We start from the raw sequence: 137,148 nt of genomic DNA, 5'->3' as shown, positions 1-137,148 counted from the left end.
GGGTGGCGGCCCACCCTGGCTCCAGGGTGCAGACCTGGCCAGGGGAGGACCCAGGTGGCTCCTGCCTGATCTCCTCCTAGCCAGGAGTAAGGGCCTGCATGTTGGCCTCCCCCAGGACCCCAACCCACCGGCCTGGCCTGGCTCAGTGAGCAGGTCTGTACCGAACCTGTGTTCAACCTCTGTCCCAGCAGGAAGGGACGAGGGGACACAGCTCAGAGGGGCCCTCTGAGGCCTAGCAAGGCAGCCCCTGCCCATAGTCCCCCAGCAAGGCCAGGGGTGGCTGGAGTCCCCTGCAGCAGGCAGCCAGAGGTCATGTCCCCATGGAGCAGGGGACAAGAGCCAGTCCCAGCCCCTTCCTACCTCAGGTAGTTCTTGAGGCAGGTGGACACTCAGCCCAGACAAGTCCGCTTCTGCCTGAGGTGGACGGGTGCGCAGGTGGCTTTATGAGGCTTCCCCGTGTGCAGGGCCCACTGGGCAGGGACTGGGGCAGAGGAGGTCCGTGGGCGGTGCCAAGTGTTTTCCCTGCAAACACGGTCTTTGCCAAGTGTCCATCTCAGTCATGTGCGATGGGCTGCCACGTCGCCAGGCCTGGCTGCCAACGGCTGCGAGACCCTGGAGCTAGACAGCGCTGGTCTCCAGGGCCAGGAGCCTCCGGAAGAGTGGCTGTCCCCAGGGGTGGTCCCTCATCAGCCCAGGCAGGCCCAGGCAAGGCCCAGGAAGAAGGGAGTGCCCAAACACAGGGGGACGGCCACAATGACCCCTCAAGCTTGGTGTCCCCACGCTGTCCCCAAAACACGACCCTTTCAGAGGAGAAGGAGGCTACCTGAGCCCCAGTCCCCTGATCCTGGCCACACCCTGAGCTTTGTCTCTGGGTAAACACTGAGACCTAACCCTTGTCACTGACTGAGGTCTGATGCTGGTCACACACTGAGCCTTCACTCAAAGCGAACAGAAGACAACGTGTGGATGACCCGTCCCCAACCTTAACACCCAGTCCCCCTCCAAACTCGCACACCCCATGCACAGTGGGTCTAACCCGTCCCCTCTCTCCACTGCGAACTCCACAGTCCACCGCAGCCACGCAGGACCCAGAGGACCGTGTGTGCCCCTGAAGCTGGCATGTCCACGTCTGTGCATGTGAGGGAGCACTATGTGTGTGTCCGTGAGTGTGGTGGTGTGTGCAGAGTTGCACATTCACATATGCATTAGGTTGTCATTTCTGGTTTCTGTGTGGGTGTATACGTGACAGGGCACATTGACACCTTGGTTTAGGATGTCACGTGCCAATTTACACAAAACTATAAGAGTGCAGATGTGAGGTGGTGGGCAAACAGGCACGTGTGACTTGGTCTACTGAGTGTTTGTGGGTCTGTGTGTGTTAGACGCCAGTGTGTGTAGTGGACTGCTTCCTGGTCCTGGGGTGTGTGTGTGAGTGTGAGTGTGTGCATGTACACATGTGCACAGGAGGTGACGTCTGGCTTCAAGGAGGGTCTTTCCATTCCTCTGCATGACTCAACTGGGACAGAGGGACAAGGGCCTAGAGGGCTTCCACCATTCCAGAATGCTCTGTGGCCCCCACTGAGTCCTCACCAGCCCAAGTACCAAGCCCCGAGCCCAGGCCGACCCTGTCCTGGGTTCCCATTAGTGCCCACAGGGCTGACAGGGACCTGGACACTATCAAGCCCTCCCTTGGGGACCCAGATCTCCCCTGGACTAGCCCTGTCTCCCGTCCTTGCTCCATAACCCCAATTCTAGAGGCCAAAAGGAATGAGAAGGGGCTGCTCTGAGCCCCTCCCATCCCACTCCTGGCCTTGGTTTGTCTACAGATGCCACAGACACTAGGCCTCCCGAGTCCTCAGCAGAGCAAACTCCATGAACAGAAGCGCAAATATTGACCGAAGGCATCTTGGTGTTTGCATTTGACATGAATGCTTCCTCTTCCTCAACACTTCTAGCACAGGGGACAACATTTAGGAACATCCAGGTGACACGAAGGAGGGATTCTCACCGGTTCACCCCTGAGCCCAGCAATCTCCCTACAGCACTTGGCAGGCTGTTTGCTAAGCACCTGTTCCCTGCAAGATGTCCCTTCAAGCCCAGGGACAGGAGCTGGTGTTGCTCAGCCCTGTATCCAGTGCCTAGACACAAATTTACTGAATGAATGTATAATTAATTCAAAGGCCCTTGTGACAACTAGTGACAGAATTTCAGTTTCCCCTTCACTGGATGTTCTCACGTTAGCCACCTACTGCTGCCATAATAAATTGCCTCACACTTAGTGACTGCACATGCAAATTCATCATCTTATGGTTCTAAGCATTAAAAGTCCAAAGTGAGTCTCACTGGGTTAGAATCAAGGATGTAGAGCAGGAGATTTCAGGAAGGAACGGTTTCCTGACTTTTTCCAGCATCTAGAGGCTGTCCTTGTTCCTCAGTCCCTGGCCTCTTTCTCCATCTCTAAAGCCAGCAACGTTGAGCAGAGAGCATCTCTGTCTCCCTCTTCCTTCTTCCATTTATAACTGCACTGGACCCACCTGGATAATCTAAGATAGTCTCCTCTCCTCAAGGTCATCTGAATTGGAACCTTAATTCTGTCTGCTAGCTTTAACTCCCTTTTGCCTAGTAACGTAACATATTCTTATGTTTAGATTTTAGCTCGGGAACCTCCTTAGGGGACCCTCATTCCACTTCCCACAGGTACTTAACCTGCAATTTTTAGTACCTGCCATCAGGGGGCAAAAGAGAGTTCACTTTTAGTGTCAATTCAAATGGTCAGGTTCTCCTTTTTTAAAAATTCTATATAGAATTAAAAAAAAAAAAAGGAGAACCTGACCATTTGACAGCAAAATGCATTTCAATTCATATTATACATATAGAGCACGATTTTTCATGTCTCTGGTTGTATACAAAGTAGAGTCTCACCATTGTGTCTTTATTACATGTACTTAGGATAATGATGTTTTTCTTATCCCCCTGCCTCCCCTTCCCCTCCCTCTCTTTTGCCCTATCTAAAGTTCCACTATTCATCCCACACTCCCCCCGCATCCCTGTTATGGATCAGTGTCCTCATATCAGAGAAAACATTTGGCATTTGGTTTTCTGGGATGGGCTTACTTCACTTAACATAGTATTCTCCAACTCCATCCATTTACCTGCAAATGCCACAATTTTATTCTCTTTTAATGCTGAATAATATTCCATTGTGTATATATACCACATTTTCTTTATCCAGTCATCTGCCAAAGGGCATCTAGGTTGATTCCACAATTTTGCTATTGTGAATTGTGCTGCTGTAAACATTGATGTGGCTGTGTCCCTGTAGTATGCTGTTTTTAAGTCCTTTAGATATAAACCAAAGAGTGGGACAGCTGAGTCAAACGGTGGTTACATTCAAAATTCCCAAGGAATCTCCAAACTGTTTTCCATATTGGCTGCACCAATTTGCAGTCCCACCTGCAATGTATGAGTGTGCCTTTCTCCCCACATCCTCACCAACACTTATTGTTGTTTATATTCTTTATAGCTGCCATTCTGATTGGAATGAGATAAAATCTTAGAGTAGTTTTGATTCACATTTCCCTAATTGCTAGAGATGTTGAACATTTTTTTCATATATTTGTTGATTGTATATCATCTTCTGAGAAGTGTCTGTTCAGTTTCTTAGCCCATTTATTGATTGGGTTATTTGTATTTTTGGTGTTAAGATTTTTGAGTTCTTTATATACCCTAGAGATTAGTGCTCTATCTGATGTGTGTGTGGTAAAAATTTTCTCCCATTCTGTAGGCTCCCTGTTCACTTCACTGATTGTTTCTTTTGCTGAGAAACTTTTTAGTTTGAATCCATCCCATTTCTTGATTCTTGATTTTATTTCTTGCACTATAGGAGTCTTGTTAAGGAAGTTGAGGCTCTAGCCAGAGCAATTAGAGAGATCGAAAGAAATTAAAGGGATACGAATAGGAAAAGAAGAACTCAAACTAGCATTACTAGCCCACAATATGATTCTATACCTAGAAGACCCAAAACATTCCACCAGAAATCTCTTAGAACTAATAAATGAATTCAGCCAAGTAGCAGGATATAAAATCAACACCCATAAATCAAAGGCATTTCTGTACATTAATAACAAATCCTCTGAAAGAGAAGCTAGGAAAACTATCCCATTTACAATATCCTCAAAAAATAAAAATACTTGGGAATCAACAAAAGAGGTGAAAGACCTCTACAATGAAAATTACAGAATGTTAAAGAAAATAGAGAAGAACTTAGAAGACGGAAAGATCTCCCTTGTTCTTGGATAGGCAGAATTAATATTGTCAAAATGACCACACTACCAAAAGCACTATACAGAGTTAATGGAATTTCAATCAAAATCCCAATGACATTCCTCATGGAAATAGAAAAGGCAGTCATGAAATTCATCTGGAAAAAATGAGAGACCCAGAGTAGCTAAAGCAATGCTTAGCAAGAAAGGTGAAGCAAGTGGCATCACTATACCAGACCTTAAACTATACTACAGAGCAATAGTAACAAAAACAGCATTGTATTGGCACCAAAATAGACTGGTAGACCAATGGTACAGAATAGAGGACATAGAGACTAACCCACCTAATTACAGTTATCTTACATTAGACAAAGGCGCCAAGAACGTATACTGGAGAAAAGATAGCCTCTTCAACAAATGATGCTAGGAAAACTGGAAATCCATATGCAGCAAAATGAAATTAAACCCCCTATCTCTCACCATGCACAAAACTTAACTCAAAATGGATCAAGGACCTAGGAATTAAACCAGAGACTCTGCGTCTATTGGAAGAAAAAGTTGGCTCAAATGGTCAGCTTCTCTACAGAGTTAACAGAAAAACATGTAGCCAGACATTTCCTTTAATCTTTTCCAGTAAATAGTAGACCTTCATTAAATAAATAACCCACATAATAGTATTTTGTGTGATGCAAAATGTCCACTGGTGAGAAGCTCAACAGTACGGAAAACATTCATGTACAACCTAAAATGGTAAATCAGAAAATTTGGGGCAGGTAGGAGTTTGGGAACAAGGAAAACCTGGTCCAGTTTTTGGAGACTCAACTCATCCCTATGCAACCCCGAGACCAAGCATGGCCCTCAATGTTTTTGTTTTTGTTTTGTTTTGTTTTTCCCTGTTCTTTTTGGTACTCGAGATTGAACCCAGGAAAGATTTACCACTGAGCTATATCCCCACCCTTTTTCATTTTTATTTTAAGACAATGTCTCACTTAGTTGCCCAGGCTGGCCTCAAACTCGCCATCCTCCTGCCTCAGCCTCCTGAGTCACTAAGTTACAGATGTGCCCTTCAGCACCCAGCGGCCCTTACTGCCTTATGCCTTCAATTTCCTCCATCTTAAACATGGAAAATTGTCACAATGGCTTCTTCTGAGGGGAGGTTCTGGGGCCAAGCTGGAGACTGGGTGTCCTCCCTGCCCACCTGCTCTGTGAGGTCATAGAGCCAACAATTCTCCCTGACCCTGGCAAATTCCACATGGCACCTTCCAGAGGACACTCTGAGGTGGTGGCAGCAGCTAGTTCCTCCTCATTGACTCCCAGAGATCCCCACCACCATCCATTAGCCCTACAGAAGGGAATCGATGCCACGGTCAAGGAACACTGGGGACCCAGGTTCCCTATGCGAAGATGGGATCCCCAATGTTAGGCCCAGGAGGTGAGGACAACAGCCCCTCCCTTGGCTCAGCCTTTAACAACTGACAAAAGGCAGCCCCTCCACCCCTGCTGGGAGGGGAGCTGGCATAACCGGCTGTGCTTTACAGTTGATGAGAGGTTGACAGTGGCTTTCCCAAAGTCTCTTGGCAAGGAGGTGGCCATCTTTCAGGATGTGTTTATTGAGCACCTACTCTTTGCCAGGCACCGTGCAGAGGACGGGGGCACCATGTTGAACCAGCCCCACGTGCTCCCTGCTATCATGGAGCTAGTCTGTGAGGGAGGCAGACACTGAACCAGGAAACACGTATCTCTGCCCTCTATCTGCCAGGAGGCCTCTAGCTGCAGGTGACAGGAATTCCAACATTCAAAAGGATACCCACTTCTGGGTCCCAGAACAGGGTGTGTATGTATCCCACCAGGGTTTACAAAAAAGCCATGGAGGTGAAGGAAGAAATCGTTGATGTTGCATGAGTATTTTTAGCTCATCCTCCTTGATTTAATTAACACATAATAATTGTGTCTATGGGTGCAAAGTGATAAGTTGGTACATGCTATCCTCTATAATGATCAGATCAGGGTAATGAGCATTTCTTTGTATTGGGAAGTTTCAAACTCCTCTCTTCTAGTTATTTTAAGGTCTACAGTAAGTTGTGAAGCTAGTCACCCCCCTGTGCTATATATTCCCCAGGAATGTATAAATGAATCTGTACATTGAGGAAGGGTAAGTGTATGTTGGCATAATTGGGAATTATGTGAGCTTTCTACCACTATAATAAAATGCCTGAGATAATTAAGTTATCAAGAGAAAAGGTATATTTCATGGTTTTGGAGGTTCTGGTCCATGATCAAGTGGCCCCCCTGTTTGGGGTGGCACTGCATCATGGTGAGAGTACATGGGGGAAGAAAATCACCCACCTAAGAAGCCAGGAAGGAAAGAAGGGAAGACTGGGGTCCCACAGTTCTCTCCAAGGACACGCCCCCAACAACCTAAGGACCTCCCACGAGGCCCCACCTCCTAAGGTCCACATTGTCTTCCCCTAGGGCCATTTGGGGACCCAAACCTTTAACACAGGAGCCTTTGGGGGACATTCAACATCCAAGCTGTAGCAGGTGTATATGTAATTTCTCAAGAAATAAATATAAACTCAAAGGGGGGACAATGAGAGAATGTTGGGGGACCACTGCCTGAGGAAATGAAAGGTTCTCATCTCACCTACCAAGGGCTCCTGACTGTGGCTCCAGAGTCCCTGGATTCTGCAGTGGTGCTGCCTCCGGAGACCAGGTTCCGGCTGTCACATGGGTCTTCCTTTTAGTCATCTCTCTCCGTCACAGTGTGGCCACCACAGCCCTCCGTGGGGGGCAGAAACATGACTACTTAGGGGGAAGGAGAGCGGTCACTGCTCCCTGTGGGTCTCAACTCAGCGATGAGGAAACCTTTACCCAAATCAGGCTTCTGCCACCAAGAGGAGTGGGTGGATTGGGGGTGATGGTCACCTGCAATGGCCACACCAACCACAGTCCTTGCCTTAAAAGACACCTGGATTTGGGGTCAGCCAGACCCTGATCTGTCCCTGTTCCCAGCCTGGTGGTCTTGGCAAACTTCTCTGTCACTCAGTTTCTCAATCTGGGATGCGGTGGCGTCACTGGCTTGTGTTGTAAACCGCGACTGTGAACCTTGTCGTCCCCAGATGCAACCCGCGACCCCGGAACACCAGCAGGATGGCGATGGACCCCTCACCAAGCAGGAGTGAGCAGAGAGGGGAGCGGGAGGGGGCCGTTGAGGGGCTGAGGCTCAGAGATGTTTAGCAGGAAATCCACTGTCACACAGCAAGAGGTGGAGGCAGAGGGGCAGGGACGCTCACTCCAAGCCCTGAGTGCCCCCCAGGTCTCCACCAGTCCACGTCTCAAAGGCAGTGACCTGACCGCCCATCGCTCCCTGCAGATGACAGCTTCCCGTTGCCCGCCCGCATCAATGCCCCGGCCATCAGCCTGACTCAGTTCCTGCTGGGATATCTGTGTGCGTATGGTCTGCAGAGTCCCCTCGGCCACCCCCTGGGCCCGGGAGGGTCGGGCCCCGCTAAGCTGGGGAGGGGGAGGCCCTGAGTTTGCAGGAGCCGCAGGTTAAGCTCCACCGGGGTGATCCCAGCCAGGACCCCTCTGATGGATGGAAGTGGAGGTCGGCAGGACACTGGCCGGTGAAGGGCTGCCCGCCAGCCCTCCTCTGCTGGGCCCCAGCCCGGCCCGGCTCCCGCGGAGTCACCCCCTCCAGCCGACAGCCTCTCTCATCTTCCAGTCCACTCATTTTCCAAGTCCAGCGGCCATTCCCTCCTCCATTCTCCCCCCCCACCCTTTTGCACCCCTGTTTCTGCCGGCCCCACGCTGAGCTTCCCCAGAGGAACCCAGCAAGGCCCCTCCGGTCCCAGGCTCCCAGGTTCTGGACCTGGGCATCAGCACATTCCAGCCCTTAGGGCCACAGCAGCGCTCACCTGCAGGACCCAGCGGGCACCAGCCTGGCACGTCCCATCGGCCAGGCCAGGGCCTGTCCTGGGCTTGACCAGCGAGTCCAGGGGGCCTCCCAGGGCTGGGGCTGGGCTCAGCCAGGGGCCTTGCCTCCCATGCGTGAGGCCTTGGGCTCGAGCCTCAGCACCACAGAAAAAATAAATAAGAAGAAGGCCGCCCAGCTCCAAGGTGCCCCCACAGCCCCAGGACCCGCTGTGGGACAGGGATGAGGCCCAAGGACTCACGCTCCGTCGTCTCCCCTGCAGCCTGGATCGCCTGCCTGGCCTACTTCCTGAGGACCCAGGCCCAGAAGGTCCTCTTCAACACCTGCCGGTGAGCGGCAGGGCCGGGCGGGCAGGCAGCCCGTCTTTGGCTTAGGCGTCCCTCTGGTAGCAGTGTAGACCAGGGACCCCAAGCTGGCCCCAGGGCCCCCCAGGGCTCCTCAGCCTCCCTCCGCAGCGGCTGCCCCTGGACCCCTGCCCCTTCTTTTCTAAGCTCCCCTCGTTGGCACCCAGCTTGGGGACAGAGGGCTGGGTCCTGGGCTTGACGCTCGGCCTCCTCCATTCATGTGAAGTCTGATGCCTGTCCTGGTCCCAGCCTCGGCCCACCCCTCGTGAGCTCCAGCCTGGAGACAAGGACAGACACAACCAGCGCTCGGCGGGGAGTGTGGGGGACCCTGGAGGTCCCAGCGGAGGCCTCATTCATCAGGGAGGGAGGGGGGGCAAACCACGCTGGTGGCCAGGACCGAGGAGGAGGCCCCTTGACTCTGGCTCCCCTGGCCTCCAGGTGCAGGCTGTTCTTCCAGAAGCTCATGGAGAAGACGGGCGTGCTGGTCCTCTGCGTTTTCGGTGGGTCTGCAGACCCCGGGCAGGTGGTGTCCCCAGGCTCTGGCCCCTGCTGGGAGAGGAGAGCAGGGGTCTAGCACTGTTCTGCGACACCTGGCCACACGTGTCCCCTGCACACGACTCAGCGTACCCACCTGTCTAATGAGGGTTCAGTGAAATGATGTCCAAGAAAAATTTTTGAAAGCCAAGAAGAGCTCTGGAAACCACAAAGTGTCATGCTTCTGAATATGGATACATGGTTGTTCCAGAACCATTTATTGAGAAGACTATTTTAGTCTTACTGAATGTCTCCACGCCCTTGTGAAAATCAGTTGACCGCAACTGTGAGGGCTTTACGTCTCGATTTTAGTGGGAAAGCTTCCATCCAGCGCCACCGATAGGATGTTAGCTGTGGGTTTCTGTTACACTGAGGAGGTTCTCTTCCGTTCCTAGTTTGTTAAGTGGTGTATCAAGCTGGGTGTGGTGGTCCACACCTCGAATCCCTGCCTCTTGGGAGGCAGAGTCAGGGAAATCACAAGTTCAAAACCAACCCCAGCAACTTAGCGAGGTCCTGTCTCAAAATTTTAAAAAATGTCAAAAGGACTGGGGATATGGCTCTGTGGTTAAGCACCCCTGCGTTTGATCCCTCACTCCAAAAAAAAAAAGTATTTTGTCAATAATAACAAATAGGTTTTAAAGGCTTTTAAACAACTGCTGAAATGGTGAGGTTTCAGCCTCATGAAATGCAGATCATGAAATGATCTGGAGATCATGAAATGCAGAAGAAACCACCTGCCTTCTTCTCTGTACTAATCCTCCCCAGCAAGGTCGGGATGGGAGTGTGAGACAGGTACCAGGTAGTTTATGTAACATACATTGCATGTGATTTCATTTGCACATGAAGTGGATTTTATGTTATTGCCATTTGGCAGAGGAGGAAACTGAGGCATAGAGGAATTAAGTCATTTCTCCCAAAGTTGTGCAATGCTAGCGAGTGGCAGGGCTGGGCTCTGACTCCAGAGCAGAGGCTCGCTCTTGACCTTCTATGTTAAGCAGCTGATTCTTGTTCTCATGGCCCTGCAGGATTCTGGATGTTTTCTATGCATTTACCATCAAAAATGGAAGTCTGGCAGGTGAGTGCGCCCTCGTCCAGCCCACAGCTGACTAGTCTCCCCCCGTCCAGCCCACAGCTGACTAGTCGTCTCCCCTCGTCCAGCCCACAGCTGACTAGTCGTCTCCCCTCGTCCAGCCCACAGCTGACTAGTCTCCCCTCGTCCAGCCCACAGCTGACTAGTCTCCCCTCGGGCAGCTAATTGTCCCTCCGTAGCTCCTCTTGCTCTCACCAAATCTGGACCCTGTCAAGTTGCTGCTTTATTCCAAACCAAATCTCTGCCTTGATCACGCCACCCATCTAGGACCCATCTCTCCTGCTACCTGTGACTTTCAAAGACCACATGCAATAGTCCCTCCACCAGGATGGCTCTCCTGTCACCCCCGAGATGACTCATCTCTCCTTTCTCAAGGCTCCCAATAAAGCGAGGCAGTGGGAAGGGGGAAGACCCTCTTTCTACTCAACAGTTTGTTCTTTTCTGCTTAAATGAGACAACGATACCCCTTTGCTTTGTGGTTTCTGGGGAGGAAAGAAGAGGGGAAAGGTGACTGGAGCTCCCTGTTCAAGGACGTCTCGCAACACCTGCAGGGACCGGGAACCCCAGAGGCCTATCTCTTCTCCTCTCCCTTATGAACCCTTTCACCTTCTTCAAGATTCCCAACATGTCGCTCCCTCCAGGAACAACCAGGCAGAGGTGGTCCCAGCCCCTTCCTTTCTCCCACAATGTCCTACACTCCTGACTGTCTCCCCAGCTCTGCTGCAGCAACTTGGAGGAAGGAGAGAGGGCGGTGTGACACCTCTGGGCAATTCCAGCTCAGTGCAGGGAAAAGGGCTGCCACGCTCAATGTTGAATGACTGATGGTCAGATGGGAGCCTGAATAGAGGGAGAAGGGATAGGAAGGTGGATGGATGGATGGATGGATGGATGGACGGACGTTGGACGTAATGGAGGTAGGGCTGGGAGAAACAGCAGAGGAACATATAAAAGGGAGAATGGGCAGGTGGGATAGATAGGTAAGTGGGGAGATGGATGGATGAGAGGAGGATATATGGGGTAGGGTGGACGGATGGGAGGGGGATGGACAGGGAGCTTGGGGAGACGGAAGGGTTGAAGGGTGAGGAAAGGTGATGGATGAGGATGGATGGATAAAACTAAGAGTAAACTGGAGTTTCGAGTTTGGAGAGATGGTAGGTGGGTGAATGGATGGAAGCCTACATGGGAAGGTGGATGAGTGGATGCACTTGTGGTTTTGGAGAATGGATGGAGGGAGCTCTCTCAGGCCAACTGAAGGGGATTTCTGCTTTCTTCAACACTCCTCCAGGATGACAGCATAAATAGTCCATTGCAGAGTTTGAGGTAAGAGGAATCTGCTGGTAAGTCCTATCATGTAAAAACAAAAAATACAGGTATAGGAAGACTCTGGGGTATATTGGCTAGGAACATGAGCTCACAGACAAACCTGGACTTCAGTCCTAGCTCTCATGAGTTTTACCTGTCTGGCCTGATGCCAAAGAAACTTCCTCTCACTGAGCTTTTAACACCTCATGTGTGAGATGAGGCAGAGTACTCCACCTTGCCCTGGGGAATTATGGGTATTAAAGAAAATCTGCATAGTTCCTGGTCCACAGTCAGTGATCAGTAAATGGTAGTCAAGAGATTTTAATGAACAAGTCACCACCTGGTAGCAGCATTCTTAACTGCAAACAAAATTCTCAGAAATATTTGGAAAGAATGAACTGGTCTTAAGCATATTCCAAGAAGAAAGAAGAGAATGGATAGTGTTTAACCTCTGGGTGAACCAGGAATGGGCCCAAGAGAGGAGAAGATGATGAAGCTAGTTCTTTGAGAGCTGACTAGCAAAGAGAGAACTTGAGGCCACAATAGCAGCATTACAAGGCAGTCACTTCTTGCTTCACTCCTTCCTGTTAAGGATGTACCAGGAGAAGGTGCGACATCACACTGGGGAAATCCAGGACCTCCGAGGCAGCATGAACCAGCTCATTGCCAGACTCCAAGAAATGGAGGCCATGTCAGATGAGGTGAGATGCCACTCATTCTGCCCCCAGACACCTAACTTCTTTGATGCCCTCTTTTTTATATCCTGAGTTTTCTCCTTTCTTGGTTTTATCCCTCATTTTAATGGAGCACATCCCCAAGTAACTACTGAGAAAAGAGCAAAAGAACTTAGAACTTACATATTTAAAAACACCTTTATTCTACCCTTGCACTTGATTGGTAGTTTGGCTGGGTATAGAATTCTAGAAAGGAAATTTTCTCCTGAGAACTCTGAAGGAGGTCTACCACTGTATTCTCATTTGTATTGTTGCTGTTGAGAATTATTATGCCACTCTGATTATTGACCCTTTGGGTTTAATCCATTTGTTACTCCTGGGAGTTTATAGGATATTCTTTTTGTGTCTAACATTCTTTTTTAAAAAATGTTTTTAGTTGTAGATGGACACAATACCTTTATTTTATTTTTATGTGGTACTGAGGATCCAGTGCCTCCCATGTGCAAGACAAGTGCTTCACCACTGAGCCACAATCCCAGCCCCTCATAGTCTATATATAACCAGCTTGGGGATTTCCTATATTTTTTAAATCTATATATTGATATTTTTCAATAGTTTTAAAAAATGCTTAGCCTTTCTCTCTTAAAATATTGATCTTCCCCATCATCACTCCTCTCTTGAATTCTGATTACTATGCTAGACCTTTAGAGTGTGTTTTATGTAATTCCTATGCTATCACCTGATTCACTTTTTTTTAAAAAAAATTCTTTTTCTCCATGTTTTGATATTGTTTTTTTTAATTTCTTCAGTTTCACTAATAATTCTGTATTCTGCCTGAGAAATCTACTATTATTTCATATATTGCATTATTTAGTTATACAATGCACATTTAACTCTTTTTCATAGACTTTAACTCTACAGTAAAATTCTCCATCATTTCATTTATGTTGTACATCTTTTCCTTTATTTTATTTAACTCATCAGTCATGGTTATCTTTCAAATCTTTGTCTGCTGACTCCAACATCTGGATTATCTTTGGCCTTCTTCTGTTTTCTGTTTTTTTCTCTTGGATATCAGCCATACAATCTTGACTCTTAGTGTCTATTTTTGTGTATGAAAATTTTTATACATTTTTATATTTTTAGTGTTTTCTGGTCATGGGATATAAAAGAACTCTATTGCTTCAAGTACTTTAAGACTTCTACCAGTACAGTTCCCTTTTCTTTGGAGGAGGATATGATCCCTTCTTTCTAGACACACACTGAGCTGGTTCAGACTGACCCAGATTGCAAATTTAAGAGATTTATTCAGATATTTTCAGGTTAGCTCTTTGGAAAGCTGCCCAGGCAGTTTCAAATATTTGGCAAGTGTTTAATGGGGAAGACTGACCATCGATCTGAGGGCTCTCAATTCTCCTTTTTCCTTCTAGCCCTGAATCAGTATAAAATCTCTGGCCCAATGGCACCTCCTCTTCCAGGGGCATACTTGAATTCCCACCTTCTAATGGTGCCCAGACTAGTTCAGTGCCTCGAGAAGGGCAGCTAGGGTACTCTGGGCTGACTCACTGCTCCTTCTAGGGCAGTGGGTCTCAGAGGACCACACTGCACCGTTACCTGGGGAAATGTCAGACATTCCAATGAATGGGCCCCACCCAGACCGGTTGGAGCTGAAGTCTGAGGACGGGAATCAAGCCAGGGGACGCTGATGCCAACCACAGAGAACCACGGTCCTACGGCTTTAGTCTCTCACTTGTTTTATTTTGTGCACTCCCCCCCCACACACACCATTTTATTTCCTAAGCTTTAGAAGACAGGAAGTTTAATTCTGCCTTCCAGAGCCTTGGAAGCAGCTCCTGGTCTCCTGTAGTCTTGGAGTCCAGGGAACACTTTGTGGGGGAGACTGGCCGAGGGTGCATTTCCTCTGTCCTGATTTGATCCCCTTAGCCCAGGGGGGACCACTATAACTTCAGTGCTCCTCCTTCTCCAGGAGTAGTTCAGAGTCTGGCCCAAGCCCTGATCCTTAGTCCATGATCCGAATTGTCAAACGACCCCAGGGGTCAAAATAAAATTGTCAGCAGAACTGGGCCTGGTTCTCCCCTCTCTGGAATTTTAGTCCCTAGCTCACATTGGCCTTGAAATATGATTCATTCAACTCTCTGACTTCTTCTAGTAGTTGCTGTGGTGGGCACTGGCCCTCCACACCAGGCCAGGTCTTACCTTCCATCCAAAACTTCAAGAAAAAACGCCCACGGGCCAGACACCCTGAGGAAGCTTTCAGTCCACAAACTCACCACCTTCCATCCTAAGAAATGTTCTTTAATCATGTGATCAAACTGGTGACCTCCTCCCTGGTCCTGTTTGCTCTATTCTTTTTTTTTTTTTAATTTGGGGATTGAACCCAGGGGTCCTCAACCACTGAGCCACACCCCCAGCCCTTTTTTATTTTTCATTTGGAGGCAGGGTCTCACTGAGTTGCTCAGGGCCTGGCTAAGTTGCTGAGGCTGGCTTTGAACTCAGGATCCTCCTGCCTCAGCCTCCTGAGCGCTGAGATGACAGGTGTGTGCCACCGTGCCTGGCTCTATTCTCACTTTTAAGCTTTTGTTATTTGGATGTCAACTCCTGAACAAGTCCTCTACTGTCTTTTCTCTTCTCGCCTCCTGGGCCTCTTTGTTCTACAGTTAATAAGGTAGCTTCAGCCTTATCTACCAAAACATCTGGTGAGTTTTCTTTGCCTAGAAGCCAAGTTTCTAAGAATTTACAGATGGGGGTTTTGCCGTGTGAGATCGAGCAAAGCTGCCTGAAGCTTGACTGTGCTTTTTGTTGTTTCAAAGTCCCAGGTTTCTGTCTGGGGCTATAGCTCAGTTGGTAGAGCGCTTGCAGCTTGAAGGGTCTGGAGAGTGGTGCTGGCCATCAGCCTTGCAAGCACAAGGCCCTGGGTTCAATCCCCAGTACCCCTTCCCCCCAAATTCCAGGTTTCCGGGGCTCCTTCCTCTCCCCCAAGCCTCTCAGGAATCAGAGGAGAGAGTGTGTCACTCTTCCTCACTCAGGAGTGAGGCCCCTGCAGGAGTTTCCTCTCTACATGGGGGAGGGAGGCAGGGATGGGCCAGGCGGGGGGTTGTAGAAGAGGGACCACTGACTCAGAGAGACAGTCAGCATGGTGGATATGAGCACTGGCTCTCGAGTCAAGTACTTGGATTTGAATCCCATGTTTACCATCTGTAAGTTGTGTGACTGCTCTCCTCCCTTAGCTTCTCTGTGCCTCAGTTTCCTCATCTACAAAATGGGTTGTATATGGATTAAACATGGTAATTCCTGTAATCCTTAGAATAATGTCTGTCATAGGGTAAGTGTTCCTTAAATGCTTGTTTCCTTGGAACAAAGGTAGAAGCCCAAGGCATACACTAATCAATACATAATCATTAAGCACCTACTGTATGCCTGGTCCCATTCTGGGGTTCAAGGATAGTGATAAACTAAATTCCATCCCTCCCTTCAAGGCAGTCCCAGGACCTGTGGACCCCTAACCAGACTTGGAGCCCAAAAAGGGCAGGGACCATCAGGGAAATTTCTTGGAGTTGGTGACCCAGTTTTGAGAAGAAATAAATGAGCATTTGCCCAGCAAACAAAGTAAGAGTTAGGGATACTTTATCTTTTGGAGCTGTGCAACCTAAGGCAGGCCATCAACCTATCTGAGCATCAGTTTCCAAATCAACAAAACAGAATTATAACCACTACCCCATAACAGCCTGGCTCTTGTTTAGTCACTATGGCTGCATCCCAAGGCATCCCAAGAATTAGTAGTGTAAAACAACCACTGTATCATGGTCAGAGAGTCTGCAGGTCAGGACAGGTCAAGGATGGTTGGTTTCTGCTCCACAACACCTGGGGCCTCAGCTGGGAAACCTCAACACAGGGGGCTTTGATGAAGAGTCTGGAGAGTGGTGCTGGCCATCAGCTAGGAACCGAGTTAGGCTGTTGACCAAAGCACCTCCTCATGCGGCCTGGGCTTCCTCACAACATGGAGGCAGCTTCCAAGAGTGGAGGTTTTAGAAAACCAGTCAGTGTTCTAGTGACTTTTAGGACTGAGCATCACTTCTGCCACAGTCACCAGCCCAGACTAATGGGGAGGGAGCTTATCTGCCTCTCAAGGGAAGAAGTCAGCATCACATTGAGTGTGGAATGGGAGACCTGGTTGCAGCCATGGTTGGAAATAGAATGGGCCACATGTGAAAGTCCTTTTGCCTCTACACTCTCACCTTTAAAATGGGAGGAAGACCGTCCACACTTCCTAGGATTGCTGCAGGAGGCTGAGGCCAGTCTTGGCACACACCGGGGTCTTTCTAGACCTCTCTAATCCTCTCTGAGAGGGAGACGCCATTACCACCCCGTCTTACGGGTCTCAAGTCTCAGAGGCACAGTATTGCCCAAGGCCCCACAGCACTCAGGTCCTGCTGATTCCAGAGCCCCTGTCCTTGCCCTCAGTGAGACTCTTGGCCCCTCTGTGACACAGTCATGGTGAGCTCAGACACTCAAAGTGAACCTCGGGGAGGGGGCAGGGCTCTGTGTCACTGGGTCGTCCTTCACAGTACAGGGACTGGGCAGTCCTGTGCTGGGCCATCAGAGGTTCCCCAAGAGGGTCTCCTGTTGCACCTGTCACCTGTGGAGGACACACCCCTGGGGCTTGTGATCTGTAAGGACACATCAAGGCACAGCCTGTGTTTTCTGCCTTCTCAGCAAAGAATGACCCAGAAAATAATGAAGATGATACAAGGCGATTACATTGAAAAGCCGGACTTTGCCCTTAAGTCTATAGGTAAGCGGCCTCCCCTGCCCGCTTCCACCCCCCTCAGCGTCTGCAGAAACCCTTCCATGCCTGGATTTTGGTTCTGGTGTGATACACCCTCTGCTTGAGGACAGTCCTCCTCAGAGCTAACCTCTGTTCTCAGCTGGTTTTCCTGCTAGAATTTATTTTGTCTAATGGAGCCAGAAGCAGGGATGGGGCTAGGAATCCAGATGCTCTCCACTGCCTGACCCCTCCACTGCCCCTCCCTCCTGCCCCTCCCTCAGCCTGGGGCTGCCACACAGTGGTCAACAGGACAAAGTGATCCCTGAGGAGTGGGGACACACTGACTAGAAATAAACCAATGTGGGCCAACAGTGAGTCAGGACTCAGGACTTCAGGGGCAATGAAGCAGGGAGCAGGGATAGAGGGGACCCCCGCGGGCAGAGTGACACTGGGTCCAGACCTGTGAGGAGGGAAAAGCCTTCCAGATGCCCCAGGGGAGGAGGTTAGCATGAGTGAGCAAGGGTCTCCTGGTGAGGGAGGCCAAAAGAGGGGCCCGGGAGGGCACCCTAACCTCAGTGAAACATGGGGGTCACAGGGCGTCTGCCCCGACCCCTGAGCGACTCTGGGTTCCATTCACCCTCTCAGAGCCAGAACTTCCCCTCTCTACTCTGTACAATGGGTGTAAAACCAGCCACAATAGCACAACAGGGCTGCCAGACATAGTGCGCACGTCTCCCCCAGGCTGGTGGGGAAAGCCCTGGCTCATTACCGCTGCCAGTGGACCTGGGGTGGGCGCTCTTTGGCGGCCTTTATGGTTACTGTCAGACCCACTGCCCAGAAGAGAGCACTGAGGTCCAGAGAGGGCGCGGTGAGGCCTCCCAGGGGCTCCGGCACACGGCGAGTGCCCTCCCCAGGCTGAATCTGATCCTCGCCCGGACATCCGTCCGTCCGCACAGGGGCCAGCATAGACTTCGAGCACACCTCAGCCACCTACAACTACGAAAAGGCTCGCTCCTGCTGGAACTGGATCCGGCTGTGGAACTACGCGCAGCCCCCAGACGTGATTCTCGAGGCAGGCGACAAGGGGCGAGGGACGGGTTTGGTCAGAGGCAGGGTCCTAGGATAGAGGCTGGCTGCAGAGGCTGGGCTGTGGAAGCAAGGGCAGCGGGACCTGGGGCGGGGCTAGAGGTGGGGCGGGGTTAAAGTTGGGGGCGGGGTTAGAGGTGGGGGCGGGGGAGGCAGGCAGCAAGAACAGAGAACAGGGCCCCAGGGGCTGCTGTAGGAGCAGGGCACTGGAAAGTCCCCCACCCCGCCCTTGAGACTTCAGGGTCTGAGAACCCTCAAGGCCACCAAGGCTCAAAGAGCCAGCTCGTCGCTGCAGGCCCACAGCTGGCCTCTAGTGAAGGGCAGAGCCAGAGTCCACCCAGCTTCGGCCCCCTGCGCCACAGCCCCTGGATGAGGAGACTGCCCCGGAGAGGGCAGGGGCTTGCTGGGTCACAGAGCAAGCACAGCTCCATTAGCAACCCCCGGCTGAGCATCCCGTCCCCGTGGCCAGCCTTGGGTGGTGCCAAGGCCATGGTGACTTTTCCATGGGTCCCTCAAGGAGCCCAGAGATGTCAGTGCTTGAGACCAGGCTGGGGCAATGGCCTTGCAGGGACAGCGGGCCTCCTGGAGGAGGTAGCCACGGGTGAGCAGGGTTCCTCAGGCAGAGCAGGTGTTAGGGGCCTTCCAGGGAGGAAGCAAGGTGACAGACCAGACCCTCGGAGGCTGGAGAGATCCTGCCCTCAGGCCTTCTGCCCTCTCCAGCTTAAGCCGCTCCCTGCAGCTAGTTCCTGTGGCCCTCAGAGCTGTGGCTGTCCCTCAACTCACTTTCCCCGATTGCTCCTGACCCCCCTTGGTCCCAGCTCCTCAAGAGGCCTTCCCTGACTCCACAGTCCCTGTCCCATCCCCGTCTCAGCATCTACTGTTCCACTTCAGAGCTGGCCACACTGAAAAGCTGCTGAATGAATGCCTTCGCTGTGTGATTTCAGCTGAAATGCTCTCCCTCTCTGAGCCTGTTTCCTCTTCATAGGATAGAAGATGGTAGTGGTTAAAAGCAAGTGGTCCAGGATCAAATTGCCCAGGCTGCACTCCCAGCTCTGCATGGTCCTGGCCAGTCATTTCCCTGCTCTGCTGCCCGGTTTCCACATCTGTCAAACAGGGATAGTAACTGTGCCTAGTTGTAGAGTGAGGAAGCCTCTGCCGCCCACTCAGCGTAACCCCATTACCTGCCTCTTCTAGCCCAACATGACACCTGGCAACTGCTGGGCCTTCACAGGTGACCGTGGCCAGGTGACCATCCGGCTGGCCCAGAAGGTCTACCTGTTCAACATCACCCTGCAGCACATCCCCAAATCCATCTCGCTGTCCGGCAGCGTGGACACGGCCCCCAAGGACTTCGTCATCTACGTGAGCACGCCCCTGCGAGGGGCGAGGCCGAGCTGAAGGGACAGCCTGGCGAGGTGGGGGTGCTCCGGGTCTGCACATCTGGAGGCGCGGGGGGGCTGGGGAGGCTCAGGGGGGCTGGGGGGTCAGAGCTCGCCTCCGAGGGCAGACGTCCCAGCTCCTCGATTTCCACCGGCTTTTCAGAGCCACCATAGCCTTCAGAGACCACTGTGCCCCCATTTTGTTGAGAAGGTCCAGAGAATTATCAGGAACTGCTCATCCAAATGGGGTCCAGAGAAGGGTCGGGAAACGCCCCAGGCCCTGGGGCCAGTGGCACGGTCAGCAGCTGGCCCTCGGCCTCTGCCTCCCAGGCCCTGGCTCTCTCCTGCTGTCACCTGTGCTGCCCTGGAAAGCTCCGGTCTGGGAGGGGCGCACGCCCAGGCTGGAGGGGAGCACCCCCAAGGCCCCTGTCTGACGGCTCTGGGTTCTGCCCCCAGGGCATGGAGAGCTCCCCCAGGGAGGAGGTATTCCTGGGAGCCTTCCAGTTCCAGCCAGAAAACACCATCCAGATGTTCCACCTCCAGGTACCTGAGCAAAGCCCTGCAATGGGGATCGCCCAGGGGCCACACGTCATCCCCCTGCGTCCCCGTGAGGTGCTCAGCCACTACTGACCCACTGGACAGGCTGGGCAGCTGAGGCTCAGGGAGCGGCAGCAGGGCCCGGAGTGGGACGGGGGGACCCACCCGGCCGCTGGCCTGACCCCCCAGGGATGGCTGGCTGCATTTCCCCCGGGGTTCCCCAGAACCCAGCAGGTGGGGTTTGCTGGCTCCAGAGTTGGAGAGCCCTCGCCCGGGGAGCCCCGCCCCCATCAGCACCTGTTCCCAGCCTGGGAGGGAATGGAGGCTGGAGGGGAGGGCTGGGAACAGAAGCAGACAGGCGCCTCTGGAATCACCAGGGGGCCGGACAGGGCGAGTGTCCAGGCTTGGAATCCAGCCAACACCGGCCCAGATACAAATGCTGTGTGGTCCTGGGATTTCCCTGCTTTCCTGGCCTCAGTGTCCCCGACCCCTGTAATTCCCTGAGAGACTGAAACCCAACAGTGAGAGCCTGAGGGCCGAGCCTCTCCAGCTTTGTGCCCTGGGCAGGAAGCAGGATAAACACAGGCCTCGCCCTCCATGAGAGCAGCGTGTGGGGTGCTGCTCAGCGCCCTCGTCCCAAGAGCTCAGTTCCCCACAATCCTGGCTCCAATCCTGGGGCACAGCCAGTACCACTCCCATCCTTCAGAAGGGGAAATGGGCTTGCCCAGGCCTATGGCAAACATGCTGCCAGGAGCCTGCGGCTGGGGCATTTCCCAGCCACTCTAGGTTGGTTCTGCTGGTCTCAGCACCTTCTATCCTGGCCCCTAAGTACTGACTTGCTGTGTGGCCTTGGGATACACCATTTCCCTCTCTGAGTCTCAGTCTCTCACCTGAGATATGGGAGGCTCTCTTTCCACTCTGCCACGGTGAGCTGCCCCATGTCTGATTCTGTTTTCCAGAACCATCCACCTCGAGCTTTTGGTGCTGTCAAGGTGAAGATCTCAAGCAACTGGGGGAACCCTCGCTTCACCTGCCTGTACCGAGTGCGCGTGCATGGCTCTGTGACCCTGCCCAAAGAGACTCCTAACTAGGACTCCTGCCCTGAGAGAGAGTAAAGTTTATTCTGTAGCCCGCGCCCCAGTCTGCATGTCTTTGGGCCCTGTAGAGGGAGAGGGGCCCAGCACTGAGGTCTGAGGCCACGGTGTGCAATTCCTGATCCCACGCTGGGCGCCCGCACATTACAACAGCCCCGGCAGGACACAGAAGCCTCTGAGCAGCCAAGTGACTGGTGGAGGTCTCCGCCAGCAAGTGGTAGCACCTGGACCCAAACCCAGGCAGTCTGGTTTTCTCTCTCTGGTTTCAAATTGATCCCACCCCTGGTCTCCCCATCTCTGCAACAAAGACAGGATGACATCTGTTAGGTAAGGTGGCAGAGGAGAGTGTTTCAACATCCTCTGAACAATTTTCTGTGTGATATCGAAAGGACGTACACCCTCTCTGGGCCTTAGTTCTTAGTTCCTCCTATTCCCCAGACTTCAGCCACTCATATTGGTCTGTAGTCTTCGCCAGAGCTGAGGCCACCTGTTCTAGTGATCGTTTCCTCGAGAGCATGAGTGCTAGACACGGTGTCCACCACCGTGAAATTCCCAGCACATAACATGATGCAGAGTAGGTGTTAGGTAAGTGATCACCGAGGGAACAACTGACCTCTGGCCCAGGCAGGCGACAGGAGGTCCAGTCCCAAGGAGGGAATGACACTTCCCTAAGCAGGGCCTGGGAATGGAGCAAGCTAGCCAAAGCGGAATGGGATCAAGTAGTGGAGCCGGAAAGAGAGGGGATGGATTCCAGGTGCTCCGTGAACAGGAGTCTTGTTCTTCACCTGAGGGGAGCCGCTGGGTGCGGCCAGGCCCTGCCCAAACGTCAGGTCCCTCTCTTCACAATCGGTTCCCCTCTGCCTGCCCCCCTCAGGCCCTCCCATCCCCCAGGGCCACGGTCCCCCGGGGAGCAACACAGTTCGCAGTGCCCTTGAAAAGCCCCTCTGCACAGGCAAGGTGGCAAGGCTGAGGGACAGCCCTACCCGAGTCCCACAGAGAGCCCTGCCCAACCCTGCAGGGAGCCAGGGCCTGGTCCAGCCAAGGGGGGCTTTGTTTCCAACGCAGACAGACATGGACCTGGGCCCCCCTCTGCCACCCCATCCCAGGTCCACAGGGAACAGGCTGGCCACTTGTCTGTCACCCAGGACACCCCCGACCAGGCCCACAGCAGGAATGGGCAGCCGGCCAGGGGGGTGCCGGCTCGCCCTGGCGGCCCAGACAGAACCGGAGGTGCAGAGCGCCAAGTCACCGGCAAGGCCCCGGAGTGGCGCCTCTGATAAACCCAGCTCCAGCCCAGGATGTGGCTAATCCCGTTAATCTCTGGAGCCAGGTCAGCTCAGTGGGAGCAGGTGGACAGGGCTCTGCTTCTGCAAGACCCAGAAACCCCTGGGCCAAGGGCAGGTGATGGCCCAGTGATGGCCCCGCATGTCCTCGCCTGTGCTGCTTCACGGTGTCACCTTGAGGGGTCACCCTCGGTGCCTCAGTTTCCCCAGCGGCATCAGGAGGTGCCAGCTGTCACCTCTCTCTGCCCAATGTGGACCGAGGCCCAAGACCCCCAGCACGAAAGGCCTTCAGCCATGGCCTTCAGTGTGACCAGCTTCGTGCCCAGGTGGGGAAGCACCGCGCGCTCATCTCTCCAGGTCTCAGCCTGAGCCCCTGAGCCCCTGGGTCAGTGGGAACCCCAGCCATGGTTTTCCAGGCCTCTGGATGCCAGGGAAGCAGGGCGAGGCAGGCTCCGGTCTCCAGCGGGGGTGAGGTTCTATCCCCTGCAGGCCTTTGAGCTCCTCAGGGGGGTCTGAAGTCGGAAGGGAAGGCAGGGTGACCCGTCCACCCAGGCTGGGGAGAGTAGAGCTCCCCAGGGACCTCCTCACCCCGCCGACCTTCCCACTGCCAATGACGCCAGCCAGCTATGTGGCCACAGTGGGCGCTGCCCCCGAGGGCCATGCCAGACAGGGGGAGTTCCTGATGGCCTCCACCAGGGACCGCCCCTGGGCTCGGAGACCCCAAGCTTTGCAAGGGAGATGGACAATAAAAATCAGATGAGATGCAGCCCGTCTCTTTCCCACACAGGGCCTGGGCTCCTGCAGGAAGGACTGCGGTTAAGGTCTCCACCTCCACATGGCACCCGGGTGGCCCGCCGGGCACCGTGTGGGAATCCCAGCACAGGTGGAGCTACTGGCCAGGGTGGGTGGCAGGGCGCAGAGCGGCTGAGAGCCAGGCCTGAGCTCGTCAATGCTGGTGGCCAGGAGGTGTCTCGGGGGCTTGGGAATCCACAGGCCTGTGGTGGCAGAGGGCACAGCAGGGGCGTCTCCTTCCCCCCAGAGAGAATGCACCGGATCCCAGCCAGGGCCTCGCATACCCACGGAAACGTTTTCCATGGAAGGCGAGGATCAGGTAAGGGAGGCGCTGCTGAGAGGCCACCTCTGAGGCCACAGACCCTGTCGGGGTGCCCCCTAGAGGCGCTGGCACTGAGCAGCCTGAGGCACCGTCCAGCACCCAGCTCTGCTCAGGCGCAACTCTGTGACCAAGGGCAAACCTCAACCTCTCTGAGCTCGGTTCCCACCAACAGGAACAGACACTCTAGGAGCAAGGAGGGGTCAGGCCCTGCAAAGCTTGAAGCCTGTCCCCCAGGTCTCCGGGGAACAGGACAGAGAGACAGCAGTCCCCAGTAACAAGAATGATCAGAGAGCACTCCCAGGACGACGGGGTGTGTGAGCCCAGCCCTGCCTGGTCTCCTCTCTCCAACGGGCTCCCAAGGCCACGAGACCTAGAGGACAGTCACTTGCCCATCACACAGCAACCCAGACTGGCCAGGCTTTCAAGCCAGAGTGACCCAGAGCTGCTCCAGCCCCGAGTGACATCAGGACATGACTCTCTTTCCTTGAGAAGTCTGTGTCCTGCAATGTGGAAGGCCCAGTGCTCAAGAAGGGTGGGGGGCATGTGACGGCAGGAAGGCCGGTCACAGGTGTGTCTAGAGACCGACAGGCCAGGGGCTGCCCCACTCACCTCCCCAAGGCCTCAGGGACTGTGAGTTTGCTCTGTAATCCACAAAAGTGGCTCTGAGGAGCAGGTCCTAGCAATGCCACTGCTTGTCAGCCCTGAGTGCCACTGTTCCAACCTTACCACCAAGTCCCAGAGGCCTAGAGCACTGCCCCTGGTCTGCACATCTACACAAGCTGCTGGCCCCCTCCAGCAAGCCAAGGGGAGCCCCAGGGTCAACATGAGGCACACCACAGGGGTCAAGTGCAGGCAAAGTCCCTGGGAGAAGCCAGAGGCCCCATGAAGGAATTCAACCACCGCTACTTCTCCCCATTCTATGGATGAAGAAACTGAGGATCTGAGAGATTTAAGCCCCCGCCCAGGGTCACATGGGGTGTGAGCAGAGAAGCCAACTCCAGAGTGCACTCTCTGAGCATCAATTCAACTTGAGACGTTACCAATTCCAGAGTCCTGCCTGGGCTCCCCCAACCTGATACCTCCAACGCCCTAGAGAGCCAGACAAAACCTATAACTCCCCTGAGTTCCTTCACCTGAAAAACGGGGAGCCACAAGTCCCACATAATGTGCTCGCTGAAGATAATAGCTGGGCTTTCCTCCCCAACAATGTCCCTGCCTAAGAACCCCCTCCCGGCTCGGCACAGACTCTCTCCCCTCCAGAACCTGGAGACCCTTCACCCCTCACCCACCCCTGCAGAGCCCCAGGTCAGGAAGCACCAGGCCAGGAAGATAGGGCGCCTCGCTGCGGTGGGGCCAACTTGAGAGCGCACAGGTCCCTGACGCAGTCACGGCAGTGGTCAGTGGTCAGAGAAGATGAGAACCAGCAGCAGAACCAGTCCCCAGGAGCAGCGCTGTGGGAGTGCAGGTGTGTGGCGCGTGTGACCAAATCACAGGTCAGTCTAGAAGCAGGCGTGGAACTTTATTCACCGCAGGCCAAGGGGCAGCGACCAAGTCAACTCTGCACCCTTGGACCCTTTGCAGAAGTTAGAGTGCATCTTTTATAGCCAAAACCCACAAGCTACCAGTAAATCAAAACCATAGCAACGTGGAAGTGGGTCAGAATGATCCAGTTCAGGGTGCAGTCAGGGTACATTGCCCAAGAAAAATGGGAACTGAAAAGAGAACATCTTACAAAAGCATTTCTTAATAATACATTGTATAAGAATAAAAGAAACGTTTTTCAGCAGCTTGGCCTTGGCCAAACAGGACGTGGGTAGCTGGAGGTGGGCTACAGAGGTGGAGTTTTCACAAGGGAGAAATTTCTTATATGAAATGGAGTCTGGGGTAAATGGAGTCTGTCTGGTCAAGGCACATACACTCGGGCCCACAACACAGGAACTTACTCTAGGCCACGGTCCAGAAGGAGTGCGTGCGGTTCAGAGTGTCAGCTTGGAGTAGGCCTCATGGTTGTGACCAGCAGGAGAAACCCAGCTCCCCTGAAGCCTGGGGATACATTCTTTTTTATACTTTTTAGTTATACATGGACACAATATCTTTGTTTATTTATTTTTTGTGGGCTGAGGCTCAAACCCAGGGCCTTACATGTGTGAGGCGAGCGCTCTGCCACTGAGCCACAACCCCAGCCCCAGACCCCTTTTATGGCCTGACTGGGGGAGTTGCCCCATGACATGGCCTGGTGAGTGTGATGAGCTCGTGGGCCTGATTTTTCCGATATGAGTTTGGCACGCCTGTGTGCCCGTGTGCTTCTGATTAATTCGGTAAATCCACAGGTGTCACTTTTATTAGCATGACTAACTTATTAGTTTGTGCCTTATGGCTGTGCTAGACAGATGGTGGCTGTTTACTTGTAGAGACATTTCATCTCGGAACTTAAACTCAAAATGGAGTTAGTAGCTTACGGCAAGCCACGGTCTCACAGAAGGGTCACTCAGGCTTAGGTGTCCCCCAACAACTGCTGCTCTCAGCATCGTGGGGTAACAGAACAGAGCATAGCTTGTTTTCCACAGTTACACATGGAGAACATGGCCACAGGACATGGGTGTTTTGGGTGACGTCTCTATAGGTGGAGGGTTGCTGGTCAACAGCAGAAAAATCCTCCAAGATGAAGAAAATTCCCCAGTGCCTCATAATGACATGGTTCTAGAAAGTTCAGAAGAGGCGAGGAAGAACCCTCCCCTCAGGATAACAGGCCGCCAACCTCCACCACAAGGAGACAATACATTTCCACCTTTGAGGCCAGAGAGCGACAGGCTCTGGGTGCCAGCAGGACACCTTTTCAGATCCACCATGGGGAAGAATTTTCTAGATTGGAAGGTGCTTAATGGATGTTTGTTGCACAAGTGAAAAACAACAAGGGCTGAGAGGGTTTAAGACAGCGCCCTGGTGAGCCAGTCTCCCGGCCCACAGCCTGATTCGTGTCTGTCTCTGAGGACTCGCCTCCTAGGGAGAAGTCGCTATGTGAGCTTTAAGCCCATGGAAACCCACATGTGCCTCTAAGGGCTCTGCACCCTGGGACGGCTGCCAGATGCTGTTCAAAATAAAGCCCGAAACCCTTTTTGTTTTTAATATTTATTTTTTAGTTGTAGTTGACCCAATACCTTTATTTATTTGTTTTTATGTGGTGCTGAGGATCCAACCCAGGGCCTCACATGTGCTAGGCAAGCGCTCTACTGCTGAGCCACAGCCCCAGCCTCCCACCCAACCCTTTTCTTTTCGGTGGGAGGGGTAGGTTGAACCAGGGGCGCTCTACCCCGAGTTACAACCCCAGCCTTGCTTTTTTATTTTTTTAACCTTCCAACAGGATCTTGATAAATTGCCCAGGATAGCCTCTAACTTTCAATCCTCCTGCCTCAGTCTCCAGAGTTGCTGGGATTATAAACAAGTGCCACCATGCCCAGCCTCCAGGGGTGGGTTCCATTCGTCTCAGTGAGGCGGGATAAAGGAATAAAGGTGGGTAGAAAGGAGACGAGAGGAAGGACAAGGAGATTATAGCTTTAATCTAAAAGCTAAAGTTCCTCCCACCTGTCCTTCCCAGGCCAGTTCTTCCCCAGGCCTGTCACTCCCAAGTTTCTGGGCAATCTACAAATCTTCGCTCAGGATCTTAAACTTACTGGAATTTGCCCACTTATGAAATCCTGTGCACAGTTAATCAGCCCATGAATACCTGTATTTTTAGAATACACTAGGCAAAGAGAGATACAAAATCTATAATCCAGTATATTTCCCCAAAGTTATATAATGTCTAGATAACAGATAACATCGATCTAAGGACTCTGGGAACAACCAGACAACCATAAGCCATCTGTGACCACCAGACTAATGTCATCCCCCCATACCTTCCCATGCCCACCTCTCAGTTTCCTTTAAAAAGAAGTGCCTGAGTCCTCCAAAGTATGTCTCACCCTTAAGATGACCCGCGTCCTCCACTAAATGTGCACTGCTTGCTTTCCTGAACAAATTTGTTGGTGCCTCTCTCTGACATGTCTTGAAATTCCTTTCTGTGATGTTTGTCAGGGACCCTGTCATCTTGAGTTAAGGTCCCTCTCTAGAGGACCTCCTCAGATGCCCTCCAGTGATATGATAACCCTTCCTCAAAGCACACTTGACACAGGACTCAATACACCCCGCATGTAAGAGATACACCTGTAGGGACTGCTCTGCGGGAGGTAGGGGCCTCGAACCTCCTGCCCTGGGGACTCAGACAGGCTCCCCTGGCCTCTCCACCCTCTGGGCAGCCAATTCAGGAGTGCACTGCCCTCGAGCTCAGCTCTGCTAGCCTGAGGACAGCTGTCTTGGGGTACCTGGGAGGAGTAGCATGGTCCACAACCATGGCAAGGGTGGGCCTAGGGGCTCTGTCTGTGCAGTGGTCACCAAAGCTAAAAAGGGCATAAGTTGGTTTGGGGTGACGGCCTGGCCGACAGGCCTGTGCCTCATGACCTCTAAATGCTATCTTCTGCATCCAAAAATCCCCACATGCCTCAAGATGGCTGGTGGCCCAGCAGAGGCCTAGATGGTGCTTCCGGGTCAGAGGGAGGCTCCAGAGCCAGGTGGGTACCATCTGTTTCCCCGCACAGGGGTGTAGCTGGAGTACCTGTGGGTGAGGGGGGCTGGACAGACAGCAGAGGAGGGGAAAAACAGCCACTGGCACCACCCGATGGGCTCTGGGCCTCATGTTCCATGAGACAGAACCAAGACTCTGGGCCATGCAGCTCCCCCAAGGTGTGACCCACCCGCCTCAGCACCAGGGGCCCACCAACGGCCCACCCTCAGGTGTCACCTATCGCCTGCCAGTCAACTGTGTCCAGGATCCTGGGGCCGGGACTCTCTGTGTCTTCCCAGGGGCCTCTCCAGGGTGTGGCTGATCGAAGCAGGGACTAAGGGTGTGAGCCCAGCCCAGCCTCATCACCTGCAGGACTCTGACAAATGAGAACATTTATTTTCTTCTCCAAGACTTTGTGCAGATCCAGAGAGAAGACAACAGGACTTCTCCAGAGAGGCAGAATGGGAGCCACTGGGGAAAAGCCCACAGTCCCCAGGACTGGCAAGGTGTGAGCCAGGGACAGCGGGACCCCACAAGCTGGTGCCTTGCTGGAGGGCTGGAGACAGGGGTGGACACTTCAGAACCTGACATGGAAGCTCCTCCTTGGGGAGGACATGACGGGGGCTTCCAGAGGCTTTGGGGGGCGCAGAAGGGAAGAGGCGACAGCCATGGTGATCTCTGGCCTCTGCAGGGTGGACTGGGACCCCTCAGGCAGGGCTGAGGGGGAGGTCATGGAGGCTGACCTGGGCCACGAGGTGGAGGACCGAGGCCGCAGGGAGGAGCTGGAGTCCAGCAGCCTGAAAGTCGAGGCTGCTGGGGACAAGGAGGAGGAGTGGGAGGAGGTAGCAATGGGCGTGGTGTCCACAAACACCTGGTCCCTGGGAGGCTCAAGATCATGCGCCACCCAGCGGATGTGCCGGCCCTGCTGGTCAAGGACCCTGTGTATCAGGGAGTCGGGCGGCTGGACAGGAGTTAGCTCGTTGAAGAACAGGTTCTGGTAGATCTGAGGAGAGATCTGCAGGGGACAGAGCAGCGAGGTGGGGCACTGTGGGGGCTGAGGGCACCCAGGACCAAGAGCAGGACCTCTCACGGAAAAGAAATCTCCAAGTACCAAGGCTATCACCAATGCCCACAGCCCGAGGGCCACGCACCCTCTGCAGAAGGCCCGGTCCCGGCCCCCAGCTCTTCACGCTTGTTGGGTGTTCACCACAAGCTGTGAGGTGGGCACCAGCACCCGAGCTGTTCCCTTCTCACAATGAGGCCACTAGCCAGGCCCACAGTGGGCCCAGGGGCAGAGAGCTCCTCAGGTGTACCCCACCTCTCCGATTCACTCTCACGATGCCATGAGGACCCGCCCAGGATGGGGCAGGGGTGCAAAGTGAGCCCTCTCATGCCAACCTGCCCCACGCCCAGGAGAGGCCCTGCAGAAGCCTGTCATGTTCTCATTCATTCGTCCCCACAGAGAAGGAGGGGCTCTCAGAATGCCCCACGGCAAACAAGGAGGGGGAGGCTGGGCTGCCTTGGCCAGGGACCAGTGCGTGCTGCCACTGAGCCACCTCTCCCCCCCCCCCCCGGGGCTCCTTTCTCTCCCACTCCCTTCCATGGACCCCATCCCTTCCTGTGTCCCTGAGACCATGACACCCTGTGCCTGTTCTTGAGTGCCCACATCCTGAGGACATGGACAATGGACACGTGGAAAAGCAAATGAGCAACCACAGACTGTGGGAGCACTTGGGAGGCTCCAGATGTGCCAGACCCCAGAGAACCCCTCCCACAGACCTAATGACGTTTGTCCTCTAGGATGAAACCTGTGCCAACAGCCTCAACCAGGGCCAGACCAGGGCCGTGACAGCAGTCTGTGGCTTAGAATCCTGATAAAGGACAAATGTCCCCATCACTCCCATTGGAAGCCACACGGGCACCACGGCGGCCACCACAGGAGATGGGATCCCCTAACCTCCATTAGCCCCGCATCTCAGGGGCAGGCCCCACACACCCGTACCTGCCGCTTCATCCAGGTGTTCTGCACGCCACTGAACAGGACTTTGGGGTTCTGCAACCGTTCCTTGGGCTTAAACGCTGCCCCCACCACTTTGCTCACCTGCAAGAGTCTCAGGTGAGAGTGAAGGCCAAGTGCTGAGCCTGCACCTGCCTGACCTCCCCCAGCCTACCCTGCAGGAGTCTCAGGAGAGAGTGAAGGCTAAATGCTGGGCCTGCACCTGCCCCACCTCCCCCAGCCTCACCTGCTTGCCCTTGGACTCCCACTCACTCCAGCTGGCTTCGATGTCTTGCAGGGAGTGCTCGCCAGCCCACGGGGACATTGGGGCCATCCTGTGCAGCTTGGCCCAAGCCTCCGCCTCTGTATCTGCTCTGCCACTCAACAGTAACATCAGCGCCTCTTGCTCCCGCCGTTGGTACACCAGCGCCTCAGCCAGATCCCTGCTGTTAAGAGCTCACCTTCACAAGATGCCCCTCCTGCTGCCAGGAGTTAAGAGAGGAGCTCCCAGTCCCGGGCCTGTCCTCCCCAGCCTTTCCCCCTCCCCCGTCCCCAGGCCATGCTCCCAGGGCCCATCACTGAGAAAGCCTTCAATGGCACTGCAAAGCCCAGATGCAGTGGCCTCTGCAAGTCCTGCCATTCCCCCCACCACCCTGTGCTGTCCTCCATGGAGGCTGTACCCCATTCTAACCTCACCTGGACCTCCCCTGTGGAATATTCAAACACCCTCCCACCCCAGGGAAACCCTGCCTTCGCCTTGTTTCATATGTCCCCACAGGACTGCCTTGATGGGAGCACAGGCATCACACAGATTCCATGGATTTTGGCAAACTCCTACTGAAATGTCAAAACCCAAGTCTACAATCTCCCTTCCTAAGAAGCCTTCCTTACCTGTTCCACCCAATCAGGTGGCTTGACCTCTAAACCATCCCTATTCCTAAATCATCACATGGCATTGCAGACATGGGCTTGTATGTCTGCCTCCCTGTGAGTCCTCTTGAAGCGGGACCTGTTGCCTGGACTGTCTTGGATTTCTGGAAACTTAGCTTAAGGTCTGGAAGTCAGACCTCTGTGAACTCTTTTTAAGCAACCAAGATTATATGAGACTTGGTCAGGAATAAGGGTTGAGCAGATGGAGTGAGTGGGAAGAAGAACAGAGCCCCTCTTGCCTACAAAGCAAGGAAATAACACAAATGTCTGCTCGGGACCAGAGACTTGGATGTGGGCCTCGCACCCTCCTGCCAGGGACCTCTGACCATGTGGAAATGACCTCTGCTAGCCTGGCAAATCCAAGTCTGGCTCAGGGGGGCCCCATCTAGGTGCTTGGGGCTCTGATTTTCTCCCCTTACTGCTCAATCTTCCGGCCAAGCTGCGCTAGAACGAGGCTTGGGCTCCCAGCCACAGCTGCCACCTATAGAGTAAAACTGCCTGCAGGCCCCAAGCCTCTGGCCTTCCAAGGGCCCTCCCCAACCATGCCCAGCACTGCCCAACTCAGGGAGAGGTTCCTGGGACCTGGGGAGGCCTGCGGCACCCCTGCTCTAGCCAGGAAGAGTCGGGGCTGGCCAACTCACTGCAGCTCCTGGTGGGAGGCCTTGAGGAGGGTGCCTATGGAGTCGGACTTTTCCTCCACGCTTTCTCTCTGTTCATGAATACCATCCATTTTGGCATCCTGTAGTCTTTTCCAAACATTCAGGCCAAATGTCCCTGTGATTTGATCCAGACCAAGGACTGAAACACCCTCCCTGAAACCTTTGCCCTTAACGTCCACCCTCAAGTCAGCCAGTGATCCCTTAACCTGCCCCATGCAAATACTGGTGCCCCTCATGTGCCGGGTATTGTGCTGGGTACCCAAAAAGCATCTCGATGACCAGACACCAGTGTCTGGATAGGCTCAGTGCTCAGGCCTCAATCATCTTTCCACACGTGCAGATTGAGATGGAGGGGGACCAGGGCAATGGCACATGGCCCTCAGCTGGGCTCCAAGTGGGCATCTATCCTGCGAGACTTGAGGTAGACTAAAAAGAAGGCACTGAAAATACAGCAATAGGGCAACAGGAGTCCTATTTCTGGGCAGGGTGCAGTGAGTAGTGGCCATTCTCCTGCTGCCGATTTTTTTTTTTTTTGGGCGGGGGAGGTACTGAAGCTTGAACCCAGGGCCTTGAGCATGCTTGGTAAGCGTTCTACCACAGAACTGCACCCCCAGACCCAGAACTTTTTAAATTAATAAAAATACAGCAGACGGCTGGGGCTGGGCTCAGCGGCAGAAAGCTTGCCTAGCATGCATGAGGCACTGGGTTAGATCCTCAGCACCACGTAAAGGTGGACAAATAAAATAAGGGCATGTTGTCCATCTACAGCTACAAAAAAAAAAAAAAATTAAAAAACAATGTAGCAGATGTGTTACAAAGTCATACTTTAAAAAAAAAATCAGAGAGCTATAGAAGCAAGGAAAACTAAATGCACTAAAATTACGGAAAGGAGTCTTTCCATGCCAAATGGGGATGGGAACTGCTTCCTTGAGGCTTTTCTAGATCTGGGAATAGGCTGAGAGAGAGCTGGACTGGGTTTAGCAGAAGTAAACTACTGGAGGGGAAAGTCCAGTGGACTGTAAAGGTGCCTCTCATCCCATAGGATATCTGCTAAACAGTAGAGAGGCTGGGATGCGGGGAGGAATGAGGTCAGCAAGAGACAGAAGGGGACAGTAGGGAAGAATGAAGGAACTTTGGATTGTGCAGTGGGGAGTGGGGGAGAGGGGGAAGGACGATGGAATGAGATGGACATTACTACCCTATACACATGGATGATAACACTACCTGCGTGACTCTGCATCATGTTCAGGGAAAGGAAGGAGAAGCTGTGCTCCATTTTGTACAATGTGTCAAAATGCATTCTACTGGGGCTGGGGTTGCGGCTCAGTGGTAGAGCACTTGCCTGAGCATGTGTGAGGTACTGAGTTCGATTCTCAGCACCACATGTAAATAAATAAAAAATAAAGGTCCAACAACAACTAAAAAAAAATTTTTTAATTAAAAAAACAAAATGCATTCTACTATCATGTATAACAAATTCAAACAAATTAAAAAATTATAAAGAAGGATCTAAAGAAAAAAGGAGAGAGACAGAGTCCCACAGAAGGAAGAATCCTGTCACAAATAGAACTGACTTCATTCTGAGGCCACAGAAGGCAAAGTAAACCAAGTCTACCTAAAGCCACAGTGCAGCCCCAACCCAGCTCAATCCCCGCCGGATGAAGGTGTTCCACCCCACACAGAAGAAAGAACAAATGCTCTGGGGGAAAGTAATGTCATCTCCAGTCTCCGTAGTTCATTTGTACAAAGTTCACAAAAGTTTTGTTTTGTTTTATTGACATGAAGAGGCAGAAAAATATAATCAGTCATCAAAAGAAAAAAATAGACATTAGAAGCAGACCCTTCAGATGATTCAGACATCGGGGTTTGCAAATAAAGCCTTTAAAATGACTATTGCAAGCAGTGTTAAATAAAATAAAAGCAAGTGTAAGGAAAATACCTGTTGGAAAGAAGGAGAATTTCAACAGAAAGTTGTGACCTATAGAAAAGAATCAAGGGAAGTGCTCTAGAGCCCGATCTGCCTTCCCGGGGTCCTGTGTGCCCAGGTCTCAGGACTGAGTGGAAGAAGATTGACCAACAGCATGATGAAGAAAAGTTGGCCAGACTTGAGGCTCAGGTCTGGGGCAAGGGCACAGCCTACAGAAAGAAGCTACAGCTGATGACAAAAAGCTTCAGAGTTCTCTAAAAAAACTGGCTATGAATAACATAGCTGGTATGGAAGAGGTGAACATGGTTAAAGATGATGGGACAGTTATTCATTTCAACAATCCAAAATCCCAAGCTTCCTTGTCTGCTAATACCTCCACAATTACTGGTCATGCAGAAGCCAAACCAATCACAGAAATGCTTCCTGGAATCTTAAGTCACCTTGGTGCTGACAGCTCAGCAAACCTGGGAACAGTTCCCATGGTAAATACTGGACAGTAAAGCACCAAACCCAGAAGAACACATTGATGAAGAGGATAAAGATTTCCTAGATCTTGTAGAAAATTTTAATGAAGCATCAAAGAATGAAGCTAACTAAAAAATTTTTTTGGTATTTTGGAGCTAGACTCGATTAACAAATAAGCTTGTGGTTTCAAAGTTTTACAGACCCAGAGAATATTACCTGCTACTAGTTCTGTGATAAAAATATTTTGCATATTAATAATGCTATTTGTTCAGCATTTTTTGGTCATTTGAATTTGCATTTTGTACTTCTTCCCAGGACCTATTCTTTTGGTCAAAATATGAAGTATTGGTGCAGTTTGGAAAAAAGGAACCAAATAGGTCTGAGGATGTAGCACAGTGGTAGAGCAATTGCCTAGCACATGTGAGGCCCTAAGTTCAATCCCCAGTACCACAAATAAATTAATTAAATTAAATTAAAATAATAAAATGATATCTCCGATAACTCACTTGGGCTGTTCACCATGGCCCATGCCTATAATCCTTACTACTTGGGAGGCTGAGGTGAGAGGATCACAAGTTCAAGGGCAGTCTAGGCAGTTTAATTTAGCAAGATTCTGTCTCAAAATCAAAAAAAAAAAAATTAAGACTGGGGATGAAGCTCAGAGGTAGAATAAAAAAGAAAAAGAAAGAAAGAAGAGAAAACAGCTAGTTGGCTGGATTTAATAGCAGAACTTCATCCAGAAAAAAATTCATAAACTGGAAAGTGGTTCAGTAAAAAATATCCAGTCTGGAATATAGAAATTAGAAAAAAAGATAAAAAGAACAGAACAGAGCATGAAAACATAGAAGACAAGATAAATGGTCCAGCACACACACAGCTAGGAACCTACAAAGAGGGATAGGAGGAAAGAGGGCAGAAGCGACAGTAAAGGCATATAATATCTAAGAATTTTTCAAAACTGAAGATGTCAGCCCATATATTTAAAAAACAATCAGTGGACTCCAAACAGGATAAATACAAATAAAACACACTTAGGCCTGTAATGGTGAAATTGCTAAAAACACAAAAAAGAAAAAGAACCTTCAAAGAAGCAACATACAATTAACTTTTCAACAAAACACATGGAAACCAGAAGACAAGTGAAAAGAACTTTTTTTAAGTGTTAACAGAAAAGAAACTGCCAGGTGAGGACTTAACATGTAGTAAAATAGTCTTCAATGTTTAGGACAGAATAAAGATGTTTTGCCAGGTATGATGGCACATGCCTGTAATCACAATGACTCTGGAGGCTGAGGTAGGAAGGTCATAAGTTCAAGGCCAGCCTGGGTAACTTAGACTCTATCGCGAGATAAAAAATTAAAATGGCTGGTACGTATCTCAGTTGTAGAGCATCCCCAGTACTGTAAAGTAAGTTAGTTAGTTAAAAAATAAAAATGAAATAAAGATGCTTTAAGATAAATAAATATTTAGAGAATTTATTAGTGGCGCATAACACAATAAGAAATAAAGAGGTCTAGGGATGTAGCTCAGTAGTACAGCACTTACCCAACATGGGCAAAGCCATGGTTGGGTTCAATCCCCATTATTGGCGTGAAAGAAAAAGAAGAAAGTTCTTCACGCTGAAGGTAAATGATTTACGAACATCCTAGAACCAGAACTTCAAGAATGAAGAGTATCAAATATGTCAAATATCTGGGTAAATGTGAAAGAAAACTGCCTAACCCAACATCAGGACAAATGTCTTAAAGGGAGACAGAACATAGGTACAAGTACAATATATGATCATAGCCTAACAGCTGGAGAGGGGAAGGTAATATCTTCCATAGACATAGTACTAAGAGTGTATATAATAATCTCTAGCCATAGATTATTGATAAAACAATATTTTTCTTAATAGATAATATAAAATAAAATTTAAATAATAAAGGAGATAAAACAAAATAATAGAAAAGATAAACAAAGTAATTTAAAAATATTTGATTCATCTAAAAGAAGAAAAGAGGATCAAAAACCAGATGTGATAAACAGAAAATAAATTAAACTGATTGTGGAGAATGAAAGAGCCCCTAATCCTGCGGTAAAGGTGTTGGTGCTGCATGGGTCTCGGCCAATGATAGACCCAGCTACAGAAGTAATTAATATTTTAATGGACTAAATATCAAGTTAAGAAGCATAGATTGCCAAACAAGATGAAAAAAAATAAGACTCAACTATACAGTGTTTAAAAGAGGCACAATTAGGGGGTTGTAGATGTAGCTCAGTGGTAGAGTGAACCCTTAGCCTGCATGGGGTCCTGGGTTCAAACCCCAGCACTCCCCAAAAAATAAGTAAATAAATACAACAAAATAGGCACACTTAAATACAAGGATAGACTGAAAGTTTCTTTTTAAATGTTAAAAAAGGGCTGGGGTTCTGGCTCAGTGGTAGAGCACCTGCCTAGCACGTGTGAGGCCCTGGGTTCGATCCTCAGCACCACATAAAAATAAACAAAGTTATGTCCATCTACAACTAATAAAATATTAAAAAACAAATAGATAAATGATAAAATATGTAGTGACGTTAAAGGTGGTGGGACCTTTAACAGATGAGATCTCATGAAAGGTGGTTATGATACTGGGAGCATTACCCTCAGAAGGGATTCATGCTGGTTTCCTGGGTGAATTAGTTCTCTGAAAGTGGTCTTATAAAAAGAGAGCTGGCCTCTCCCAAGTCTCTGGCTTCCTGCCTCACAATGCAATCTCTCTCTCATCTGCACTCCCACCATGATGACATCCACCATGTTGTGAAATAGCCAAGGAGCGCTCACCAGAGTGACGAGATGAATTTTCAACCTCTAATATGGTGAGCTAAGTAAATCTTCTTTCCTTATAAAATCTCTACTTTTGGATATTTTGTTATAGCCATTGAAAATGTGCCCCTTTGAGGGCACACTCCCCAGTGACTAGAAGACCTCCCACTAAGCTCCACCTCTTAAAATTTCCATCACCTCCCAATAGAACCTTTAACCCAAGGGCTTTTCAGGGACATTCCAGATCCAAACTATAGCAAAGACTCAAATAAATACAATGAGAAATGAGAGTGAAGACATTATTAACTAATGCCAGAGAAATATAAAGGATCACAAGAGATTACTATGGGACTAGGAGTACAGCTTAGTGGTCAAGTGTTGGCCTAGCATGCATGAGGTTCTGGATTCAATCCTCAGCACGAGAGAGAGAGAGAGAGAGAGAGAGAGAGAGAGAGAGAAAGAGAGAGAGAGAGAGAGAGAGAGAGAGAGAGAGATTACTATGCATAATTATATACCAACAAATTAAGTAACCTAGGAAAAAAATGGATAAATTCCTAGAAGCAATCAATCTATCAGACTGAATGATAAAAAATAAAACAAAACAAAACAAAAACCCAGAAAATCAGAACAGACCTAGAACTAGTTTGAATCAATAATCAAAAACCTCCCAACAAGCCAGGTGTGGTGGCACACACCTATAATCCCAGCAACAAGGGAGACTAAGGCAAGAGGATTGCAAGTTCAAGGCCAGCCTCAAAATAAAAATGGCTGAAGATATAGCTCAGTGGCAAAGGGCCCCTGGGTTCAATCCCCCATGCCAAAAAATAAAGAAAAAATTAAATTAAAAAAACTCCCAACCAAAAAAGAAAAAGCCTAGAGCCAGATGAAGTCATTGAAGAATTCTACCATTCAAAGAAGAAATAATATCACTCCTTCTCAAACTCTTCTAAAAAATTGAAGGAGGAAATACTTCTAAACTCAACTTCTGAGGCCATAATAACCTGGCCAATAACTGTAGCAAAGGCATTGTGAGAAAAGAAAACTACAGGCCAACAGTCCTGATAAATAGAGATGCAAAAATCCTCAACAAAATACTAGCAAACGGAATTCAACAGCATATGAAAAGGATAACACAACATGACCAAATAGGATTCACCCATGGATGCAAATATGATTCAACATACAAAAAAAAAAATCAATCAACACAACATACCACATTAATAGAACAAAAGATGGAAACCAAATGATCATTTCAGTTGGGGCAGAAAGCATATTCGAAAAAACTCAACATTCTTTTGTGATAAAAACTTTGAGCAAACTGGAAACAGAAGGAAAGTGCCTCAAATAATAAAGGAAGGCACACAGATAACATCATATTCCATTGTGAAAAACTGAAAGCTTTTCCTCTAAGGTCAGGAATAGGCAAGGATACTTATTTCCATCACTTCTATTCAGTGTAGGACTAGAAATCCTAGCTAGAGTAATTAGGCAAGAAAAAGAAATAATGACATCCAAATAAGAAAGAAAGTATTTCTGTTTGCAGGTAACATGAAGTTGTATGTAGAAAACCATCAAAAAAATTTTAAACTGTGATAACTAATAAATGAATTCAGAAAATTTATAAGATATGAAAATCAATGTACACAAATCAGTTGGGTTTCTACCCAAGAACAATGAGCAAGCTACTCAGGATGATAAGATAGGAGGATTGCAAGTTTTAGTCCAGCCTAGCAACTTAGTGAGATCCTGTCTCAAAATAAAAATAAAAAGGAAAAAAATAAGAAATTTAAAAATAAAAATTAAAGATAAATAAAAACTAAAAGGAAAAAAATAAAAATAAATAAAAAGGACTGGAAATGTGACTCAGTGGTGGCATGCCTGTGGGTTCAATCCCCAGTACCAAAAATTAAAAATAACAATGAGCAATACAAATAGGAAATTAAGAAAATAATCCCATTTAAAAATGCATCAAGCCAGACACAGTAGTGGCAGGGCTTTAATCCCAGCAACTCAGGAGACCAAAACAGGAGAATCACAAGTTGAAGAAGAGCCTTACCAACTTAGAGAGACCCAATCTCAAAATAAAATTTTTAAAAAAGGGCTGGGACTTTGGTTCAGTTGTAGAACACTCCTGAGTTTAATCCCTAGCCACTGCAAAAATAAATTAATTAATTAAAAATGTATCAAAGAGTAGAATATTTAGGAGTAAACTTAAACAAGGAGGCAAAAGACATTATATCCTGCAATCTATAAAACATTACTGAAAGAAATTAAAGACAACATAAATAAATGGGAAAACATCGGGTGTTCATCATTTGGTAGTCTTAAAATTGTTAAAATGTCCCTACTACCCAAAGTAACCTACAGATTCAGTGCATTCCCTATCAAAATCTCAATGCCATTTTTTTTTTCAGAAATAGGGAAAACATTCCTAAATTCATATAAAAGTACAGAGGAACCCTCAATAGCCAAAATATTTGGAGTAAAAGAGAAAACCTGGCTGGGAGGAGAAAGTGGAGCAGGTAAGCCTAAAACCTCACATTTCCTAATTTCAAAACATATTACAAAGCTTAAGTAATCGAATAGTATGATACTGGCATAAAGACAAGCACATAAACCAAACAGCATAAATAAACCCACCCATATGCCAAAAGCACAGACAGCAAAAGCAAAAAACAGACAAGTGGGAAATAAAAAGTTTCTGTATAGCAAACGAAATAATCAAATGATCTTTGACAAGAGTGACAAGACTATTAAAAAGGGGAGAGACAGTTTCTTAAACAAATGATGTACGAAACTGAGTATCTACACGCAAAAGAAGGAAATTGGACCTTCATCTCAAAATATACTGAAGACTTAAAAATAAAACCTGGAACTATAAAACTCCTAGAAGAAAACATAGGGAAAAGCTTCCTAAAAGTAGTTTTGGCAATGGTTTCCTGGAGATGACACCAAAAAGCAAAAACAGACAAATGAGACTACATCAAACCAAAAAGCTTCAAAGAGCAAAGGAAATAAATATGAGGGTGAAAAGACAAACTGTGGAATGGGAGGAAATGTTTTGTGAATATAAACCATGTATCTCACCAGGGGTTAGTATCCAATATATATATATCTCCTACAAGCTAAAAGCAAAACAATAAAAATAGATGATTTTTAAATGGGCAAAGGACTTCAGCACACATTTTCCCAAAGGGAAGACATAAAAAGGGGCTAAAAGGTTCATTAAAAGATGCTCAATATTCCTAATCATCAGGGAAGTATAAACCCACACCATAAAGAGGTATCACTTGCACCTGTTAAAATGGTTGTTATCAGAAAAACAGATAATAAAAAGTGTTGGAGAAGATTCAGAGAAATCAAAACCTTTATGGGAATGTACAATTGTATAGTTACTATGCAAAACAGTAGGACAGTTCCTCAAAATATTAAAAATAGAACTACCATCATTATCTAGCAATCCCCTTCTTGTTATTTATCCAAAATAAATACTAAGGACTTAATAAAACCAATTAAAACAGGATTACAAAGATTGTGCACCAGGTTTCAATGCAGCATTATTCACCAACCACAGCCAAGAGATGGAGGCAACCTAGGTGTCTGCTGGTGAGTGAATGAACCCAGAGAGCAGGATATAGACACACAATGGACTATTTTCCAGCCCTACAACGGGAGGAAATCTGTGATACCTACAACACTGATGAACCTTGAGAATACTGTGCTAAGTGAAATAAGCCGTGTACAGAATGACAAATACTGCACAATTCCACTCACATGAGACATCAAAGTAATGAAATCACACAAAACACAAGTAGAACTGCAAATGCCAGGGGCTGAGGAGAGCAGTGGGGAGTGGCCATGTATGGGTATAGTTTCAATCATACAAGATGAAAAGGTTCTAGAGATAATAGAGTATGTATGTTAACAATACTGTATACTTAGAATTTTGTTAAGAGAGTGTATTTTATGTCCTTTGGGTTATGCTACAATACAAAAAAGATGCAAAACATCAGCCAGAAGTGATGAGACAGATAAAATGATCTACCTTTGAAATGAATAACTTCTGATCATCAAAACTTATGACCAAGAATGAGAAGCAGGCCACAAAATGGAAGGAGAATCTATAAAATATGTAATTGTCAAATGACTCATATCCAGAAAACATAAGTAACTCCCATACATTCAAAAGACAATTCTACAGAAAAATGGGAAAAATTCTGAACAAGCATTTAACAAATGAATATAACCACCAAGTGACCAATATATAGACACTTAACCTCAGTAGTTGTGGTGAGCCGCTTCTGCCGTTTCTGCAGATTATGGTCGCCATTACAAGATGACGCTGGCTCCGCTGTGGTCTGTGACAAACAACTCCTTATCTGGGAGAGTTGGCACATGATTTTTCACCACCCTGTGAGAAAGCTCCACGCGGCAGCTTTGCATTGGGGCTTGGGATGCTTTATTAAGGCTGGGAGGGGCATCAGAGAGAGAGAAGAAATATCAAGGGCCTGAATAAACTGCTGAAAGAAGATTCCTGAGTTGCGTCTTCCTTGCGGGCAAGGGGTCGCGACAAGTGGTGCCGAAACCCGGGAACCAGAACTTTCAGCAGTCAGGGGTGGTGCACCGGTTAGTCCCAGGTAAGTGGGATCCGCGACTAAAGCGGGGTTAGTCCCAATAAGTGGGATCCGCTATCAAAGCGGGGTTAGTCCCTAGTAAGTGGGATCCGCGACCAAAGCGGGGCAGCTCCTCTGTAAACACAGAGAGAGCATTACATTTTATTGCAGCTGCACTGTGTACTTTCGCTTCTACTTTCGCTTTTGTTTTCTGTGTTTCTTTTGTTGTGTCATTTCGCTTTTGTTTTTTGTGCTTCTTTTGTTGTTGTGACGACAGGGACGCTCCCCTGTAAAAGGAAGAGAGCGGGGACTTTTGTACTTTCACTTTCTTTATAGCTCTAAAAACATTATGGGCGTTGCTTCTTCAAGCCCAATTTTGTTGGCCCTAGATGGGTTGTTACATTCAAAAGGACTTAAGATAAAGCAGAGTACTTTGCAGATGTTTTTAAGAGAAGCTGATATAGCGGCTCCTTGGTTTGCTTTTTCAGGGAGTCTTACGGTTCCCAGCTGGGACAAATTAGGGAAAGATCTAGATTTCGCTCATGAGCAAGGTACCTTGCAGGGTGGCATTATACCACTTTGGAAGTTAGTTAGAGGATGTATAACAGATGGTAAATGCCAGGAAGCTGTGAGTGAGGGTCAAGCTATTCTTGAGCAACTGCATGAGGAAAAATCTGAAGGATCATGTAGTGAAGTGGCAGAGAGTATTAAAAGTAACAGTAGTGAGAAGGCAAAAGAGCCTGAAGATAAAAATAGGAGAAGGCTCTACCCAGACTTGACCGAATTAAAAACGCCTGAGAACACAAGCGACTCAGAGAGTTCTGAGGACCTTGATATATTGTTACAACAACTACATAAGATAAAAATGAAAAAGAAGAAAAAGGAGACACAGGGCACGCAGGCCTACTGTAAGAAGGGGAAGGGAGTTAACATCGGTCAACAAAACTCTGAGGAGGAGGAGGTAGAATATCTAGAAGAAGATATGGTGCCGATTGCCCCACCTCCGTATGTGGGGGGGAGCCAAGGTTCCGGGAGATCTTTTCATGCACAAGTTTGGAGGACAGTTAATACAGATATGGGACTTGCATACCCTGTATTTCAGGACAATAACAGGGGAAGATATCATGAGCCTTTAGACTTTAAGATAATTAAAACCTTGGCAGAATCTGTCCGCACTTATGGCATAGATGCCGCTTTCACTCTCACTCAGGTGGAGGGACTTACTAAATTTTGCATGACTCCCTCAGATTGGGCTAGTCTAGTCCGCGCTTGTGTTTCCCCAGGGAAATATTAGGAGTCCAAAGTTGGCTGTTTAATGTTTCTGGCAGTACCCAAGACTCGGAGCGAGGTAGGAGGCTTAAAATTTCTGCAAATAATTCACAATTATCTAATGCTACATTACCCTCCGCAGCAGTCCGTCTCCAATCTCCGTTCCTGTTTCTTTTGGCTAATGTTACATCACAGGGGATGCTTAATTGTTCTAATATTACCTGTTATTTGTCTGAGTGTTGGAATGGCTCCTGGACTACGGCAGTGGTTATGAAAATTCCAACTTTTGTCCCGATCCCGGTTACTTCAGATCCAGAGTCATTTCCTATTGTTGAACTGATTAGAGCCCGTAGAGATTTTGGAATTACGGCAGCCATAGTGACAGCTGTGGCGGTATCTGCTGCTGCAGCAGTTATAGCTGGAGTAGCCATAGCCAGCCAAATTCAAACTGCTGCCACTATTAATCAGGTTATTCAACAAACATCCACAATACTTGAATCTCAAAGTAGAATTAATCAACACATTTTATCTGGGATTCTGGCTGCTAATCAAAGGATAGATCTGCTTCAAGCTCAAGTTGAGGAATTGTCTGACCTAGTACATTTGGGTTGTGTTGATCAACGTGCACATTTATGTATAACCTCTGTCAGATTTTATGATTCCAGAAATGCCTCCCACATCATCGGGGAGTATCCATCCGGAACCTGGTCCATGGCAGCGGAAGACATGATCCAGTCTCAACTAACCCAGATAGCTGTCTTGAACAGTACTCGTGTCGATCCTGTGACTTTGGGTCAATTCACCGATTGGATATCTTCTGCTTTTTCCTTCTTCAAAGAGTGGGTGGGAGTAGGCATTTTTGGGGCAATGTGTTGCTTCAGTGTTGTGCTTTGTTTGTGGCTTCTCTGTCGCCTTAAAACTCGCCATGCACAAGAAAAGGCTATGATCATACAAGCTCTTGCAGCTTTAGAAAATGGCAACTCGCCTCAAGTCTGGCTTGCGCATCTTAAGCAGTAAACCTTTGTCATGGTCGTTACACCCCAAGTTATTATAACATTGCACTGGGATCGACATGACTTTCCTTGTTATTCTCTTAGTGTTGGAAAGCCCTTGCACTCTGCCGGTCTTACTGCCGTTGCACGCAGATGGGTTTCCACACTAGTGCTTTTCTATCGCCTTGAAGTTCGTGCCTTTCTTTCAGGGTGCTGTCAACTTGTTTGTCATTATAAACAGCCACAGTTCAACCTCAGCTATCCCCCTTCGTCCACCATCGTCACGATACAGGATGCGAGGCAAGGCACTGCACTTGAGTGATCCTTGACGAGGACCTCAAGGAGAGCATGTCCTATTGCATGCGGGTTAGACGCGTTCACGCCCCGCCCCACGAAAAAAGGCGTCGGCTGATATGGCCTCAGATCTGGGGAAGGCGCCTCCTTAGGACTGAGCCATACTATGCAGCCACTTCTGCACAGTGGGATAGGACCTCTACTCTCGCCTGTATTGTTTTAAGAAAACAGAAAAGGGGGAACTGTGGTGAGCCGCTTCTGCCGTTTCTGCAGATTATGGTCGCCATTACAAGATGACGCTGGCTCCGCTGTGGTCTGTGACAAACAACTCCTTATCTGGGAGAGTTGGCACATGATTTTTCACCACCCTGTGAGAAAGCTCCATGCGGCAGCTTTGCATTGGGGCTTGGGATGCTTTATTAAGGCTGGGAGGGGCATCAGAGAGAGAGAAGAAGAAATATCAAGGGCCTGAATAAACTGCTGAAAGAAGATTCCTGAGTTGCGTCTTCCTTGCGGGCAAGGGGTCGCGACAAGTAGTCACCAGGGAAAGTCAAATAAAACCACAATGAGATGCCATTACATAACTCATCAAAGTGGCTAAAATGCAAAGCACTGACAATACCAAGTGTTGTCAAAATTATGGGGCAATGAAAATTCTCAAACGCAGCCGGTGAAAGAAGGCAAATTGATAACTACTTTGAAAAATCATTTGGCAACATCAATTGGGACTGAATACTATGCTTTCTGTAATTTGGGAATCTCATTTCTGGATGCATAGCCAAACAAAATGCCTACATTTGTTTACCAAAGAATACATATAAGAATGTTCATAGCTGCATTATTTTTAGTTACTCAAAATAGCTAGAAACAACCCCAATGCCCAACAACAACAAAGACAAGTAAATTATGGTGTCCAGTTCAATAAGAATGAATGAACTACCACACCACACAAATGGATGACTCTCACAAACGAAATGTTGAGAGAAAGGAGAACATATTACATGATTCTGTTTCTACCAAATTCAAAAACAGACACACTTAATATATGGATTTAGACATCAGGGTGATGCTAATTCTGAAGAGGAGTTGTTAGTGATGGTCCCAGAGGGAAATGTGAGGGGAGACCTTGGAGTGCTAGTTTCTGGAAATTCACCAAGATGAATCCTTTAGGTTTGTGGTTCTTCTTTAAGTATAACATAACAATTAAGTTCACTTTTTAAAAAAAGAAAAGAACATACTTTATCATATATATGACTTTCAAAAATATACAAAGGGAAATAAGGTGGGTGGGTGAGTGAATGAGTGGATGGATGGCTGACGGCTGAATGGACAGAGTACTGAATGGGCGACCAGACAGATGCGCATCCTGTAATCCTATTTGAGCAAAGGCAGTGGCTGTGGTCTGAGACCTCCCTACCCACAGGGTACACGTTCATGCCAGCTTATGTTCTATCAGGGACAGGGACAAGAATGAACATGGGTATGGGTATGCTTTGGTAGGCCCCATACCAATGGCATCACCGGAGAGTTTCCAAGCCTTGACGTCCCGGTCCTGGCCAGCGCTGATGACCAGTTGGAAGGTGTCTATGTACAGGATGTCCACAATGCTTTCCAAATGGCCTCTCCAGGTATTCAGGAGTTTGGGGGGAACCAGGGAAATGATCTGACCAGCCACAACCTATAGGGAACAGGAAATGACTTACTCCAAGGCTGTCACACAAATTCATCTGCAGGCATTCAGGACTGCAGACAGCAGAGCCCAGTGGAAGGGCCCTGGATCTTGAGCATTCTTGTTCTGGACACATTCCACATACCTCACTGGTGACCTTTGGTATTTCCCAGAACTTCTCTGGCCCTGTCTCCTTTGGTAAAATCATAAGAATCATTTTCAAATGTCTACATTATTTATCATCTATACAGATTACCCCTTTTGAACCTCACCACCTTACAGGACATATAAGATTCTCCGAGTCTTACAGAGGAGATAAGTAAGAGTTAGAGATGTTGCCAGGACAAGAGTCCAGGTATTCTAAAGTTCTTCAGTTGAACATTGGGAGAAGATATATATCCAAAATATCTAGGGGTGAGTAAGTAATATATAACATCATACCACAGATAATACAACTCTACTTAACTGGAAAATGGATGAAAATTAACAGGCCCATTTTTAAATTAACAAGATTAAAAAGGGGCATTTATTCTGCTATAGTCAAGTATATAGTTAGGTCAGAATAATGTAAACTATAAACAGAACAATGGAAGAAAACTAAGAACTCAAAAAAACCAACCTGAATATACATAAAACTTTGGTATGAGTGGCAATAGAAGCCAGGCATGGTGACGCACACCTGTAATCTCAGTGGCTCAGGAGGCTGAGACAGGAGGATCACGAGTTCAATCAAAACCAGCCTCAGCAACTTATAGAGGCTATAAGCAACTTAGTGAGAACCTGTCTCAAAAATAAAAAAATAAAAAGGGATGGGGATGTGAATCAGTGGTTAAGCATCCTTGGTTCAATCCCTCGTACAAAAAAAAAATAGTAGTAATAAAAAGCATTATTCAATAAACATTACTGGGATACCTGATGAAATATTAAGAGAAAACCAAATCATTATCTTTTTTTTTTTTTTTATGGTGCTGGGGATTGAACCCAGGGCTTTGTGCATGTCAGGCAAGCACTCCACCAACTGAGGGTAATCTGTATATCCCCCAGCCCCCAAATCATTATCTTATATCTTAAAATAAATACTTAAATGATTGAAGATTATTCTTTTTTAAAAAAACATCTTTATTTTATTTTTATGTGGTGCTGAGGATCGAACCCAGCGTCTCACTCATGGTAGACGAGCTCTCTACCTCTGAGCCATGACCCCAGCCCCTTGAAGATTATTTTTAAAGAATCAACAAACTTTTAAAAGAAATAATAATTGAAGGTTCAGTAGTAGAGTGCTTGCCTAACACATATGAGACCCTGTGTTAATTCCCAGTATAGGGGAGAAAAAAGAATAAACATTTACCTTTTCTCTGAATAAGAAAGTAATAGGTAATCAAAAATTTGCCTGTATCTAATCAATGCTTATTATTATCTGTAGCCAAGCTACTCAGTATGAAGTAGGACCTCATTATTGTTTTGCATGCATTTCCTTGATAGCTCACAATATTCAGTCTTATTTCATACACTCACAGGCCATTTGCATATCTTCTCTGAAGAAATGTCTGTTTAGCTCTTTTGCCCATATTTTGATTGGGTTATTTATATTTAATTAAGTTCTTCATATATTCTAGTACTAGTCCCTTCTCAAATATATAATTTCCACTGACCTATGTTTTTACTTATGCCAGCACTACACTGTCATGATTACTGTGGCTTTGGATTAAGTTTTGACCATTTAAGTATTTATTTTAAGATATAAGATAATGATTTGGTTTTCTCTTAATATTTCATCAGGTATCCCAGTACTTTTTAATGAATCATGCTGTTTTTTTCTTTTCCTTTCTTTCTTTTATTTTTTTTAAGACTTTAAGATTTATTGTTGTTATCATGCTATGTGTTTTGGTTTTGGTTCTGGGGAGTTTTGGGGAGGGGGTGTTTTTGTTTTTGACTATTCTAGATCCTTCGCATTTCCACATGAATTTTTGTGTCTACAAAAAAAAAAAAAAAAAAAAAAAAAAAAAACCAGCTGAGATTTTTACTTAAACTATAATGAATCATTTTGGAAAGCATGCTATACTAATAGTGTTAAATCTTCTACTACATGAACATGGGATGTGTTTCCATTTATTTAGGCTTTCTTTAATTTCTTTTAATAATGTTTTGCAGTTTTCAGAGCACAGATTTTACACTTCTTTTGCTAATTAGTTCCTATTTTAATTTTTTAAATGCCATTTGCAAGGGAAACATTTTTTCCTTCATTTCAATTTTTAAATGCTCATTGTTAGTTTATCAAAATATCTTGATGTTGTATATTGATCTTATATATTCCATTCCATTGAATTAATTTATGAGCGGTAATAGAATTTTAGTAGATTTTTTAGGATTTTCTATTTACAAAATCATGTCATCTACATATAAAGATAGTTTTAGTACTTCCATTACAATATAGAAGCCTTTTATTCTACTTTCTTTCCCAAATGACCTTCCAGTAAAATGCTAAATAGAAGTGGCAAGACTGGACTTTCTTATCTTATTCCTGATATTAGGGGAAAGTATTTGGTATTTCAACATTAAGTTAGCTGTGAATTTTCATAGATGGTCTTTACAAGGTTGAGGAAGTTCCTTTCTTAGCTTATGGAGTGTTTAAATCAGGAAAAGTTGGTCAATTTGGTCAAATGCTCTTTCATCATCTATTGAGATGAGCTTTTGTATTCTCTCAGTCAATATATTGTATCACATTGATTTTAGATACTGAACCAACTTTGCCTCCCTGGGATAACTCTCATTTGGTCATGGTATATGAATCTTTCGTATGTTGCTGGCTTCAATTTGCTAGAATTTTGTTTAAGATTTTTGCATGTATATTCATAAGAAATACTGGTTGGTAGTTTTGTTTTCTTGTGATACCTTTTCTGGTTTTGGTATCATATAAAACTCTTTTGGAAGAATTTGTGGAGAACTGGCATTAATTCTTTTAATAGTTGGTAGGATTCACTGAAAACATTTGAACCTTGACTTTTCTTGGTGGGAAGTTTTATTCTTGTTATATTCAGATTGATTCTTCAGATTTTCTATTTCTTCTTTAGTCAGTTTTAGTTAAAGTTTTTCTAAGTTTTGTCCATTTTTTTATAATAAAATTTTTAAACTGTCCTGAAGTCCAATAATAGGTAACAAGTTAAATGATATGATTCTTTTATACAATTAATATTTATAATTCTATAAAGTAAAATATATCACTTAATCATTAGATCTGACTTTCAAGAATATGTTATATGGCTAACATATGCAGATTTATAACTGTGACACCACATTAACAAAATGATCATCTGATAGATGCAGAAAAATCATTTGAAAAAGCTCAACACCTTATCATAATAAAAACTCTCAAGAAATTAGGAACAGGGGTTGAGATTGTGGTTCAGTGGCAGAGCGCTTACCCAGCATGTGTGAAACACTGGGTTCAATTCTCAGCACTTCATATAAATAAATAAAATAAATGTCCATTGACAACTAAAATATTTTTTTAAAAAATTAGGTATAGAGGGGATGTACCTCAACACAATAGAAGCCACCTCTGACAAACCCATAGCTAACCTCATACTCAACATAAAAATTTGAAAGCTTTTCCTCTAAGATCAAAGATAAAACAAGAATGCCCATTCCCACCGCTTGTTTTTTTTTTAATATTTATTTTTTGGTAATAGGTGGACACAATATCTTTATTTTATATTTATGAGGTACTGAGGATCAAACCCAGCACCTCAAACATGCTAGGCAAGTACTCTACCACAGAACAACAAAAATAAACTCTTAGTGCTAATAAATGAATTCAGTAAAGTTGCAAGATACAAAATCAACAGACAAAATCAGTAGTGTTTCTAAACACTAATAATGAAATATCTGAAAAGGAAAGCAATAAAACAACCCTCTTTACAATTGCAACAACAATAACAAAAATACTTAGGGGTAAATTTATCCATAGAAAACTTATACACTAAAAATTATATAACAGATTAAAGAAATTGAAGGTCTTTAGGGAATAGACCAAGAAGGGGAATAGCTGGGTCAAATGGTGGCTCCATTCCCAGCTTTCCAAGAAATCTCTATACTGCTTTCCAAATTGGCTGCACCAATTTGCAGTCCCACCAGCAATGTACAAGTGTACCCTTTTCCCCACATCCTCGCCAGCACTTGTTGTTGTTTGACTTTCTAATGGCTGCCAATCTTACTGGAGTGAGATGGTATCTTAGGGTGGTTTTGATTTGCATTTCTCTGACAGCTAGAGATGGTGAGCATTTTTTCATGTACTTGTTGATTGACTGTATGTCCTCCTCTGAGAAGTGTCTGTTCAGGTCCTTGGCCCATTTGTTGATTGGGTTGTTTGTTCTCTTATTGTCTAATTTTTTGAGTTCTTTGTATACTCTGGATATTAGGGCTCTATCTGAAGTGTGAGAAGTAAAGATTTGTTCCCAGGGTGTAGGCTCCCTATTTACCTCTCTTAAGAGCATGCTACAGAGACACTGCTACATCGATGTTCATAGCAGCACAATTCACAATAGCAAGACTGTGGAACCAACCTAGATGCCCTTCAATAGACGAATGGATAAAAAAAAGTGGCATTTATACACAATGGAGTATTACTCTGCATTAAAAAATGACAAAATCATAGAATTTGCAGGGAAATGGATGGCATTAGAGCAGATTATGCTAAGTGAAGCTAGCCAATCCCTAAAAAACAAATGCCAAATGTCTTCTTTGATATAAGGAGAGTAACTAAGAACACAGTAGGGACGAAGAGCATGAGAAGAAGATTAACATTTAACAGGGATGAGAGGTGGGAGGGAAAGGGAGAGAGAAGGGAAATTGCTTGGAAATGGAAGGAGACCCTCAGGGTTATATAGTGGAGGGGGTAGAGAGAGAGGAGGGGAGGGGAGGGGAGAGGTGGGGAGGGGGGATGGTGGAGGATGGGAAAGGCAGCGGAGCACAACAGACACTAGTATGGCAATATGTAAATCAATGGATGTGTAACTGATGTGATTCTGCAATCTGTGTATGGGGTGAAGGTGGGAGTTCATAACCCACTTGAATCAAAGTGTGGAATATGATATGTCAAGAAATTTGTAATGTTTTGAACAACCAACAATAAAAAATTTAAAAAACAAAAAAAATAAAGAAATTGAAGGGGAAAAAAACATAAATGAAAAGATAGCCTGGGTTCATGGGTTGGAATAATTAATCAAGAACAATATGCACAAATGGACAGGCCACAATGAAATCCACTATTCTGTATAATTAATAGATACCAATACAAACTAAATTTAAAAAGAATGATTGTTAAAATGTCCATACTACCCAAGGCAACCTACAGATCCAGGGAAATTCTTATCAAAATTTCAATGTCATTGAACAGAAAAAACAATCCTTACATTTCATAGAACCACAAGAGACCCTGAATAGCCAATGTCATCTTGAGCAAAAAAAACAAAGCTTGGGGCTGGGGCTGTAGCTCAGTAGCAGAGCACTTGCTGAGCATGTGTGAGGCACTGGGTTCGATCCTCAGCACCACATAAAAATAAACAAATAAAATAAAGGCATCCTGTCCATCCACAATTACAAAAAAGTTTAAAAAAGAACAAAGCTGGAGGCATCACACTTCCTGGCTTCAAAATATATTGTAAAGCTCCCATCATCAAAATAGCATGGCACTGGAACAGAACAGACAGCCTACAGGTACATTTCCAGTTATGGACAAATGATTTTTGACCAAGATGGCAAGAACACACAATGGGGGAGGACAGTCTCATCAATAAATAGTGCTGGGAAAACTGGATATCTACATACAGAAAAATGAAACTGGATCCTTATCTCACACTGTATACAAATATTGACTCAAGATGGGTTAAAAACTTAAACATAAGATCTGAAACTGTAAAGTTACTAGAAGAAAACCTAGGGCGAACACTGGTCTGGGCAATGACTTGTTAGATATGGCCCCAAACATAGGGAACCAAAGCAAAATAAACAAGTGGGACTACAGCACACTGACAACCTGTACGACAAAGGAAACGATCAACAAGGGGAGAAGAAACCCAGAAGAGTGTGTGTGTGTGTATGTTGGGGGTGGGGGGCGGGGGGGGGGAATAATTGTAAACCACACATCTCATAAAGGGTTAATATTCAAAATATATAAGGAACCCAAGCAACTCAACAGCAACAACCCAATTTAAAAATAAACAAAGGACTTAAGGAAGAATGAAATTATGGCATTTACATTTAAATGGAGGAACCTGGAGACTGTCAAGATAAGTGAAATAAGCCAATTCCAAAAAACCAAAGTCCAATCTTCTCTCTGACGTGTGGAGGCTGACTCACAAGAGGTTGGAGGGCAGGGGTTGCAGGTTCACCTGATTGGAAGAGGGAGGAGCAAGGGGAGTAGAGCAGGTTGGGAACGGGAAAGACTGTAGAATGAACCAGACATAACATTCCTATGGTCATATAGGAACACGACCAGTGCAACTGCATACCATGTACGACCACAGTAGCTACAGGAATGGGAAGTTACACTCCATGGATGTAGGATATGTCAAAATACACTCTACTTACTGTTTAACTAAAAGAAAAGAATTAACATCCAAAAAATAATAATTTTCCACATAAGTAGAGTCATAATCTCAGTAAGTGAACCAGCTCCTTATGGGGACATTCTTCTGACTGACCCTCCAGTAACCTTCCTACCTCCGTCTCCTTCAAGGGAATGTAGTGTGGGATGTTCATTTGGAACCGTTTAGGAATCAAGATCCGGAACTTGTTCTCTGTTTCAATGGGGATCTTGCTCTCACTGGTATGCAGTGGCTGCTGGTGGATAAGTATGCAGTAATCCTTAATGTCCCAGATCTAGGCACAAAGTGTGGGTTATTGACTTAGCAGCCCTTGACCCAATCCTGCTCTGTGGGCTCTTCCCAAACTACTCTTTAGGAGCAGTTCTTCTAGCTTTCAGACTATAACCATGGCCTTAGGGTCTTCTCAGCCACACCCCTTGATTAGCCAGCACAGGCATGTGACTGGCTCAAGGATGAGACACGCCTGCCCCATAAAGCACAAAATCAGCTCCTGAGACAGCTGATCACCTGAGACACCTGGCTGGGGATGGAGATGTAAGATAACAGTGGAGCAGAAGAATCACAGAGAAAGGCTTCTTGAAAGGGCCTTTTGGTGGCCATTTTGGTGCCCAGGCCAAAGCAGGAAGGGACTCCTAAGTAATCCACCCCCAGTGTTTTACAAATGAATCCAGTACCCAGAGGAAGCAGGGGGTAGATAAGGACCTTGGAGCAAAGGGGTGGGCAGCATTTGACTGATGCCAGTCCCCCAATCTCAACAGTCTTTCCTCACCTTGATGTGTCCTTTACAATCCCCTGTGATGAGGATCCAGTCATTTTCATCAGTGGCCATGGCACCCACAACCACATCCCCATTATCCTTAAGGTCCACAGGGAACTTGCCCAGCAGGCCTCCATTCCCGTGGATGGACCAAGCGTAGATGTGGCCGTCGATGCAGCTGCTCAGCATGGCAGCTGTGTGTGGCTGGCGAGGCCTGGTCTGCAGGAAGATGATCTGCGGGAGAAGTAGGCCTGGCTCGGCACAGCCGCAAGCCAGCATTTACTCTGGCTGCTGTCACACATTCCTCTGGGACCTGGGCAAGTCACCACACCAACCTGGTCCCCAATTTCCTAGATGTCCCTTTCTACTCAGCTGGTGATGCGAAACATCACACTAGACTATGAGCTACTTGAGGGCAGGGATTTGAGTGTGGTTTTTGTTATGGCTTTGTCCTCAGTAGCTACAGTGATAATAGCACAATAGCTACAATGACACATAGTACAAGATCAATAAATGTTTGTTGAAAACAAAATACACAATTTCATTCCCTAGTACTTCCCTGTTCCTTCCCCTTGGTTTGATTTGTCATAAGGCTCCAACAGAAATTTTCAAGACCTAGTAACTCAAAGTGATTTGAGGAAGGAGCTCATTCCCACTCACATAAACCTACAGCAAAATACCCATGTTTTCTAGCCAACTGCTGAGAGAGTATTTTAACCAAATTCTTTCTCAAGTCTTGCTTTGCTCATCCCTTTGATAATCCCCCCTCTGCTCACTTGAGCCTTACATGTCACTCCTGAGGCCCACATGGGGCCATGTAAGAAGCCACTCCGCACAGTGAGCATGAAGAGAGCTTCTTGGCTGTCTCCTGCTGGAAGCTGAGAGCACCATCATATGGCAGAACCAATCAGGCAGGGAACTGGAGGCCTTACCACTTCTGCTAAGTCATAACTTTACAGTGTGATGGCTTTTGTGTCCCCAAAACATATTGTCAAACAACAACAACAACAAAATCTTGATTATCCCTATTGCCATTGAGTCCAAAACAAGATACTTAGCCCACTTCCTATTGGGCGTTTTAGCTTGCTCAGTCCAGTGGCCCCAGACACAGGGGACCAAAGGTCCTTGACCACTACTGAGAAGGCCAGGGCATATGCATTATCAACAGGCTCTAAGGGGCACAGTTTAGCCCCCTGCGCTGGCTGCCTTCCCAGTACCCTGTCACACTTGCTTCCAAGATGGTCAGATAGAAGCGGTGGACAGGAAGACCACAGGCAAGACCCTTCTGCCAAGGCATCATTGCCCCACCCAACCTGAGCTCTTCTTCCACTAGAACCAAAACTGAAGCCAGAATTAGACAGGCAGACAGGCAAGAGTCAGATCCAGAGAATAGAGGGACTGGAAAAGTTAATTCCTTCAGAGGATAACCTGCCCCTGCTCCAACCTGCTGCTAAGGTAATCTGTCTCAGGGATTGTCCCTTCCCTAGGGAGTTGTTAATTAGCCCCCTTCCTGCCCAGAGCACTTCAACTTGGCCCCTATAGCCCATCTGCTTCTCACCTTTTGGCCATCCCCCCACCAAGGTGTGAGCTAGCAGGAAGGACAGAGAGAAAGGAGAACAAAGGAAGCCTAGGACACATAAGAGGGCAGAACACCCTCGCTGCTTGGGATACCAGGCCACCAGCTCCGGCCCCCTTCTCCCTCCCAGGAAAAGTCTATGTTACCCCCTTTTAAATAACCCCTGCTTCGTATGCTTGCCCTCGGTGGGCTTCTCCAATGTTATGCTTCAACCATGAGGGAGCAGGACACTGGTCACCAGTGGTATCAAAACCAGGGGTGACCCAAAAGCGCTGGACCTTCTCAACCAACCACCCAACTCCCAGAGAGAAGGGACATGGCTACTCTTGGAGCAAGAAGAAGGGCACTTAGAAGCCAGGGGTGGAGGTCAGCCTCAGAAGAGGGCGGCCTCACACAGAAACCACCAGGGTCAGTCACACAAATCCAATCAAGATTCATGACACAAATCTTTATTATATTTAGACCACCAGGCCAAGCAAAAAGCCCAAGGACTTCCCAACAGTAGCCATCCAAAGAGTTAAAAGAACTCAGGCTTTGAAGACTGTTAGGTCTCCCTCTTTATCAGGAGTGAGATATATCCGGGATCTCCTCCCTCGCCCCAATACATACTTGTTTTCTTCTTATTAACTTGCATTATTACTTTTTAAAAGTTTTTTAAAGGTATTTTTGGAAGAAAATTCATAACCTGAAGGGGGGAATGAGCTCCTCCCAGATCCCCACCCCACCACCACAGGGCCAGCTCTGAAGGTATCACCTGCCCCTTGTTTCTGAGTCCTTGGTCCCTGCAGCTGGATGAAGGGACAGGCCTGCCGCACCCTAACATGAACATGCAGTGCATTTTCAGGAGGGGCATCCAGGGTCAGACAGAGAAAAGTAGAAGAAGAAGAGAAGAGAACAAAGAGCCAGCCCCACCTGCATGGGGTACCCAACACCCTCCCCTCCCCAGCCCAAGCCCCCAACTAGGAGGGACACCACCCACATCCCTGGCTCTCCCTGACCCACCCTGAGGAGCTGTTCCCAGACAGAAACCCTGACTCCAGAATGCTCCCTGGGCACTGGGGCCTTTCCTAGCCACACCCTGCGCCCCCTCCCCCTGCCCCTGGCCCCTGGCTGAGCACAGCGACCTTTTCCACAGAGGCTCTGGACTGTTGCAGCAGCAGCTTCTTCTGAAGTTCCCCCTTTTTCCTTTGGGCCTCTTTGTACATTGACTGTTTGGTAAAGGTGTCTCTTGCCAGCCCGGATCTATCAAGGCTGAGAAGCATCTAGAAAGAAAAATAGGTCTCCCGGGTCACCATGAGGGTATTGATCAGGTGGATGATTAAAGAGTAGCCACCCGTGGCCTCCCACAGTAGGGAAAAGTCCAGTGGACTATTTGGTGGGTCCTGAGCCTTAGGACATGCGGATGGCTAGGGAATCAACATTTTAAGTGACTGCTGCAGTCTTGCTCTCTGGGACAGAGACTTGAGTTTGTCTTTGGAGAAGACCCTTCCTTTGTCCTGGAAGTGATCACTCTGGTTAAAAGTGAGGCTCAAGGAACCCGAGGCCCCACTGCTCTAGAAGATTTAACTGCAGGGTAACCCTGAGCCTTCAAAGATGGCCTGAGTGTCTCACAGTATATAAAGTGTATGCATTTTAGCAAAAGTATGTCCCAGCCGATCACGCTTGGGCTGGTCTACACTGCCCCATGCCTGGCAATGATCATGCACTTGGAGAAGGTGTGTTTCTCACCCAAGCCTCATCACCCAGGAGCTGGAATTAGGCCTTGATTATGGAAATGAACACAGTGGCTCCTCGAGCACCACATGAGAGATCCCTGTGCTCATCATGGGGATACTGTGGTCACTGCTACAAGCCCAAGGCCAGCCACTCCTGATGTCAAAAGAAGTAGCTCCTCCTGCTTTCTCCCTGTCCCCCCGAACAGAACAGTCATTCAACCTTGGAAGGGTCCATCCTGGGGCCAAGATAGCTCAGAGAAGGAAGGAAGTACTTGGCCTGCAACTCTGCTTCACCCCTTTGCAGGCTGGTCTGCAAGGAGGCAAGGCTTGCTGGAGCAGCCAGGGGGTCTGTGCTCACTCCTGGGCCGGGGCTGGGGGCTCAAGCTTGAGAACCGGCCCAGGATCTAATACCCAACTTCAGGTTTCCAGGGTTTTTTCCTGCAGGCCCTGACTCTCAGTCTTCAGACTCTTGAGCCTGGCCTGGCATTGCCCTGGAAGGCAGCAGGGTCTGTCCTGCTGCAGCACGGGGGATCAGATGCAGTAGGTCTGGGACAGGGAAGGACTCTGCTCTCTGGCCATCTCAAAACAAGTGGGCTAATGGTGAAGTCACCCTGAAAAGGTGCATCCAAATAAGAACACAAACACAACAAGAAAGACGCAGATAGCGGGCGCTTCTCCCACCTTGTAGGGCACAGGAATGTAGGATCTCTGGTGTCCTGGGAGCAAGGGGGAGAATGAGTGGCTCATCACAGGGGGTGCTGACACCAGATTCCGCCTCAGGTTGGCATTGGTTGTCACCCTGGAGGACTTTTGGGGCACCTTGTGTACCCACTTCTTTTGCTTCATGCAGGGTTTGTTGGAGTGCCTCTCAGCCAGGCACCCCTCAGTTAGCACCTGTGCCAGGGAGAAAACAGCCCTGAGGCTCTGCATCATCTAGAGAGAAATCCAGGCGGGCACCACAGGGCCCTCCGGCACCCATGGTTTGCTCTTAGAAACCTTGTCCCTTTAAAGACATCAGACCAAACCTCTAACCCCATCCCTGGGCCCACCACTGACACCATGAGTGCCCACAGGCAGGACACTGCTCCTGTGAGGAACTCAGTCTTCCCATCTATAAAATGGACTGTGAGTTCCAAATATTGTCATGGTTGTGCGTAATGTTAGGGACTTCCAGAGGATAAAACAGATTCAAAACTGAAGCAAAACCAAAAATATCCTGAGCTGCTCTTGGGGAAGCACCACCCAACTTGGCAGAGCTTTCAAGCACCCCTCCCCAAAACACTTGGGAAACCCAAGGAGGAAATAACCCCTAAAGTCCCTTCCAGCGTTAGTCTGCCAAGACATGGTAACTCTGACCACACAGGTTCCCCAATTCCCTCCCCAAGCCTGCTGAGCAGTCTATGCAACACCTAATAAGGACAGGAGCAGTACCAGCTCAGGGGCGGACTGCCCAAGTTTAGATCTACCCCTTGTGCGTTGTGTGGCCTCCAGAAAGGTGTGGACCCTCTCTGAGACTCAGTTTTCTCTTCAGTCACATGAAGATAAACAGAAACTGCTATCTATCTGTGGCTCTCTGCCTCTCCAGAACAAGCTCCACCTCCCCTCTGCTTCCCAGGTGCCCCCTACCCTCCCTGTCCCCCCCTGCGGCTGGCTGCCCTCAGCAGAGACAAGGGTGAGAGGCGAGCGTTCCCCCTGCCACCACCATACCTTCTTGGGTTTCAAGGGCAAGGGGCTGAAGGATGCATTGAATCTCAGGACGGGCTTCAATGTGTTGACGTTCCAGAAGAGGATGTCCCCATTGTAGGAGGAGGTGCCGAGGAACTGGTGCTGGTACTTGGCCATGCTCAGGACATCCTCCGTGTGGAAGGTCTGCCAGTGGTAGCACAAGAGCACCGGCTTGGTCTTGTGGAACCTGTGCACGTGGCCAGAGGCAGGAGGGCCGAGAGCTCAGCCTTTAATGCTCTTTGGGGGAAACCTTGGCCTTTATGATTTGGGGAGCCAACTCAGAGGAAGACATTCTCTGGTGTAGGCGCTGGCTGGAAGCCCAGCCCACCGACCTCATTTCCTAAGCATCTACTACATGCTTACTGTATAACAGCTGTCTTTGGGGCTTACAGATAGTCTTAATCCACCCCTGTTCAGATACCTGGCAAAGATTAAGGCTTAAAGGGGGAAATCATGACCCTACAAAGGCCCTCTGAAAAGGAAGGGCCTGTTCCTGGTGCTCCTACCCCCTGGAATGTGTGTTCTGCCCCAAGTACCTCAGATCACACCCCACCCAGACACCTCAGCTCAGCTATCCTGACACCCCCAAGTCAAAGCCATGTTTCTACCTCCCCCATAGAAACCTCGGCTTTCTTCTTTCACAGCACTCAGAACACTTCATAAATGAAATTATTTGATTTATAATGTTCATATTCCCCCAAATCCATAAGTTAACCCATAATCCTCAATGTGAGGAAATTTGGAGGTGATTTGCCCTTGTGAATGGGCTTGGTGTCCTTGTGAAATGAAGGCCCAGAGAAATACACTGCCCTTTCCACCATGTAAGGTGACCATGAGAAGATGGCCACCTGGTAATGAGAAGTGGGCTCTCCTCAGACTCCAAATGAGCCAGTGCTTTCATCTAGGACTTCCCAACCTCCCAAACTATAAAAGATACATTGCCATTCCTTGTAGCCACCCATGGTACAGTATCCAGTTACAGCTGTCTGAGACGCCAAGACAAACTGGCACCAGAAGGAGCTGCTGCTGTGAAAACACCTGAGAACACACGCACACATGGCTTGGGAACTGAAGAATTAGGCAGGGGTGGGAAGTGTCAAGGTGTATGCTAGAAAAAGCCCTCATGACCACACCTGGTCCATTAAGAGTGACTCTGATGAGGACACAGAAAAGAGCAGCATTATAAGGGGAAAAATAAATATACACACACACACACACACACACACACACACACACACATATATATATATATATATTTTTTTTTTTTTTAACTGCAGTGCTGGGAATCAAATCCAGGGCCTCACACATACTAAGCATGTGCTCTATCCTGAGCTATACCCACAGCTCTCAATCTTTTTGAATATCTTAAGTGGGGATTGCAGATGTGGCTCAGTGACAGAACACCAGCCTAGCATATGTGAGGCCCCAGTACTAAAAAACACAAAAACCTCTAAGTGATCTTGAGCAGATCATTGGTAGAAATATGGATGATAAAGACCACTTTGATGAGGCCTCAGGAGGAAATGGGGACATGTGCCTAGAAACTGGAGGGAAAGCCCTCCTTTTTATAAAGCAGCAGAGCCTGGCTGAACCGTGCTTGCATTCTGGGGTTTGTGGCAGGTAGATCTTCTAAGAAACGCTAGAGCATGCAGGGCCGGGGGTTTGATCCCCAGCAATCTCCCCCACCAAGGACATGAGGGAAGCCAAAATTCACAGCCTTTCCCTATTGACAGAAATAAGCAAGCTTGCTGGGATGTGTCAGAAGAGGAGATGGGAAAGGACCAGCCAGCTCAACAGAAGACAGGCAATTATTCTCCAAGACAATGGAAAAACGACCCCAAAGGTCGTTTTTCAAAGATTAGAACTGTTCCCCGACCACAGGTTCAGCAGAAGAAGGGTGGCCTCATCACATCACCCTCCACAGTCACCTCACCTCACAGGTTCCATCCTCCACTCTGGCACCATGCTCCTTGGCCACCCCATTTACAGTGTGGCCCATATACAGCAGAGCCAAGAGGGCCTAAATGTTCCCACCACCTGGATTTCAAAGGGCAAAGCCTTCCAGCAGAGTCACGGGCTCAGACTCCAGCCCCAGAGCCCCAGCCACGCAGAGAACCACTGCAGGAGCAGGCCCCAGAACAGAGCCACCAAGGCAGCAGGGCTACACAGTCATGGAGGCAGGCTGCCTGGAGACCAGGGGCCCAACCTCTACCTGGATGGCTTCCCAGTGAGTCTTGAAAGCAGGACCTCCACCCCAGTGGGCCTGGAGACGAGAATATTAAGCCAAAGAGGATTACTTAAAGTCTTAAGGTCTGAAGGAGTTTGTCCTAATGAGTTTTGGACTTGTTCATAATCTGCCACTCCTTTCTTCTCTCCTATTGCTCCGTTTCATCTACTCCATGCCGGTCCCATGGTTGTATTTCAGAAGTACACTACAAGTTGGTATCACAGGTCACAGCTGAGGAAGTCTGGCCTCACCTTGAGTCTCATGCTGATTTAGATAATATTTAGATGGGGACTGAGCTTAGACTTTAAAGTTGATGCTGGAAAAAGTGCCACCTCATGGAACATGCCCCGTATACCCTCCCCACACTAGTTGCATTCTTTGGGAAAGATATCAACACTGCGGGTAATAATCTAGCTCAGCCAACCAAGGAACCAATGTTGGGGGAACCCTGGGGCCAAAGAATTTATGCATGTGAGAGGACACAAATTTGGGGGAGCCAGAGGTGGAGTGCTGTAGACTGAACTTTGTCTTCTCCCCAATTCATACATTAAAATCTAATCCTTTATGTGAGGTATTAGGAGGCGGGGCCTGGGAAGGAGATGAGGTCGTGAGGGTGGAGCCCTAGGAATGGGATTAGGGCCCTTATAAGCCCCAGAGAGACCCCTCACCCTTCAACCTGGTACGGTTATATAACAAGAAGAGAGCTTTCTATGAACAAGGAGTGGGCCCCCCACCAGACAGCAACCTGCTGACACCTTGAGAAAATAAGTGTGTCGTGTATAAGCCACCCCGGTCTACACTATTCTATTATAAAAACCCAGACAGACGGAGACACCCCCCCCCACTGAATGAAATGTTCCAGAAGAAGCAAGGTACTTGCTTCTTAGGATCACCCAGAACCTGGCAGGAGGCCTAGACATATCAGCCTCAATGAGTATCGAATGAAAAGGACAGTCGGGCAGATGGAGCGTGGCCCATTACCTACCATGGAGCTAGGACTGGAGGAACCCAGAGAGCAAGAACACCCAGCTGCCCTCCCCTCACTGCGCGTGCTGGCTACTCACGTGAAATTGGTGATTCTCTTACTCCACCCCGTCATGTAGTATGCTTTGTTCATATGGACAAGTCCACTAATCTGTTGAAGATGAAAGAAAATAAAGCTCTAAAGCTCTTCAGAGAGCATGGCTCTGGACCCCAAATGTCTTCCTAAATGTGCCAGCAAGAAGTCAAAACTCTCAGTCATAAGGATTCCCTAGAGTTTTGCCAGCATGCATTTTTCAGAGTATTTTCACGTCCCATTATCTAATTTAATGGACCTAGACCATCGAACTTGACAGATTTAAAGGAAGCAGAGAGGGCAGGTACCCATGATCATTGTCTAGAGGGAGGGATGGAAACACACAAGTGACCTGGCTAAGGTCACTTACTGCTACTAAGTGACAGCATCTGGACCAGCATCCAAACCCCAGTCTTCTTGGCCAAGTATTCTTGCTGCGTTGGTTAAAGGACTGCATTATAGGGCTCAAGTCCCATAGGGCTGGCTTTGCTCTATGTCACACCCACAGACTGTCCCTAAGACCTTGTCAAGTATTTCCAATTAAGGGTGAGTACAGTAACTCTGAATCCCATTCCCCCTTCCCAGCTAGAAATGCAATCCAAAACTCCGATATGTGAAATAAGAAGTGCTAACAAATTTAGAGAGTAAGGAGCACTTGTGGAAACTTAATAAAGACAGCCACTATTGCCTGTCTTTATTTGACGTAAGATGCCACAAGGCTCAGGCAGGTTGAGGACAGGAGTCTGCCCAGATGGTACGGCCTTTCAGGAACACATAAAACTCATGTTCCAGCGCCCAGGAGCTGCGGTTAGCTGCTTGAGGGCCCTGCCCTGGCTCCGCAACACACCAGACTGACCTCCACCTTGTCTGGGTTGGGAAAGGTCAGGAGGCATTCCCCGCTGTTGTAGTTCCACATCTTCATGGTGCCATCTCGCAAACCTGTGAGCAGACACCGCTCGGACTCGTCCAGGGCCATGGAGGTCAGCTCCACAAAATGTGTGCCAGACACGGAGAAATCCACCATTTTTGTGCCGGTGAACAGCTCCCACACGCACACGGTGCCATGCAGGCAGCCACTCACTACCTGTGGGGGAACACAGCACCAGGACAGCAGCACCTCCATGCCAGGGCCTCCAGCCTGTGCTGCCCCAGCACTCCGCGCACCCAGAGATCAGGCTCCAGGGCCCTCCTGCTGCAGGGCAAGCCATGCCTCAAGTCAGTGCCAGCTCCCGCGCTACAGCCTTCCTCAGCTCTTACTTTAGAAGGTAAAGTCTCCTTAACTCAGAATCTATCCAGAAAAAAGTAATCTTCGATTCAGGGAAAGAAAAAAAAATGTTGGCTAAAGCATCATTATCCTGATGAAAACAAAGAAGAAGGTAAAGAAAGGAAGAATATCCTAACTTATACTAACTGGACCCTCTGCGGAGAGTAGAGGACGGTCATGCGGCTCCAGGGCTTGCTGCTGCAACAACTGTCACCACGCAGCAGAAGCAGGTGAAGCTATTTCAGACCCACCCTCCCACTGAACATCTAGAGAAGCCTGGATTTACTTAAAGACAAAGCAGGAACTATTCGACAGCACTGAAGAGCCTGACGCACGAGAGGTGAAGGAAGCTAGTGTGGGTCTTGTGCAGAAAAACACCCCCATAGCAGATGCAGCTGCCCCGGCTCGAGGGCCCAGGCTGGCAAGAGCAGGGTGGGCGAGGCCCTGGCATCCTTTTCTGTTCCCGTTTCTCATTAAGGATTCCTTGTGCCCAGCCTCTCTGGGCCCAGAGAGCTCTACTCAGGCCCAGGGTGCTGCCCACTACCTGGGTCTTCCCCTGCCCACTTCCTACAATAAATAGAGCCAAACAACAGTTTCCCTAAAAACTAGCGCCCGGGAACAAGAACTATGCTGGGAGCCCCAAAGAGCACCCCACAGCCAGCGTTCCAGCTGACTCATGTAGAGAGGCCTCGGGCAGCCAGCCCATGGCCCAGGGGCTGAGGGTAGCTGTGTGGTACCAGTTGGTGCCGTTCAAACCTCATCTCATGGCCACCCTTCTGCAGGGTTGCTGCCTGCTCCTCAAATGCACCCCCGGGCACATGGCGAGGTCTGGGTCCTGCCCCATGTCACCTGGCCCTCCCACCAGCCTTGGAGGTAAGTCCTGATCACTTACCTGCTTAAAGATCTTGCTGTAAAGGACATTGCACACGGCTGCACTGTGAGTTGACAGCTTTCCTGTTTTCATAGGCTGCTGACACTCCAAATAGCCATTTAAGATCCCAATCTGCAGGTGAGGAAAGTCAGAGGGGCTCTGCCTTCAGTGAGATGGGCCCTCAGTGACTGGCCCCAGGGAGATGGCTCCCATAAATCACTCCATCAAGATGTCTAGATGGCACCCAGTGAGGCTCCTGGGCCACTCTCCCTACTCCAGGGCTTCCATTCCCAGAGCTAGGCCTCTCAAACCCTAGTGTCCCTAGAACCCCAAGGCAGAAGTCCAAGGTCCCTCTCTCCTTATCATTTCTGAGAGGCTAAATCCTCTATCAGGGTTCCCTTCTCAAGGGAGTGTCTTATTCATATATTCTCAGCTCTTGACAAAGAACTGGAGGTTAACCATGTTTGACGACTAAAAGGAACCTGGAAGATCTAACTTGACAGAGGTCAACAGGTGGTCCAGCACTCAGCAAGATATGGAGGAACCCACAACCCTCCTTCAAAATCTGCTATGTGGGGAGAGGCAACAAAGGCACAAGAGGACATGTGCATCTTCTGCTAGAGTGGCCCAGCCAACAGAGGGCGCGAGGACTCGGTGAAGCTCCACCGCGAATGATGTCCTCTTCTCCTTCCTAGTCAGGACTGCCCCGCCTACTGGCTGCTGGTTACTCCCACAGCCCCAACTGGTCCCAGGCCCCACCACCACTCTGGACAGTCCACTTTCATGCTTGTCCCTCAGGAGCAGGACCTGTTGCAGGTACCAGTGTGGTCACCACTCACAGGGTCTTCCTGTCATCCCGAGGACCTCTCCTTCAGAATCTTGCTTGGGCCCAGCCCCGCCTTCCTAATGTTCATGATTTAGTAGGAAAAACAGTCCTGCAACCGTGATGGGCCAAGGGGACTCAGGAAGGACTCCTGACCCCACCTGGGGCAAGCGGTTCCAGAAGGAGAGCCCAAGGGATGCGGGGGTGGGGGTGAGCGGAGGTAGCGGTGGCAGAGAGGAAGGCAGGCCAGGGCCCAGACACTGCCTTCCAGGGAGGCCTGAGAGCAGGAACCTCATAGGCCAAGCTGGAGGCCAGCAGCTTCAGCAGTCTCAAGATTGCTGTTAAGGATGTGAAGACTCTTGGGTGTCCCTAGCTGATGTGCCCCCTCTGCCCGTGGCCATGAGTCCCTCCCTCCCGGGACAACACTCACGGAATAGGTGCTGCAGATGAGGGTGTTGTCGGTCTCGTGGAAGCAGGCACTGGTGATGGGGCAGTTCCCCAGGGCAAACAGCTTCCCGCAGAAGGACTGCAGGCAGATGTAGTCCTGCATGTCCCACACGCGGATGTTCTGGGTGGGAAACAGGCAAATGGTCGGGGATCCTCGGGGACACGTTACCCAAGCACCCCTAACACACATGCACTGCGTTAAGTGTCTGTGCTGGTGACAACCCTGCACTGGTGACAACCCTGCACTGTCTACACTTATGCTCCAATAGCCCAGCCACAGGTGAGTGACAGCAGAACACAGCTCCATCCCAGGGCTTTCCCTTAGGCCTCTACCCTGCAGAACACCCCCACCCAGACCCCCACCAGCTCCCACTTCAGCCTCACTCATGAAAAGCCAGCCTAGGACACAGTCAGAGTAGGTACAAACTTAATTGCCAAAATGGCCTGTGTGTCCCCAAAGTAGCCCCAGTGCAGTCATCCTGGGTTGAGGAAAGTTCCTTAGAGAGGCCCCATGTTAGTCCCCCCAGGACCCATTGCTCAGAGCCACCTCAGAGAGCTACACAAGGATGGACTTAGAATCAACCAGACCAGTGCACGCCCCAGCTCTTCCCATGGCTGTCACAAGGATGTCAGCTGGACCATCTCCATCACCCACCCCGTACCTCAGATCCCTCACCAGAGGTGAGGATACCAGTTTGCAGGTGTTAGGAGAGTCCCCTAGCAGCCTGAGTGAGGACATGTTGGGAAGGGTGGCCCAGTGACCCAAGGCTCTGAAAATTCTCCATCTGCTGAGCCAGAAAACTCAAATTGTTTCCTGAAGGAGACCCTGGGAGCCATGGGCCTCCTCCGCATGTTGGCCAGGATGCTGGAGCAGCAAGAAGGAGGCGCAGCATCCTGAACTAACAGCTGCCCCTGAACAAAGTGATGCCCCTCACCCCAGGCACTGAGGAAGGTCAAGTCAGGCTGACAGCCAGGGCGACCAAGGAGGGGGTCACTGGGACAGCTGAGGCGTGCAGATGTGGGTGGGGCAGGGACCAGCAGGGACAGGACTCAGATGTCTCATGCACCTACTGTGTGCCAGATGCTGCCTGCTCTCTTACTACCTGTTCTCCTCTAAACCATTCAAGAGCCAGCCTATTGATGAGGAAACTGGCTTTCTTTCAGGTAAAGAAGCCAGACTGGGCTACATGGGAACCCTGCTCTGGTGGACTGATGTGAGCTGGGATCAGGACTCTACTGGGCACTGTCAAAGATCTTCATGGTGATGCCAGGCACCTCTCTGTAGGCCTTTGGCTGAGGAGGGACGTTACCCTGTTCCTCTAGGCCTCAGATGCCTCCCAGCATGGGTCCCCTGGGCTGGCTGAGCCAGATTACTACCCCAGCATCAGTGTCTTTCTCCAAGAAACGGAACTGAGAGCAGCACCTTGTCCCTGGAGATGCTGATGAGGATGCTGCTATTCTTGCTGTTTATGAGGAGGTGCATCACGGAGGTCTGATGTCCCTTCATCACCCACACAGGCTTTTTGGAGAATAAGGGGTTCCACAGGTAGATGTGGGAGTCATAGCCACCAGTCGCTGGGGTAGAGAAATGAGTACCAGGCCCCTGGGCCTGCACTGGATGTACAAGGCCCAGCGCCAGCCCTCGGATGCCCACCAGGCTTGCCAGATGCAGAGAGGATCCCTGCAACCCACCACCGCCCCTCCTGCCCCATCCTCCCACACCTGCCCACCAGAGCCTTCCTCATTACACCGCCTTCTGGTGCCCATGAGTGCTGACAAGAGCAGCAGGAGAGAAGCCCTGTGGGAGGCCGGATGCTGGACCAACAGCTTATGGGGGACAGGAAGATGACTCACCCAGGAAGTTCCTGTCTGAGCAGTAATCAAAGCAAAGAACTCCTTTTCTTAAACTCAGCACTGTGAACCTACAACATGGAAGGGGTAAGGGCTGCAGGGCAGGGAACAGCAGCCTCAGGGGCCTCTGAGGGAGCTGAGGCAAGGGCTCCTGGGAGGCCTGGGAAAGGCACCACCTCTCCAACCAGAGAGAAGAGCGCCCTAGAAGCTGCCCAGAGCTGAGCATTGTGGGCAAAACAAATGCCAGACCAACAGTTCATGGAGGAAGCACTCACCTCCATGAACTGTTGGCTCCAAAGGAGGAGGAGCACCTGGCATTTGTAAAGTGTTTTGCCTGGTGTCAAGGGCAAACTTGACATGATTTTCACATCAACCAAACTGGGACAGGTAACTTCCGAGCCAGGACACAAATCAAAAAAGTGAGGGCTCCCAGGTCCAGAGAGTGTCCTGACCTGGCTGCCCTCCAATATGCTGGTCCTTCTTATGGGTCACCTGGACCCCACACACAACCCTGAAGAGTGTCACTGGCCCTGAGCCAGAGACAAAGACCCTAAAAGGAGACGCTAAGGAACTTTCCCAAGGTCACACAGGTAACAAATTGGCGTGGGGTAGAGGACTTAGCCCCAGGCTGAGTGGGTACAGCAAGAAGTGGCCGAGATCAGCACGAAAGAAAAAGGCTTGGAGAGCCAGAGAACCCAGACAGGAGTTCCAGGACAGTTAGGCCCTCACACGTTGCTCTGTGCCTCTGCCCACATGGCTTCCTCTTGCCCACACCCATCCTGCCTGCCAGATCCTTCTACCGGATGTTCCCTTAAAAACCCAGTTTGAAGAGCCCTGTCATAAAGCGCCCTAGCCTTCTCCATTGAACTGGCCCACCTGGGAGTCACCTCAGATGACACAATGGCTTCCGTCATCCCATCAGGCCAAATCCTCCCTACCCACTGCCCACGGTGACATGCCTCTGCCCAGCTCAGGTGCCTTCACCTTTGTGTCAGTCCCAGCTGGTTTCTTAACCTTTGGTCTTGCTCCCCCTCAAACCCTCCCTTCATGTCAACAGCCACAGGATTCCTCCAAAAATCAAAGCTTCAAGAAGAACATATGGAAGTGCGTGTATTTCATTTATGGTCGAGTCATATTCACTGCCCTCCTCCATGTATTTTTTTTTAATTTTACTTTTTTATTTCATTTTCCATTCTAATTTGGGGGTTTTTATTTATTTATTTATTTATTTATTCTAAATAGGTATATATGACAGCAGAATGCATTTGATCCATGCATTTTTCTTTGTACTGGGGATGGAGTGCAGGGGTACTTAGCCACTGAGCCACATCCCCAGCATGTTTATATTTTATTTAGAGACAGGGTCTCTCTGAGTTGCCTCAGCAACTTTGAACTCATGATCCTCCTGCCTCAGCCTCCCTAGCCACTAGGATTACAGGCACGTGCCACCACACCTGGCCCTCCATGCATTTATATGCAGAGAAAATATTCTGGAAGAAGAGTCACCAATGGTTAGCAGGAACAATCCAGGCTGATCCGCTCGCACATTCAACAAAGGCTTGCCAGCTCCAGCTCCTTGCCAGGTTCCAGAGGCATCGCTACGATGCCCCTGCCACATGGAGCTTCCCTTCTGGGGGAAATAGCAGCAAGGACATAGAGACAGGGAGAGGAACAGTGACAAATTGTGGCAAGTCCTGCAAGGGAAACAAGGAGGTGGCTTTGACAAAGGGAAACTGAGGCACATTAATTTTGAAAACCTCTCGAAGAGGGTACAGAGAAGCTGAGACGGAGGAGAAGGAACTGGCCACAGGAGCACTGGGGGGAGGACGAGGCCTTGCAAGTGCAAGGCCATGGGGCTGGCATGAGGGGCCCAGGAGGAGAGGGCACGAGAGGACAGCTAGAGGAGGCAGGTCTACACCACTGAAGGCTCCAGGAGGACCCCTGCTGAGACCTGCAGATGACCGCAGGCAGGGACAGTGGCCAGAGGGCATGCAGTGGGGCTGCTAAGAAGGCAAGCAGCTTGGGTGCAAGATGACAGTGGCCTCAACGAAAGGGAGGTGTTGTGGGTCCATCCACCCTCTAGACAATGGCTCCCGACCCACCCCTCAACCTCGCTGCTCCTACCCCAGCTTCACTTCTGGCCCTAACCACCCAAAGAGCGCAGAGATCAGCTATGGGAAGTCGGACCCGCAGGCCCACTCCTTGGAAATCGAGGCCGACTCTAGAAGAAGAGTCTGGGGCCACAGACAATGGCACATGCCTATTATCCCAGCAACTGGGGAGGCTAAGGCAGGAGGATCACAATTTTGAGGCCAGCCTTAGCAACCTGGCAAGACCCCATCTCAAAATAAAAATAAAAATGGCTAGGGACATTAGTTCAGTGGTAGAGTAGCTCAGTGGTAGAGGGCCCCCTAAGTTCAATTACAAGGAGAAGGAAGGGGAGGAGGAGGCAGAGGAAAAGGAGGAAGAGTTTAGGTTGGCAATGACTGACCCAACCTTCAGAGGCCATACACCAAGACAGCATCTTCAAAAATGGGAGACCAGAAAGTGGTCAATGGTGCCCCCTGCTGCCCAGGGCACTGTACTGCATTCAGACAAGAAGGTGTCTTGGGAGTGTGTATGTCTAAATATACTCTCCAGCCTAACCCCGCCCCTGCCAAATTTATACACTCCAATCCCTCCATCTCTACCCATGACCAACTCCAGGGTCATCCCGTGGCCTGAACCACTGCAACAGCCTCCTCACTTATGTTCCCACCTGCATTCCTGCCCGAGCATGTCCAACACATGCCTCAGACCACACTGTTCCTCTGCTCAAAACCACAGGAGAACTCTGCTTACATCTGATTCCAAATAATCATAAAGAGACACCTGGACTAAGTACTAGGTGATGATAAAGAGGAGTGCTATGTGTTTCTATTCTGTGTATGTTTGAAAGTTTTCATAATAAAAACAACAAAAAAGCAGGAGCGCGCCAGGCAGAGGAGAACAAGGCAAAGGCCTGAGGCATCAGGGACATGGTAGAGCAGCAGAACAGAGGCAGAGACCATTCAGCCACCAGGGCCAAGCAACGCCCCACCACCCCGCCCTGCTCAAAGCACGGAGCCAAGACAGAGCCCCCCAACACACACACACACACCAGACATTCGCAGGGCCCCTCCCACCTGGGGTGAGCCCACGACTTGGTTAAGAGTGAGCACAGTTTGGGGGACTAAAAGGTACTGGACTGAACAGCAGCCTGAGATCAAGCTCTGGCTCAAACGAGCAAAGACAGTCACTTGTCTTCAGCACCTCCCTGAACCTCGGGCTCCTGTCTGGAAAGTGAAGAGGCCACCCAAGGAGCCCTGTGACCTCAGGACTGGATTTTTCCTGAGAAACAACCAGCAGAAAGTAACAGTGAGGGCCTGCATGGCCCTTAGCACCGTGTCACACCCTGCGACTCCCCAACAGGGACCTCCAATCTCTTTTATTCCCCCAAAAGACATGCCTGGGGCACAGACCATCGTGCAGGCTGCTCAGGAGCCCAGCATCACAGAGCCCAGGACTCGAGGGGAAGGCTGTGGGGGCAGGAGAAACCAGCCAAGGAGCGCCACAGGAGGGAACCCTTGAGATGTGCCACACAGCAGAAGGAAGGTGTGAGCCAAAATGACAATGGCGGCAGGCTTCTGCCAACAATGAGACCATGGGGACAAGGGGAATCCCACGGGATTCCAACCATATTTATAACACTTTGATTCTGAAATAGATATGCATTTAATATACACTTGTGCAACTAATAACTGATTTTTAGTTTTGGTTTGGGTTCAGGAGATTTAAACCATGGGCAATTTACCATTAAGCCATATCTCTAGCCCTTTTTATTTTTTATTTTGAGACAGGATATCACTAAATTGCTGAGATTGGCCTTGAACTTGCTATCCTCCTGTTTCATCCTCTGGAGCCGAGCCCTGGGATTACAGACATGAGCCACTGTGCCTGGCTAGATTTTTTTTTTTTTTTTAAAGGAAAGGTGGGACTGGGGGTTTCACTCGGTGATAGAGCACTTGTTTAGCATGCTCAAGGCCCTGAGTTTGATTCCCAGTACCATAAAAAAAAAACAAATTTCCTCAGGGTTAGAGGAATCTAGAATGAAAAAAATGATTGGAATCATCTCTGAACAATAAATGCTACCAGTTGTTGAACACTTTCCACGTACAGCATTATTCCCTCAAGGAATCCTTGAGATATTTATTAAGTTAAGGTAAGTGCTTTCCTTAACTCATTTTACAGATAAGCAAACTGAGGGTCACAGAGTTGAACCAATTCATATTCATATTCACTCCTTCCTTCAGGAATGGTCTTGATGGGCACAGTGGCATACACCAGTAACCCCAGCAACTTGGGAGGCTGAGATAGGAGGATTGCAAGTTTGAGCCAGCCTTAGCAACACAGTGATGCCTTCAGCAACTTAGTGAGACCGTTTAAAATTTAAAAAAAAAAAAAAAAAAAAAAGGTAGTGGGGATGCTGCTCAGTGGCTAAGTGCCCCTGGGTTAAATCCCCAGTACAGGAATGAAGGAGGGGAGAAAGGGAGGGAAAGAAGGAGCTGTTGGCTTCTGTGCTGAGCTGTGGCTAGAAGAACACTATCACATTCTTAGCACTGGTGTGGAGGCTGGAGCAATAACTGAAACCAGACTCCAGAGTGTGCACTCTAATTCCTGACCTATGTCAGCCCATAGGACACACACTGCCTGCGCCTAGGCATGGTGTGATCCTCAGGACACTGCCCTGCTCACGGAGATGCCACTAGCACAGAGGTGAGTCCTCTCTGGCAGGGACATCACATGGCTGATGTGAACCCACCCACCGAGGCCCACTCACTGCCCACCTCCCTCTCAGCCACGCTGCCTCGGCCTGGAAAGGTGCTCTTTACCTGGGTTTCTCAAGGTCTTTGGCTGGCAACACTGTCAGCACCAGAGAGGACTTCTCAACGGCCGAACAGGAGACCACGAGGTTCAGATCGGAAATGAACTTGACCTTCTGACACCAGTTGGGATGGAGAGCCTGGGGAAGAGAGCCGCCCTCGTGGGAGACCCTCCAGAGGACAGCTGCATTCCAGGCCCAGCCCCTGGAACATGGCCAGGGTGAGGGGCTGGAGGGGCCTGGAGATGATGGAGCCTAACGAAGTGACCATGGCTTGAACAAATTGAAGTGGCCCAAAGTCCTAGCCCAGGTCCGGTGATCAGGAAAGTGTAGCCATCCCTTGTCTCAGAAAATGCTTAAAGGCATTTCATTTGAGCATTTGCTTTGTCCGTGAAAGGACCCATGAGGTTGGGCCTGTGCAAGTGTCATTCTCCCAAGGGGAGAATGGATGGAGTCATCCTCCACAGGAAGCGCCCACTGCGTGGACCTGTCCCTCTGGCCCACTGCCACCCTCTAAGTTTGTCAGACAAGTTCATGGGAGCCTGGGAGGTAAGGACAACCTGTGGCAGCCTTAACAAGAAAAGGAACACAAGTGGGCTGGCTGGCCTCTGACTTCCCCAGCTTGGGATCTGTGACCTCGACCAGAGCTTGGCCTCCCCAGCTGGAGACTTTCCTGTCTACAACAAGAATGGAGGAGAGGAAAGAATGGAGGCGGGTGGGAGAGATGGGACCATCCAACACTCATTCAGTGCCTTCTGTGTGCAAGGCACCAAGCCAGGTTTTCCAGTCTCACCAAGTGTCCGTCACAAGGAGGCACTAATCCAAGGCACTGAATGAGACTTGGGACATTAAGCAACTTGGAGGAAAAACCAAGCCCCAAAAGAGATTCCCACTGGAAGATGAAAAAGGAGATGACACAAAAACAAAATATTAAAAATAAATAAATAAATAAATAAAAAGGAGATGAGGTCGTAGGTGCCTCCTCCTACGAAAGTCACAGAGCCCACGCAGAAACAACATTCGGGAGCCTTCGACCACCCCACTCAGGCTTACCTTGAGGCTCTCATTCACTCATTTGTTCAACAGATGTGCTGGGAGCCCACTGTTGGAGGCACTAGAGATGGACCGGAGAGCACAACACACAAAGTCCCTGTCCTCAAGGAGCTGTCAATCTTGTGAGGATCACAGGGCAACAATAATGGGTGGACAATACAAAGTTGGAAGTGGAAAGTACAGGGTGAAGGGAGAAAAGACAGAGGAGGCAGCAGGTTATCCTGGGAAACAAGTAGAGGGTGGTAAACAGGAACCCAGGGGAACAGCACTGCAGTTGGAAGGGATGTCATGTGCCAAGGCCCTGTGGTAGGAAAGGGCTTGGGGGTATTTTGGGAGGGGAGAGCAAGGGAGCCTATGTCTCTGCAGCACAGTAAATGAGAAAAAAGGTAGAAAACAAGACCTAAAGCAAGTCAGGGGCCTCATGTCCTGATGCTTGTGGTAAGGACTTGAGAAGTTGTTTCAAATGTGATAGAAGCTACTGGAGTGACATGACAGTCATTCTAATGAATAATTCCTGTGACTGCCAAAAGGAGAAAAAGCTGCATAGAGAAAGGAGTGGGGAAGCCAGCTAGACACGCTGTAGGACTCCAGAAGACAGGGATGTCTGCAGGGCCAGGCCACAGCAGCAGCAGCAGCAGCAACAGCAGCAGCGGGAACGCCTGGCCTCGCTGGGACCCATGCATATCATGCAGATGGAACCCACGGCCTCCAACAACTGCCTTGGCTCTGGTTCTAGGGCCCGATCCCTAGAGCTAAGACTGGACCCTGGAGGTGAATCCACTTTCTGCATTTACTTTTGGGTGGTGTGTGTATTGGACGTTCACCATGGTCACTGGCCAAGAAGGTACAACTTACCCTCAGCTGGTAACTTCTGTATACAGCAGACTTCTCAGTTAAGAGTTTTGGCATGGAAACCTTGATCCAGTGATCTGATGGGGGGAAAACTGAGGTCCACACTAGCTTCCCTCTTTGCCAGCCATGCAGACTCTCAGATGATGTCTGGAGTTGACTGTCAACTCCTTGCTTCTCAAAGGTCTTTTCAGCCAAATGCGCATGGAGCCTCACTGTGACTTGAGAGGTTAGTGGGTGCCACCACTCAGGCGGCTCACAGCTGAGAAGCCAGGGCCCACATTCTCCCTCAGTGCTGCGTCCTGAACAAGCCACCTCACTACAGAGCTCCAATTTTTCTCCCCAGTGGAAACAAATGGAGATTCTAGACTCCCCTCGTCCTGAAATGTCATTCTTGGGGGATTTGCCACCAAACCCCTTGTTCAGAAAGCTCAAGTTCCAAGTAGAGGTTGCACCCATGCATCATAAAACGAGCAACTCTGACGAGCAGGTACTGCCGCAGCACAGCCCTGCCCTTGTGAACCTCCCGGCCACCAAACACCCAGGGGCAGCAGCTAATGAACCTCCAGGGAAAGCGAGCTGGACACAGACGGGTGGGCCAGGGGACACACACAGGCCACCCTCAGGGGCAATTTAAGGAAGTAGGTTGGAAACGCCTGACACTCTGGCCTTGGGTCTGATGGCAACTGCCAGGGAATGCGGAGGAAAGAGGCTGCGGGGGAAGGGGGGGTTAGGCCATGCATCTCACTGCTGCTCACCAGCTCCACCTTGAAGGCAGAAACAAGTGTGCTGGGAAGTCCCAAAGTCGGACGCTGCTCCAGGGGCAGGGCTGGTGTCCTGGATGGAGGGGGGTCAGGGTCCCTGTGGCTGGGACCCCTGGTGGCCTGCCTAGGCTCTTCTAAATGGATATGAAGTGGCCCAGAAACCCCAGCTCAGCCCCAGGTCCCATGGCTGCTGGGGATCTGGAACTCCTTGGCAGAGAAGTTCCAAATGGCATCCTTAAGCAGTTTAGGACGTGGCCCAGCAAATGGTTAAAAGTGTAGTCTCTGGCAGGTGCCCTGGCTTCAGACCTCAGACACCATTCAACAGCTGCGCACCGAGTGGCTCCAGCCCACCAACGCTCCTTCATTAACTCCCTCGGGACAGTAGGTGGAGACTGAGGGAGGTGACACACAGGCAACCTGCATGCAGCTGCTCAAAAGTGGCAACCACACTCACTCACGTTCCTGCCTAGCCAGGAGTCCTCCGGGCCCACCAGAGGCCACCTCTAGGGCCCCTCCACCACACCCCCACCCACCCAAAGGCAGCTCAAGGCCAAGGAGAACAGAAGCCACCTCACAATCATCCAAGGAAGTTCCACTACCCTGGCCTCAGAAGGCAGGAAGGACTTCCTCAGGTCATACCCAGCATGTTCCCTTCTTCCTGGGTAAGGAGTGTCCTGCAGCCCCTGGTCCTCACCTGCACAAGATCTGCCTGCAAAAGGATGGACCTCTTCTCAGCCCCTGGTCTTCTGCTGTTGCTCCCCCACCACTCCCTCTCCCATAGGCCACTCAGCCCAGTACCCACTGGTGCCTTGGCCACCTCCCCAGAGGTCCACAGCATGGAATGGGAAGAGCACCCCAGGGCCAGGGCCAGCTCAGGACCCACTTCAACCCACTCCCAACCTCTGCCCCATTCCTGTGCATCTGGGCTACCCCATTTGGAGAGTCTGGGGAGGATGTGGGGGTTGAACAGTCCGGTGGTCACACTGTCAGAGATGAAGACAATAACATTGCCCTTGGTGTCCCCATAGCAGAACACACCTCTGTGATAGTCAGACCTAAGGAAAGATGGGGACAGAACAGGCTGTGGATCCTCCTGTCCTTCACCCACCTGCCTCCCACAGCTCCCTCCACCTCGGGATCCGGGGCAGTTCCAACCAACTTCCCCAACCTTGCCCAGTGGCCCAGATCCAGACTGATACTCAATGAGAATTTGGTATTTTGTTTCAACCAAAACAAATTAATCCCTAGTCTTCCAACTCTCGTTATCAAGCCACCCCTCCCTATAGACTATGATGTTCCCAGAGTCCTCAGCTACAGTGGGACCAGCCTCTGCCAGGGTTTGACAGCTGACTGTACAGGAGAGGGATAGGGAGAGAAGCAACGACAACTCCAAGGTCAGAGTGACCATAAAGGCCACCCCAGGGGAAAAGCAGCTTGAGGGAAAGAGGATACAGGGCCTCAAACCAGTGGAGTGAGGATCTTTCCAGGCTGTCTACAGGGAGGTGTTCTGAGACCCCAGCCCCAGCCCCTCCTGTGATATGGCACCTGCCCAGACCCTTCTCCCATCTTCTGTGGGACTCACCAGTAGTTCATGGCCAAGACACAGCAGTCCAGATCAATAAAGGTGAAGGTCCGGACACATTTATGGTCACTAATATCAAAGAACTCTGGGGAAGAGACAGAAGAGCAGGAAAAGACACATATGGAACTGAAACCCCTTCAGTATCCCTGTGACAACCAGAGGCAGCCAATCAGAGTAAAGTCACCAAGCCAGTGCTTCCCACTGCGGCTAGATTGAATCTCCAGAGCCCACCATAGTGGCAAGGGCTTGTAGGACAGCCCGTGGGCCTCTGCACTCCATCCACATCCTGCCTGGCCACCACTCCTGCCTCTGTCCTGACCCCCGCCTGCCACCCCAGCCCTGGCCTACCAGGCTCCAGCCACACGCTCACCCCACCCCAGGCCCTCCCCACTGTTCCCTCCACCCGGAACGCTCCCGGGACTCCTTCAAGACCTACTCAAATGTCCTCTCAGAAAGGTCGTTCCCTGGACCCAGGCCTTATCGATTCCCTCATGGCACCTATCTCAACATCTAATTTGTCTGGGTCTTAGGGTCTGTCTCTCCTCTGCAGTGTGGCACCCACAGTGCCCAGCACAGCACCTAGGCTCTGAGGAATCTGCCAACAACAGCTGTGACAAGCAAATGCAGGGAAATGCTGAGCCCTGGGCTCTGCCTGCAGCGGGGTGCCTCTGCCCCTTGGCTCAGCTGGTCACTTGCTCTGTCCATCCCTGCACTGCAGGGACAGGGAGACCCACTTCCTCACCACCCTGCCACTCCCTCCTCAGGACCAGGGCCCAGCCCCACGCGTCCCACCACTGAAACCCCGGACGGGTCCGAGGCCAGGTAAGCAGACTCCGCACAGGTGCACTGGGATAGAGAAGAGACGGCTTCTTGCCATCTCGCCCCTTCTTTTACCCACCTGAGCCAGCCCTTCCAGACTAATTTTTTGAAAACACTATTTTCATTCTGTTCAAAACCCTTCAAAGGGGTCCTCACACCCAGCTGCTTCAAACCTCAAAACCCTTCTCAAAAAAGTCCAGCTGCTTCCAACAGATGGGCTCCAGTTCAGTCCCCATCTAATGAGCAGCAGCCTCACTAATGGAGCTGTCTTCACCCAGATACAGCTCTCCCCCCTCCACCTCTCTAGGAGCCAGCCACCGAGGAGGCTGTGGATCCCAGGGGAGGGCAGGCCTCTGGGCCACAGAGGCTGAGGCTCATGCTGGTGAGCCTCTGGCCTTGACCGAGTGTTCCCAGGAGATGACAGCTGCTCGGTGAGGAGGGCTGTGATGACACGATCCTCTCTGAGATTCTCATGCCAGTCTCTCAGGAATGAAGGACAAGAAAGAAGACAGGGACAGCACCTGGTCCTCAGGAAACATGTATTTGCAACTGAGGCCCTCCCTGGGTCTCAGATACCTCCCCCAGACTGCCTGCGCTCACCGATGACCACTTTCTCTTATCACATAATCTAACCTCATAGTCAGGCTGATATTGGTTGAACACCTACTAGATGCCAGGAGCCAGGCCGTGAGCTTCACACCTAAAGACTAAGCCACTAACCATAGGCTCCATCTTACTTCTGGGTAATCTGAAACCCTGGGAGGTAAAGTACTTGCCCAAAGTGTCACACCAACAGCGGGCAGGAGCAGGGTCTGAACCCAGGCCCAGCCTCTTCCAGAGCAGCAGGGGCTCATCCTCCACCTCAGCTCTGCCCCGTGAGCTCCAGCCTCACAACTGTCTCTCCTCCCCCGATCACTTTCCAGTCTGCTGGTGCCACCTCCACCTCTGCCTCTGGGACAGCTGGACACTTCATTCACTCACTCCTCCACCCACTTAATAGCCACCAGACATCTCACAGGTGCCAGCCACGGAGACAGGGGAGTAAAAGAGCTGCAGCCCTTGACTGCAGGAAGTCAGGGAGCCTTCAGGCTGGAGGAGGAAACAGGCACCACAGAACCACACTAGGACGTGTGACTGCACCTCAAAGGGACCCTGACTGGGAGAGGGACAATCTCACACAGGCCTTTTCAACAGAGGAAACTGACTTGGAGGAGATGGTCACAAAAGACCCCTGGAGGAAGTGAAATCTGAGATGAAACCTAAAGGGAAAGTAGACGCTGTGGGGGTGGGGAGAGGTGCCAGAGGATCGCTGGAGCACAGGGACGGAGGCCGCAGCACCCATCAGAAGAGGGGAGAGAAGGTCACAGTAGCCTCAGGCTCCAGGGACAGCAACAGGTAGAGAAGACTGTGGGGCCATAGGGGTCAGGACTTCCAGGGCCTGGGGCCAAGTTAAGGATCCCATCACCAGGCTAAGAGCAGGGGAGCGAATTGAAAGCTTTCTGCAGAAAGGCATTTTGAAAGCTGCTCCGTAGGCCTTGAGAGGAAGAGCGCAAGCAAGGCTTCAGTGCCACTCAAGTGAGAGCCCAGGGTGGCTCAGGCTGCAGGTGGCTGGAGAGGGGAGAATCAGGGCTAGAGGTGGACTGGTTATAGCCTCCAGTCGATAAATTTGGATCAATTCAATATTCAGGTATCCATTAAGCATTCCCTGCCTACTGAGAGGAGTTGGGCAGTCAACAAGTGACTGGTCCCTCTCGGTCCCTCCTATGGCACCCAGCACTCAGCAGCCACTCGGCACCTGATGACCAGGCCTCTCCTCCCACCAGTGCTTCCAGAGGGCTCGCATCCATGATACGGGGTGCTCAGCTGACACAGCTGCCCAAGTGCAAGTGCAGAAAGCAGGCCTGGGGAGCCCAGGACTCACCTATCTTCAGTTTGGTAGATGAAACTGCAATGAGGTTCAGGTTGGGCAGGCACACCATGTCTGTGACCCACATCTGCTGGCTGTGGAGCTGCAGGAACTGGCTAAGCTGGCAGAGGAAGACAAGGGGAGGCTTGGGCTGGGGAACTCCCCAGCAGAGCACACCATGAGCACGGGCTGTAAACCTTCTCCTGCCACACAGGACCCTGGAGCAGGCACAGACACAGAGCCTGGTGCTACGACCAACTCCTCATGACAGGCCTTTGAATAAGCTCCCTAACATCTCTGGTCTCAGTGTCCTCGTCTATAGTTTCAATAGGTTGTTCCAAAGTCTTGAATGTACAGAGCTTGGGATCCAGGGATTTGTTTTCAAGTCAAACCCATAGTGTGTGCAAAGGCAGGGGCTGCAGCGTGCCATGAAAGCAATGGGACACTACTATGGGCCACCACCAGACACAAAGAGTGAAGGGCTGTACACCTGCCAATAAAGAAGAGTTGCCACATATATTTACCAAGTGAGAAAGCAAGATGGAGAGCAGCATTACACTGTGACACCATCTGTACATTTACAAAGAAGAGGGGCCAGGTGTGGTGTCACACCCCTGTAATCCAAGCAACTTAGGCTGAGGCAGGAGGATCTTTCAAAGCCAGCCTCAGCAACTTGGTGAGACCCTAAGACATTTAGCAGAAGTGTTATATAAAGTCTGGGTATGTAGCTCAGTGGTAAAGTGCCCCTGTATTCAATCCCTAATATATTAAAAAAAAAATTAAATTAAAAAAGAAAAAGGGGGACACATATGTAAGTGACCCATGGAAGAGTGACCCAAAACTGGACACAGCAGATGTCTCCAGGAAGAGGAATTAGGGTTAGAGAAAAGAACCTGACTTCCCTGTGTCTGCCCCTCCCGATGTCTGAGTCTTGTTTACCATCTCAGGTGCCACCCAGTCACGGGGCTTGCTTGTTACCAAGGATGTATTCTGCCAGGTTGGGAGTAATGGATGGAATGAAGGGAGCGAAGGCATCCAGTGAGGGTCCGGGGCCTTCACTCTGAGCAGCTGTCTACTCAGACGAACTTGAGCTGGTCCTCCAAGGGGAAAGCCTTGAGCAAAGTCATGTCCCCTGCTATTTCCATGGGAAGAGAAAGCAGCCTGACAGGTGGGTGTAGAGAAGGATGAGATGAGTCAGGTAAGCCACCCCAGGAGTCTTTTTGGTGGGGAGGGTACCAGGAATTGAACCAGGGGTGCTTAACCACTGAGCCACCTCCCCACCCCTAAATATTTTATTTAGAGACACGATCTCAACTAAGTTGCTGAGGCTGGCTTAGAACACTTGATCCTCCTGCCTCAGCCTCCTGAGCCACTGGGATTACAGGTGTGCTCCACTGCGCCCAGCCCAAGGAGTCTTATTTTTAAGACTCCTTTGTTCCATGGTTAATACAATGGCTCTCAGCTAAAGAAAGCAGAATGGAGTCTGAAAAAGAAAGAAGGCTGGAGCTGGGATATAGCTCAATTAGAAGAGTGCTTGCCTCCTGTGCACAAGGCCCTGGGTTCAATCCCCCCCAAAAAAAGAAAGAAGCTATGTTTCAAAGAAGTTCCTCTAGATGGATGCCCAGAACTAGTGAGGCATTCCCACAGGGAGGACAAAGAACAGGCTATTCCATCAGAATGGACAGAACACCCAGACCACAGCCCTACACTCTCAGACTCCCCCACATGCCTCGGACAGTGAGGACGATGACTGGAAACCCCCAAGGTCCTCTCCCATCTTGGGTGGGGTCTGACCTACACACCCCCATAAACTGGTAACCTCCAGCATCCACACTATTCAGATGGGAAACCAGGAGCCCTGGAAGTTCCAGTGACCTGCCCAAGGTCACAGTACTAGTGATGGGAGTCCAGGCCCCACCTCAGACTCCAGAGTAGGTGTTCACAGATGGCTCACCCTTGCCAAAATCTACCTGCCAAAGCAGGAAGAACCTCCAGGTCCTCCAAGCCTTACCAGGACCCCTCCTAGGGAGCCTTCCTCTGTCCTCTTCAGCCCTCCCAGGCTTTGGCCCGTAAGGGGCACTGAGGTGACTGTGTAGCAGACACCACCAGGAGCTCTGGCAGCAATGCACCCTCCCTTAACACACAGAAAAGGCAGGAGTTTGCCAGAAGCCATAGCCTCAGGGAACCTCAGGAACCTCAGCTCCATCCAGCCCTCGCACCCCCAGGGATGGCTGCGGCTGCTGCTGCTGCTGCTGCTGCTGCTGCTGCTAGCCCTGGGCAGTCCCAAAGGAGGGGAGCCCTTCAGGCGGCTGGCAGCATTCTCCGCAAGCCCTCCTGCAGAGCCCTGGAGAACAGTGCTTGCCTCCTGTTCTGGAGCTTTTTGGAGTAGCCTGGCGATATCAAGCCCACAGCAGCTTTTCTTGAGTGTCCTATCACTACTACTCTGGGCCAGGACCTGGCGGCAGAAAGACCGCGACAATGTTGGCTTCTATTTATTGAGCACTTGCTGTGTGCCTTGTCCTAATCAAGCACAACCCACGTACGAGGTCATTAAATCCTCTCAACAAGCCCCCTTTCACAGATGAGGACTCAGAGGCCTGGAGAGCTGTATCATACCCTGCCGGGGTTTGGAGCCGGAAGGTGGTCCATTTGGGATTCTGAGCCTGCAATTGAGCTCCAGGGTCCATGCTCACAACCAGGTGATTTCCTACCTGGTCCAGGTAATGGGTTAAAACCAGCGGGACATGGAGACAGTATGAGTGTGACAAGGCAAGGAAAGAAGGCTGAACTTTAGTGCAGGAGCCTTGCTGGACGATGATGGCATTTGCTGAGATGACTCAAAAAAAATAGCCCTGTGGGCAGGGGGAGCTGGAGTGACATGCTATTTGGACAAACTAGGTTGGAGATGTCTATTGGGCGTCACGTCACGGTGGAGTCCTCCTTAGCAGAAAAGAAGTGTGAGGCTCCCACAGGAAAGCCAGACCATGGACCCACATCCTGTGACAAGTCCAGGCTGCTTAGACGACAAATGCCAAGAACAAGCCCACACTGGGTCCAGGTCACCTTCAATGTCAGGGTGCTAAGGCGATGCTCTCCGGTAACCCTACGTGTGCTCCACATGCACCACCCCACTCACCATAAAGGAGTTAATCAGTGAGAAAGACTCAGACCAGAACTGCAGGATCCCATCTTTGGTGATAGTCAGGAAACACCCAATCTTCTTGAATCGTTGGATGAAAAACTCCACTTTCACAATCTCACACCCATGATTCCTTTGAATGGTGAGAAGCAAACAGAAACAGCTCAGAAAGGAGGGTTATCACTACTCAACTGTACCATAAATAAGCAGCCTTAAATACGTACATGAACAGACAAGGCCATGTTTCAATAAAATTTTATTTAGGAAGACAGGTGGTGGGCCACCAAGCAGTCTAGAGCAGAACCCAGGGAAGGAAGGACAAAAGCAAGCAGGAGCAGCTTCATTCACACATGCACCAAGGGACAGTGGCTGGCCCCCTGAGACATGGGCTGCCCCCTCCTCCAAGCAGATTTCTATTAGACTGACAATGGCCACAAGAGCGAGCCCCAGTGAGGGCTGGGATGTAGCCCAGCGGTACAGGGCTTGCCTAGCAAGTGCAAGGCCCTGGATTCCATCCGCAGCACCACAAAAAGAAAAAAAGAATAAGAGCTATGTAGGACGATGGCATGAGATGGGCTCTAAAAGTTTATCCTGAGCAATAACCAGCCAACTTCCTCACCAGTGCGCGATGGGACAAACAAGGCAGAGAGCTGAGGTCTTCTTTTCTAGCAGAAGCAGCCCACCAAGGGTAAGCAGAGTGGGGCATGTGACTGAAACCTGAGAAATAACACTTTCTAGCCACTGCTCCAGTGCTCTGGGGTGGAGAACAGAACCCAAGCATGAGGTGGGTACACCAGAGGACAGTGAGGAATTAGGGCCCTGGGCAGCCAACTCTTCATCTCCTGGCCATGCACTGAACACAGAGAGAAGTTCCAGGGATAGACCTTGCCTCACCGGATGAGACCGGCAGCCTTCCCAGCATGCTTCAGTGCTACCTTCCAGTGGCTTCTTTCCTGCGCCAAAGCTGGCTAAGCCATCTGGCTAGAAAGGATGACCACCATTTTGACTTCCTGACATAGCATCATCAAGCACTCTGACACTTCATGTGTCCAATCTTTGGACCCTGGCAAGGCAGTGATGTCACTTCATCTTACAAAGAACCAATACCTAAAGTTCTGCACTGGTTTCCAACTGAGCTAAAACTAGAACCCAAGCATCTTCCCCCTCCCCCAGAGCCCTCTCCAAGCCTTGCTGTGGACATGATCTGATTTCTGGCTTAAGTATGACCCACACCCCTATGAAACTCGGCTGCTGTTGCCATCTCAGCGGAAGAGTAGGAAAAACATGTAGCTGGACACTGTTTTCCTGCTACTCCGTCCTCAGCCCACTGCTCTGTATGAACAATGGTGAACTCTCAGCTGCCTTTCTAATCATCATCTCCAATTCTGCCACTTCTGTCAAGACCAAAAACTGTGAGAAATAGACACAAGTAAGAGCTCTGAAAAGTTAGGATGGCCCCAGGGCAATGTCATGGTTTCCTTTTAGGCTGACAGCAGCACCCCTCGCAGGACAGCAGTGGGATCAAACAGGACAGTGCACTGGGCGCACTCAGCCTGGGTGGGGTCATTTAGATGACTCAGTGTTGAGGATCAAACCCAAGGCTTCCCGCATGCCAGACAAGTGCTCTACCACTGAGCCACATCCCCCTAGCCCAAAGTGAGTCCATTAAAAATTACCCTTTCAGCTGGGCGCAGTGGCACAAGCCTGTAATTCCAGTCAAGGCAAGAGGATTAGAGTTCAAATACAGCCTCTGCAAAAGTGAGAGGCTAAGCAACTCAGTGAGACCCTGTCTCTAAATAAAATACAAAATAGGGCTGGGGATGTGGCTCAGTGGTCAAATGCCCCTGAGTTCAATTCCTAGTACGGCTCCCTGCCAAAAATAAAAATAAAAAGTTACCCTCTTATAAAGACAACTAAATAATATTTGGCTATTTTCTCCCAAAAATTGGAAATGCTTTCTAGGTTTGCAGGTTAAGCAAATGAAATGGAGAAACTAAGACACAAGCTTTCTGACACTTTTTTCTCAGGACAAACAGCAGTCCAGCACAGGTATGACTACAGTGAGTAGTGTCTATGACAAAATTATGGTCATAAAACCTATTAATGTTCATATTTATTGGCTATTCCTCAATTAAATCCCAGCCAAATTCCACCTACAAAGTCCCCCTAACAATTCTCATTTAAAGTACCTTATTAAACTCTGAGCTACTGCAGGGCAAGGATGACTTCTAGTTCTTGGTCTTCCTGTGGCCTGACCTGGGTGTACTCCTGAGGAAATACCTACCCACAGCCCCCTCCTGACCAGGACACAAGTGCAGGCCACCACAGCTTATACCACAGGAGTTGGCTCCCCGGTCTCAGCCACCTGCCTAAGACAGTTGACACAGACCCAAGGTGAGTGGAGAGGGCCAAACAGTGCAACTCTACCATTTTCTGTCTATTGGCCTGCAAGACATTTGGCCTCTCTGAGCCCCAGTTTCCTCATATGTGAAATGGGAACAAATCACCTGTCTTCATCCTAATGAACACCTACATGATTGTGAGGCAGAAAAGAACTAAAAGGCATTCAGCATCAAGTCCAGTGTCAGATCCCTGGTTGGCACCAGCAAAGAATGGCTTATGACCTTAGGAAGGGGGCTCCTTGCAGGACTGGCACCAGCGCTTATTCAGTCAAACCCCCAGGTCCAGGGAAGAGGCTCCTTACAGGGGGATGATCCTCATAGGGAGCTGGAACAGCAGGCGGTACTGGCTCTTCCTCATCAACTCCAGCCCCTGGAACTCATGCATCATGTAATCCATATATTTCTCCTGCCTCAGAAAAATCAGGAAAGGGAGGGTGGATATTAGCAGTTCAGCAGTCACCTTCGGAAACCCAAGTGGTTTCTAGTGTCTTCCTCATCCCTCCCCAGCCCCTTCCAAGGGTTTCTGGGCTGTTTCCTGAGCACTCAAGGGAAGTGGCTAAACAACAGACCTGGGTTTGAATCCTGAACATGGGAAAGCCTATTTGCAAGCATCTGTTAATTCAGCAAAGCAACCCCTCTCCTGAACTCCCTCAGCAATGCTGAGGACAGCTCTCTATTCACCCTCCACTGTAGAGATAAGGAGGAGCCCCTTATGTAAGCATGTGTGAATTGCCAAATTCATGTACCAAGTTAACAACTGGGGAGAACCCATAACTAGGGCCATTTGGGCAACTCTAGGCTCCAAATAACTTCATGAAAATATTGCCAGAGCCAAAACAAGAAACAGGAGTCACATGTGGTGGTACCCGCCAGCTACGCAGGAGGTAAAGACGGGAAGATTGCTCGAGCCTATAGATTAAACACCAGCCTGGACAACAACAGCAAGACCAAGACCTCATATCAACAAAAAATAGAAAAAGAGAGAGGTGTTAAGAAGGATTGTTGTGTAGCCAAGCACAGTGGCCCACGCCTATAATCCCAGCAGCTCAGGAGGCTCATGCAGGAAGATTGCAAGTTCAAAGCCAGACTCAGCAAAAACAAGGCGCTAAGCAACTCAGTGAGACCCTGTCTCTAAAAAAAATACAAAATAGAGCTGAGGGTATGGCTCAGTGATCAAGTGCCCCTGAGTTCAATCCCTGGTACCCCCCCCCAAAAAAAAAAATAGAAAAAGAAGGATCATTGTGTAGATGGTGGAGAATGCTAGAAACATTTACTAAAGAATGTTTAGAGAAATAAAAGCAAAAAACTTTCAAAAATAAAACCTGCAATATATACTTAAACTAAGGGGGTAGGAGGGATGCCATGGTAGTTCATAAATGGACCTTAAAGAAGATCCCTGGGTTTGAATATTGCCTCAACTATTAGATAGCTCTGCAACCCTGGGCAAGTTCCTAACCTCTATGCTTCAGTTTCCCACTTCTACCTCATAGAATTCTTGTGAGGTTTAAGTAAACCTTAAAGTGTGAGGTCTCACACTTTATTAAGTGCTCTGCACGGTGCCCTATGTCATCTTTACTACATCCACATGTCATACTATGTTTGTACTTTGCTATATGTTTATATGCCATATGTGCTCATTATAGAACATTCAAAAACAGAAAAAACAAAACCACTATTACTGCTATCCTATAAAACCCCGATATTTTTGGATTTAACAGCCACAGGTTCGTCTTCTGAGTGACTATAAAGAGCCATGAGATGGTCATAATACTGGCTTGGATTCCCTAAACTGCATAAGAGGCTGGTGTGCAGTATAGCCACATGTCAGAGATACCCCACAAGAAGGTCTCACACAAGGACCATGGATACTTGTCACACACACTCTCCCATATCCCACTGCAGAATGAATTGCAATGAGCCCCGCTGACAGAAGTCTCGAGAAGGACTCCTAAGAGATATCAAGTTTCCTCCCTGGGCATGGTGGCGTACACCTGTAATCCCAGCAACTAGGGAGATTAAGGCATGAGGATCACAAGTTCAAAGCTGGCCTCAGCAACTTAGCAAGTCCCTATCTCAAAATAAAAACTAAACACAGCTGGGGATGTGGCTCAGTGGTCAAGCATTCCAGGTACCAGAGAGAGAGAGAGATACCAAGGTTCCTCTACCTGGCAAGCACGCCAGCTAGTGCCAGAATCCAAAGGGAGATTTTCTGATGCTGTGACTGCCTCCCATCTTCATACCTCCATTTGCTCCACCTGTTTAGGACTGTATCCTCCAGCCTCCCCGAGATATCTGAAGCAGCAAGGATACCCTCCTCACCCAGGTGATGAAGCCATTACAATTTGAGTCCGCCTTCAAAAACAGGGTCTCCAGCATCTCATCTGACACATTCTGCAGAACCTTCTTCATGGTCTTAATGAAAACTCCCAGATCCAGGACTTAAAGAGAGAAGAAAACATTATTCACTCAATCACAAGTCACAGAGGGCCATGGTGGCCATAGGTGCTAAGGGGACACAAGGAGAGGATATCTACTGGGTGCCTACAGTTCAAGGCACTCTCTGCTCCCTCCCCCAAGACAATCAGCTGGATCACTGGAGGGGAAACGGAAAGAAGCCTTAGGCAGCTGCCTTCTCCTCAGCCCCGCACGGAGTCGCTTGCTTGGCCCCATCTACCCTTCCTTTACCTCCCCAGCAGAGGCCCAATTGATTTCTGAGGTTTCCATCATCACTTGGTTATCTTTTGTATCTTTTTTTAATCTTAGGTACTGGAGATTGAATGCAGGGCACTCTACCACCGATACATCCCTTGCTGTTTTTAGGTTTTATTTGGAAACAGAGTCTCATTCAATTGTCTAGGCAGTCCTTGAACTTGGAACCCTCCTGACTTAGCCTTCAGAGTCAATGGAATTACAAGCATGCACCATGGCACCAGCTCTTTGAAAGCTTTTTAAGAGAGAAAAATGATCATATTTTCCCTTACTTTAAAACATCAATGAAAGGAGAATTTTCCTTTCCCTCAATTAATACCACAGCCAGCCTTTAAAAACAAGGAAGCTCTTTTTAGACTGATATGAAAATATCTCGGGCTGGGGATGTGGCTCAAGCAGTAGCATGCTTGCCTGGCATGCCTGGGGCGCTGGGTTCGATCCTCAGCACCACATAAAAATAAAATAAAGATGTTATGTCCACCGAAAAAACTAAAAAATAAATATTAAAAAATATATCTCTAATACATATTAAGTAAAATAAAAACTTAAAAACCAAGGTGGAAAACTTGTGAAAAATTAATTTTAAGAAATATCAAGGAGGGGCTGGGGATACAGCTTGGTGGCAGAGAACTTGCCTCACAAGGCGCAGCCAGGCATGGAGGTGCACACTTGTAATCCCAACCTCGTAGGAGGCTGAGGCAGGAAGATCTCAAATTCAAGACCAGTCTCAGCAACTTAGCAAGGTCCTAAGCAACTTAGTGAGACTCTGTCTCAAAAAATAAAAAGAGTTGGGGTGTGGCTCAACAGGAGAGCATTCCTGGGTTCAACCCCCAGTATCAAAGCAGGGGAAAAAAGTAAACAGAACAGTATGGGTCACAAGCTGTTACTGCATAGAACTCGCCATCTTGCTTCTAAAGGTCACAGGAAAAGCAGTAACCGCCTGCAGCAACACACCTGGGCAGCATGGATGGGGGAGAAAGACTTTCTCCACATACTAAAAGGTATCCTGGAAAAAGTACTTTCTGCATTTGAACTGTGTGAACACACTGTGTATTCAAAAGTAACCCGTACATGACAGGAACCATGGCTAAAGTAAAAAATGTTAGGTCCTCCATGATTCAGTGGTGGTAAAACCAAGGGAAAGTCTGAATAGACCTTCGCACTTCACTTGACTCCAGTTTCTTGCTTTTAGTGGACGTCATACAGCTGAGAAATGTAATTAGTCTGTCATTAGCTCTGTTTAGGTAGCACCTCTGACATGTGGGTTATGATAACGATGGTTGCCTGGGTTGTTTTTCAGGAACCTGAAGGCCACTTTTGTTGAAACCACCAACTCCTCCCATGGGTGACCTTTTGACATGAGGCCCAAAACCCCACCCTCAGATTGTGCTGACACAACCACTTTCTGAACATGTGGCCCACAGAAAGCCACACAATTTGACTACACATGCTCAGGCCACTACTTCACCTCCAGTCACCTTTCTCCATGTCTTAAATCTCCCTGTTTCTTTATCCCATCAATGTCCCCAAATCCTCTCCTGGGGGAGGTAGATTTGAGACTTGGGGTCTCCCACCTCCACACTTGGCTGCATCTTAAATACTTTCTCTTTTACAAAACTTGTTGTTTCAGTGATTGACATACTATGGGGCAGGAAAAAATGGGCCTAGCTAGGTAACACTGGCACCTCCTGGCTGCAAACATCAACACTGGAAAACCCCAGCTGGAGCCATCTCATCTTCAGGTCAGACATGAAGTGCCTCTCGGAGGCATCACTTCGTCATATTTCCTGCCCACATCAGAGAATAGTTGTAAAGCTCAAAAGAAATGAATTGGGCCAGGAGCAGTGCACATGCCTGTAATTGATTTTATGGGTATTTATTTATTTGTGCTATTATAAAGTCAAAAAAGTCTTGCCTCAAATACGTGAGGCACCTGTGCCATATTCTCTAGCCAAGAGAATATGGTACAGATGACAGGATATGCAAGACTAAATGCATATGGTCACATAACAGTGCACATGGCTCCTGTTGTTCAGGAAGCTGAGGCAGGAGGACTACTGGTCAAAGCCAGCCTCAGCAACTTAGCAATGCCCTAAGCAACTTAGTGAGAACCTGTCTCAAAATAAAATATAAAAAAAGGCTGGGGTTGTGGCTTAGTGGTTAAGTGCCCCTGGATTCAATCCCTGGTAACAAAAAAAAAAAAAGATAAAGAAAGAAATGGGAGGGGCTGGGGTTGTGGCTCAGTGGTAGTGTGCTTGTCTAACCTGCATGACGCACTGGGTTCGATTCTCAGCACCACATACAAATAAATAAAATAATGGTCCACCTAAACTAAAAAAAATATTAAAGAAAGAAAAAAAAATGAAGTAGGAAAGTAGATGGGGCCCTGTCTCTAGTGGCTATAAAGAAAGATGCCTTAATGAATTTCTGTTATTAGACTTTTAGGAGTATTGTCCCAAGGGGGAGAATTCAAGTTCTAAAGAAAGAAAAAGTCTGATGTGCAAAGAGTATCCTCAAAACATTATTTACACTTGATAACATCTAAATATGCAAAAATACGGGAATGGCTTAGTCAACCAGGGAACACTTAGATCTATTAATGATAGTTTAGAAGACTACATAGGAATAAGGAAAAATCCTTAAGATATTAAGTGAAAAAGGGTCTGAAATTACATATACACAGTATCTGACTTGCAATTTTTTTGACTTTATTTTTTTTCTTTTTTAAAATATCTTTATTGTATTTACTTATTTTTTATGTGGTGCTGAGGATTGAACCCAGTGCCTCACGTATGTGAGGCAAGAATATTTTGACTTCATAATAGCACAAATAAATAAACACCCATAAAATCATTGTTGTTTTTAATGGTTTTTATTTTTATTTTTTTCAGGGGGAAGGGATGATGGGGATTAAACCCAGGGGTGCTATATCACTGAGTTATATCCCTAGTGTTTTTTTATTTTTTGCTTTTTTGAGACAGAATCTCAAATTACCCAGGCTGGCCTTGAACTTTCGATCCTCCCGCCTCAGCTTACTGAGTCCCTAGGATTACAGGAGTGCACTATTTTTATAGTATTCAGTAGATTTTTAACACCTTATTATAAAACAGGGTTTGTGTTGGATGATTTTGCCCAACTAGGAGCTGAGCACATTTAAGCTAGGTTAGATTAATCTGCGGTGTTTAGTAGGTTAGGGGTACTAAATGCATTTCAGCTTGTGATATTTTCAGTTTGCCAGAACATACCCTATTTTAAGTCGAGGAGTATCTATTGTATGGAAGGATTCAGATACATGAAAACAAAATGCCATCTGTGCTAGGGAGGAAGCCCCCAGTATATCTGCTTCCTAGCTCAGGCCCTCCTGTGGTTCCCTCCTGCTAAGTAGGGTAGGACTTGTTACCTGCTTCTAGCCAAGAGAATATGGCACAGGTGACAGGATATGCAAGACTATATGCATATGGCCACATAACTGTTCTATGAGATTGCAACACAGTTCTGCTGGAGTGGTTCTCTCCCTGGTTGACTTGAGCCTTTTGAGAAGCCATGTTGGTGACTCCTACATGGCCAGAAACTGTGGGCAGTGTTGGGAGCTGAGGGCAGTCTCCCATCAACAGCCAGCAAGAAATGGATACCCTCGGTACTACTGCTACAAGGAATTAAATTCTGGGAGTGAGCTTAGAAATGGATCCTTTACCAGTCAAGCCCCAGATGCACTACAGTCCCAGCTGACAACTGATTTATGGCAGAAGAGCTATGACCATGGTCATGCTAACGACCCACCAGAACTGAGAGATAATAAATGTATAATAAGCAATTAAAATTGTGGGGCTACTGTTTCACAGCAATAGATAGTACAACATACATGAAACTGGAAAAAAATACAACAAAATATGCTAATAGCAGTTTGCTTCTGCGTGTTTGGACTAGAGAGATATTTTAATAGATCCCAGGTAACCTTCAATATGCTTTCACTGCTTAAACAATGTTTAAAAGGTTTTTTTTTGTTGTTGTTGTTGTTTTAGTATCAGGATTGAACCCAGGAGCGCTTAACCACTGAACCACATCCCCAGCACTTTTTTTTATTTTGAGACAGGCCCTCACTAAGTAGCTTAGGACCTTGCTAAGTTGCTGAAGCTGGCTTGGAACTTGCAATCCTCCTGCCTCAGCTTCCCGATTTGCTGGGATTACAGGCATATGCCACCATGCCTGGATGATAAAAAGTTTTAAATGAGATGCTGTACCCAAAAGTGTTTGTCAGGTCTGAGCCCTCAACACATCCCAGACACGGGGTCCTATTCAGAAATCAAAAAGACTGAAACTGCAGTATGCTTTACCTCCATTTGAATCAATGTTCTCCGCAAACATTCTCTCTAACTTGGCCAGGTGTAGCTCAGAAAACAGCGGAGTCCTATGTTCAGGCATCTGGCCACATGTGATGGATGATATCTTGGGTGTGGGAGCCTCCTTGTCCTGGAATTCACCTGGGCTAGATGGCTGGAACAAATATGACTACAAAAATGAGGGTCTGAGAGAGTTAATCTTTGAGACAAGCATTTTTCAGTACATTTCTCTTACTTAAAGAGAAAATCTTTGGGGAAGAACAAGTAGTGTAAGACTACTACAACTAATGGAAACAAATAAGTCGTGCCCACTTTGAGGCCTAGAAAGATCAGGAAAAAATCTAGACTAGACTGTAAGGTCAGGGATATGGCTCAGTAGTAGAAGTATCCAGCATGTGTGAGGCCCTGAGTTTGGTCCTCAGCACAAAGAAAGAAGGAAGGAAGGAAGGAAGGAAGGAAAGAAAGAAAGAAAGAAAAAAAAATGAAAGAAAAAGAAAAATATGGACTGTGGTTCTTAGAGGAATTAACCTTGTTCCCCTTCTCCAGATGCCACAGCTGAGGTTCAGGGAAGACACAAGGGCTTCGGCTCCAGTGATAAAGCAAGCGTGCTCATCCTCCTGTGGATGCTCACTCCCATGATCCACGCGCTCACTGCGTGCCTGGCACTGTGGGCACAGCGAGCGAGGAGGCCCTGCCAGGAAGCCCTGCCTCTACGTAGCCCAAGAGATGGAGTCAGTGTTCTCACCACCTACCCAGGCCCCTAGTAGAAATTCAGCACTACACCACCTTAAGCGCTTCCCTCTTCTCCCTTATTATTATTATTGGTCTTTTTTTGGGGGGAGGGGGTGTCACTGGAGATTGAACCCAGAGGTGCCTTACTACTGAGCTATATACCCCCAGTGCTTTTTTTTTTTTTTTTAAAGATAGGCTGGCCTCAAACTTGCAATCCTCCTGCATCAGTCTCCCAGGTGGCTAGGATTATAGGCATACAGTAGTGCACCCAGCTTCTAATCTACCTTTCTAATTTCCAAGAACAAACCATATTCCAGGCACACCAACTGCTCTCCCACCCCTGTATGACAAGTGTTCCTCTTATATGCACTCTGTCCCCATGCAGAGTTTACCCCACCTCTCCCTGGGTGAACTTCTACCCATCTGCAGAGGCTGGCTCAAATGGCACCTCCTTCAAAGAGCTTTTCCGATGAAAAGTACCACTGCCACCTCCACATTTCCAGGTGCTCTGCCTATTCCTGCCATGCTTGGCAGGCATCTAGCTACACAAGTAGACAGCAAGATGTCAGGAAAACATCATGGCTGTGGCTCAGAGCTTCGGGTTAGAATTCTGCCTGGCTCCCCCATTTACAAGTTATTTTATCTTGGGATTCTCGCATCCCTTCCCCAAGCCACAGATTTTGAAAGCAAGGGCACGTTAATTTTCCTTAATTTATACTAATTATCTTATTACCCAGCCCCAAGCACTTACTACTCCATACTTACCTATCTCGAGAATAATCAGTGTAGCCCATCTCACCCTTATCACCACTTAGTTGGACAAAATCAAGTATGGGCCATGGATGATCTGTGAATTCGGGTGCTGTTTACAGTGCACTACCTACCAGGCCTGTGAACACCTGAGTCTGCAACACCTAGTGCAGAAGCAATGGATTCCTGTGCTCACTGTGAGTTCAGGTGGATCCAGAACACCCCCGCACTGTACGTTCACTCTGGTGGTCTGCTTACCTTTTGAGGTTGAGGGCTTTCTTCGAAGTTCTCAGAAGACTGTGATGTTAACCTAAGACAAGGAATCACAGTCACTTTAACTCCAGTTTTGAAGGACCATGTGTGGCTGACCTAGCCAGGCCGCAGGAGAGAGGAAAAGACACGATCAAGGGGGGCAGGTGGCTGCCCATTACCCATGGATACTCCTAGCAAGCATTTGAAGAACATCCCTTTTTCCAGAGTCTTCTCTAGCACAGAACTGCCCCCAAGTTGACAACTAAGCTTTCCTTTCCCTAATGGAATGGAGTGGTCCTACTTCTGAATTTACAGGGCTTCTCAAGTTACTTTACTTCTGACTTAAAGCCAGAGGCTTCCTAAAGGTTGGGGGGCAGGTATCAATCTTCCTACAGAAAAAATTTAGGGAACCATATGGTAGTTCAAAAATAATTCAAAGGCTGGGGATGTGGCTCAAGCGGTAGCGTGCTCACCTGGCATGGGCGCGGCACGGGGCTCGATCCTCAGCACCACATACAAACAAAGATATTGTGTCTGCCGAAAACTAAATATTAAATTCTCTCTAAAAAATAATAACAAATAATAATAATTCACAGGAAAACAGGTCCAGAGGCAGGTCCACTTCTAAAGGTCAAAGACATGCACCAGAGGTGGGGCAAAACTAGCCCTGAACTTCCAGAACCCTCCCAGCCTGCCTTCCATGCCCGTGCAGGCAGGATTTCTCAGGGATGGGGCAGAGCTTAAGGAACTCTGTTTTTTGGTAATCAGGGATTGAACTCAGGAGTATTCAACCACTGAGCCACATACCCAGCCCTTTTTGTATTTTATTTAGAGACAGGGTCTGAGTTGCCTAGCGCCTCCCTTTTGCTGAGGCTGACTGAATTCGTGATCCTCCTGCCTCAGCCTCCTGAGCTGCTGGGATTATATATAGGTGTGTGTCACCACACCCAGGTTGAAACTCTTTTTTTCCTTTTTTTAAGTTTTTGATGAACCTTTATTTTATTTATTTATATGAGGTGCTGAGAATCAAACTTAGTGCCTCACACATACTAGGCAAGCGTTCTACCACTGAGCCACAACCCCAGCCCATGGGAACTCGCTTTTTAGCAGCATGAGGATCAGGCAAGAGCTGCATTCCCTGTAGCTCTGCTCTAAGAATGTAAAGGGCATATTCCTATTGGGCCCATACTTTGTTACGATCCTTAGAAACCAATCCAGTTCATCAGCAAGTCCCCCCAAGCAAGAGTGGAAGGGCCACTCTAGGGTGGCAGGGAAAGGCAAGCCAGGGTAAAACAGGGAAAGGCAAACCAGGAAAGGCAAGCCTGGCATGCACAGGGGACTGGCCAACTGAAATACCAGGCTTGAACAAGGACTGGGAGGAGGTGCGAAGGAGGGAGCAACAGTGGGAGAGGAGCGTGGAAAAAAGAAATTGTAAGCAAAATGCAAAATCTTAAATATCTTCCCAGGGAGACTGAATGAAATAAAGGGAAATTATGAAAATTCTCAGCACAGGATAGAGAGCAAGAGGAGGAGGAGGAAAACGACAGAGGATCCATCATGAGCATCCTTTCCTAATGGTGTCTTGAATACAGTTCAGATGTAAAGACCAAAGGAGAGAAAGCAGCTGCAGGGAAAAGAGGCTTCCAAGTAAAGAACCAGAATAACTGAGGGAAGTGAATCCTTTCCAGGGGAACAGAGAGTGAAAGTGGTCTTGTGTACATGACAAGAGGCTGTCCAGATAGACATGAAACACGAACACCTGGGAATCTGGGATCTAACATTTAAGGGGAAGTTACCTTGAGGGGAAAGGAGAAAACAAAAAAACACAAGAGGGTGGGTCGCTTCAGTAAGCCAAATCTGGGTGAAGGGGGATTCTTTACACAATTCTACAACTATTTTAAATATAATTATTTCAAAACTGTAAGAGAAATATATCTTCAACCAAGAGAGAACAGCTTTGTGTATGTTCACAGACCAAGGCAAAGAACCTTTAAAAAAAGCCACTGGCAACAGAGACCATTCAAAAGAAAAGGACAAGGGGCGGAGGTGTCGACAGTCCAGTAGTGCTTGCCTGGCATGCATGAGCCCTGGGCTCAATCCCCAGCACCACCAAAAAAAAAAAAAAAAAAAAGACAGAGGCTGGTGTTGTGGCTCAGTGGTAGAGTGCTTGCCTAGCACATGTGAGGCACAGGTTCAATTCTCAGCACCACGTAAAAATGAATAAAAAATAATTAAAGTTTTAAAAAAAAGTATAAAAGAGGGAAATAGAAATACTACTTCCAATACTAGAGAAAACAGAAATGAAGAGTTCAATTTATATCCAGAATTAGAGCCAGACAGAGTGGCACACTCCTGCAATCCCAGCTACTTGGGAGGTTGAGACAGGAGTGAAAGTTCAAAACCAGCCTTAGCATCTTAGCAAAACCCTTTCTCAAAATAAAAGAGGGCTGGGGTTGTAGCTCGGTGGTGGAGCACTTGCCTCACATGTATGAAGCACTGGGTTTGATCCTCAGCACCACATAAAAGTAAATAATTGTATTTTTTAAAAATCATTTATTAAAAAAAAAGGGATGGGGATGTACCTAATTGGTAAAGTACCTGAGTTCAATTCCTAGAGCAGAAAAATAAAATATGACTAGCAAACAGATAAGATTAGAAGTCATACTGACTGGCATCATGTTGAGAGTTTGGAACAGCTACTAGGGCAGCATGCCAGGCATGGACGGAGAATTACGGTTGGCACTTAATAGGGGCGATGACTGGAGGCTAACAGCATTTGCAGCTGTCCCAGAAATGGAAGAGATGCTCTCCTCTGGGCACATGGGTGCACACCTGTAATCCCAGCATCTCAGGAGACTAGGGCAGAAGATAGTGTTAGGTGCCAGCCTGAGCAACTTAGCAAAACCATACCTCAAAATTAAAAATCAGAAACAGCTGGGGATGTAGCTCAGCAGTAGCGTTCCCCTTGGTTAAATTCCCAGTACCACCGAGAGAGAGAGAGAGAGAGAGAGAGAGAGAGAGAGAAAGCAGCAAGAGAGATGCACTCCTCATTCCCATCCAGCCTTTCATGTCAAGCAAGTGAATCTTAAGACCAAGATGTCCAATTTTGGAAGAACAACAATAACCCAAATGCTCACTCACCCTGACCCAATTTGATTTCTCCAGTTAACTACACTGGCTGACAGGAAGCTATCAGCTTTCAACTCCCATTTAATGTGAGACATCTTGGCAGCTGTCCCTTAGCCCAAGATAGCTCCTCTATGAAGCTGCTGTGGAACTCTTGAGGGCTTCCACCTAAATAGTCACTTTTAGAACAGGGAAATAAGAGGATTCCACATGAAGAACATAAATGGAATATCAGAATCCAGCCCACAAACCACAACCACACAGCCATTTTTCATCCAACATGAGATATTCTTTTTATTAATGAAGTTGAACTTACAGCAAAGAGTGACAGGAGACAGTACAAATAGCCAGGACAAAATACAAAACAATCCATAGGACAAGTACAGGTACCACCCAATAAGAACCATGGAAAATGCCAGGGAGCCCTATGATATAAAGCAGGATTCACCCAAACCTAAAGGCCAACTGGCTCCCCCAGGTGGGACAGCAAAAGGCACATTGGCTCTCTAACACCCTCTGCATGAGCTCCACTTATATGAAAAGAGGAAGGCAACAAGAACATTATGTTTGAGAAGGGAGACTCACAAATCCAGGCTTCAGAGCAAGCCTGTACCTGATGTAACTTCTGCACAACCTTGGTCCATGGCACAACAGCAGGGCATGTTGGTGAAAGTCAAATCTCTTAATAGAGATTTCAAACAGGGACATGGATCCAGATCTTAAAAGATCACTCATTGAAACCAGGAAAACCATACTTAATGAGAAACTGAATGTTACCAAAATGCCAATCAATCACCAGACAAAACATTCTCCCTGGACCTAAACAGAGAACACCAACATACCAAAATAATTTCTGCTCCCATTCATCAATAATGGAGACAAAGAAAGTTGGTGGCATAAGCCTGCGATCCCAGTGACTTGGGGGGCTGAAGCAGAAGGGTTACAAACTCAAGGCCAGCCTTGACAACTTCATGAGATCCTGACTGAAAATAAAAGTAAAAAAGGGCTGGGGCTGTAGCTGAGGAATAGAGTCCTGGGTTAAATCCCAGTACCACATTTGGAAAAAGAGAGAGGGGGAAGAAGAGAAACAAAAGGATTCTGCCACACTGTAAAACATTAAAGGTAAAGTGGTCAAATGTCAAAAGTGCAGAGGTCCTTTTACTAGGTGTTAATGAACTTAAGGATAAAAAAAAAAAAAAAAAAAAGGTGGTTGATCAGTTAACTTTTTTCCATTGTTTTTTGGCTCAGTGAATTCATTTCTTACATGTTGGCTCACTCTCATCAATTCTACAGCAGTTTCTACATTATTCCAAGGACACACAATTACTAATCAAATGGTACCTATTTTTTCACTATAAACTATCTTTGCCAATATTTTTAATGGCAAAAATATGCTAGGTTCTGTCACAATTAATGTACTTTCCCCTCCCTGAGAGGAAACATGGAAAAAAAAAAAGATAGAAAACTCCACCTAAAGAGCAAAAATATAATCATCAATAACTCAACAGAAAAATAAACAGAAGGGAGGGCATTTAGAAGAAAAAGCTCCTAGATAAACCTCTGCACAAAAATAATTGTAGAATAAAGTTTAAAAGTCCTACTTGAGATTCAGGCATCACTTGCTAATGCTAAGGAAATACTGAGGGAAGGAAGCCACTATTAACACAGCTAACTCCCCTCCAGCGAGCGCCACCTTGGACTACCACTTGGCAACACCACCATGCTGTCCTCTCAGGCTTTGCGAATTTTAAGGTGCCCAACTTGAGTCCTTCAGTTCTATGTAATCTGTCAAAAATTTTAAGATGTAATCTGACAGCCAGAAAGGCTTTTTTTTTTTTTTAAAGGTAGTCTTTGACTGTTAGAACTACAGGGGACCCTGAAGATTACTATCAAGATCAGACCATTAGCTGGCAGTAAAAATGAGGTCAACTCTGCTCATGTGACCTTTAAAACAATGCTCTTAACTGGGTACAGTGACTCCTGCTTGTAATCCCAGTGACTTGGGAGGCTGAGGCAGGAGAATCTCAAATTCAAGGCAAGCCTCAGCAACTATACATGGCCCCAAGCAACTTAGTTAAACACCCTAACTCAAAATTAAAAATAAAAAGGGCTGGGGATGTAGCTCAGTGGTAAAGTGCCTCTGGGTTCAATCCCCAGTATCAAAAAAATTAAAACAATGCTCTTCCTACCACACTACCAAAGAGAACTCTGAGCTGGTGACAGTGGCTGGCCTGTAGTCCCAGCTACTCTAGAGGCTGAGATGGGAGGGAGGACTGCTAAAACCAGGGAGTACAAAGACAGCTTCTTGGGCCGTGTCTGAATTTAAAAAAAAAAAAAAAAAGAAGGAAAGAAAAAAAAAGAAAGAAAACTTCAGGTTTGGGTATCCCAAATATTCGAGAAAAAAGCAATGAGACCCAGTAGTTGCTTTAATTAAAAAAAAAAAAAGTGCTTCTTAAAGCTTGGGAATATTAAGTCAGCCACAAATCCTTAGGACTTTTAGTCCTAATGTTTATTTCATTCCACATTAAATTTCAAATCAGGTTTTAGAACTGATAAAAGGGGAGGGGCAAATTGAGTGAGCCTGTAACTACCTGCAAAAACACACGGCTTGCCAGCTGGCATGGAGGCACATGCCTGTAGGCTGAGGCAGGACGATCACAATCTCAAGGCCAGCCTAAGCAATCAGAAAGACCTTTGTCAAAAAAGAAAATTATTAAAAAATTTTTTTAAATTTTTTTAAAAAAGCACATAAGCTTATTCCATTCTCCTAGGCAAGATTTAAAACTTCAAAGTAAAAACAGCAATCATGTATAATTTTATATGTCTAACTCTACATTACTTTGTAGAAAAACATAAAATACAAAAAAAGAGACTATCAGGTTAGAAAATCCTAAAATGCTAGACAGCCTTGAGGTTATGTTGGATCTTAAAATCACCAGACCTACTTCTGAATGTGTAAACGGATCCCATATGAGAAACAAACAATAGAGAAGCAAGCACAAATAGAAAGAAATTTGAAAATCATTCAAGTTTAGATGGGATAAATCATGACAGGCCTTTGGTAAAACTCATTTAGATTCTTGCACTAAATGATGATTTGGGGACAGATCTTACTAGAGGGCTCTCCCTGAAGCTTGTAACCTATGGGAAATGGCCAAAGGCATGTTATTTCTATTTGCTATTTCTCCTGTCAAAGCTTCTTCCTACAGAGTTAAAACCTAAGTACTTTAATTAAAATACAGAAATTATACACTTATGGTTTCACCATTAAAACTTTTCCAAAAATTCCACATGTAAGACATATGCAACAGATGCTAAGAAACATTGTGCTTTTCTTTGAATCAAAAATGTCCGCTAGGTTTGGTGGCACACATCTGTAATCCCAGCTACTCGGGAGGTTGAGGCATGAGTATCCCAAGTTCAAGGCCAACCTTGGTAACTTAGAAAGACCCTGCCTTAAAATAAAAATAAAATAAAAAGGGTTGGGGGTATATCTCAGTGATAAAGCACCCCTGAGTTCAATCCCCAGTATGGGAGTGTGGGGGAGGATGTCCTTCATCTGACAAAAATTAGCCTCTAAAGATAATATCTGCTAGAAAGTGTTCATTCTCCCACTCTTTCTTGTTCCAGCCTCCTCTTGGCTTTTATACATTTAAACTTTATAAACCAAACAAAAGCTCACCTCCATGAGCTAATGAAAAGTCATCATCTGCAGATCCAGGAGGCAGAGTCTAAGGAAGACACTGGCCTCAATTTCTGGCTTTCCCACAACACTGTCATCTTCATTTATTTTGGTAAAGGTCAAAGGGGGGCTCGAGCCATAGACCCTATTTATATGTAGTCCGCCTACTTGTATGTGTGACCTTAAACTTAATTTCAATACTCTATATTTCAATTTGTGAATCATCCATAAGGTTAAGTTTTAAAATAGCATATCTACCTACCAGAAACTAGTGAGAGTCATAAAGCCAGCTTTTAAGAGTTACCCTGAAGGACTGAATCTCACCTATCAAAAATTTCCCACATCTCATTCTTATACCAGAACTGAAAGCTGATCTAAAGACATCAGTAGTCGATGGGACAAATTACTCTTCCTCCTCTGCTCATACCTGTGCCCAGCCAACCAATCTTATCAACAGTACCTGCAAACTGCACAAAAACATTTAAACTAAGCCAGAAAAAGTAAAGGGAGAATATTCCCCCCCCCCCCGCACTTTCAGTGCTGGAAATCAAACCCAGGATTGGACATGCTAGGCAAGCTCTCTAACAGTGAGCTACATCCCCCACCAGTTCAGAAAAATTTTTTAAAAGTCAGTCAAGGTATAGATTTCCAAACTGCTAAAATAGATATTTTACAATTCTAAATCTATCTCTTGAGGCCATTTACAAAGTTTTAGGCTTTGGTGGTCAGCCTGATTTGCTTTTGATTGGTCACTGCACTAAGAACTGCCTCTTCCAACCTCAGAAACGTGCCCAGGAAGGCATCTTCACTACACATTCAGCACCAAGGAGCCTCCAATGCAAAAGACATGAGGCCTATTTAAATTTTATGAAAATAAAACAAAGATTTAAAGTTCTAGATTAAGAAACCTAGAAATTTGACTCTAAAGCTAGACCTGCTCACTTAGATAACCAAATTCATGAAGCTACTTGACTACAGCCCCAACTCCAAGAAGTAAGGTAACAATACTTTGCAAATCAGAGTAAGCCAAAGAGGAAGCAGAGGAACCCTCATAAGTTAAAGCTACATAACAATTCAGCTGAAGTCATCTAGGTTAATGGTTCTAACTACAGTCAAGTTCAGTGTACAAGTACGGAATTCGCCCTTGGGCTTGCACACTCAAGTTACATGGTACTTTCATACTTTCAAAAACTGAGTAAAAAGCAGCAAATGTCATGAAGATACAGAAAGTGAACATGAACTCATCCAATTTTAAAATTAATTAAATGAGTGAATTCAAAGTATAACATAACATATTACTGACAGCAAGAGTGCTAGGTCAGAAAAATGGTGATTCATGGACACTGACCACAGGCTAAAGTTCATCATGGTTCAAAGCAATTACTTCTACTCTCTGCTGGTGACAGTCAGATTTGGGTCAACCACATGACAGCAAGCTAATCTGACCAGGCTGATCAGGTTTAAGGCCTGGGTTTCATTTGAAAATGAGCTCTTCATACATCTTATAGAACAATCCTTAAAGAAAAATTTTAGTAGAAAATTGCCTTGGTTAAAGCAAAAGAAAACTTCCTTTTTACAACTATATTACATCCTAGAAAGTAATCCTTGAGGAAAATATGATTGTTTTTTGAAACCAATAAACCTGAGTCACTAAATCTTCATTTAAAAGAAAATGGTGAAATGTGTGTTTAGACCTCAATTCCACTTAGGGAAAAACAGGATGAAAAATCATAGTTTGAAGACAGAAAAGAGCTGGACTTGTCAATACCACCAAGCTGAAAAAGAAACATTAAAAGAACTTGTTACTCATTTTAGAAAATACCCAAAGTTTATCTTAAGGAACCCCCTTCTTGAATTTACAAGATACAAAAACCCTGTTCTAAACTTTTTCTAATCTACAATTTCAGTCTGAATCTCAAGTATCCAGACCATAAATAAATACCTCTTGTCCGTACAGAACTTTCTAATACTGCTGCTGCTTTTCTTGTCCATCAGCTCAGATCCCAACAAGCACCCTCTGAAGAATGTACTTCAGCCAACATCATCATCCTTATTTTGCAGATAAGAACAAGAGAGTTCAACTAAAACTCAAAAGGGTAAAAGACTCAAATCTGACGTCTCCTCTGCCAGAATTAAAACTTGAAGTTGCACACATTTACGTAAGGCCCAAGAATGAGCCGGACTACTAGCTCAAACATAGGTCACGGAGATACATAGTAGAATGCAGATTTCCAATCTTCAAACTCCCCAGAAGACTCTGAAGTCCATCAGACAGAGACCGTCAGCCTAAGGAATGGATCTTGAATCCAAATCTAAGCAGAGAACCCATTTGTTGCTCTGTCCTCCATGCAACACAGAACTTGCCAAGCAACCAAGCAGCTCACTGAGTTTACCACACGAGTGTTTTAACCTATTATTAGTCACACCAAGACTTCATGTGCCTTAACCTAAAGTGCCAAATCAATGGGTCACAGGTACAACCAACATTGGCTTCACTCCTTACCAAGTAACTTAGTTGACAGCACCCAAGAGTATCTTCACAAACTCCATGCATTCCTGGCGGTATCTTCTGGTAGATTATGAACACCAAGGGTTTCATATTCCTTTGAAAGTGTGTAGCATTTCAAGGAAGGTATCATATCATTAACTTCCACAGAAAGTAAGGTGGTACAACCCTAATCAAGATGGATTTTTCAGAGCACCCAGAATTATGGGAGGTAAAGATAGCATAAGTAACTACCTTCCAACCATTTAACTTTATTTAGCACTGAAAATGGCAATAAGTTGCCTTTTAAACTCATTTATAAGGGTACAGAATTTTTTAAGGGAGGGAAAAAATGGTGACAACTTGATTATTTTATAGACTGAGATTGTGTTAAATTGTCTTTAAAACATAATTTCAGGGAAAAAAATATATACATACATATCTATATCTCATCCCTGTGGTCATCCACCAAATTTTATCCTGTTAAATTTCTCAGGAGGAAATGGCCTAAAGAAGGCTTCAAAGCAGTTAAGCTAAGCTTGGGCTTCTGGGAGGAAAAACCTCTCACAATAATGGGAATTTAAGAAATTAGGACACTAAGAAATATACTGTGAATGAAGAAAAAGGAAGTAGGCTTAGAAATTAGCACATTTAGTGTGTGTGTGTGGGGGGGGAAGTGGGGAATTTGAAAATACCAGTCCTAATTTAAGAAAGAAGTACAGGTACCTTATCTTATCTATAGAACCTAAAAGCTTATACCCAGGGCAAGACAAATTTCAGAAGACATGACACTCTTGAAATACAGAATTTTATTTAGAAACTGTTTAAAAGTAGAAAAAAACCCTGTCAAGAAAGACCAGGTGGAAAATGGGTTCCCGACAAAATGGAATTTTAGGGCAACAAAAGTCTAAAAGGCCACAAAAGAGAAATAGCACCACTGTCATTTGAACAATGGCTAGTTACTTGCATTTTTTGGCATTGTTAATCAATGAGTCTGGGTTTTCCTCTGAATTCCACACACAGCATGCACTACACAGCAATTTTATCATAAAATACCTGTTTTCTACACACATTTTAGGACAAGCTACCACCATAAACAAACCAATACAAACACATCAGGGGCTGAACAATCTCAGTAGTGGGTAACATACATTTTGCAGAATTCTGCCAAACAAGGGATTGAATAGGCCATGGGCAAAGCAAATAAAGAAGAGTTAAGGAATGGAAATATTTTAAATATTAATAATTAATTCAGACATGGTACTGTATTTTCTGCAAAAGAAATTAACATTTAGTAACATACTAGTGAATTTTATCTCCAAAGAGATTAGTGCACTGGCAAAGTATTTGGGTAACAGTGGAGAGCCAGGGACAGCAGATACAGAAAACACCCCAGCCTTGTAGATCCCAAGATAACGCTGGCCTTCACTGATCACTCCCTTTGCTAGAGATCCAGCAAGAGCTTGCAGCATGATCATCTGTCTGCTGTACTTCCAATGCTAAGCAGCAAACTTAAGGAGCCAAAGAGGAGTCCCCAGGGGGCAAGGGGACAGAGAAGAGAAATATATTAAATGTAAACTTAAGTAAAACAGGACACAACCCCCATCCAAATCCCAAGGATGTGGGTAATTCTCCAATAGTAGTTATTAGATTAAAAACTGGACACACTTCATTTTCCTCAACACATAGAAATTTCAGGAATAAATGGAAAAATCATCAGAAATTTCAGGAATAAATGGAAAAACCATCAGAGAAACACTCAATGAAACACTCTTCACCTCAAACATTTCAGGGCTGAATTACCTTCTATTCATCCAGGCAACCAAGCTGTTTGCTTTTAGCAGGGATGCAACTGGTCAATGACACAAAATGGTTTTACAGAGCAATTGCTTAAACTATCCTTTTGGGACAAAGCCTAGGCCTGTAGGGATTCAAGCAACCCCACAAGGCCTGTGACTGCAGGTTCCAAATGTTCTGAGGTCTGGACCTTCCTTCCCAGATACAATGTCAGACACATAAAATCTCTTGTCATGTTACATTTTATATTTTGAAATATGGAAGCATATTTTAAATACTCTTAAGGCATTTATTTATTAAAACGTTCTCTGCCAAGACTTCACATTAGGTTAAAACTCAATTCAGTCTTTACTGAAGTCACCACCTCAGTGTATTACATAAAAACACCTTCTCCAGCAATCAGTGTGACCAGCATTCCACATCGTGAGCCCCATAGTCAGCCTCTTTGATCCCCAGGTGAACGAACTAGATGTTAATACTGCTCTGCTACAAGGTAAAAGCTCCTAACTCAAACTTATTGGAAAAGGAGTGAAACTTCTGCAAAGTGCACTTTTAAAAAGAGGTACTTTTTGCTTATGAAAAGAAACCAGTGAATCCTCTAAGAATAATAAAAGGGAGTATTTTACAGTTAAGCACATGATTTGGAGTGAAGAATTCGGATGTAGCTTTGCTGGTCCAGGCTGTTAATACTCTTCTTGTTCCTCCTGTGGGCCCCCTTCATCAGGTATCACAAAGCCTTCCTGAAATGGGAAAATGAGAGGGGAAAGCTATTACTCAACAATGAATGATCACTTTCTATTGTGGGTCACTTTCTTCATATTTAAAGCCTTTCCAAGTAAGATGTTCTTCCTATCTCTACTACACACTTGACAATCACACAGGCCAAGTCATCTTTATTTTATTTCTTGAACAGTAGAACTGTATTTTACAAAAAGTCAAAACTAAGCACAATTAAATTAATGATGTAGGAAAACCAAGTGTGAAAAAAAAAAAAAAAAAAAACAGACTCATGGCTTCCATTTCATACCAACTGTAGAGCATTCCCCATACACTTACAACAGAGAATGGATACACTACTGTATCATGATAATTAACTTCTGAGTTGGCATGAAGGTGCACGCCTGTAATCCTAGCTTCTTGGGAGCCTAAGGCAGGAGGACCTTAAAATCAAGGCCAGCCTGGGCAACTCAGCTAAAACCTTGTCTCCAAAAAAAATTTTCAAGAAGGGCTGGGGATGTAGCTCAATGTTAGAACACCAACTGAGCATGTTTGAGGTCCTGAGTTCAATCCCCAGTATCTTCAACCATCTTTTCTTTTTCTTACACTAAATCTCTAGAGCTGAATTAAGATGCACGTCCACTAAAATTATAAGCTAGACCAAAGGACCTATACCTTCATCATCTTTATTTTCATTATCCAGTACACAAGTCCTAAAGATTTACTGAACAAATTATCAACTTTTTTATCATCTGGATTAATCCTTCACAATTCACAAGTTTAGAAGACAGTCATAATAATAGCATTATTATTAACTTATATTTGTATAATGTTATACATACTACAGATACTTAAGTAGTGTGGTCCTACAGACCTTGCTAGGCATGCAGAAATATAAATACACCTATTAAACATATTTAAAACCTTTCCAAGTAAGATGTTCTTCCTATCTTACTTGGAATATCCTAGATATCAATAGATAGACAGTTATCAAATCCTAAATCTACAGAAAATCAGACTTCTCCAATGAGCTAACGTGTCATAACTAAAACAGCAGGTTTGGCTGTGTGATAAACAAGGATGCAAAAAAACTTGATCATAAAGTACTTTCAGGGAATGGGTACCAGGGCAAGCTCCTTGGAGGGAAGGAAAAAAAGCACATTTTAGACAACTGGGGGCGCAGACAGTGAAAAAGGACCAATGGCATGCCTGAGGTCCTGAGGGGGTCTACCTGAGGGGTCCAAGCTACAGAGAGTGGGACGGGGGTGAAGGGTGCTTCTGGATGATGTATTTTGTGGCTTATCAGTGACTACAATCTATAGGAGGCAGGTAAAACAGCCACCTCCTTGTCCTATTGCTTCCTCTAAGGCTCACTGACCTCAAGGCAGAGGTGCCCTGTACTTAAAGGAATCAAAGATGAAATCTTTTTATGAAAGCTACACTGGAACACAATAGGAATTAGCACAAAGTTTGCTGAAACCAACTAATCTTATTTCCCCTTAGGAGGCAAAATGGAAAGAAAATGTGTCAACACATACATCTGTGGCATAGAGAATGTCTACAATCCTCTGTAATACAGGGTCGTTCTCCCCCTCGTTCTCCTGGCAAATCAATTCAATGTTCCTTAGCTTTCCAAAGTAGAAATCTCTCTCCTTCTCCAAGTCTTCAACAGTAAGTTTCAACACGTTGACCTATGCAAGGTATTGAAAAGGGAGAGAAATCTAGCGTTAGTGCAACAATAAAATATCACTCAAACTTTTAACCCCAAAGATGTTATGGTATTCAATCAAAGTCAAACAGACAGAAAGCCAATTCATTTTAATATCAATTTTTTTTCAGTTCCACGTAAGTATTACGTACTTGTTCAAGGAAACCTTGATCATAAAAGAAGGGCAGACTATAAGATTATACTTTGAAACTTGCAGGAACTTCTCAAGGACTGAGAAAGTATCAAGAAGAAAAAACTAAGGAAGTGAAGTGTGAGGCAACCCAGGCTGGCAAGGTGGCTAATAATCGCAAACTGAGTCCTTACCAGAGAAATGGTCAATCATGTCCAAGTCTGGCTACATGTGGAGGTCAATGGCAAGGGATGCCTGATCCCCCTCCAGTCTCACTGAGGGGCTGATTCCCACAGAGGTTATTAAAAAATAAATCTCAACATTTAGGTCAGGACTCTACCTAGCCAAGAGCAATAAAAGACACAATAACTCCCACAATCCTTTGTGTACTTTAGACATGTTACATCTTCATTTCAGTGTATTCAAATCTATGATGAGTGAATTTTTTTTGGTGGGGGGGCATGGGGGGACCCAGAGGTACTTAACCATAGAGCTACATCCCCAGCCCGTTTTTATATTTTAATTAGAGACAGAGTCTCAATGAATTGCTTACGGCCACATTGCTTTGAACTTGCAATCCTCCTGCCTCATCCTCTCAAACAGCTAGATATACAAGCGTGCGCCACAGCAACCAGCTGATAAATGAATTAATTTAACTCTCACTGAATGAAAACTGCATGGAATATCATGCAGCATAAAGCCTTCATAAAACGCTCAATCTAAAGGTTAGGGCCACAAAGCAACATGGAAAGCCAAACCAGGAAATTAAAGGTGCAAGATTGAGAACAATCTGAGCAGCAGCAAATTCTGAAAGTACCAGAAGGCACTAGAAATGATTGAGTCCGACCTTCTCAATATATAGATACAAAAGCAGAAGCACACTGCTGATCTAGCATCCCCACAGTTAGACACAATTGAGGAGCTCAGTCCCCATCCTCGAGTGGAAGGAAGCTCCCCTTCATAACCTGCAGTAAAGTAGCATTCAAAGAGTTGGGGGTGTGGCTCAGTAGGACAGTGTTGCAGACCAACCATGGGCTGTGTGAGCTATGAGCATTCTGAACGCACAATTGGAACGTTGCTGCTCTGTCTGGGCTGTTGTGCACGTATGGGTCCTTTTTGCTTGCTCTGCCTTTAATTCCACAAAGCACCTAAGATGGGTGTGACTTGCCAAGATGTCAACCTACTGACCACCAGACATCACAAAGCTAGACTCTACCCCCTGAAATTTGATCCCTTGCCTCATTTGGGTGGAACTTTCTCAAGTGCCTTCCCCTCAATAAATAAGATGATTTCAGGCATGCGCCCTCTTTTTTGTCTGCCTCTCTTGCTTCCTTTGTGGGAGCTGGGGCTGAGGAGCTGTCGCTGGACCCTAAGAAAAAGGTACTTTCTGTGTGTGATTATTTAGTGCCAACCCAAATTCACCTGGAGTGACCCTGAATGATTTAGTCGCATGTCGCACGCAGCAGGACAGCAGCACCTGTCTAGCACGTGCAAGGCCCTGAGTTTGATACCCAAAACCATAGAAAAAGAAGAAAAAGAAAAGGTGTGGGGAGAGCATTCAGAGACGAGGAGCAGACTACTAGGAACGCAAAGCCCTAACTTCAAAATTCACCATCAAAGTCCCGAACAGACCAAACCAAAATCAAGATTCTAAAGAACCTAACACCATTCCTATATCAATCACAGAAATCACTTTCAAAAATAATTTAAGCCAAGTGCAATGGCACATGTCTGTAATCTCAGTGACTCAGGAGGCTAAGGTAAAACGATCTCAAGTTTGAGGCCAACTTGGGCAACTTAGCAAGACCTTGTTTTAAAAAATAAAAATAAAAAAAGATATAGCTCAGGGGCAGAGGACTCCTAAATTCAATCTCCAGTACCACTACACAAAAATAATAAAAATTTTAAATGCCAATAAAATACTACCATTGCCTGGTGGCAAGCAAAGCTAAATCACCCACTTCTACCTTTGCAGCAGCCTGCAAAAACCAACAGCCATCCCAAGGTTTGGGGTTGTGGCTCAGTGGTAGCGTGCTCGCCTAGTATGCATGAGGCACTGGGTTCAATCCTCAACACCATATAAATACAAAATAAAGATATTTTGTCAACCTAAAAATACTAAAAAATAAATTAAAAAAAAAAAACTAACAGCCCCAAAGTGGGACACAAGAAAGAGATAAGGACAAAAGTTGAGTAACCCCGGCAACAGAAAGTTGCCTGAGCTTCAGTTCCACAATCCAAGAGAAGGTAACCTTAGTGAACTAGAAGAAAAGTCAAAATAGTCTAAAAAGGCAATATTAGCATCAAATCCCCACCTACACACTCATGTTTCACTAGTGTCAACCATACAAACGCATTTAAATCTTCCTCTGTCCTACAAATCATCAAGGCCACCAAAGTAGAATCCAGCTTCTGGGTGCCCCCTATAAGGCCAAATGCAGCATTTATCCACAACATCACTCAATAACTATGTATAAACAAGAAATAATATGTATGACTAAGTCACTAGCTTTCATGTGGTACTCCTCTAATGCTTATTTTTATGAGGTTATTAAAAATCTGTGGCAGGCTAAGGGTGTTGCTCAGTTGTAGAGTAGTTGCATAGCCCACATGAGGCCCTAGTTTTATCCCCAGCACCAACAAAAATAAAATCCAGTAATCACTGTCACTTTTAAAACCTTTCCTTATAGTAAAGCAACAGCCACAACCTAGGAAGCCTAAGGAGAATGTTTTGGGCCTACAATGGCCAAAACAGAAGCCATCAGGCACATGGGGTTATTTGACATTTGGCCAGCAGCAATGAGATGGGCTGCAAGTACTAAGTACACTTTTAGAGAGAGAGAATTTTAATATATATATATATTTTTTTTTATCGGCGGACACAACATCTTTGTTGGTATGTGGTGCTGAGGATCGAACCCGGGCTGAACCCATGCCAGATGAGCGCGCAACTGCTTGAGCCACATCCCCAGCCCCTAAGTATACTTTTAAAAGATCAAGTACAGATGAGACAATGTAAAAGATCTCAAAGTAACTTCTCCACAATGAGTTAAGAATGTGAAATCCCTATCCAGGCAAACGGTGCATGCCTTTCCAGCGGCTTCAGAGGTTGAGGCACGAGGATCACAAGTTCAAAGCCAACCTCAGCAACTAAGGCACTAAGCAACAGTGAGACCCTGTCTCTAAATAAAATACAAAGTAGGGCTGGGGATGTGGATGTGGTCTAGTGCCCCTGAGTTCAATCCTCAGAACCAAAAAAAGGGGGAGGAGGAAGGCTACAAATTCAAATACTTTCAGGAAGGCCAGACAGATCATGTAAATGAGCCAAAAGTCAGTAACAGAGTGGGCAAAGGACTCTGGCAAACTGGAAGAGCCTAAAATTCTTCCTATAAATTAAAATCAGTCAATCAAACAAAAAAAAACTCATAAGATGTGCAGGCCAAACAAAATACTTCTGTGGTAGAGATCAACCAACCAGCTGGGTATGAGAATTTGATCCCAGTCTTCCAGGATCAACTTTCAGCCACTGCATCCTAAGTCTCCCAAACCTTCTACAGCACTAAAAAAAGCACAGTCACACAATTTCAAACCTTCCCCTAATACACCACAACCCCTCCCAATCTCAACTGCTGAAGTTCTCCTACACTGGCCTTCCCACCGATTTTAACTATCCCTTCAGGGAAGCAAGCCTCCCAGTCTCCAACTACTCCCTCCTCTGCGAGACTTATGGCTCCTGCCTTCCAAAATCTTCAGATGAGATTTTGGTGTTTTGTTTTATTTTTGGGTATCAGGGATTGAACTCAGGGGTAGTACTTGACCACTGAGCTACATCCCTAGCCCTGTTCTGTATTTTATTCAAGACAGGGTCTCACTGAGTTGCTTAGTGCCTCACTAAATTGCCGAGGCTGGCTTTGAACTCGTGATCCTCCTGTCTCAGCCTCCCAAGCTGCTGAGATTACAGAAGTGCACCGCCACAACGGCCTTCAGCTAAGATTTTACTTCAGGATGGTACCACATATATCTTCTCCAACTATATCAAAAACCGCTTCTAGGGCTGGGGTTGTGGCTCAGTGGTAGAGTGCTTACCTAGCATTCATGAGGCACTGGGTTCAATCCTCAGCACCACATAAATGTAAAATCAAGATATTATGTCCACCTAAAACTAAAATATATATATATATATATATATATATATATTTTTTTTTAAAGTTTTCTGTAAAAAGAAAAAAACCACTTCTAGGCTGGGAATGTAACTCAGTGGTAGAACGCTGGCCTAGCACGTGCAAGGTCTTGGGTTCAATTCCCAGCACCAAGGGGGAAAAAAAAACTTTTAGTCCGTTGAGAGTGGTACATGCCTATAATCCAGCTACTCAGGAGGTTAAACAAAAGGACCCAAGTTCAAGGCCAACTGGGCAACTTAGTGAGATCCTGTCTCAAATTTAAATTTTAAAAAGAGCATTTGCCTAGCATTCACAAGGCCCTACATTCATCCCCAAGTTTTGTCAAAAAAAAAAAAAAAAAAAAGTCCACTTCTAGGCCTAGGCCAGATATTCCATACCTTGTTATATTCTAATACTTAGCAGCAATGTGTTCAGAGTAACTACAGTGAATAGTTACAATTTCCAATGGTAGGCACAAGAAAAAAACCTTCTGTATACCGCAGGTAAGTCACACAACCTCCTCCTTCATTTCCCATTTAGCAGTGACTGACTGACCCAGGCTCTAAAGCCAGACATACCTGGGTTCAAATCTTCACTCAAATTATTTAACTTCTTGAAGCCATTGTTAGCTGTAAAACCCTAAAGATTTGTTGCAAAAATGAAATGAAAGTACTTAATACATGGCATAACCACTCCAAAAACATTTTAGTTATTTTTGTTCTGAACATTCATAAGTTATTATTTCATACACAAGCCAAAAAACCCTGGTTCCTGTGAACTTTTAAAGAACACTGTAGCCAGGCATGGTGATACACACCTATAGTCCCAGTGACTGAGGAGGCTGAGGCAGGAGGACTGCCAAGTTCAAAGCCAGCTTCAGTAATTTAGTGAGACCATGTTTCAAAATTTAAAAAAAAAATAGGGGGAGGATTTCCAATTCTTGGGTCCCCTTCTTCCTCCGGGAGAAGTCTTTTCTGCTGTCCTTTAATAAACTTCTAATTTCTACTCTGAAAAAAAAAATAAATAAAAAAAATAAAAATAAAAATAAAAATAGGGCTGAGAATGTGACTCAGTGGTTAGCATCTCTGGGTTCAATCCCAAGTACAAAAAACAAAACAAAAATAACATTGTCGAACTTACTCCATTCTATCTAAAATAAATAAGAACAGACAAGAACCATAATAATCACTATTGCTTTTTATCCACTGTCATCACCCCAATGGAGTTGATACCAAACACAATTCCAGATACCCGATTTAACATCAGCTCATGTAATCTATTCAGCTACAGTAAACCTACAAACACATTTAAATCTTTTTTTTTTTAATTTTTTATTTTATTTTATTTTTTATTTATTGTTTTAGTTCTCTGCGGACACAACATCTTTGTTTGTATGTGGTGCTGAGGATCGAACCCAGGCCGCACGCATGCCAGGCAAGCGCGCTACTGCTTGAGCCACATCCCCAGCCCCCGCATTTAAATCTTGACTCTCATCTTTTTCTCTTCAACTGCTTTCTGCACATCCGTGCTACTAAAGAGAAAAGTCTCCTTTCTCTCCAGGACTTCTGTACTTTACAGCAACAGTGCCCAGATGGTGACTAAGTCAAAACAATCATCCAAAAGCAAAACAAAACATCTTAGAAGGATTCATAAGAGAATGTTTAAAAGGCTAAAATTTGTTCTGATCCACAGAAACCTCTGACAAGTACCTTAAGGACATTTAACCTGAAGATATTTCCAAATCACTGTACCGTTACAAACAGAATCTGAAGAGCAATAGCCCTGTCATACCAATTTTACGCTTAATTCCAATCTCCAGAAAGTAACTCCCCTTTATCTTTCACTCTCTGAATCCCAGAGAATCCTAAGAGACACCAGAAATATCCAACAGGGTTCTTCTTTAAGAGTTCGTTTCCAACACAGGTTTCTATCACACCAAGAAAGCACAAAAATGCCTGACTCTTTCTCCACCCTCACCCAATCTTGCTCCCCACATTGCAGTCAAAGTGCTCCCTCACCTCAGGAAGACCGCCCTTGCAAGCAGGACAAGCTTCCCCTCACTGCGGCAAGGAAGCCCCAGAGTGACTCATACTGTGGACACAGGAAGCACCCACCTGCTGCATCAATTCAGCTGCTTCATCATCGCCATTGCCTACACCAGGATTCTTTCGCACCACCCCTGGGCCAGCCTTAGGAGTCGCAGTAGTTCTCTGTGTTGAAATGGGTCTCTGTGGGGCTGAGAGAGGATTAGACATTTTTAATAGGAAAAATTTTTTTAATATTTTTTTAGTTTTAGAGGGAAACATATAATTTATTTTTTTATGTGGCATTGTGGCTTGAACCAGTGCCTCACACTTGCTAGGCAAGCGCTCTGCCACTGAGCTACAGCCTCAGCCCCTAAGAGGAAAATTTTAAAATACAAGTTCACAGGACAACAAAAGACATTCAGTGAAGGGGACCAAGTTAAGGAGCCCCACATGTAGGACACGCCCTACATTTGCCTAAAGTTGTTTTTATTCTGACAGCATAGTTAAGTATCAATTTTAGCCACACTCTGTCATGCTTAGAACAAATCCAGTGAGGTCTTTTCTCTGCTGTGTTAACAAGAGAGTCATCTGAAAGAGGCACAGTAGTTCTGGTGCATACAGACAATCTACCTTACCCCAGCTCTAACCAAATCCACAAACAGGACAGTTTCGTGGACCAAAGGCAAACTTCACACCAATACATCACAACCCCACCTACAGCTGTATATCCTCTGCTCCCCATCTGCAAAACTAGATCCTCAAACTTCTTGGATTAAGAGAAAGAAGTCTGTAAGAATGGCAGAGCCTATTCTTACCATTATGACTTCAAACCTCTATCTCTGCCCACCTCCTAGAAGACACTCAGAAGGGTCAGAAGAGAAATGTTTCTCACTGATGAGAATTTACAGACTTCTCTGAGTATTTATAGCCAAACACAGACAATGTAATAATACATTAACCTGTCTACAAGCTAAAATAATCCAGAATGAGTTACCTCAATATCTTATTCGTGATTTTACTTATTCATTTAGCAATTATTCTATAACATTACACCAGGCCTAGAAATATCTAATCTTCCTGATACCCCACACAGGCTTTTGCCCACAGTAACGGGCATTTCCTCTGGATGGCTCTCTCTACAATGTTTATCCTGAAAACTAAATGTTTACTGCAAGTCTCCTCTCAATTGTCAGCAACACCTGAAATATGAAATACACAAGGTAACCTAAGCAGGTGCCCATTCTGTACAGCTGAAGAATAAAAGCATGCAGTATCTGGGGAAATTGGAAACCTCATATACTGCTGATGGTACTGTACATAGTTCAGCCATTTTAGAAAGCAGGCAGCTCTACAAAAAGTTAAGTATAGTTACCATATGGCCCAGGAATTCTGCTCCAAGATATATACTCTTGGATATAAACCCAAGAGAAATGAGAACATATCCACACAAAGAGCTATACATGAATCTTGACAGCAGCATTACTCACAACAGCCAAAAAGTAGAAACAACTCAAATGACCATCAGCTGACAAATAAATGAGGTACAATCATATAACAGAATATTATTCTACAATAAAAAAGAATGAAGTACTGATAAATGCTATAGCATAGATGAACCCTGAAAACATGCTAAATGAAAAAGCCCAGACATGGGCTGGGGGTATAGCTCAGCTGGTTGAGTGCTTGCCACACATGCACAAGGCCCTGGGTTCAATCCCCAGCACCACTGGGGGGGGAAAAAAAAAAAAAAGGCAAGACACAAAGACCACATATTCTATAGTTTCATTTACACAAAATGTCTAGAACAAGCAAAACAATAAACAGAAAGTAGATCAGGGGCTGCCTAGGGCTTAGGGGAAGGCAGAAGAGCTGGGAAATGAAAAGTGACTACTATTAGAAACACAGAATGTTTCTGTTTGGGGTGATAAATATCATCTACAATTGTCTGCTATAATGGTTACATGACTTTTTTTTTTTTTTTTTTTTGGTAGTACTGGAGATTGAACCCAAGGGAACTCTACGACTGTGATATAACCCCAGCCCTTTTTATTTTATTGTCAGACAGGGTTTCACTAAATAACCCAGGCTGAATTTGGAATTTACAATCCTCCTGGCTCAGCCTCCCAAGTAGCTGGATTACTGGCATTGTGTCACTGCACCCAGTCACAACTCTTCAAATGTACTTTAAAAAAAAAAAAAAAAATTTAAACATTTTAAACAAGTGAAATATATAGCATGTGAACTATATGTCAACTAAAGCTATTTTAAAAGTACTTAATCTATCCTCTCTACCGGATGATCAGACTCTCTCAAGATACTGTGGTATCTTAATATTCTTGTCATCTTCTGGAAAAGGAGGAATGAAGCACCTGTAAAACATATAACATACCCCAACAAATACATATAATCTGTGTATATACTACTGCAAAACATCTTGGGAAACCTATCAGCTAATACCATCTTCAGAAATCTCTTAAAAAGCCCCTCCCACTGCCTCCCAGACTATGTATCAGAGCAAGCTACAGCCACTCAGAGTTCAAGCCCTCAGGAGGCAGGGAAGTCAGGAGTAAGCACAAAACTATAGACTAGCCAGCAGGATGATGAAAACAGCCTACGACAACCCACAACCTAGAAGGCTCCTTTGGGTGCTAGAAATTCAGGAACTCAGACTGTAACATGCCTGGGAAGCTCTGTGAAATGCCTCAGTTTTCCCCACATAGATAAAACTCTCTTATGTGAGCTGAGGGTTTCTATTCCACACAACTGAAGAGCTTTCACATAATAACATAAAGCAATTTGTTCAGGTCTCAAAAACAGCCTCTGGCCAAGGACTAAACTTCCCATTTTATAGAGGAAGAAACTATGGGGAAGAAGTGAAGGGGCTCACACAGGGTTGCACAGAACAAACACAATTTGCCTCAAGGCAGAATCAATGCTCTTGTCACATGCCAGGGATTATGCTTTAGAAGATTCCCAAGCCTATGTTTACTTAAAAATTCTAATTGAGATCCAGGTGTGCACACCTATAATCCCTAGATAATCTTGGGAGACCAAGGTAAAGGGACTACAAATTTAAGACAAGTCTTGGCAACTTAGCAAGACCCTGTCTCAAAGTTTAAAAAAAAAAAAAAAAAGGGGGGTGGGGGTTCTGGGGATACAGCTCAGTGATAGAGCATCCTTGGGTTCAATGCCCAGTACTGCCAAAAAATAAATAAATAAATAAAATTTTTAAAAACCTGGTTCGATATCAAATGAATGAATATCTGGAATACTATTATTATTTGGAAATGATGTCTGGAGGTTGTTTGCTTACCTGCACTGCTCGAGCTGAGAGGTTTCTTCGGTTTATTCAGAGCTGGAGCAACAAGAGAGGGAGCAACCGCAGTTTCTTGACCTTGTCTGGCAGCTACAGGGTCATAGTCTTTTCCATCATAGTTTGCATCAAAAAACTTCTTGAACCACTGCACGAACTCAAAATTATCCTGAAATTTTCCTTTTACTAATTTATCCACAGGAATTATCTGCAAAGAAAAACCAAGACTGTTTAGCCCAAAGTGAAGCTTTTGCTACTCAATCTGTCCATGCCTCAAATCAGTACAAAGTTCTGCCAAAGGGAAGAAAAATAATATTTTAGAGCTGGGCCTGGTGGTACACACCTGTAATCCCAGCAACTCGGAGGGCTAAGGCAGGAGGATTCCAAGTTCAAGGCTACCCTCTGCACTTAGCGAAGCCCTAAAGCAACTTAGCAAGACCCTATCTCAAAATAAGATACAAAATACGCTGAGGATGTGACTCACTGGTTAAGCACCCTTGGGTTCAATCCTCAGTACCAAAACATAAAATTTTTTAGAGAACTTGATGCTAAGCCCCTGTAAGTTTACCAGCCAAGTTTTGTTCAGTTTGTTTTCAAAAGGGCTAGGGATGTGGGAACGTAGGATCAATCCCCAGCACCACCAAAAACACCCAATACAAACTCTCATACACACACACACACACACACCACACATTCTCACATACACACACGTATGAGTACATATATAATTCCATAAAAAATAGAAAAATTATTGTGTATAAGCTACAACTATTTAAATCATGCCTAGGAACTACATGATGCTCTTATAAATGCTTATTTTATATAATATACACAAATGAAAGAAATAATTATTAAGACTGATTTCAAAATAAATAAAAAACAGATATAGAGCTAGGGATGTGGCTAAAGCGGCAACGTGCTCGCCTGGCATGAGTGCAGCCCGGGTTCGATCCTCAGCACCACATACAAACAAAGATGTTGTGTCTGCTGAAACTAAAAACTAAATACTAAAAAATTCTCTCTCTCTTAAAAAAAAAAAAAAAAAGATATAAAGATATACCAGCAAGATACTTAGGGGGTATTATAAGTTTTACTGAACAAAAGTTATACTCCTAAAAATGGCTTTAAAAGATAAATCTGCTAACTCCTTAATTTTGCAATCTATTATATGCTTGAGCTAATGAAATCTGGTGGACCGTTTCTGGTACCATCAAATAACCTTGAGACAGCAGGGACTTCCCAGCACTCCCCAGGGATCCTCCTCAGCCTCTGCATAAAAAGGAAATATTTCTAGAATCTTCTCTATTGAAACTACTTATTCATATACAATGCTTTACAGAAGTAAATCCAGAGATTAAACTACTAGAGAATTTACAAAAACTTTTTTTTTTTTTAAATCATTATAAACAAATATATACGTTGGCCAGGCCCAGTGGTGCATGCCTGGAATCCCAGTTGCTGAAGAGGCTGAGGCAGGAGGATTGCACTAAGTAATTCATTGAGAGTCTGTTTCTAAATAAAATACAAAATAGGGCTGGGGATGTGGCTCAGTGGTCAAGTGCCCCCGGTACCCACCCCACCCCACCCCCAAAATATATATATATGTTGATGCTTCCAAATAGTTACTACATTCACAGATGATGAAGACAGAAGACGGCAATGTAGAGGTAGGACAGTACAGGGAAACTTCGCTCTCTATAAATTATGTTAAGTAGAGAAAAGATAGCTATATAAATTGGGAAAAGAAAAAGAAAACACCAAAAGTCATGGGCTACCGTAAGTATCTTTAGTAATAATCATTAGTTAAAAAAATAATCTAAACAAAGGAATAAAATTTACTTACTTTGTCAACTCCCATCCTCTTAAAACCTGCTTGTAGTATTTTGAAGTTCTGGATATATTCATGTTCTAGCTTAGCTTGGAATTTCACTTTCTTCAAGGCAACAGAGCCCGGGAATAGCATGTCCATAAACTGACAATAGGCAGCTCCTGAATGAACAACAAAACAAAAAGGCCATAAACACCACAAACGTGAACTTTTTCCCAAATACAACTTAACAAAAAGTTGTAAAGGGAACCTATAAATCCCAAAACTTCGCCTGAGTGGCAAACACCTATATAATCAAACAACCTGGGAGGCTGAGGCAAGTGGCTGAAGTAGGAGAACTGTGTTCACGGCCAGCCTCAGCAATTTAATGAGGCCCTAAACAACTTAGCAAGATCCTGTCTCAAAATAAAAAAATCAAAAAGGGCTGGGGTGGCTCAGTGGTTAAATGTCTCTGGATTCAATCCCAGGTACTCTCCCCCAAAAAACCTAAAACCTTCATTACTTCTTGAGTTCAAAGTCAATTTTTAAAAATCTATTAACAACACTGGTTTTACCTGATAAATTCCACAACACAGTTGCAATTTGGAAGCCTATTAACAAGAGGAAAAAGAATATCTATGAAATTTTAAATCTCCTATTTCTTATTAGAAATCATGATGACAGCAGGCACAGTGGTACACATCTGTAACTTCAGCAATTAAAGAGGCTGAGGCAGGAGAAGCCCAAGTTTGAAGCCAGCCTCAGCAACTTATGGAGACTCTGCCTCAAAATTAAAAATGAAAAGGTCTGGGGATGTACCTCAGTGGTTAAGCACCCCTGGGTTCAATCCTGAGCACCGAAGAAAAAGAAAGGTTGGAAAAAAAAATTTAAACTGATATCCGAAAACTGTGACTCAAAACTACAGAAGCCAGAGACCAACCCACATCCAAGTAACCTCAATTCTTTTCCGTATCACCAGAGGCCTTCACAGGACACAGTAGAGCTGAGTAAAGAAACAATTCCTAGCAGGGAACAGTGGTGCACCGTGTAACCTAGCTCCAACAGAGGCTGAAGTAGGAGGATTGCAAGTTCAAAGCCAGCCTCAGCAACTTAGCTGGCCCTCAGTAAGGCCTTGTCTCAAAATAAAACATAAAAATGGGCTGGTACACGCCTGTAATTCAGAAGGCTAATGCAGGAGGACTGCAAGTTCAAGGCCAGCCTCAGTAATCTAAGAGACCCTGTCTCAAAATAAAAAGAGCTGGGGATGGGCCAGGGTTGTGGCTCAGTGGTAGGGCGCTTACCTAGCATGCATGAGGCATTGGGTTTGATCCTGGCACCACATAAAAAAATAAACAAATAAAGATTAAAAACAAAACAAAAAAAAGAGCTGGGAATATATCTCTGTGGCAAAGCACCTCTGGGTTCAATCCCCAGTACCAAAAACAAGCAAAGAAAATAAAAAGGGTTGGGATGGAGCTCAGTGATTAAGCACCCCTGGGCTCAATTCCCAGTACCAAAAAAGAAAAAAAAAAAAAAAAATTAAAGGACAAAGTTTTATGTATAAAACTGATTATAACTGTATTCACCAGAGTAAAAACTGTTAAGTACCGTACTTCTCACAGTAAGATCAACTACATAACTTTTAGCATAAAATCCTAACAAAAATTTGTTCCCCATTATTGAGTACTGAACCCAGCTCTACCACGAAGTTACATCCCCAGCCCTTTTTATTTTGAGACCGTATCTCACTGATTTGCCCAGGTTGGTCTGGAACTTCCAATTCTCTTACCTCAGCATCCCTAGTAGCTGGGCCACAATTAACAAAAAGTTGTAAAGGGAACCTATAAATCCCAAAACTTTTCTCTTACCTCAGCATCCCCAGGCATGAGCCACAATATGTGGTACTCGCAGAATTTCATGCAAACATTCAAACTATGTTTGTTCACTTTGGGGGGGGGGGGAACCTCAAGATATAACATTTAATGAATACGCAAGACAGAAAAACATAACCATAAGGTATCTTTATATGTGTAAAAATATCTTAATACATATGCACACAAAAACCAAGAAAACAAAGTATTAAATGAAGCCATAGGAATTTGTTTTGTAGAGTAAAAATGGTCAATAATGACCATGAGGGATGATGTAGAATGCATTATAGTTTTTCAATATTTAGCTATGTACTACAGAGAATATTATTTTTATAATAAGAATACAAAAAAAGGTTAAATTTCTGCCAGGCGCAGTGGTGCACGGCTGTAATCCCAGCTTCTGAGGAGGCTGAGGCAGGAGGATCACGAGTTCAAAGCCAGCCTCTGTAATGGCCAGGCGCTAAGCAATTCAGTGAGACCCTATCTCTAATATACAAAAGAGGGCTGGGGATGTGGCTCAGTGGTTGAGTGCCCCTGAGTTCAATCCCCGGTACCAAAAAAAGGTTAAATTTGTTAAAGAAAAAAGCTCATCAATGCTTTTTACAGGAAGAGTTGAAAACTCCTGGTCTATGTCTCAACTATGTGTAAAAGGGGCCTTCCTTCCAGTCTCTGACTTAATGACAATGTGACCAAGACAAGGGCAAATGCTGACAACACAAGCGGACTAGAAGAAGATTTCACTTTGGTGCCTCTGGCCCATCAATCTGCAAAATAAGTACAGGCCCATATAATTGATGGCTCAAGGACTCACAGAGTGTAGGATATATCATGGCACTGACTGCCACAGCGCCATTTTAACAGGCCCTGTGCTACAAGCAGAAACCACAACACAAGAGCAGGATGTGCACCAGTGTCAAACGCTTGCTTATCTCAAGTGCACTGGCTCAACCTTTTCAGGTCAGGGGAGTTAAATGAAAGCTGCAGCCAATAGTCTGCACAAAAGAGATGCTCACCTATCAGAAGACCAAAGTTTAAGAACTCTCAACGCTTTAATATTAACATACAGGAAACACACATGACTATTAAATTGAAAGTGTTCAAGGCTTCATGGAGTAGGTGAAACTTGAGTCATCTTAAATGATGAATAAAATCTGGAAAGAGAGGGCTGTGAGGAGTCATTAATAAAAACATTAAAATTCAAGCTCAGGATATTTCAACATGGGAAAATACAATTTTGGTTTTAAAATAGGAAATAAAGTTGTACAACACATGTGTGCTTATACGTCAATTACAGCAATGGTTTTCCAAGGGCAATAGACTAGAAATAAACTAAATATCCATTCCATCAATAGAAGACTGACACAAAGAAATCACAATATCACATAGCCATAAAAGAAAATACAGTGGCTTCTGAGATAAAAAAAAAAAAAAAAAATCCAAAACCACTGTGCTATTTTTTTTTTTTTTTTTGCAGGGGAGGTGGGTGGGAGGGTACCAGGGATTGAACCCAGAGTCATTTAACCACTGAACTACATCCCCAGCCCTTTCTATTTTTTTTATATTGAGATAGGGTCTCACTAAGTTGCTTAGGGGTTTGTTAAATTGCTGAGGCTAGCTTTGAACTTGCAATCCTCCTGCCTCAGCCTCCTGAGCAGCTAGGATTAGAGGCATGTCCCACTGTGCCTAGCTTAGGACAGAGTAATTAAACACGCTATCAAAGGAGAGAACCCATACGCTCAGCATACAGGTAAACAGCCATTTTTGCTTATACAAACACATACAGTACATACATACATACATAAAATTTAAAAATAAAAAGGGCTACGAATGTAGCTCAGTAGTCAAGCACCCCTGGATTCATCCCTGGTACCCACCCACCCCCCCACCCCTCAAAAAAGAAAGGCTGCAGATTGATGCAGTGTAAGAGGAGGAGGTGGGTAGGGAAGTTAGAAGGAACCCAGTATCCTTTTAGGAAGCCACTGTAGCAGCAGTGAGCTAATGGGAAAGGGGGTAGATCTCAAAGATCGTTCAGAAGACAAAGAGAATTTGTAATTAGCTTCAAAAGATGTTACTTAAACACTAGGAGTAAAGTAGAATCATGTCCTTAAATGAATAGTACTTGGAAAAGGAAGCCACCTTGAGGAGAAAACAAAGCTAGGATTTAGGTAATAAGAGAGGTAGGAAAAAATATACCAGACAGCAATACCAGACCAGAAGGCAGCAGGGGAGGCCTGGTTAACGGCTTGGTCAGAGTAGAAGGCCAAGGCCATTAACAGGCAGCATAAATAAGACTGACAGCTGCCTTATATGAACTCAACAGCCATCAGGGCCACACAATAAACTGGAAGAAAAGGAAGCTTATATACCCCTCTTATTTTTTGCAGAACAAGAACTATGAAGGAGGCCAGGTAGGGAGGGAGAATACGGAGAGGAGAATGGAGAACATTTAGTGAGGTCCCTCTGTGTACAAAGCAACATGCAGGATCTTTGAGAAAAATGCATTACAGTCTGACATGGAATGGAATTGGGAGGACAGAGTTACGACTGGCAAAATGCAAACAGCAATCTCTTTCTGACAAAAGCAATTCCCCATCAAAATCATTCTCTGTGGTCAGATTTTTTCCTTGATCACTCTTTCCAAAATACTTGACAACTGGGTCTCCAAAGTAGGGAGTTGACAGAACAGTAAATCTGTTTTTTTCTTACATTCAAGGGAAAACTTCCTACTTTTTAAACTTGGAGAATTCTGGTCTACTTGATCATGTGTTTGTTAGTTATAAGACCAGGAAGGATGAGGCACCAGTAAGAACAGCTGAGGATCTCCCTTGGGTCTCAGAAAGCACGAAGAGTTGAGAAGTCTCCCCTTCCCTGATTCCAAACCCTGGTAGCAGGCCATCTTCAGGGCAGTGTTTACAGCTCATCCTGTTTCTCACACTAGAAGCAAGATCCAGTTTTCAAAACATCAACATGAAACAAAATGCACCATACTCTAAGAGAGATCCTACATGGCTTTCAAGAGGAAGACTATTTATGAATGAGTAACCTTATTTACAAAACACAGAAGTACCCTGCACTTACCATTTTCTAACAGGGAAAAGTACTTTATCTCAGATAAGAAAAGTGGCAGGCATCATGTAAAATTGAAACACCTCACATATTCTACAGTGAAACAATGTCATTGTAATTAATTACATGAAATTTAAATCTGTCTAATTCTCTTCCAAATGCTTCTTTAAGACATAACATGTAGCTGGGCGCTGGGGCTCATGCCTACATCCCAGCAGCTCAGAAGACTGAGGCAGGAGGATCACAAATTCAAGCCAGCCTTGGCAACTCAGCAAGACCCTGTCTCAAAAAAGGCAGAGAATGTGGCTCAGTGGTTAAGCACTCATAGGTTCAATCCCTAATACCAAAAAAAAAAAAAAAGACATAATATGTAAGGCAGTAGAAAGCATGTGGGTTGGATAGTCAGAAACATATAGATTGAAAACAAGGATCTGGAATGCACAAGCTATGCCTCATGGGCAATCTTCCCACCTATAAATGAAGATGTGCCCTCTCAGAGATCTGCACTCATCTCCAGGGTGTGACACAGAATCAATACCTAAGAGCTATTATTACAGGGGACTCTCAATAACAACCAAACAGGTGGGCCGGGCCAGGCCAGGTACTACTGTCCAAGTTTGCAAATAAGGAACTAGAACATAACAGAACTTGTCCAAAGTCACATGGCTCAAGGTAGACTGGAGCATCTTTACATGCCCAGGCCTGTAAATGACATCTCCCTGGCTGAAGGACCTGTGGCTAGACTGGCACATTTCAATTTATCTACACATGAAAAAAGAATGCATTTTCCAATTAACTAAGTGAGATATACTTTGCAAGGTATTTATAGAAAGAAGTCAATTTTAGGGAGAAACTGCTAGTAAAAAAAAGGTGTCTCTAATGAGAACAAGGATGACCTCATCTCCACATCAGTCACAGATCATGAGGCAAACAAGTGTTTTAAAAGTCTCAAACAAATGGGGGCATGAATACTCTGGAAACAACAAAAAATAGGAGAAAAGCAACACAAATCTAAGGCTAAAAACTGTTGTCTACAACTAGCAAAGTAATTAATGTTTAACAAACATAATTCTTGGGAACCACTTCACTGGTAACCTCCCTCTGACCGTAAGATAGAGATTAGGGGCTGGGGTTGTGGCTCAGTGAAAGAGCGCTCGCCCAGCACATGCGAGGCCCTGGGTTCGATCCTCAGCACCACATAAAAATAAATGAACAAAGATATGGTGTCCAACTGAAAAATAAATATTAAAAAAAAGAGAGAGAGATTAAACCTCACAGGGGAAATTAGCAAATGAAACTAAGACCAAGAGTAGGTCCTGGGAGTGGTACGATGCAGAGGAAATACAGAAAATGAACTTGGGAGGAAAACAAAAATCAGAAACAGCAGTAATTTTAAACAATCCAAATGGCACCTGTTAATAAAGAGAAAGTTCAAAGAGCAACTAGGGTGTAGGGGTTGAAGAATATAGGTTCTTGATTTAGACAAAGGTTCAGATCCCAATTCTGTTCTTAGCTGTACAAAGCTGGTCTTGTTACTTCTCTAAACCATCTTTTTCATCTGAAAACAGAGAGCAACCATACCTACCTCATCAAAGTACAGTGAGAAATAAATGGAAAGGTTTCAAAAGCATTTAAATTACCCTGGCATACAAGTGTTCAAGTAAATGATTACTGTTCTTATTACTAGGAGAGACAGAGGGTTTCTGATTATCTATCCCACAATTTTTTTTTTTGGGGGGGGGAGTGGTGCTAGAGATAAACCCAGGACCTTATTTATGCTAGGCAAGTGCTCTACCACTAAGCTACATGCCCACCCCCAAGGCACGAATTTAAGTACTAGTAGGACACATATCCCATCCTTTTTCTGGCATATTTCTGATATCATCTCCTATTGGTGGAAAATCCAATTTTAATAAGCCTGACATGTTCTTTACTATGTTAGAACTCAGAAATAGTCAGCAGAACTCTCAAGAAATGAGAGAGAAGTCCATAAAGGAGCTGGACATGGTGATGCATGCCTATAATCCCAGTGGCTTGGTCAGCTGAGGCAGGAGGATCACAAGTTCAAGACTAGCCTGGGCAACTTAGCAAGCTCTCGTCTCAAAACAAAAAGGGCTGGAGATATAGCTCAATGATAGGAGTGCTTGCCTAGCATGCACAAAGCTCTGGGTTCCATCTCCAGTACCAACAAAAAAAAGTATACAGCCGTTCAAAGTAGTATTTCTAAATTAATGATACTGGAGAATATGCACAATATAATATTAAATTTGCAAAAACTTGGGATACACACATACACAAATTATACACAGAAATGTGACAGAAAGGATCCAACTAGTGGCTTTCCTGGAAAATGGAATTTTAGGTATTTTTTATTTGGTTACTAGTTTTCTAAATGTTATACAGTTAGCACATACAGAAACGGACCACATTTTTATTCTTGCTTTAAAATCATTACCTCTCTACCAAATTGCAGTTCTATTAAAACTGGCTAAAGGAACTGGTGGTAAAGCCCAGTGGTAGAGCAGTTGCCTAACACATATGAAGAACTGGGTTCAATAAAATCAAGTTTTGTGGGCTGGGGATGTGGCTCAAGAGGTAGCGCGATCGCCTGGCATGCGTGCGGCCCAGGTTCGATCTTCAGCACCACATACAAAGATGTTGTGTCCGCCGAAAACTAAGAAATAAATATTAAAAAATTAAAAAAAAAAAAAATCAAGTTTTGTGTCCATCTACAACTTAAAAAAAAAAAAAAAAGGCTCAAATGGCATTTGCCTGACTTTGGTCATGTGTTTTCCATAAGTAATAAATGCCAGTAATAAACTAATAAAACTAGAAGACTGGGGGTGTAGTTCAGTGGTAGAGCACTTACTCAGTATGTATGAGTAAGGCCCAGGATTCAATCTCCAGCACCACAAAAAAAAAAAACAAAAAAAAACCTACAACAGTACTACAATTAATGTCCTCAAACAAAACATTTGAAATCTGGATGTTCAAGAGTATAGACAGAAGTTGAGGCAGAGCTCCAGGTCACAGAATGCAGTCTCTGCAGCAGAAGAGGGTAGACATGCAGACTAGAAGCATAGCCTATTTAAGCATAGCTCCTTTTAGAAGAGGAAGCAGGGTAGGCCTGACAGGAAGGAATGGCAGCTTCTCTGTGTGGCTCTGTAGGCAGATACAGGCCTGAGTGCACCCAAAGAACCTAAAGGCATTCCTAGAAAAATGATCTAGTGAATTTCTCTTACCTGAGCACAATTGTTCAATCTTTGTCAGATTCAACTGCAGAGACTCATTGATCCAGGCCAGCATGTCATGTCGACTTAGGTTATCACTGGTGACTGACGTCGAGTATACGTTCACTGCCATCTTCTACAACATGCATAGAAAAGAGAAGGACTCATATTATGGTAGGCATACAAGTGAAGGAAAGCCTTTCCTAGTCACCCAGCATCAACCTGAGAAAATACCCAATTTGTAAGCCTCAACTTCTTCCCCAAGGTGCCAAACCAGAGACACTAGTGTTCCAGTCATAAGCCTGGGCTTCCATGTATATAAATGACTTTAGAAGCCAAGCAAGGTAGCACATAACCTGTAATCTCAACTCAGGAGGCTGAGGCAGGAGGATCACAAGTTCAAGGTCAGCCTCAGCAATTGAATGCGATTCTCAGCAACCAAGCAAGATGATATCTTAAAATAAAAATAAAAAGGACTGAGGGCTGAGCAGAGTGGCACACACCTGTATTCCCAGTAGCTTGGGAGGCTAAGGCAGGAGGATCAGAGCCAACCACAGCCAAAGTGAGGCATTAAGCAACTTAGTAAGACCCTGTCTCTAAATACAATACAAAATAGGGCTGGGGATGTGGTTCAGTGGTCAAGTGACCCTGAATTCAATCCTATTAATGCCCCCTCCCAAAAACAAAAGACAGGGGATGTTGCTCTGAAGCACCTGGGTTTAATCCCTGGTGAACAAACAAAAATGGCCTGAAATAAACTTTCCAACACCAGTCAGCCTAAAATTTAGATCCCATCTTAAGGAGACTGATATAAAATTTTAACTATAAAAGGCACTAAATAAAGGGAAAGGGCTTTACGGAGGGAGGCTGGTGCACAAACAAGAACTCTTACATTGGGCTTGGATTGTGGCTCAGTGATAGAGCGCTCGCCTAGCATGTGTGAGGCCCTGGGTTCGATCCTGAGCACCATGTAAAAATAAAATAAAGATATTGTGTCCAACTACAACTAAAAAATAAATATTTACCAAAAAAAGAGAACTCTATATTTAGAAGACATCAGTCCCAGTGTAGTTCAGAGAGGGCATCCTAATCTTAGCATGTATGAGGTCCTGGGATTAATCCCTAGCACCATGAACACACACACTCATCAGTCCAAGTATTTTATTAAGACATCAAAATGCTTACAGTTTTCTTTCATTACTTCTTTTTACCATTTTCAATACTTACCAAATTGTCTTTAAAGACTATATCTACTTTCATAATTTTCAATAACCTAGATACTATAAAGGTATGTCAAATGACAATCTTACAAGTGAAGAGTCCTTGATACTAATTCTCTGCTGACAACCCTCTGCAAGATCCACTTCATTCTCATTTTCTTTCTTTCTTTCTTTCTTTCTTTATTTATTTATTTTTATTGACTTTATTTTTTTAAATACACGACTGCAGAAATGCATTACAATTCTTATTATACATATAGAGCACAATTTTTAATATCTTTGTATGTAAAGTATGTTCTCGCCAATTCATGTCTTTATACGCGTACTTTGTGTTTTTTTTGTTTGTTTGTTTTTTGTTTTTTTTCACTTTCCTCATTTTATAAGTGAAGAAAGGGAGGCCCTGGGGATTGGCAGCCAAGCATGCCCAGACCCATCAGCCACACTCTCAGAAAACATTGCCCTCACCTTTCTGCCAGGTTTTCAAATTCAAAACATAAACATAAAGCAACAAATCTCATTGAATTTAATTATAACTATTTTATTTTTTTAGACAGAGTCTTGCTACATTGCCCAGGCTGGCCCTGAATTCCTGGGCTCAAGTGATCCTCCCGCCTCAGCCTCCCAAGTAGCAGGGACTTATAGGCACATACCACCACACTGAGGTAATAAATCTCACTTGAAACACAAATGGCTGGGGATCTAGCTTAGTGGTAGAGAACTTGCCTAGCATGTATGAGACCCTGGGTCCAATCCCTAGCACTGCGAAATCAAAAAACAAAACAAATAAAACACTAATAAATGTGGATACCATCGTCGAGGAGTCCCATTTGAATCACCCATCACCCACTCAACAAATTATTTTCTTGAAGCCAGGCATAGTGGTGCACACCTGTAATCCCAGTGACTGGGAAAGCCGAGGCAGGAGAATCTTAAGATTCCAGGCCAACCTCAGCAACTTAGTCAGACCCTAAGCAACTGTCTCAAAATAAAAAATAAAAAAGGGCTGGGGATATGGTTCAATGATTAAACAACCCTGTATTCAATCCCCAGTACCAAAAATAAATATTTTGCTGATCTCTACCACAGGCTGGGCACTATCCTAGGAACCTGAAAACAGACATGCAAGAGGGACAATGTGCCTGTCTGTAGGAGGTGACATTCGAGTACTGGGAAGTCTGACAATGACCCAACACAAAAAATCTCATTTTACACCAAACACTTGGCCAAAGTGGGTTGTGGAATATGGATGGGGAAGCCTCTCTGAAGTGACAGCAGAGCTTAAGAATCAGAAGGAAGCAACCACATCTGGAAGAATGATGCTACAGCCTAATGAACAAGAGGGAAAACAGGAACACAAATGGGAAAAGAAGTCAAGAGGCCAGATCATGTTAGGGCTCTTCAACCCCAGTAAGGAATACGGACTTTATTCTGTTACATGAATCCACTGTTGAGTTTTAAGTAGGGCAAAGTCTCATCTCATTAAAGTCTGAAAAAGATCACCTTAACTGCTGCTAGAGGAGAAGGCAGGGAGGTATGACTCAAGCAATATGAGATAAAGGAAGCAGAGAGGGAAGACTCATGCAGTATAAGAATAAGGACAGGCTACTCAGATCTAAATGAAACCCCTGGGCAGTCACCATGAGAATACCCCGTAACACAGATTTTATAGTGACCCTGACACTAATAGTTTTCCTCATTTCGTTAGACATCAACATTGCCAATGGTGCAAGAGGGGTGGGATTCACAGCAATCTGGAACTATCATCAAATTCAGCCTTTTGCTCTCTTGTGGCACCTCGTTCCCTCACCTAGAGTACGAGTTGGACTTCCCACATCCACCTTCTTCAGTAATCTACCTTGTAAGCCACATTCTCACACAGAATGTGAGAGCAAGAATAGTCAGGGATCCACCCATCCAATCTCCTTATGCAGGGGTGAATGGGGTCTAGAGAGTTAAATGACTTACCAGGTCTGTGCCCTCAGAGATCCCAACTGTACTTGACACAAAGCCTTGCACACAGTGAGGGCTACTAAAAGCTACCTGCTGTCAGGATGTACAGGGCAATGACAAAGAGAAAAAAGTATCTACATAAACTTTTTTTCAGAAAGCAATCCATCAACACTCTCACATTCCCGAAATCAGCTGATAAAAACATGTTATGCAAGAGAGCCAAACAATTTAGTTCCTGACTCCATTGGAAATTAATCCCTGTTTTTCCAGAACACTTCATTCAAACCTCTATGACTGCTGTAATCATCACATTAGATTGGCAGTATTTCTTCATTTCTGAACCATTCCTAGGTCAGGCAAGGATCAGAAAGCAATCCACTCCATGCACAGAGCCAATGATTTCAAACCAGGAGAACCTGGGTTTTAATGTGAGGCCATCTCTCATTAGTTGTGTGATCTTGTGCAAGTTACTGAAACTCAAGGTACATCAATTATCTTGTAACTTAAAACAACCTATTTGAAAAGGAGATTTATTTATTTTGGCTTGGGAATGTGATTCAGTGATAAAGTACTTCCCAAGCATGCAGGGAGAAATTTAAATGAGATAAGAAATAAAATACTCTCCACTGTATTAAACAAAAGAGGAATTCAACAAACATGACCCAAGGCTGCCACCCTGTTTCACACATTATCTTCAGTACTAAAAACAGTACCTGAGACCCATTACCACCATCCCTCATGGAGATCCACTGTCAAGTCTTCAAATTACTCTGTCTCAATCTGTTCTTACACAGCAGCCAGAAAGAATTTCCTGAATCACAAATCAGATAGTGTCTCCTGTTTTAAATCCCTGAGCAAATCAATGGAATGTATATTATGTGCAAAATGCTAATATCAAATACCAAAGAGAAACATCCAAACAAAAAAACATGGTCCCAGGCTGAGCACTTGCAGTCTATCTTGATGACATTCATGTGTACACTGGGTATTGTGCATTGCTACCATAAAATTTAAGCTGCTGATAAAGCCACGTGTCTCCTGACCACACCTCAGCTGAGAAAAGGTTAATGGCCTTTCATCATCATATAATTTTAAACTCTTTCATTAGCAGTAGATTAATAGCTAGTCCCATGTGCTCCACAAACTCTTCAGACACTAAATACACAGGATTAGGCACCCTGTGGATGTGCAATAAACATTCACTGACTTGAGCAATTAAGCAGCTCTTCCAGGCAGTCAAAATAGCCTAGTTCTCAGACCGATAGCTCCCTCTAGCTCTTCCTCATTAAAAATTCCATTGCCTGGCCCTGGGGTTATAGCTCAGAGGTAAGAGTGCTTGCCTAGCACATGTGAGGCACTGGGTGCGATCCTCAGCACCACATAAAAAAAATAAAGGCATTGTGTCCATCTATAACTAAGAAAATAAAATTAAGTTAAAATTAAAAAAAAAAAGAATCCCATTGTCTGCCCTCAATGGAAGACCCAAGACTACCCACAAACCTTACCTTCCCAGAACTCTTCAATCCAAGTTTTGATCACCATGAAAAAGCCCCCCTGTCTAACCAGCTAGCACAGCACGCTCTCTCGCTCTCTCTCCCCCTCTCTTTCTTCCTTCAGCAGCTCTCTTAGCAGGTTCTATCACTTGTTCTAATTCTATGCTAGCTGAAGAGCACCCAGTTACTCTCAAGGCACAACCCTGTGTCCTATAGAAAAAGCGGGAGGGAGGTGCCAAAAAGAGTTATGTGACCCTGGATAAAACACTTTCCCCACCAGTGGTGACTCAGAGGCTGAAGCAGAAGGATCATAAGCTAGAGGCCAGCCTCAACAACTTAGCAAGACTCCATTTCTAGATCAAAAATAAAAAGGACTAGCTAATTAAAAAAAATTAAAAATAAAAATGATGTAGTTCATTGATACAACCTGAGGTTCAATCCCTAGCACCAAACTAAATAAATCCAAGAAAAAAAAAAAAACTTTACAAATGGTTCATCTGTAAAATGGGTAAAACACTCTTTTACACAGAGTGGTGGTGAGAATTAAATGAGAATCTAGCTGAAAACACTGAACTGAAAAGCGCACCGGTGCCAAGTTTCCCTTGTGTCAGAAACTGCTATGCACACTCTGACACACCACAACCAAAGGCCCATCTAAACAAAATGGGCTTTCTAGTTCAGAAATTCAAGGAAAGTGTGAAATAAAGGTTAAGAGCCTGGATTCTGGAGCCACAGGTGCGGGTTTAGTCATTTGCCAAGCAGCATAGGCAAGTCTCTTCACTACTCAGAGTCTCAGACTCATTTGTAAAATGAAGGTGGCTGGGGACATAGTTCAGTGATAAAGCTCTTGCCTAGCATGCATGAAGCCCTGGATTCACCCAGCATCAAAATCAATGAATAAGCTCTCTAAAAGACAGTGTGAATATAAATGAAATAATGCCACATCAAACATTGAACACAATGCCTGGCACACAGCAAGTGCCAATTAATAAAGATCCATCTTTATTACTATTCTCCCGTCGTCCCATCAAAGAGGTGGAGGCCAGGTCTGGCAATAACTTCCCTCAGTGGGCTTCAGGACCCTCCTCCCCAAAATAGAGCAGAGGTCAGTTTCTGCCCTGTAGCACCCCAGGGCAGCTAAGAAATGGCCACCTGGAAATACACTGTGATATCATCCTACATTGTCCTCCTAGTAATTACAGAAATTATCTTGTCAATGTATTCATTTTCTTTTCCTAGCTCTCTCCTCACGAGGCAGACTCCTGGAGAGCATGTCTTTGCCTGCCTACTCCCGGGTGTGTAGCACGATGCCCAGCACCTAGTGGGCCACTCGACAAATATCCCTTGAAGGAAGGAGTACAAGGAGCTGGCTTACTTTTTGCCAAGCACCATGCAAAGCCCTTTCTGTACGTTGTATTACTGTGCACGTTTTACAGATGAGGAAGCTGAAACCCAGACATTACAGCACCTGCCCAGGGTCGCCGAGCAAGGAATCGAGGCCACGTCTGAACCCCCACAACGAGCCCACCCAAGAGGCAATACCGCCTAGCACTCTGCGGGTTCCAAGAGCGCCCGGCAGGCCCACCTCCCTCACACACCCACTCCGGGTCCACGGCCCAGGGACCTCGGATCGCCACCGCGCGAGTTCCACACCTCGGCGGCGACCCAGAAGCCCCCACGCCGAGGAGGAGCAGCCCCCACTTCCAGCCCGAGGCCCCGCCCCCAGCAGAGCACAGCGCGCGCCCCTCAACCCAGGCCGCGCGCTCCGGGTCACGGCCCCGCCCTTCCCCCACCCGGCCTGAACCGCACTGCCGTGTGGAGCGGCCTCCCTCAAGGCCTGCTTGTGCCTGCCTGCCGTGGCTCACCCGGCCACCCCCATGGCCGCCGCCCTATTCCCGCTAGCCGCCTCACCGGCTCTCGGCGGAACCGCGTCCACTGCCCGCGCCCGGCTCCGGTTCCGTCTTCGTCTCGTTCAAACCGCCCGACCCCGCCCGCCCGCGCGATGACCTCACACGCACCCACCGCCCGTGACGCTCCGACGTAAGGGCTCGTCACGCCAGCCGGCTCCTTTTATAGAGAGGGACTCGGCCGCGCGCCGGGGGCGGAGCTCAGCCCTTGATCGACAGCTGTTAAGGTCCAGGAGGCGGGGCGCCGATTGCAGCTACGGAGCACGTGGTCTGCTGCAGCCAATGAAGTCCCGCCTCAGGCAAGGTGTGACTGCCTAGAAGGCGGGGTCGAGTTACATGTTCTCTATTATCCAAAAGAAAATGGGTTTTATAATGAAGTTTTACAAAAATGGATTATTGAGAAGATACTTGGTACGTGCCTTAGAGAAAATCTTGAAATTCACCTCAGAGACATGTGTGTGGCCGCCCTGTTTGTAATGTCTCTGAAATATCTGGTTTATTTTCTTCCTAACAGTACTTGAAGTTATTCTTCTTACTTGTCTTTTCCTTTATTATGTGTCTTTCCATAAAATCCACAGACGCAAACCTCCTATTTTTGTTCCAGCCGTGTCCAATACCTGTACCTGGATTCTCATTAAAACTTTACTGAAAGAATCACACCACTTTACCAGAGAGGAAACTGAGGGTCAGAGAGGCCAATTGACTTCCCAGAATCACAGAGCTTGATCCAGACTTCGGACTGGTTTCTTTGTCTAGATATAATTTTATTCGTTAATTCAACAAGTATTTACTTTTTCCTAAGAAGGTCCTAGGGATTTGATGGTGAGCTCCGTAAACATCAAAAGTAGTCTCTAACCTCTTAAAGTTTCTAGTATGGAATAGAAGGCAAAGAGGACACAATGACAGAAATCCCTATTTAATTTCAAATCATACAGTGCTAGGCAGGAGGAGTATACGGCAGGGGTGATGGCACTTGTGTTACGTGGAGTAGAGTCCTAAAGGTGCCTTCTGGGACAAGTCTCACCCCTTAGTTGCTGAAGCCTAGCAAGTGTTCAGAGAAGAATGGGGAGCTGGGGTGGGAGCTGTTTATCAACCCGCCTGGGAACATTTTTGATATTCCAACCTCCAGTACATACTGGTAGTCTCTGTGGCATGTGCTACTCCAAGAGCATATCACAAAACTTGACATCACTCCCACAGTGTGGGATGACTTCCCTGAGAGGACACTCATCTTGAAAGATGAGGAGTTAGTCTAGCAGAAGAGTTGGGAAAGGAGAGGGCAAGCAAGAGGCAATAGCAGTTGAAGGTGGAGGAAAACACCTGTAATCCCAGCTACTTAGGAAGCTAAGGCAGAAAGATTCCAAATTCAAGGTCAGCTTTGGCAATTTGGTGATACACTGTCTTAAAATAAAAAAGGGTTGTGGAGGTAACTCAATGGTAGAGCACTTGCCTAGCATGTGCAAAGCCCTGGATTCAATCCCTAGCACTGAAAAAAAAAGAAAAGGAAAAAAAAAGTGTATAAAGTTCTTGGACCACTTTCAGCACACAGTATGTGCTTACTAAATGTCAGTGATGCTGGGCATGGTGGCACTCACCTATAATCCCAACAACATGGGAGACTGAGGCAGGATGATTGCAAATTCAAGGCCAATTTCTGCAACTTAGCCAGACTCTCAGCAACATAGTGAGACCGAAACATCAAAAGCAATCTCTAACCTGTTAAAGTTTCTAGTATGGAATAGGAGGCAAAGAGGCACAATGACAGAAATCGCTATTTAATTTCAAATCAGACAGTGCTAGGCAGGAGGAGTATATGGATCAAAATAAAGTAAAAAGGACTGAGGATGTAGCTCAGTGGTAAAGCATCCCTGGGTTCAATCCCCAGCACCAAAAAAATAATAAAAAATAAATGTTACAATGTCTGATCCTTTAACTTAACGTTAATTATCAAGATATATCAATTGGGTTGGGGGCATGCTCAGTGGTAGAACGCATGCCTAATACTCATATGAGGCCTGGATTCAATCACCATTATCTCTCTCTCTCACACACACACACACACACACAAAATGATGTCAATTAATTGGTGTCAGCATTACCTACAGGCCATTTTGTTTAGGGAATGAGGACTTTAGTATGGAAGATGAGGTCAGTAGAGAAAGTCAAGAAGCACATCTAGGGCCAGACCTGCTTCTAAACACATAGTGAATCACAGGAGGTTTCTGAACAAGATCCTCTAAAATAAAACTCACTCACCCTCCCAGACAGTTCCCAAAGAGATGACAGAGAAGATGACAGAGAAGCCCTACTCAGAGTCCACATCTCCAGCCTTTTTTATTTTTATTTTGAGGCAGGCTTAGGCTAAATTATCCAGGCTGACCTCAAACTTGCAATCTTCCTGCCTCAGTTTCCAAAATCCCTGGGATTACAGGCATGTATCACCACATCAGATGATAATATGCACCTTTAAGCAACTGTTTTAATTATTTTTATGTGATGCTGAGGATTGAACCCAGTGCCTCACATGTGCTAGGCAAGCATACTACCACTGAGTTAACAACCGAAGCTCTTCTGTTTTAAAGTGTGAAATAACCTCATGATCACCAATAGAAATTGTGAGTCTCCTCAGCAAAAACAAAACACCTTGTCTTCAAGTCCTGAGTTTTAGAAGTGTATGACAATTTCATTGAACTAAAAAATGGAGGTAGGGGAATCTCTTCTTTATATAATTAAAAAACTGTGTTGAGGAACTGGGCACAAGAGGGCATACAACTCAGGAGATTGAAGCAGGAGGATTATAAACTTGAGGCCAGCCACAGCAACTTAGCATGACCCTCAGCAACTTAGACCCCATCTCAAAGTAAAAATTAAAAAATGGGATGTAGCTGGGAACAACGGCATGTCTATAATCCCAGCACTTCAGGAGGTTGAGACAGTAGGAACGCGAGTTCAAAGCCAGCCTCGGCAACAGCAAGAGGCTAAGCAACTCAGTGAGACCCTGTCTCTAAATAAAATACAAAATAGGGCTGGGGATGTGGCTCAGTGGTCGAGGGCCCCTGAGTTCAATCCCTGGTACTAAAATAAAAGAGTAGGATGTAGCTCAGTGGTAAAGTGTCTCTGGGTTCAATCTCTAGTACCACACAAAAGAAAGAAAGAAAAGAACTTGTACTGAGGGTTTCATAAGCTAGTGGAACAGATGACTACAAAAATAGGAAATTATAATAATAATTATAATAATAATCCATGTGCTGACATGGATTCTTCCATCCGAATTCAGGGAAAGAGGACTCCAATTAGGGAAGAGCTCTTCTCCTGCCTAGAACAGGGGTAAGGAAGGTTTCTCAGAAGAGAAGGCTGTTCCAAGCAGAGATATATGAAGACTCAAAATGAACAGTTGTCAACACTAGTAAAGCCAACCTGTTTTCTTTCTGCAATGCTGTCAGTTCAGGATAAGCCAAAGCTCAGAAAATAGAGACAGGCTCCAAGACCTGAAGCCCCAGGCTTAATGCACTGTGACTTATGTATGTCACAACTAAAAATCTAAAAGAAGGTGACCATTCTGAGATCGCCCACCCTCCAATTCTCAAATGTGTTCTCCTTGCCCTTTATAACAAAATCTCTTGTCCTTCTACTCAAAAAACAAAAACTAAAAACTAAATGCAAGCATGTGACTCTAGAATGGGTACTAGACCTAACAAAAATATATGTAGAGCTAGGCCCAGTGATAAATGCCAGCAATTCAGCAAGCTAAAGCAGGAGGATCATGTGTTCGAGGCCAGTCTTGGCAATTTACTGAGGCCCTAAGCATATAGTGAGGCCTTGTCTCAAAGTCTCAAAATTAAAAATAAAAAGGGCCAGGAGGTGGCTCAGTGGTAAAGCACTCCTGGGTTCAATCCCCAGTATAAAAAAGAATGTATGTTTTTCTTTCTCTATGAAGATATTTTTGGAAAAAAAAAAATAACAAAAGGTATAATTGGAACCATTGGCAAAACCTACATAAAGCTTGTAATCTATATAAATAAATGGATGATTGTTCATTCCCCCACCCACCCCGCTGCAGTGCTGGATATTGAACTCAGATATGCTCTCTGGTGGAGCTACACCCCCCAACCCTTTTTCATTTAAGACAAGGGCTCACTGAGTTTCCCAGACTGGCCTTGAACTTGGGATCCTCCTGCCTTGGTCCCACCACACCCCGCTGAATGTTCATTTTCCGTTTGTGATAAATGTACTATAGTTACATAAGAGAATGTTCTAGTTTTAGAAGATACACACTAACAGATTTAAAGGGACAGAGAGACCATGTCTGCTTCTTTCACTTTGGCTCAGGAAAAAAAAAATTAATATAAAGGATGACAAAGAAAATGGGGCCAAATGTTCATATCTGAATGGCTGTCACGGAATTCTTTGTACTAGTTCTGCACCTTTTCTCTAAGTCTAGTCTAAAATTATTTTATAAGTTTTTAAAAACCAATAACTTTTAATCAGGAAGAAGGAAGGAAAGGTAAGAAAGAAGCTAAGGAGCAAGAAAGAAGGAAAGGAAGCAGGGAAGACAGCAGCTTCTCCCCCAGGCTGGAAAACAAACGCAAATGAGGTGAGATCCGCAAAGTAGGCTTTACCTGCGTGGAGGTGCACACCTGTAATCCCATTGGCTCAGGAGGCTGAGGAAGATTCAAAGCCAGCCTCAGCAGTTTAGCTAAAATTATTCAATGAGACCCTATCT

General features: G+C 46.2%; 3 protein-coding genes and 1 pseudogene across 3 annotated transcripts; 2 read left to right on the top strand and 2 right to left on the bottom strand.

The window, feature by feature from the left end:
• The first annotated feature begins 5,620 nt into the window (after nucleotides 1-5,620).
• Sun5 (Sad1 and UNC84 domain containing 5) lies at nucleotides 5,621-21,019 on the top strand. The gene is made up of 13 exons (XM_046433965.1): nucleotides 5,621-5,694; nucleotides 7,382-7,440; nucleotides 7,636-7,710; nucleotides 8,459-8,525; nucleotides 8,979-9,040; nucleotides 10,100-10,149; nucleotides 11,450-11,484; nucleotides 12,059-12,167; nucleotides 16,875-16,953; nucleotides 17,883-17,998; nucleotides 19,207-19,374; nucleotides 19,848-19,934; nucleotides 20,888-21,019. Exons 1-13 carry the CDS (start codon nucleotides 5,621-5,623, stop codon nucleotides 21,017-21,019), a joined length of 1,113 nt encoding a protein of 370 aa, XP_046289921.1.
• Nucleotides 21,020-26,690: 5,671 nt separating this feature from the next.
• Efcab8 (EF-hand calcium binding domain 8) lies at nucleotides 26,691-95,414 on the bottom strand. The gene is given in 27 exon segments (XM_058575443.1): nucleotides 26,691-29,034; nucleotides 30,022-30,120; nucleotides 30,263-30,476; nucleotides 31,587-31,719; nucleotides 45,462-45,630; nucleotides 52,342-52,500; nucleotides 52,996-53,217; nucleotides 55,684-55,821; nucleotides 56,956-57,168; nucleotides 57,982-58,186; nucleotides 61,291-61,361; nucleotides 62,140-62,367; nucleotides 63,440-63,550; nucleotides 64,672-64,809; nucleotides 66,112-66,263; nucleotides 66,543-66,610; nucleotides 71,450-71,580; nucleotides 73,348-73,421; nucleotides 75,036-75,160; nucleotides 75,688-75,772; nucleotides 78,428-78,533; nucleotides 81,549-81,684; nucleotides 84,256-84,359; nucleotides 86,273-86,391; nucleotides 90,997-91,156; nucleotides 92,743-92,853; nucleotides 95,406-95,414. Coding segments are annotated over 27 exon segments (3,918 nt in total). The 3' UTR covers nucleotides 26,691-28,596.
• Nucleotides 32,180-34,128, top strand: LOC124085338 (transcription factor BTF3 homolog 4-like; annotated as a pseudogene).
• Nucleotides 95,415-102,823: 7,409 nt separating the features above from the next.
• Nucleotides 102,824-132,553, bottom strand: Mapre1 (microtubule associated protein RP/EB family member 1). The gene is made up of 7 exons (XM_046433532.1): nucleotides 132,430-132,553; nucleotides 125,868-125,991; nucleotides 117,725-117,870; nucleotides 115,882-116,089; nucleotides 112,656-112,777; nucleotides 106,082-106,234; nucleotides 102,824-104,566 (listed from the first exon to the last, which is right to left on the bottom strand). The coding sequence occupies exons 2-7, from the start codon at nucleotides 125,986-125,988 to the stop codon at nucleotides 104,510-104,512; spliced, it is 807 nt and encodes a 268-aa protein (XP_046289488.1). The 5' UTR covers nucleotides 125,989-125,991; nucleotides 132,430-132,553; the 3' UTR covers nucleotides 102,824-104,509.
• Nucleotides 132,554-137,148: the final 4,595 nt, after the last annotated feature.

This window comes from Marmota monax, unplaced genomic scaffold (assembly GCF_021218885.2).
Source record: "Marmota monax isolate L192 unplaced genomic scaffold, Marmota_monax_Labrador192_F-V1.1 WCK01_AAM20220418_F8-fsc00014, whole genome shotgun sequence".
Taxonomy (NCBI): domain Eukaryota; kingdom Metazoa; phylum Chordata; class Mammalia; order Rodentia; family Sciuridae; genus Marmota; species Marmota monax.
The sequence above is the reverse complement of the archived record's forward strand: the minus strand, read 5'-3'. Positions and strand labels throughout refer to the sequence as shown.

What these genes read in the sequence shown, in the direction of transcription:
- Sun5 (XM_046433965.1), top strand. Translation starts at nt 5,621, where the DNA reads ATGCCACGGTCAAGGAACACTGGGGACCCAGGTTCCCTATGCGAAGAT. An exon ending in GTTCCTGCTGGGATATCTGT is followed by an intron (nt 7,711 to 8,458) that starts GTGCGTATGGTC and finishes TCTCCCCTGCAG; the next exon opens with CCTGGATCGCCTGCCTGGCC. An exon ending in TCCAGATGTTCCACCTCCAG is followed by an intron (nt 19,935 to 20,887) that starts GTACCTGAGCAA and finishes TCTGTTTTCCAG; the next exon opens with AACCATCCACCTCGAGCTTT.
- Mapre1 (XM_046433532.1), bottom strand. Translation starts at nt 125,988, where the DNA reads ATGGCAGTGAACGTATACTCGACGTCAGTCACCAGTGATAACCTAAGT. An exon ending in AGAGGATGGGAGTTGACAAA is followed by an intron (nt 116,090 to 117,724) that starts GTAAGTAAATTT and finishes TTTTCTTTGCAG; the next exon opens with ATAATTCCTGTGGATAAATT. An exon ending in ACATTCTCTATGCCACAGAT is followed by an intron (nt 104,567 to 106,081) that starts GTATGTGTTGAC and finishes TTCCCATTTCAG; the next exon opens with GAAGGCTTTGTGATACCTGA.